The 144179-nt window shown below is 41.5% G+C and overlaps 1 protein-coding gene and 1 long non-coding RNA gene across 8 annotated transcripts; both read left to right on the top strand.

The window, feature by feature from the left end:
* Positions 1-28350: 28350 nt before the first annotated feature.
* Positions 28351-39844, top strand: LOC120095593 (uncharacterized). Of its 2 annotated transcripts, none has more exons than XR_010056007.1 (3): positions 28351-29077; positions 31827-31939; positions 38897-39844. It is a non-coding gene; the product is annotated as an uncharacterized LOC120095593 (long non-coding RNA). The 2 variants fall into 2 exon arrangements; XR_005491131.2 differs by lacking the exon at positions 28351-29077 and adding an exon at positions 31514-31707.
* A 20361-nt stretch (positions 39845-60205) lies between these two features.
* Nrip1 (nuclear receptor interacting protein 1) lies at positions 60206-143854 on the top strand. 6 transcript variants are annotated; one of them, XM_039088446.2, is made up of 6 exons: positions 60206-60454; positions 81128-81202; positions 101451-101569; positions 130899-131114; positions 131383-131492; positions 136316-143854. In XM_039088446.2, the coding sequence occupies exon 6, from the start codon at positions 136651-136653 to the stop codon at positions 140137-140139; it is 3489 nt and encodes a 1162-aa protein (XP_038944374.1). In that variant the 5' UTR covers positions 60206-60454; positions 81128-81202; positions 101451-101569; positions 130899-131114; positions 131383-131492; positions 136316-136650; the 3' UTR covers positions 140140-143854. The 6 variants fall into 6 exon arrangements, with proteins under 6 accessions (XP_038944374.1, XP_038944375.1, XP_038944376.1 ...); XM_039088447.2 differs by lacking the exon at positions 130899-131114; XM_039088448.2 differs by lacking the exons at positions 130899-131114; positions 131383-131492 and adding an exon at positions 84509-84621.
* Positions 143855-144179: the final 325 nt, after the last annotated feature.

The raw sequence follows: 144179 nt of genomic DNA, 5'->3' as shown, positions 1-144179 counted from the left end.
TTAATCTCCAGAAGCCAGTTGTAGGAGCAAACCAAGGTCACACAGGTCAGTTGTCTTCTGAGCTCTACAGGCTACGTAGGACAAATGTGTCCCTTAGGCTCACACTCACAACAAATAAAATATAATTTTTTTTAAAAAAGGTAGGATTTCCACAACAAGCTGTTTCTTATATTTATTTTCACATACTCTGTCATTCCTATCTGTTGTCTGTTTGATTTTTGAGACAGCTTCTCACCCTGCAGCTCAAGTTGGCTTTCCCTTAACTCCTCCGGCTTCTGCCTTCCAAATTCTGGGATTATCAGCATGTGCCCTGATGAGCTGTCGTATTTTTAGCTGAATGATAATGATTTGGTTTGGTTTGGTTTGGTTTTGTGTTTTTCTGATCAATAAGAAATTGAGGATGCTTAATTCTAGGAAATTTTAGCCGTTACTTAGGAAGCATTATAGAAGGTCTCGCTGGTTCCAAGAGAAGCTGTATCTTCCGTCATTTCATCCTTAAAATACCACTGAGCTAAGCACTTGTATTCTTTGCGTTTCTCAGGCGAGCAGGCTGCAGCTTAGAACTTAAGTCTTCTGACTTTGTCTCATAGGTTAAAAACAACAACAACAACAACAAAAAAAAAAAAAAAAAAAACAGAAAACGACCCAGCTATCATTAGAACCCAGGTCACAATGACTCTCTCGCCCGACTGCAACTTTAACCTGTTACATAACTGATTCTTAAGTTTCTAGTTCTGCGACCTCGACCTTCCCTGTGTCTAGCTAAGTCATCACAGACCACGAGCTGTTGCTCTCTGCTCCAACATCCTCAGCCAGTTTGGCATACATGTTTGATCAGGCTGGAAACGTCGGCATTTCTAGCCCTTACACGTCACCTCCCATGCTTTATTAAGCCCGGGAAAAGCCCCAATGCCTTGGTCAACTTTAACGGCTAAAATGCCCTCTCCCAGAGATGACCTTGCTGAGTGTCATTTCTTGGTAAGTAGATCTCTGCTGCCGATGACTTTTGATTCCTCGTCACGCTGCTATTTGGTGTCAGGGAGGAGTACCTTGGAAGAGGCAGCCCATCTTGAGCTCTTATAAAGGGAAACAGGTGGCTGGTCACGCTGGACACATTCCCTCTGGCAGCGGCGGTAAAGCTACAATGTGTATTTAGCATTTTAATTGAGGCTGGCATTTGCAGAACTACTTTTCTCTTTATAAGTCTTTTCAGATGAATGGAAACCAAAATAGAAAGTATTATGACTTCTTCCTGTGTGTCGTGAACATTTAGCTCCAGAAGACGAAACTTCCCCGTACTTTGCTCAGACGGTGGGATTTGCCTGCTCTGAGGCTAACAGTCAGTAGACAGAAAGAAAAGCGAGTACACACAGGTGTTCGGCGAACAGGGAGAGTAAATGTTTTTGTCAACATTTTCATCAACTTTCCCCACCATCTCCAAGACTCTCCAAATAGAATCTGCTGACTTGAGTGCAGGGTCAGTGACTCACAGCCAGGTAGCAGAAAGCAAACAAGCTCAACAAAAGGGACTTCATATGGAAATAGTAGTTCCTTATTGCTAATGAAAGCTAAGTTTTTCACAAAATAGTAGGAGGGGGCGGGGTGGGGCGCGCCGTCGGGGGTGTGGGTGGGGGTGGGGGGACCCGCTACTGTGGTTCCTGTTGAGATTCGCATAGCCCCAGCCTCAAGAAATACAAGCACCCTCTAACAACTGCTTCCCTCCCCTTCCTCTCCCAACTCCTAGAGTGCACCAGAGGCATTCAGTTCCTCCGTGAAAACGCTCCTGAACCCGATCCAGTGCTGCTCCTACCCACGCCACTTCCCAGAAGCTAGCTTTGCCAAGGTCTCCAGTAACACGCTCACTGCCAAAACCAAATGGCAAGCCTCCATCGTGATGCTCCTTGACCTACGTACAGAATTTGACACTGCTGATAACCAATTACACAACTCTCCCTTCTTGGCTTCTGAGCCGCTTTCCTCATTTAGCCGGCATCTCACTCCATCTGATTTAGACACCCCTCAGCCTGTATCACCCCCACCACCACACCACCACACCACCACCACTGCCGCCGCCACACCACCACCACCACCACCACACCACCACCACCACACCACCACCACCATCACCACCACCACCACACCACCACACCACCACCACTACCACCACCACCACACCACCACACCACCACCACTGCCGCCGCCACACCACCACCACCACCACACCACCACCACCACACCACCACCACCACCACCACACAACCACCACCACCACACCACCACCACCACCACACCACCACACCACCACACCACCACACCACCACCACCACCACCACACCACCACCACCACACCACCACACCACCACACCACCACACCACCACCACCACACCACCACCACCACCACCACCACCACCACCACCACACCACCACCACACCACCACCACACCACCACCACCACCACCACCACACCACCACCACCACCACCACCACACCACCACCACCACACCACCACACCACCACCACTACCACCACCACCACACCACCACACCACCACCACTGCCGCCGCCACACCACCACCACCACCACACCACCACCACCACACCACCACCACCACCACCACACAACCACCACCACCACACCACCACCACCACCACACCACCACACCACCACACCACCACACCACCACCACCACCACCACACCACCACCACCACACCACCACACCACCACACCACCACACCACCACCACCACACCACCACCACCACCACCACCACCACCACCACACCACCACCACACCACCACCACACCACCACCACCACCACCACCACACCACCACCACCACCACCACACCACCACCACCACCACCACCACCACCACCACCACCACCACCACCACCACCACCTCCCAAGGGCTTTCTCTTTGCTGTTTTGCTGTTCCTATGTTTCATCTCTGGCTGTCTCACAGTTAGCACTGGTCACTACCCGTTTATTATATTAGAATCCCAGTGCCTAGACAGTGATTGCAAAATAGGGAATGCTCAAAAGATGTCTTTGAATCCACCCAATTATTTAATAGATCAACTACTATATGTGCTTCAGTCTTGTATATTTACTTGACAGAAATACAAGACACAGGACCAACCCATCGTACTACTTCTTTTTTGTTTTGTTTTGTTTTCTTTTGCACAGCCTGGCTTAAAACTTACTATGTGTCAGAAGATGACATTGGACTTCTGATCCTTCTGATTTCTGGGATTTTATGCATGTACCACCAAGCCCAGTCTACTCAGCATTGAGGATTGATCTCATGACTTCATGCCTGATCAGCAAACACTCCAAAGACTATGCTATATTTCTCTCTCTCTCTCTCTCTCTCTCTCTCTCTCTCTCTCTCTCTCTCTCTCTCTCCACTTATACTAAACAATTTCATCTTCCTTTACTTTTCCCACACCCAGCATCCATGCATGAATAAATGAGACTGATAAATGACAACACTCCTGAATAAAACCCCTCACTTACTTGGTGGTTTTTCAATTTCTTTTTCCAGTTCCCAATTAATCTGCTTTCTCGGTCATGACATTTTCCGAATCGGATTTGTCTACGTTTTTAACACTTCCAGTAGATTTTTACGATATTTGTGCAGGATAAATTGTAAAAGGCACTCTGTGTTCAATTGGCATTTTGTATTGTAAGTACTTGCCCTGATACATTACGGCGCGGCCAATTAATGTGTGTTGAGCAATGGCTTTAGGAACAAATGGATTTTGTGTTTTGTTCCTCAATTTGATCGTTAAGGTCATCCTACAAGCGAATGAGCTATTCTATTATCTGATTACTTCTGTCATTTTAATTACCAAGTCATATAATCCCAAAGGTGATATAATCAAAGGCACGGCAATCTATTGTTTCAGTGAAAAAAAAATAGCAACTTAATTCAATACGCTTACCTCTGCCTAAAGGTTTATATGAAATCCCTCATCTCCTGGTTCCATTTGGATGTGAGTCTCCCTAGGATTTCAGGTCACAGTACTTCATCCCCATAATTATTCAGTTTGTTGATGATCCTCCCACCTCTGTGTAGGGCTATACATGCATGTGTGTCCACATGGTTAGGACCAGGTTTTCACCACGCAACCCATGCTGGCTCATCACCTCCTATCCACCTTCTGGAACCTCCACTGCCAGGGTTACAGTTGCTCCATCACACTGGCCCAAAGTTGTCTTCCCCACTTATTATTTACTGGATGCTACACTTTCTTGAGGTCAATTTTTTTTTATTTTTTTCTGAATAAATTATCTTAGATCCTCATTATTTTTAGATGCCTTACTGTGTTAGCTACTTTCTATTGCTGGGAAAAGACAGTATGAGGCAGGCAACTTATAAAAGAAAACATTTAATTAGTAGCAGATTACAGTTTCAGAAGGTTAGAAGAGTCTATGACCAACATGGTGGGAGCATGGTAGCAGGTAGGCGTGCTGCTGGAGCAATAGCTGAAGGCTTACATCTGATCCACATGTAAGGGGGGAGGGAGGGAGGGAGGGAGGGAAGGAGGGAGAGAAAGAGTGAGTGAGTGAGTGAGAGAGAGAGAGAGAGAGAGAGAGAGAGAGAGAGAGAGAGAGAACTGAGATGGTATGGGCTTTTGAAATCTCAAACTACCCTTAGTAAAACACCTCCTCCAACAAGGCCACACCTCTTAATCCTTTCTAAACATTCCCACCAAATTCAGAACAAGCATTCAAATGAGCCCACAGAGCCATTCTCATGCAAACCAGCACAGAAATGTCCTTCCTGTTTCTGTCCCTGTCTCTGAATGTATCACAGCCATGTGTCTGCTAATTCTCCAGCAATCTTTCCTCTTTACATCTCCCATTAAATAAATGGACAGACAGATAGGCAAATTAACTTCCAATATGGTTTATATTTAAATTGCTTAAAACATACTTCTAGGACTGAAGTCTTGCTTCAGAGAAATATTTTCATTTTATCCTTGCATAGTAAGCACCTCTCTCCCACATTCCAATGAACTGAATTTGCTTATACTCCAATGCCATTATATTTGTAGCCCTTTTATGTATTTCTGATTATAAATTCCTAAAAGCAAGAACTGTTATTTATTGCAATCAATCTAAAACCTTTTAACACTGTTCTGTGGGGATGGAGACAATTAAAACATTATTTAAAGTCAGCCAAAAATTATTAGATAAATATCTGAAACTACACTGATATCTGAAACCACAAAAATCAATTTATTCTTCTACTTCTGACCAGTATATTTATTGAACATTGCTAGAGGGTGTGTATAATCAAAAATGGACCCCTTCCATTCTTCAATGATTCTTGCTAGATCAATAGTATTTCCTGTTTAGTAAAATGTGATGTCTCATGACTTTTCATGGCAATCTGTGTAATTGGAACATTATACAGATTTGATTAGCATGAAGAGTGGTGAATCACAAGCAGCCTCACAATGAGCTAAAAGAGAAGCCTCTGTTGATATTTTTAATCCTAAAGAGAACACCTTTTCAACTTGTCCATGCTTTCACCCCTCCCAGTTGATGATTTTACTTAGGAAACACATTATTTTCCCAATTCCTATTTGTGCTAGCTATAGTTAGACTCCTGCACCCAACATTTTAGGTCTTTGATAAAATATAAATGAGCACCAGCTTCCTGCTAACCACAAATTCCCCTTCTGGGTTTGCTTTGTCTAAATGTTCCTCTTGAATGCCCAGAGGACTTTCTCTTCCTGCTTGGCAAAGTCCTAAATTCGTTTGAATGACATTATTCTTACATCCATTGCATGTACCTGTATTATGATTCCAAGGGTAATTTGTGTCCTTTAACCGTACTGTGCTTATCATCAATGCTTCAAGGAATTACAGTCTGGCCTTGATCTTGCTCAGATCTGTTTGGAGGGGGTGAGGTTGGCGATACTCGCTGGCACAGTATTGGTTTCATGCCTGTAAAACTCAGAACTCTATTTCCCAACCAAAGCAGTGATTTTCTAAGGGAATCAGACTTTGATTTTCTTTAACTACACTTGCAAGTTTCTGCTCACACGAAAAGTTGCAACCCTTTTTAACCCATTTAAATTCAAAACAACCCATTTATTCTGTCATATTTCTGTTCTAAATTTCATATTGTGAGAATCAGATAAAAATCTTATTTAACTGCTATACCTGCATGTTTTTTCTTTCTTACTTGTTTCAGGTGTGTTTTTGATTTTCATTAGAAGTGTAAAAAGCAGTACTGAAAACCCCATTAAAAACTGAATAAAATATGGGAGAATTGTAAGAATTGAGTTAGTTGAACTCTTTCCTTGAATAGATTGCACTAAACCGGGGTCAGTCATGCCAGAACACATGGGTTCTGAGACCTTTGCTTTTGAACAATCTGTTTCCTCTATGAGGTGTGGTACAGAAGCAGTTGACCAAGTCTTGAGTGTTGCTAAGTGTTTTTGTGACCATACAACTCTCCTTTAAGACAATGTGATCTAGAACTTTACTTTTAGAAATGGTTTCCCACCATTTTCTGTCTTTTCTTTGTGGGCATTAACTTGATTCTATCTTTTCAGCTCCAAGTTACTGTGGCCAAGACTGCCGTCTCGCCACGGCACACATGGAACCGTTCATTCTCCAGCCACCTCTGAAATTCACAGTGCGTAGCACTCTTCAACTATTAGTGACAATGAGAAAAAATTGTCATAGCCTTAATTTTGCACAATGTGTGGGAAAGTATTTCTTTAGGAATTTTTTAATATGCAGCATTTAACTATCAAGAACTCCTGGCACAAGGTTTCTACCCATCTTAGACCATTTATGTTCCTGAATGAATGACACACACAGCCTTATATTTTATTATACCTTAAGCAGCACAATAGCTGGGCAACTGCCTACTCTCCATGCTGTTAGAATCCACTTTCCCAAGTTATTACTTACTATGCTTCACTTGGGCTGCTCTTCGCTCCAACCAGGCAACCCTCAGGGCCATGTTCTCTTGGCCCTAAGGCCATGATGACTCTCCTATTCTAGCTTCTTTTTTTTTCTAGGCATACCCTACCACTATTCCTTTCTACTTTTTCTTTCTTTTAATTAATTGCATTTTTAATTTACATTTTAAATGTTAATCCATTTTCCAGTTTCCTCTCCAGAAACCAGCTATGCCCCACCACCACACCTCCACTTTCTATGAGGTGTTCCCTCACCTTCCCACCTCCCTGCCCTGACATTCCTCTGCACTGGGGCATTGAGCCTTGACAGGACCAAGGGCCTCTCCTACCATCGATGCCCAACAAGACCACATATGTGCATAGGTCTGTCCCTGTGCTCTCTTGGGATGGTGGATGTACAAGTTTTGGTCTGAATGCCAAACCTCTGATACAAGTTGTCCTCCAAAAATATATCAACAATCAAATTGTAAACACATACATGTTAGAAGTTAGGGACTTTACAAGATACCAATGATGGTTCCCACTACCTCATCTAAATATTTAGGCATCAAAAAACCTGGATCCAAAGTTGGACTTTGCCACTTTTGAACTGGAATGATAGCAGAAGACAAGGTAGATGCTTCTTGACTTCTCAGTTCCCATTCCGTCAACATGGCAGATTGGACCAAAACAGCCATGGTCCATCTTGAATACCTATATATGAAGTTCATTCAATGTCAAGCTTCAGATATATGACCAAACATCCAGACTGCATCATTCTTTATGCGCTATGGCAACCAGAGGGAATGTGTGGTAAAAGTGTGAGCCCTCAGGTATGCTACAGGAGATAGAGAAGTTGAACATCCCCAGAGAAGACTTCCAAAATATTAGATATCTGTAAGAGAAAATGGTATTTAAGGACAATAATCTGTTTGTTCCCTTTGATTCCATTTGATTACTAATGTATAAACATCATTCTCTACCTTTATTCTTGAATTTCCCATTCTCTTGGTATTTTAATACCAATTCTATTTGGTATTTTAATGTTTGTGAAACTCACCAGGAGGGCCGAGTTGCTCAAACATGGCACACATAAGGAACAAGGATTCCAGAGGCTGAAGCTGAAGGAAATAAAATTTGCAATCTATGGGCTTGTGTTAAATTCTTGGAGAGAGCTCTGGTCATTAGCAGGCCAGAGAAATGGGTGAGAAGAGGAATGTTTACCCATTTTAACCAAAAGTCAAGGATGTATATATAGGGGAAAATTCACCTAAGTACTGTTCATTCTAGGCCTCTTGTCAGCGACTGACATTCTAGAATTCACTTCTAAGACAGACAGCTTTAACAGTAACATGTTGGTTGAAGAAGTGGGATAGGGTATCATGAAGTGGTCCTGACAATCAGACGTAGGAAGTAGCATGTGAGGCAGAGGTGTTAGTAAATGTACCCACATATTTAGCTTGATAGATCTGAGAAATGGCACTTATGATAGTGACTATGCAGCAGAAAGAGGGTGGGGGGAGGCGATGGAAGAGGGTTGGACTATCTTTTAATTCAAAATGCTTGTGATCCCGCTAACAGGAAATGCCTACTAGGAGATTGTACACATGAATAAAGAGGGTTTCTTATTAGCATTATTTAATTTAGCAATATTAAAATATAGACATTGTGTCTATTCCTACTTTTAGAGTCATATAATTTTCTTGTCTCTATTCCTTTCTTCCTTCCTTCTTTCCTTCCCTCCCTCCCTCCTCTCTTCCTTTCTTTCCTCCCTCTCTCCTTCCTTTCTCCCTGCTTTCCCCCTCCCAACAAACTCATCTTTCAGAAACAATTATGGAGAAAACAAAAGTTGTCTATTATTGCCACATTTTCTTCGTTTTGTGTGTTGGATGTAGAACCTAGGTTCTTACACGTGTTAAATAAATGTTCTATGCCTTGGCTGAGGATGTAGCACAGCATTTTATCTAAACCGTTTTTACACTCACTTATTTGTGTGTGTGTGTGTGGGGAGCATCGCCTGTGGAAGTCAGAGGATAACATGGAGAGTTAGAGTTGGTTCTCTCCTTCCACCGTGTGGATCTGGGACTCCAACTCAGTTCATCATGATTTATCTGCTAAGCTACCTCAGCCTCATTGGCGCTATAACAATTGTTTTAAACACTATTTTTTGTATGTGGCTTTATGGAAACGTTTGCTCACATATGTACTCTAAGAGTTGATTGTCATGAGAGACCAAGTCTTTTGGGTTCAGACTCTATCTTAGAGAACCTGACCGAAGGTTGAACTCAGGTTAACTAACAGGCTGGTACCTAGCACCAGTTTTCAGGCTATCCCTACCAACAAGACCTACATCTAGCACCAATTTCCTGGTTATTCCCTAACAAATCTGCACCTCCAGGTTACAAGCCCGCCCCTCACACTTCACTTCCTAACAACCACCAATCAGGAGGAAAATAGAAGTATAATGTATGGTTTGGCTCCCAGCACCAACCAATTATGTTTCCAATCAGATGTATACCAGGCTAGATACCCCTTTATTGACTCTATAAATTCTTGCCTAAAACTAAGCTCAGGGCTCTACCTTCCTGCTGTGTCAGGGTTGGTGTGGAGCCCAAGCTTGAGGTTGAACAAAGAGACCCTGATCTGATTGCATCAGAATTGTCTCCTTGGTGGTCTTTTTGGGCTTCACGCACATTTCCTGGCACAACCCTCACAGTTTTCATATCTGTTGTCCTTACAATTATTGCATTTTTATATTTACTAATGAAAGAAAATTGCTCCTGTCCTAAGTATTTTCTAAACATCATATTTCTCATATGTCTTCTGTCCGAAGCAGGGGATTTTTTTCTCCTCTGCACTCTTCTGTCAATTATGTACTAACATTAACTTCTGTTCCCAGTCTGTTTGCTCATCCCTGTTGTTCCTGCGAGCTGCTCTTCTCAGATGAAGGAGGGTTTTTCCAGGCTCTTTCCTTGTAAGTAGCTGATTGAAGTATGTTACTGTGTATTTATGAAGTTTTCATTACTGTTTGGCTCGGCTGTAGTCATTTTAAAGTGACGTAAACATTCCATTAGGATCATTTAAAATTCAATTTATTAAGCCAGTCATTTTCCTCCAGTGAGAGGAAAACAGAAATGCACGTGAGGACCATTGTCAGAGGCTGAAGCATTCGATGGGATGGTTTGTTTCTTCTTTAGATTAGACAAGAATAAAGACTTTCATTAGCATACTTTAATTACAATTTTCATTGGAAACATTTGGACTTGTGAAAGCAATTAGAAATCATTTGAATTATTTTTATAAATGGGACCGTTTTAAAGATAGTTCTTTTCTTATTATACATGTTTGCTGGTAAGATAATAAAACTACAATAATCACTAACAACTAGTGCTTATGAAAACATTAATGTTTAATGAAAAGAGATGAAGCGAAGAGCTGGTGAGATGGCTCAGTGGGTAAAGGTGCCTCACGGAAGCCTAGCAACACACTGTGTGCTCGATCCTCATGGTGGAAGGAGGCAACAAACTCCTGAAAGTTGTTCTCTGACTTCCACAGGGACACCACTGTGGCATGTCCCCATGCCACCCTCACCCCCCATCATGATACACAGATAAATAAATAAAAAACAAATAGCTAAAATGCAGAAATTATAGATGGTCAATGAGGAGAAATATTTTATTAAATACTATTATTAATAACATGGATATTAATATTATCTTTACACAAAGTCTATTCTTAAATATCATGTTCCTTCTTTATCCCTAAGAATTCCATTGCCAGAGGCGTGTTCCAATTCCTTATAATATTGGCCTCTAATGTTGATTACTTTTTTAAAAAACTGGGAGGGTATAGTTGTAAAACTTTTAATTATTCCAAACCCTGATTTAGGTTTTAACTGTTTCATTGAACAAAAAAATAACAAGAAGGAATACTGAGATGATATTTCATCATGTACATTTTGAGTTCCATTTCTCGATTAGAAATTGTCTAGTCATAGCTTTAAAATACTAAAATTCAATATCACTTATTGGCATAACATTTTCTTAGGAATTTTATGCATGGTATAGTATAAGCCACTCTGGTTTATTGAGACAATAAAAACTCAAAGAATGCTCAAATAAAATAATGGAAGTGGATGTCCTTACAAAATACTCTCGAAGTCTCTCATGCTATAGAAAGGAAACTTTATAGCATCCAGGAGTGGTCCACTTCCAACACCACACAGTTTTAAGTGTCACAGTTTGTACATAATGATATCCAGAATTCTTCCTGTTTGGGGTGTATGTAGGGAGCTCTCAGCTTAGCTTAGTGGTGGATACACTTTTCAGAATGCAAGCCAAGGTCGACCACTCAAGTCTGTTCCAGTAACAGCCCACGAACACTCCACTGACACTGGAGCTAACTCAGCCTTGCTTCTCTCTTGTAAATTTATATGTGTCACTTAGAACCCTTCCTCTTGCTTGCAAAGCTATCAGGAACATTCATCTTAAGAGTCAGTTGCAGCTCTGTTTAATGAGCCAGTCAGCAGCATTCTAGACAAGCTTGAGTGGAAGCCTGTCTATGCTATTTTTTTCCCCCGGACTAAGAAAGCCATTACTTCAAAACCCAGCCTTTGGAAATGGGCTTGGATATGCTCCATAGACATACAGCCACGGAACTCACCTGAAAAGAGAGCCTGGACTCTGTACACTGACTTTCTGTTTTAACTGTTGAAGCTTCTCTGTGCTTATGTAGGTTCATCAACACAAGAGAAACGACTGAAAATGCTCACCTTTTGGGTTTGTTTTCCTTGGTTCAGGCAAAGGCTGCAGGCACTGGGATGTTTTGCTTAGCATTGCAAGTGAACAGCAACTTCTAACTTCTATTGGTGCACTCCACCCCCACCCCTGCCTCCCTCCCCCAGGGTATTATCATATTTGGCAAGATGGGGTTCAGTTCCACTTAAAATGATGGGATTAAACGGCCCATCTAATGTGTAGAGTCTGTGCACTCTTAGAAGCACAGTGCAATTTAATCAGATATTAGGCCATAAAATTAATCGCTCTACATTTGGAATTCAACAGATTTTTGAATTTCACTTTACATTTTAAGAGTGAGTTACCATAAATATATAGTAAAGCACTAGGCCCATTAAGCCAAAATATTTAGTGGTAATATTTCATATTTTATGGCCTTACAATGATGCAAATTGGTAGAATGTCTTTTAACTTTTGAATATTTGTATAGTCTGTGCAAAACAATAAAACACAGTAAAGAAAGCATTGGGAATGCATGAAGTAATTATGCCATCAATGAAATTTATTACTAATACACTTTAGAATTACATGCAGTGTGCAGTTGATAGTGTAGTGAATTTTTGGCAAGTCAATCATAACTAAAATTATAATGAGAAATTTTGGATTTTTCTCAGGGGTCTGTGTTGTGTATTAAATAGTCTAGAGCATTTTACATAGAGTCTAGTGTGTATTTTTCTGCATTATTTGAGGAAACATCTGGATCGGCTGATAGTACCTCATTTTACATAGAAGCATTTGTGACTATTAAAGCAACTTCGAGAGAATAGTGCAAAAGGCAGGTTATCGGTTTCAAAGGGATATACAACAGAACAGGATATGAAATAAACATCATAAAACAACAAAGTTTATTGTAAGCAGAAGTTGTTTGGGGTGATATGACTCAGATTTCTCATCTAATATTTAAAACTTAGGAACTCATACACATACGTTACCCTCAGAGGATGACCCCCTGTTTATTTTCAATTCACAGATGAAGAAACTGAGGCAAAGCTATGAAGACTTTTCAGGGTCACATGATCATGCTCATGAAAACCAAGAGCCACTACAACCATTAGTGCATTATTCCTGCCAAAGGCACAGAATAGTGTGGCTTTGTGTACAAGCAAGTAAAGACCCTTGATAGTCACCATACTTAATTCTAAATATTTGTCATTAGACACAGGCAAGTTTTGGATTCAGAAATCTCTAATCAACCACCAACATTCCCAGCCACAGTTTATTGTAAAAATGCTGACATCTGTATAAGATGTGGACAGAAAGAGACAGGCTTTGGTTTGAAGAGGACAGACATGATATGGGTCCTCACATTCCTATTATTTTACTATAATATTTTTCTATAGCACAAGAATTTTCTCATGTCATTAAAGAGCATACTTTTAGTATTTAAAGCCTGTAAAAACTATGACTGACTTATCAAAATTCTTTCTTGAAGGTATTTCTATACTTCCATTTTTCTATACATCAAATGATCCTGTGATGCATAACCTCATGCTACAGATGTCTATACACCTAACCATTTTTGAACAGGAGACCTACATTGATGATAAACAAGTGAGATCCTAAATTGATTGGAAAAACAAAAACAAAAACTAGTCCCAAGTCAAACACCTCTGAAAACTCATCTGCCCTGTTTTTCACCCAGCTCTCCAAACACTGAACTTGAGTGCCAACACACTGAAGGCTTTATGAGGGACTGTGTGTGCAATGGTATTATGTTTTTTCCACCATATTGCCTGCCTCGCCCTGTTTTCCAAATAGTAGATTTTGTTAGTTTCCTTTTATGTTGAAACTATCACATTTCATTTAGCATGTATAGTTAACATGCGAAACAAAGTTGTCCTCAATGAAGTTTTAGGCTGTGCAATCTTAGTCCTCTTACAGGACAGCAGGGAAGGAGGTAACAGGATGACAGCTCTCAGCTGAAAGGTTAATAAGACTCAAGCCAGATAGGGGATTTTCATAGATCATTTCATAGATCGTTAAAGTGTACACATATTTCTATGAGGTCCAGGTAAGAGTAGACATTCTAAGAGCATCCACATTGCTACGTTGGGTTAAAATGGATGAAGTGACTTGATTCTAAAATAATCTTAGTAGTTTTACCCTCTTCCTATGTTTGATGGTAGACTGTTGACCTGGTCACCGTTTTCCTAACCAATTAAGAGATTCCTGTTGTAGAAGTACACACCACACACACACACACACACACACACACACACACACACACACACACACATAAACACATGCACACTTTCTCAACTTGCTTTTCTGCCATCCTTCAACAGTTGGCAACGCTGTCCTTTGGTTTCAGTAGCTCAGCTGATAGCTTTCATTTTGATGATTTCCGAAAAATTCATATGCTAAATGTAAGTTTTTTCCAAAGTGAACAGAGGGAAGAAAAGTTTTTGTAAGCCTGTTTTTAGAATTGTTTTAATGAGCGATCTCAAGTAAAAAGTACCGCCAATCCATCTGTAAACTAGTATTCATATCTGACCATCACATTATGTGCAAACAGTGAGATTAAAAAATCGAAAATAAAAAAGTATCCATCTGGATTTTTGATTTAACGCCAAAAAGTCAGAGTCCTTAAAACACTCGGTGTTTACAGTCAATTTCCTCCCAGTTATTCTGTCTCTTTTGTACCTCTGTGTTCAACATCCAAAAAAGAATATGTAGGTTTGTATAATTAGGACTCCAAGAGGAATCATATTTCTGATCTAGAGTTGCCTTTTGTCCTTAAAATGAATTGAGTAGAGAAAGGACTGTCTATCTCAGCTTCATGTCTAACAGCTCTAAACAGAAACTGACTGGGATATTCCTCAGTAGATGAGTGAAACCTCTCTGTGTCTGCACGGTAAAACATGTTGAATAGAGATGATGTGTCTACAGGGTAGAATATTACTTGATAATAAAAAGGAATAAAGCATGGATAAGATATGGAATTTAGATGGATTTTAAGTGCCTTATGCTTTATAAAAACCTCTCAGGAGGTTTGCACACTATATGATTCCCCTGATATAATGTTGTAAATGCATTAGCGATTACCCGGGGATCAGGGTAGGAATGTTTGTTAGTGTGACTCTATAGTAATCATGAAGGAAATATTTTTGGATGTTGAGGTAGTTGCTGATTGCAGTGGTGGTCCCATGAGTATTTACATGAAGTTAAATAACATAGACTTGTCCAACACACACGTACGTACGCATGCACAAACACACTCATACCCCCATCACCACTATACCACATACAGATACACCACACACACACACACACACACACACACACACACACACACACACACACACACACACACACACTCACCCTGACTACATATAAAAAAGACAATGGAAGTAAAATAAAAACCCTAGTCCAATCACTGGTGTTGCAATGTCTGTTTCCTTGTTTTGACACTGCACTATAGACATATAGAATGCCATTGTTCAGGGAGATTGAGGAGCAGTTATATGTCATGGTCACTTTCCATGAGCCTATAGTTACCTCAGAATCAGAAGGATGAAAATCACATCAAGGTTTCCTTTCTACTGGGGCCATTAGTGCCTTGCTCTACCTTTGACCCTTTGCCTCAAGGTTATCTTCCAATCCCCAGACTTTGGGTCTCACTTTTTTTTGGGTCTCAAGTTTTTACAGCACTTCCAGCCCGTCTTTGAGCCTATCAGATTTGCTCATTGCCAGTTCCATTATCTCACCATAAAGTGTAGTGACTGTGGTCCTCATACCATATATTTTTAAAGGCCCCATTTTGAGATCAACCCTGCATTTTTAGCACTTGATTTATTTTCTAAAGCACCTAAAAGCCTAGATAATATTTGGTGAAGCAATGGCTGAAAAGGAACCGGTACTGTAGCTGGCAAATTTCAGTGAGAATAAGAAATTGAGTTCAGGAGGAACATGAGCCTGTAACTAATGAGTCCACCATAAGCTGACCTGTGTGAGGAGTGGCTAAAGGTGAATTATGAATTCCCACAGTGCACAAAAGTTCACTTACAACTAATCACATGTGTCTGTATGGTTATCTCCAACTTCTCAACACTTCAGTGATTGTCTCTAGCACTGGTAAAATGAGTTCTCTCGGCTGTCTATTCTCTGAGGTGTTTCCTCAACCCATCTTGTTAGAACAAATTCTGGTAATAAGAAGATTACATGGAAAAGTGCTAGCACGTTGGGTTTTTGGTGGCTTTTGTTGATTCTTATTGCCATTCAAGATGTGGCAAGAATATCAAAGAGTCAACTGATCATTCACATTCTTCACACCAAGTTTTGTTTTCAATTCTTGTCCTATCTCATGAAAGCTATGTTATCATTCCTCATGCTATTTCTTCCTCATACTGTAAACACCTCCACTGTGGTATAAGTGTGCACGCTCGCTGTCTCTGTCATTCTGTCTCTCTGTCTCTCTCTTTCTGTCTTTCTCTCTCTCTTTCCCTCCTTTCCTTTCCTCAGGTTCCACTGTTTCTGAGTTCAAAGAGAGCCTAAGGTGTACAGGTATACCCATAGGAAGGAAGTATCAGATTCACTGGTTAAAGTAACTCCCGACCCTGAGACCCCAAAGTAGAGCAGAGACGATATGTTTTGAACAGAGATGGTGGCTATCTAATCTAGATCAGCATCACACCCCTCCGCCACGTGCCAGAAAAGCAAAGATTGAGACGAGAGCCTGACAACTCGTTTCTGAAAACTTTCCAATCTTTAACGTGTAAGTCAGATGAAAAGCACAGGAGACATCTGGACTTGCAAAACTTTGCAATGCTAATGTGTGTGTTCTGGAAGCGACTATGCTAAGAGACAAGTATAAGATCCCAGCTTCTTTCACAAAATTAGTTCAGAGGAACATAGTGAGGATACAGCTAGTAGCAGAAAGCAGATGCCAAGAAGCTCTAGTCAGGGAAACTATAGAAAGCCAAGGGCAGCATTCAATATTTCTAAAGTGAGTTCTTATGTAAGAAAAGTTGATTTTGTTTTACTAGTGGTTCAGTCTCAAGACGATAAATTACAATGGACACCAACTTCTTGCCCAGCTGACATTAACATCAGAGAGTGATCATTTTGTAAAAGGTTAAGTTTGCATGTGGAAATCACACAATATTTTTATTTTCCATTCCTTTATCATCTTTCTAGACAGCAATAGATGTAGAGAAATGCTAACTTTGAAGAACACTGAAAATTAGTGAAGAAAGCAATTAAAATTTTTCTCATCACATTTTGCTACACCTCATTTTCCCCCTTCTGGAATAACAAATAACTTCTTGAATTTCACTTCTCACTTGACATGTTTTGTTTGAAAGACTCAATGGTTATGTTTTAATTGATTGTCATACACTAGCCCACGATACAGCAAGTTATATAGAAAAGAGTAGACCATGTTCTCCTTCATCCTCTACCTTAGATGATGTGCAAACATCCTCACTCCAGTTTGAAACAAATAGTTTATTGCATGGAGTAAATCAATTTATTTCAAGTATGAGCTTTCTATTTGTCCTTTAGGACGTATTGGAACTCATTGTTGAAAATGCAAACCTTAACTTTTACCTTTGTAATAACTGTCCGGAAACAGTGAGTGTAGGACACATAAAGAAAACAGAAACAGAAAGTTCCATCTCTCATCCACTGTACTCACGGTGCTGTTTATCAGAGGTAGGAAATTATCACAACACTAACAAGCATGCAGACTGCAAGAGGAAATAGGCCAGTCCAAATGGTATCTGCAAATAGGTTATTCGTAACTGTCGTGCTTAGATAAGACCTAATGTTCTACAGCACAGTTCAGACCTTCAGGTGACCGGTGAGTACACACTCAGTCCACTTAGCAGAGAATCATAGGAATCAGTTGACAGTGAAGCTTGCTTACATCCTCCTCTCTCGTCTGTATTTCTTGCTGACCTAGGCATCTTTCATTTTTAATGTTTAAGCAACTGTATCTCCATGCTTACCCATCACAGAAGTCAGAAGTCTACCTTGCTGTGTTCTCATGGACCCTCTGCTCTATGGTAAGAGGTTAGCCATCACTTACAGAAAGCCCCATTTCTTCAGATGATGTTTACTTACTATGATATCTTTTGCATCTAAAACCATCCTTGGCAGGCACTAAGTGAGCATGAATACTTGGTGAGTAGAAAGGTGAGCCCTAGTTGATACCAATTCCATGTGAAAGACAAATCCCGAGGTAGAGGAAACCTACATTTGCATTGGGTTATAGTCCATAGTGTTGCTAGGATTCCTTCAGGATCGACTTCATCCGCACTGCATTGTAGATAGCAAACCCAAACATCACTCCATTGCCCACATTTCAAGTGAGAAACTAGTGGATTCCTCAAACTACTTAAAATTACCCTAAACCCAACAGCAATGTGTGTGTGTGTGTGTGTGTGTGTGCGTGCGCGCGCGCATAAAAGTCTAAACTCCTTTGCCCTCTTTAGAGGAATTTGGCCACCCTTCTATTTATCATTAGTCATTCTTGATATAAAAGTTTCTTAATGGAAAGGGATCGCTTTTGTTCATGTAACCCTGTCAAGGATAGCCGTGGTATGACCATGGTACAATGAATATGAAGAAAGGAGGGTGGTGGTATACACAAAGGAGAACTGTTGGGCTTTCCAACGTTTTGTTTTTCACAACACTAGGCAAAATTAGCAATTCCTTGCCTTTACAATTAACAATCGACACAGGTACTTTCTTTCTAATTGTACTTTCATATTCCCCATTTCTTGTCATTAAAATAGGCAGCAACTAGGTGTTTTAGGGAAGTAGTTTGATCTTAGTAACATGAGTGGTGGAGGGAGAAGGATCAGGAGCTTGTGTCCATGTTTGGCTCTGTAATGATTTATCCAGCTTGGGATGCAGGAGATCCCGTGTGTCAAAAAGAAATGAACATGCAAAAAAACAACAGAAAATTAAAATAAACCAAAAGCAAAGGTGTGTCTGTATTCCAGCCAGAGTAGCCATGTTGCTGGATTCAAACTCCTTTACCCAAACATATATGTCAAATGGCCACATTTTCAGAAGAGGTCTCTGTTTGGTTTAAATATCTGGTCACTTACACTACACATATTTAAAAGAAGAAGAAAAAGATAATGGATTGCTTCTTGGAAACACAGCTTAGCTTCAAAATGAAATTTGTATTTGTTCTTGGTGATCCATTCTTTTAGTTATCAAATTTACCACATATTAATCTGAATCAGTAATTTTGATAGCATTTATTATTGCTTTATGGTCAGTAATCTCTCTATTCTGGATTTCCACATAATCTCTACTAAAGAAAATAGGTATCTTCTCAATCTCCCTTCTATTAAACATATGTTTCTTGTTGGGAAATACCCTTCTATGAATTTTGAAACATGGTATTCAGTAGTCAGCTTCAGTGCCTATCACTCCGTAACTTTCTAAGTTATCAGTCCCAGTTCAACTTTACATGTTTCCACCCGAGTTTGCTCGGTTTGCATACCAGTTTGCTGATTTTATTTCTATAATATACTTACATGTTATGTCATGAAAAAGACAAACATACATATTTTCCCAGAAACTCTGAAAGATGCGTGTAAGACACTGGACAATCTTGCAGAATGCAACAAGAACCCAAGTTCACGGAACTGAAGAAGTTGTGTGATAGCCACAATATCAATGGATTCAGAATCACAGGACTTCTGTTATTAGGTCTTAACTTATCAAGATTCTAGTAGTGCATTACAGTTGGCCTGCGTAATCACATTTCTCATTTGCCTCCTTGTGGTCTACCCGTCCAAACCAAACCAAAACTTACCACAAACCCCTCTGGCATATAAGCAAAGAAAAAGCAAAGCAAACAAAACAAAACAAAAAAAACAAAAAACAACAACCAAAAAAGCCCCTCCAAGCCAAGCTGAGGAAGATGACAATTCTGTCATGCTGTCTTCCCTTCCACTCTTAAAATCCCAGCTTAAAAAAAACACACATATTGTGTACCAAATACTCAGTACAGATAGTATACAGTGTATATTTTTTGTTTGATTGAGTCAGTTCTGGTGCCTGATCCAGTAGTTTTTTTGGATTTTCAGGATTTGTGTCTTCTACACATTAGCAAACTCCATTTTTAGTTAGTTTACAGGAAACCAATTGAGAAAATGAAACCTCTCATTCAAATGGAATGCTGAGAGAAGAAATTGTTCTACTTCATTTCCTCCTCTGAACCAAGGGTCTGAGACACTTTCCTTGGTGGCACTTGGCCAGAAGCATTTTTGCAGCAATCTTCTGAGAAACAATCTTCGTTGAATACCTACCACACCTCAAGAGCTTAATCTAACTATGGGCTATGGCTTGAAAATGTAGACCATTAGAACATAGGCTGGCCTGACCACCCAATTCTCCCAGAGTCTAGACCACCAACCAAGAAGTGTACCTGGAGGGATCCAGGGCTTCAGATACATATGTAGCAGGGGATGGGCTTGTCTGACACCAATGTGAGGGGAGGCCCTTGGTCCCGGGGAGGTTTGAGGCCCCAGGGTAGGGGGAATGCTGGCATGGTGGGGCAGGAGAGTTAGGTGGATGGGAGAGCACCTTCATACAGGCAAAGGGGAGTGGAGAAGGGGGATGTCGATAGGGGTTTGTGGAGGGGTAACTGGAAAGTGGGATATCATTTCTTATGTAAAATATGGAATGATGAATTTTAAAAAGAAAAAGACTCTTTTGCTAGTCAAGTATAAGACGCCAGTCCTTCTTAAGTAGAATTTTATGACCAATCAACTCTGTAATTTTAACCATGGGATGATATGTTGGATATCTTTAATTTGAGTGACTGTATATTAGCATTGTTTCGATGTTGGGTATGGTTCATATTTGATTGTCATATAGAGGGTGCATCTATGAAGGGGACTGTGGCATTTAAAAGAATCAATAAAGACTAATGAACTCCTTGCTTCTAAAGAGTAATTATAAAATAAATAGGCATTTAAAATCAAATTGGAAATGCTTGCGTCACTAAAAGGTTATTTTGGAAAGAGTTTTACCTCAAATAAAGATATCAGGCCTTTAAATAGGTGTAAGTACTAGATGTTATGACAAGGCACTGAGGTTTTATTGCTGCCCTGTGGATAGCACTACCAATCTGTTAGCCTGGACTTTGACCCGGGACCCTAGAGACTCATATTGTAAATGTCAGAGTCTTAGAGTGAAGTTGAGATTAGAAGCAAACACTGTACACGAAGTCACAAACTATGAGTGTTAAAGACAAGAGATGCCTTTTCCAAGGCAAGGACTTTTTAAAGTTGGCTTTTTCTCCTTGCTGTCTCATGCTCTAAAAGTGAGAACAAGGACTGTTTTTTCTCAAGACAATGAACAATTTAGCCTCTTGCTTTGAAAGTTCTGACACTAATATGCTGCATTAAAACAAATGTTCAGTGCTCAAATGGGCGCTAAGTGAAACATAAATGGTTTATAGGAATTCATAAATTCCACATTAAATGTTACAAATCAGCCAACTTTTGGATGGCGGCATTTATAATGGTTAACTGGTACACACAGTGAATTGTTATTCTTCTTTTAGGTTTTGGCTCTTAGACCTGGCCATAAAATGTAAACAGGCTAATTTAGAAATGACCAAAAGATGATTGTTCTGACTCTATCCCTGACATATCTGTGTTTCTATACTTAAAACATAAGATAGAAAAAATTAATGTGTAGCCCAATCAAAGATGTCCTACAGCCAAGTCCCTAAATTGGTAACTACTAGACTAATTAGCAACAGTCTATTTCTCAAATTTTTTGGTTGGAGTCTTAGACCAGTCCCCTCATTATTTGATCTAATGGAGGTGATTTGGAAGATATTTGTTCCTACAAAATCCAGCTATTTCAGTCCAAAGCAAAAGATCAAATCATGTATGAAAGTTTTGAAAATGAGTGTTGCTTGCAAGGTGGGGCTGGGAGAATGTTCAGAGCTCAAATGGGCCCCAGCCTCTGGCCGACAAGTTGGCCCATGCACGGGGCAGCCTGCCAAGGGTGTGAGACGCAGTGTAAAGATGGCCACATTCTGCTACTGAAGCTTCAAAAGGCAAGAAGGCTTCTTGCTAATTCATCCATTCAAAGCTCTGAGCACTCTTCCATTAGAGGCTCTGCTCCAAGGTCAAACAGGAGACCTTTAATAAGGCACACACACAAATAGCCTATAGACATTCGTGGCTCGGGTGGGGCACTAGAAGCATGGTTTAAAAATCTACCTCATGAACATGACAACAGCTGCTCCTTTGCATTTAAAATGGGGCAGGTTTCACTTATTCTTGAAAAATCACAGTATCTTTAAAACCTCCAGGAAACACAGAAAGCCTATTTTATTTGTCCATATGAAATATTACTAAAGCTAATGACATACAAAAGTTAAGGAATAAAAATTTTCTGTAGATTTGATTTTAGTTTAGTCTGAGATTGTGGAAGCTTACTTCCAATGGGCCAGGGGATTGATGAAAAACTAGGGAGGATTCAAGAATGAAGCTTGCCTCCTGACATCACTGCTTCCACCCATGTCACCTTTAACAGGAAGTTAATGGCTATAAACCTGCTTCCCTTTCCAAAAGTGACAATAGTACCCACCTCGAAGAGATTCTGCCAATGCTAAATAAATAATCCATATAAGACATGTAGCACAGCACCTGGAAGGCACTCACAGCCCTAAATAAATGTTGGCTAGTGGGAACCGAAGTAAGCAGGTGGTAGGCAGAATTTCTAAAATAATCCCCCACATTTCCAAAATAGTCTCCAAAGATGTTCTGCCTTTAGAAAATAACTATAGATTATTTTACTGATATTTACCTAAGATGAAATATCAACTAAAATCACTTGGAGTGTCCTGCCTTGATCTCTGAAAACTACTAGTTGATAAAACAGCTCTACCAAGACGATGCCACGGTCACATGGTAGAGCTGACCTTCGGCAGAGTAAGTTAATCTTGGTAATCCTCATACAATTATGGCAGCATTTTCTGCCAGTCCTGGCATAAAAGTGGGTCAGAGAGATCTGTAACATTGAAAGGGATTCATTGACCTATGGCTGGCTCTGTGATAGAGAGAACCACATATAATAAAAGAGTGTGGCACTGTCTCAGGACCCAGAGCTGCTCCTTGCTGAAGTCAGCAAGAAATGGAGACTCAGTCCTGTAACCACAAGGACTGAGTTTATCCAACTGTCTGCATGAGGTTGGCAGTGAATTCTTGCCCAGAAGCTCCACATGACAGACATGTCAACTGACACCTTGGTTTCTGCCTTAGAGATTCAGGTCAGAGAACTTCAACCCTAGTCTACCTGCTTGGTTGGTTGAGCTTCACAACCATGAGGCAAACATATGTTGTCTTAAATTCTTAAATGTGTGGTGATTTACTAGAAAGGGATAGACAACTCATACAATCTGAACGGTGACTTGAGATCCAAAATGGATACCTATTCCAATTGTTAGGGTAAATTCATTAAAAGAAAGTCAACATTTGCACAGAGATAAATCTCTTAGAAGAATACTAACCAATAACTGTGAATGTTGAAAGGTAATGTTCTCTTTGTTCTCTGTAACATAAAACATAAGTGGTGGCTGTCGGAATTAGTTGTCAACTCTTCTGAAAGAGTTGGCTATCCATGGCCAACAACAACAACAAAACCCAAATAACAGCTGGCCCTTGTGGTGGATTGAGTGAAACTGACCCTCAGGCACTGGTATGTTTCAATACTTGGTCCCCTGTTGGTAGAACTACTTGGGAAAGATTAGGCGGTGTGGCCTTGTAGGAGCAAGTGTGGGACTCTGGGTGAGCTTCGAGGTTTCCAAAAGCCCATGGCATCCCTAGGTAGCTTTTTCTTCCCCTGTTTGTGGATTAAGATGGACGCTTTCTTGTCCTGTTCAAGAACCATGCCTGCATGCCTATGCCAATCTCCTCAACATGACCGCCGTAGACTCTAACCCTCTGCAGTGTCAAATCAAATGCTATATCTTTTTAAATTATGTATCCTTATTTTTATGTACATGGGTGTTTTGGCTACATATTTCTCTATGAGGGTTTTAGATCACCTGGAACAGGAGTTACAAACAACTGTAAGCTGCCATATGTGTGCTGGGAATTGAACCTGGGTCCTCTGGAAGAGCAACCACTGCTCTTAACTACTGAGCCATCTTCCCAGCCCAAATACTGTATTTTATAAGTTGCCCTGGTCATGTTGTTTTGTCACAGCAGTAGAAAAGTAACTATGACACCCATGGAAATTATTTTCAAACAAGTATATGAAGCAAAATTTTTTAGGTTCTCATAGTGGGAGAAATCAATTCTTTTTATTTGTGTTACTTATATTACTCATGTTTAACAAGGTAGCTTAAAATTATTAGGTTAGTATCTAAAGCAACCTTGAAGCTTGCACAGAGCAACCCATATATTCTGTTTTCTTTGCACTGCTCTCTTTCAGTCATCTGTCTATCTTTCTGGTAGCTTAGTGGATTAGTTACTGTTTGATAAACCACAATAACCAGGAGCTGCATATGGAAGAAGAAGTTTATTTGGCTTATGATTATGGAGGGAGAATCCATAATAACAGGCATGACCTGAGCTGGAGCAGGAAGCTGAGACATGACATCTTCACATGCATGCAGAAAGTAGAGATAGTAAACTGAAAGTGGACCAGGCTCCTGGCTCTCAGGGCCCTCTTCCATAGCCATGCTTTCTCCGGTAAGGCTGTACATCTCAAAAGTCCTATAACCTCTCAAAACTGTGCCATAACTGGCAACCAGGTATTTAAAAACCTGTCTAGGAGGGACGCTCACTCAAGCCACCATATTAGTTAATATGGCTCTGCCTCTTCCTCCAAAGAGTTCAGTTCAAACTTGCTTTGTGCTAGCCCATCAAAGAACCACAGGTTCCTGTCTGTGGTGCTGCGTCTATGCCCAGTGATTAGTTTAGAGCTGTTTGCACCGTTAACCTCCCTGAGTTAGAGAAACACATAACCCAAGAGAGTGCTCTCGGTTCCTGTGAGTAAAGATCAATTGAGTATATCACCCACCAAGTTGTATTATGTATGTGTTTGTGTGTTTTTAATTTCTATAATCAGTATTATATTTCTTCCCTTGAGGTTGGAAGAAATGAAATCTCAAAGTGTTTCTTTTTGCACTGACATTTTAAAGATGGTGGTGCCCCATTGAGTGATAACTTGGAAATTATCTACGAATATCAAACACAAACATTATTCTAATTGTACTGCCAGCAAACTGGAAACACCGGGCTACCCTTTTCCTTGTTTACAGAAAAGCCCCTTCAGTGGACATATATCCCAAAAAGCAAACGCTTGGAGTTCTGTGTTTCTCTGTAGGGTGTGATTTGGTCACAAGTGAGGTGACGAGCTAATTTGGCGAATTGCTGTTTGAGCTTATTTTCAGTTGAACTTCTGCTGAGAGAAGAAAGAAGAAGCAGGCGAGCGGAGAGCACTCTCCATGCATCAAGGAAACTTATTGCTTATCTTTATTGCATTTGAGTAAATGCTCTCTTTCTGCTGTTGCCAAGTAAGTCATCATATTTTAGTTCTGCACTGAATCCCTCGGTAGGAGACGAGGTTTGAATAGATCCAAAGTGCAGGAAATAAAAAGAATGCCCACCATAGACTAAAATGCTATGAGACCCAGACTCTCTCCTCCCTCCTCCTCTGGAAATTTGTAGTCTGTGCTATTATGTACGAATTGTTTTCTAGAAAGAGCAACAGGCTTTTGTAATAAGGTTTTCAACTACTCGGACGCATCTTCTGTTGCTCTTCTGATAAAAATAATGCGTGTTCACTATGCAACAAATGTATGTAAAGGAAAGAAGACTATTTAGCTGAAGTCCCATCTCTCAGAAACCGACTAAAATTACAGTGGTCAACTTTCACATCTCTTTGCAGAAACCTATTGGAATATCACTACAGTAACATTATTTTCATTTGAGAAACTACTTTTTTTTTAAATATATTAACATCCCTTTCACCCTTTCTCTGACTTCATCCATTGACGTGTTCTCTTAATCAAGCACAGGCCTTACATATCCTCATTTAAATAGTTTGTCATCCAAATGGACTTATTTTTCTAATACTCTATGATGCTGTCTTCCCAATTTTAAAGTAATCCAAGGGACAAATTTAACTCATTGTTTTGGGTGATTAAATAACAGATCTGAATTTGACTATTAATAGTTATTTAATAATTCCTCGTGTTTACAATCAGATTGTTTCCAGTTTCCTAATCATCGCAAAACAATGAAGTAGACACTTGTGTGTTTTACTTTTAAATAAATAAGTCTATGGTGGTTTGAATGATAAACACCCTCCATTGGCTCAGATATTTGAATAATTAGCCCAGATAGAGGCTTACAAGGCATGGCTTTGCCGAAGGAAATGTCAGTCCGAGCTGGTTTCAGGAGTTCCTGGCTTCATCTTACTTCCAGTGTGCTCTCTATGGTTTACACTTGTGATAAAGGATGGGAATCTCTCAGCTTTCTGATCCTGCCTTCATGTCTAACACTTGAGTCATCCTCTCCACTAGACCTGATTCATCTCTTTGGATCTGTAAGTTTAAATAAATGCCTTATTCCATAAGTTTCTTCTGCTTTGGTTCATAGGGTTGTTTTGTTTTGTTTTGTTTTGTTTTGTTTTGTTTTTTTAACCACAGCAACTAAAAAGTAACTAAAACAAAGTGTCTCCAAGTAGTACCGTAGAGTCAGAAATGCAGGAGATGTGTGTGTGTGTGTGTGTGTGTGTGTGTGTGTGTGTGTGTGTGTGTGAATAGGACCGTTGAGTCAGAAGCATGTGTGTGTGTGTGTGTGTGTGTGTGTGTGTGAATACTCAAGGTAGCAGACATTGCTAAGTTTTTCGAAGCACAGCTTCAAGACCGCCATGTCTACAGCAATGTCTACAGGCATCCCTGTCCACAACCCAGACCAGCAAATCAAAACAAAATGCTTGCTTATAAAATTTGATAACTGGGGAAATTTTATCTTTATTGTGGCTTTCATTCTCTTTAGCCCTAATTCAGGTGTTACTGAGCATCCATGTGATGTGTAAATGGACCATTCCCTTCTCTTGCCTGCCTTTCTGTGGTGTGTGCTTATTTTATATTTCTACTAGAAAGCACTGTTGTAGATTATTTGGAGAGTCCATGTTTGTCTTTGTTGACAGTGCTTGGTGTGTTCCTCTCTCATTATGTGTGAAGTCACTGTACAGCTGCTGTCTCTTGTAGCCTGACTTCCAGTATTGGATGAGCACATTTAGTAAGTGTACAGTGGGTCAAAGTAAAAGAATAATTAACAAGAGTTAGATGGATAGCTAGACAGACTGACAGATAACAGAACATGATTGAACTGAGTACTCAAACATCAACTATGAAGCCCTCTTGGAGCAGTTGGCTAAGAGTCTCCAAGAGAGTTCTGGGTAGAACAAAGAATGTCCTCTCCAGTGAGGCTTCCAGTAAACAACAACAACACAACAACAGCACAACAATAACAACAACAACGACAACAACAACCACAAGCAGCCACACCATGTCCAGCAAAAACTGACTGGAGAAGTTGGGGCAGTACAGTGGGGATTCCAGCTGAGTTTTTTCTCGAAGAATGAGCATCCCATGGCTGAATTTCTGCCTTCTCCTTCCCACTACTGGCTGGTCCCATCGTGGGATGAACAGCAGTAATCTCTTTTGGAAATGGTTCATGATTTAGCTGCTCTCAAGGACACAGTGTTTTTCCCCCTTTGAACTGTTTTGTCATTCTCCTCCTTCCTTGTCACAGAGTCAGGCAAGGTAACCCATCCTCAGACAAGGCTGTGGAAGGACATTTGGCATACACAGGTCGGAGTCTGAAGTCAAGGGCCCAAGTTCACTTCCAGAACCAGCTTTGCAGTGAGTTCAAACAACCCATGGGCATGCCCAGGTAATGCCATTTTCAATGTGTTTATCATAGACGGCCCTCTCATTATTTGTATTGAAACAGCTTGTTTGGATGAAAACAGTTTATGTTCTCTATGACCTTGGCCAACACTGCTCTATGGCAATTATTCTGAATAAATTATAAGAGTTTGGGAAAAGAAAGAAACTATTTGATGTTTTTTAATATTTTATTACTTTCTTACTTGTATGTTGTGGTATAGAATTAAAAACAAAACAAAATAAAACAAAAAAAAGCCCCACAAAATTTTGTTCTTCCCCGAAAGTTCTAGACTTAGGTATGTATACCTGTTTCTATGGCTTGCTCCCAGCCTGAGGTGGTGATATTCAGAACTGTCACATGCAAGTCAGATGTGAAATATTCCCCAGCTCTCTTAGATTTCATTTATTCCAGGTCACAGCTAACCAGTCGCATCTGAGTTTGTATGTTTAGTTTTTATATGGACATAGGTCTGTCTCCTTGAGCAAAAGATAGCATTATATTTCTCAGCAGAGGAATTAAGATCCAAGGGCCTACGGGCGACAGAAATATGTGTATATTTAGTTCTGTTTGTTCTGGCAAACTTCTGAACACAGACCCAGAGCCCAGCAGTGTGTGTCTAGACTTGACCTATGCCTCTGATTAGAACTCGGTTTTTAGATGCCTGGATTTCAGCACGTTGGTTCAAGTGGAATCTTGTCTTGCCCTCTAGTTCCTGCCGGATGGGGCTCACAACATGGCTGATAAATCTTCAGTGTAAATGGCAGATTCCAAACAGTATAGCCAAAGCCAATACGTCAGAGAGAGAAACATAATCTGCCCTCCCGTTCTCAGAGCATGCCTGGAAATGGTGGTACGCACATCCACTGACCGACTGGCAGCTGGTGAAACTTGGAGTCAGGCACCAGAGAGAAGAGAAAGCTCTGGGTTTTCTCCAGGCTCTCAGGTATGTACCCCCAGCTCCAAGCAGCATGCAGCGCTAGGCTGGAGTTAGGAAAATCTTCTGATTTACTCCTGGGTCTTTTCTTTTGTTTCCTCTCTCGTTTTCTTTTCTTCTCTTGAAGCAGTTCTTTCCCTTGAAGGGGTCCTTTAATTACCACACTCTGGACTAACCATCCAAGCTGCAAAACCCTTAAAGCAGCTCAAAGTGTCCTGCTTCCACGACTGCCCTGCAGCCTCAGCAGGTTTCCCTGCCGATGGAAGCAATTTCTCTCGGGCAGCCACTTCCTGCAAAGCAAGAACTGAGTGTGGTGTGTTGTTTAAGGGGCCTCTTTATCATCTAGAGGAACAGAGAGCTTGGAAAAGGAACAGCAACAGAAGAAGCTCCAAAGCGACAAGACTCTGAAGTGACAGAAAAGAACAGAGACCCCCTTTGATATAACTAATACTCTCTCTCTCTCTCTCTCTCTCTCTCAGGGCTTGTCTTCCTTTTATGGTGTCGTGTGATACTGCATAGGAAAGAGGTAACAAGATTTGTTATGCAAAAGCTTTCCTGAATTTCTTCTGTAGCTCTCAGCTGTGTGTCCCTCCTCCATACAGGAGTCAGTCTTAAGTAGAGATGTAGTGAAGAAGTATGGTCTGTACTGCCTTTGATATCACACACTGTGCTAGTTAGCACCTAACTCTAGCCATCTGAACAACAATCATATTGCTACTGAAGAGCAATGACAAAAGGCACTGAAAGTGGACTGGGATCACGGCAGCAAACATTGTTAATACGAAACCATATTGGCTGTCAATGAGATACAGTCGCCTGGACCCAAAGCCTCACCTCCATTAATGGAGCTTTACCAGTCACTCGCAGGTCCATCTTGGTAAAAGGCCATGATTAGCACGCAGTAGGATGAGTCACCGTACCCAGCTTCGCAGTGAAACAGAGCTGGAAAAGTCCTGCACACAAGGTCCATCGCTCTCTGTGTCAGCATGTTAGATTGTAGGTTAATGAAGCCAACCAAGGTTTGTATTCATGAAACCCCGACAAGGGTTTCTTGTCTACGAGAAGAGGAAAGAGTGAGGAACATTCTAAGAACCATGGAGATCTGTACTGTAATATTAAAGTCTGCACTGTAACCTTCAGCATCAAATCCAGCTTAACTGGGTTTAAGCTAGAGTTTCTCAGAGAAATATGACCACAGAACCATTTTTGATTCGTGTGATATTCTGACAGCCAGTGGGGCCAGCTGTGCAGAAAGACACCAAGCTTTGTCGGTTCCATGACTTCAAGTCCTAGGTGATCTCCAAGGGAAAATTTAAACTGCCCTTCAGAGAGCTGTGTCATCTCTCCGAGTTGTTCTTTGTTTCAAGAGAAATCTTCCTTTTGGCAAACTAACTGGTTTACGTATTGAGAGAAAGGAGTCTCCTGGTGCCTGATGTTGAGTGGGGAGGGAAATGTTTGCTTGCTATTCAGCAACCTGTAATTTTTTCAGACAGTCAAGCTCTGGAGATGCCCTTTCTAGAAAATATCTCTCTCTCTCTCTCTCTCTCTCTCTCTCTCTCTCTCTCTCTCTCTCTCTCTCTCTCTCCTCTCTCTCCTCTCTCACCTCATGCCTCTTCCCTCTTTACTTTCCCTTGAGTTCTTCCCCACCTCTACTCCCACTCCCACTCCTACCCCACCCCACGCCACCCCTCCCTACCCTGACCCCATTCCCAACCCACTCCAGGATGACATAGCAACAAGATCGGGTCTTGCCCCCACCTACTTGCTTGCTTTTCTATCCCTTGAATTGTACGTAGGTAAGGAGGACTGAAAATCTTCCCTGGGCCTGTGGCTGCCTCACCTACGGGCACTATGTTGAGTGAGATCCAAGGGTAATGTAATGGTGACCTTACTTTGTGCTCAGGGTCAGTTTACACCCTTTGATAAGAATAAAATAAAGTAAGAAAAGGAAAGAAACAAACAGAACAATGTTTTTAAAAGTCCTAAGGTTACTTCTATCCTTGATTGCTCCGATCCATTCTGTTCCGTTCTGGAATTTGGAAACCGGAAGTGGGGAAGAAAAGAATTAATTGTCATTCTCATTCCCCAGCACCTATTATCCTTAGGAGACCACTTCATCAGTCGGAAATGATTATGAGGTCACCCTGCAGGCAATTTCTTCTCCAGCTCAAGTAATTCCAAGTTCTTTTCACTTTTGTTCCCCACAGGTCCACTTGCCAACACTAATTATTTTTGTTGCTCTTCCCTGGTTCACTTCCAACTTTCCAAATCACTTAAAAAAATATAGGACTTCAAATGGGACAAAGCCTTCCATGGAGTTGGCTTGACTTGAACTTCTAGACGGTGTGCTGGCCACTGCAGCATTTTCTGCTTAGTGGAGATGTGAGAGCAACCCCATGTTATATGAGTTTTCATAACCAGAAACTGACACTGGTGACCCCACTCCAAAGCCGGCTGTAATTTGCGCCTCTGCTCCTAGAAGATACTTAACTATCTCGAGGTCGTAATGGTGGAACCAGCTAAGCATTTCTCAGTAAGCGCTGGTTGACATTGCTCTATTTCTTTTCTAAGTATTTCACATCGTAACTTACTTTGCTGAAGTCCAGGGAGTTTCTCTTTCAATGTTTTAAGTTTTCCTTGTGGTTTAGGCAAGAAATTTTGTTCGTTCTAAAACCTCCAGTTTATTTAGACAAATGTTCAGATTTACGGTGAGATGGTTCTGAAAGTAAGAGTTCTTGCAGTGCAAACTTGACAACCTTACGTCATCCCTAGTGTCCACGTTCAGGTGAGAGGAAAAAGAATCTACTTATAAAATTGTCCTCAACTATCATATGGGTTTAGGGCATCCATCTGCACGTACCTATACACATGATACCTACACAATAACAATAATTTAATAATAATAATCATAATAATAATAATATAAATGATATGTAAGTTGTCCATTGATCTTTTATTCAATTCCTATGTAACATTGATTTGCTAACACAAGATAATGATAAGAGCTTTGCATATATGAAGAGTTCCTAGTTAATAGTGCTTTCCTTTCATGGTAGACTCCAGCTATCCACTGAACAATGTTCATTGACAGTGTTTCAGATCGTGTGCTGGACATTAATAGGATAAAGTAAAACAACCCATAGATGGCCTTGAGAGGTACACAAATCATGGGGGTGGGGTCGAGGGCGGGCGCGGGCACTGGAGCAAAAGGTTGCTTTACCATGTGTTAAGTGCTGTAAAATGGTGAGCAATGTTTTTTTTTTTTTTTTTACCAGAGTCAGGAGGAGGGTTTGCAGAAAGAGGAGCAGATGGATGGGATTCACACAAAAGACCCAGCTCAGTGGGTCGCCGTGCATGGAGTGGAAGCAGAAAATTCTTAAACCAAAAGGTGGGCAGACACAGAGTTTACAGACCATCACATGCTGAATATTAACCCAGTACACTCATTCGCCAGTTAGAGTGCTTGTCATCACACTCGTAGAAGGCAAATTTTGAATGGGAACAAACAAAAAGTCAAGTCTGAAGGAAGTCAGTTTCCAACCTTCACCTTCCTATGGAGTTCTCTGTCTACACCAAATGCCTGCTATAAAAGCGAATGGGCGCCTGTTCTCAATTTTAGCACCCAGTTTTTCCCTATATTTTATTTTTTATTATGGGAATTAAAACATGTTTATAGCAGGATATTTCCAAAATAGAACTGCGTGAAGAACAAATAAAATCAAAGGTAGTAACATTTAAAAAATATTTTCTCTGTCATTTGTATATATAAACTCACATGCATATTTCATAAATTCACAGTATTATGTTTCTATATAATATCCTGTTCTGTTCCTTGAACAAAATATATCGTGAATGTTTTCCTCATGCACACACATGTTTCAATAGCATAATGGTTAATGTCTGCAAAGTATTCTATTTTTAATGATTTTAGAATATTGCATCGTATGGATATAATGACAATAATTTGTCTACTTCACTATTGTAGAAATTTAATATCCTTCTAGTAAGTTCTTTGTATTACGGAGAACACTACTGTGTTTCAGTAGAGTTTTGGGGTCATGTTTCTTAGAAGTTACAGATTTAGGGATAGGTTTTGTAGGACCTCTTCAATCTCAGGAAAATCTCCCTTTCCTCTAGGGGAAATTTCCTATGGTCACTCAATGTGCTTCTCTATACCCTATCCCTAGCAACCAAGAAACCTCAGTTGCTCCACCTATAATCTAACCTATATGTGGGTTTATTCTACCTGACATTTGACAGGACGATTTATAAAAGAAGCCCATTTTAGATTTGTAAGGTGACTTTCACCATGTAGAACAACAGTGATCACCCTTGGTTGCTGGTAGACTATACGTGGCTGCGATCACTGTGCTTGGCGTACCCCTGTCGTTTGCTTTCAGCACTAAATGTGGTTTTTACGTCTGTCTGTACTGTCACGTGCCAATCTACTTCCTCTCACATGACTGTGTATGAAGCTCCGTAGTAGGAATCTTCTCAAAATCTGTTTCTTTTCTTATGCTGCACATTCATGTTTTCCAAATTCTCCTATTAAAAATCAATGCTGTGAGAAACATCATCGAAGGCAGGTTTTTTTTTTTTGTAAGAAACATACACTCTTAAATTGATAGACTTCATTCAATTAAACCCCAAAGCACAAATGTATGGCACCCCAATAATATCAGGAAAGTCCTTAACCGTTGATAGTATAGACTGATAGCCCATTCTACACCAAGGTCAGAAGACTTAGAAAAAAACTAATAAAATATTGTCAAAAGTATAAGAAAAAAATAATAAACTGCATATATAATATGATATATATGGATGTACATATGTATTGACATGCATACATAGTGATAAATAAGTTATGTAGACTGGAGCCATTTGTATGTATTTTGTGTGTATATATCTTATGTAAATGTTGAGATTAAAAATGAACTAAAATGTTAATAATTATTTGAACAACAGAGTTATAATTAAACTTTGTTTTCCCTTAATTCTACATTTTATGAGGTTGGATAGATTGCCTTAGCTTTAAGTGTGTGTGTGTGTGTGTGTGTGTGTGTGTGTAAAATAAATGAAGTCACAACTACATTGAATGTTGTAATTTGATTCAACTATAAAGACAATCTGACAGTCCTTTGGCAATTTGAAAAGAAACCATCTCACCAACCATAGTCATAAATGTCAGAAAATATTTGGTACATTTAAATGAGTGGCTGAAGAGTCAACCTTTGCCCTAAGTTGATAGGAGGAAGCTCCATGAATATGCAAAGTAGCTAATTTCAAAATTCCAGTGGTCTTTTCACTGAATCAAACGGAGTGTGTTCCCAGTGTGATTGACTGGAACCGGCTAAATGATTAAGATGGCAAGAATAGATTCTGTCAAAAGTCACTGATCCAGTGGCCATCTGTACACACACAGTCAATTTCAGGATGAAGATAATAAGAAAACAGAGATACATAGACACTAATAATACATTCAGAAATGCTTTTGACAAGTCCTGAGTTTTCAGCTTTGAAATTTCTCTAATTCTTTCCTGTTTATTTAGAAGGCTGCGGACAGATATCACATACTTAGAGTTCTCACTTGGAAAGACTTCATGGTTTGTGCTGCATTGCTTCAGTTCTGAGAAACTGTAGACTGCCTATCACCACTGAGTGTCTAGGGTCTCTCACTGTCAACCAGCAGGCTGAGTCAGGAACCCTCAGACCCTGAGAAAGTGCCCCGTAATTAGGGGAGAGTCCGTTGTTTTCCATTCTTATACTTTATTGCTGCCATAATAATTTGTTAACACATTTTTAGTTTGATGTGAAAGTGAATTAGCTACAGCTGAATGGAACATTATTTCTCAAATAAAATTCGGGCTCGAAAACATAGAAGTGATCTCCTGTCCAGTGGGAAGGAAAATTCCCTGCGAGATGATATGCAAACATGAGGTTATTGCTAGCATGGTCTCAGGCAGTGGAGTGCATTGATAAAATCATAGTGTCTTATGGGAAAGAAAGGGACTGCACATTGTGCAATTCCATCCCTCTTCCTGTAAATAAGGAAATGAAAGAGAAACAGTAGCCTGCTCACACTGTGACTGAAGAGCCCTAAATACCAATTACTTTTTCTTCCAACAAAAGATCAATCAATCAAATATACAAACAAAACAGAATTCTGTCAGGGAATTCTGTATGCTCATCCTGCCTTTCTCCTGACTTTGCATACTAAGTCCTGGGAATGCAATACCAAGCACATGTTGCAATATAGGAAGCCAACCTGGCCTAGGGGAGCAGATGCCTCTCTGAGAGCTTCCCTAACCTAAGGGCGGTCAAGCTATTCACTCAACACTACAACTGACCAAGACAATTTAATTTGGGCAGCAGGTGACCGTGATGATATATATATATATATATATATATATACATATATATATATATGTGTGTGTGTGTGTGTGTGTGTGTGTGTGTGTAAGAGGCCACTTACAATCCAATTCCTCTAGAAGGACTTTTTAATATTGGAGTCCACCATAAAATTGGTGATTATTGTATGTCATTATGGGAGGCCAAGTTTTATGTGAAGGATCTATTTTGTTGATTAAATGACATTTTTTTGCCATTGGGTCACACATAACATATGTCCAGTCAATTATTTTAGCAGTAGTTGAAGATTTCTTTTTTTCACAGTAATAGTTTTTTTGGCAATCAATAGCTTTGAAGTACCATTTTTCTTGATAACGACATGGATCTTTTCTATAGAAGTTCTTTCCCACACAGTGAATAAAGTTGGGTCATAGGGAAGGGTGATCCAAGCGTGCTTTATTGTACGTTTTCCAGAAAGATCAATGGCTTTGTGTTCTGAAATGATAGCAAAAAACAACAGATTTTAATAACTGGATGACTAAAAACAAATGGGGATTTGACTTGACATATGTCAAATTAAAAATATTGATAATAAAGAAATAGCCATCCTTTTCCAGGAAATTTCATCTCTTTTTATCTTAGGAGATCAATAAGATAAATTTAAGCTCTACCAGAGTCAATAATCTAGTCAGGTAAAAGATTCAGTATCAGGTATTTGAGGATTTAGCTTCAGGTCTAATTCTGATGCATGAACGTGTTTGCAGAATGATCTTTAACTTATCACGTCTCTATAAGTAAGGTAATTTTGTGCTTTCTGAAGAAAAATCACATGTTTACAAAAAGAAACACTTGTATTTATCAGTGTTTCTTTGCTTTTAGTTTGTGCCTAAATTAAAATAAATAATTCAAGAAGCCTGTTGACCTACCTAATCTTTAGTTCTTACACATGATTTACACAAATGGCCATGTTCCCATGAACTAATTTACCTAGCAGTGCCTGTTGACATAAACAATTCATACAATTTGGTTAAATACATCTGTCAATACTATTTGAGAGTCATTACCTATTATGCGTATGACCCAGTGAACTTTGGTGACCTGCCCTGACCTCTTTTTCCTATTGTCTTAGCAAAAAGTTTTAGCTTATCTTTGTGTCTTTTACCTTTGGGTTGTGGCACCAGAGGACACAATTTGAAAGTTGGTCACTGAAGTCCATGCCTAGAAGAGAATTGGTCAAACCAGGACACTCTGTCTACACATATGTAATCCAAGGGTTATCCAGCCTCAGAGAAAGGAAGAAGTCTGGCCCTGTTTAATGTTTCATCATGCAGAAAATACTCTGTACTGCGTAGAATTAAATGTAGAAGGAAGCCTCATCCAATTCTGAACCATAACAAATTGAGAATCATCAAAAGTTACTTTTGTTAAAGAGTGGTTTACTATAACAAGTGAGAAATCCCAACTTAATCCGTTATGAGGGTATCAGGCAATGATATAGGGTCTCTAGTTGGAAACTTGCCTAGTGATTCGCCTAGTGATTAAGCTGTGATTCGGGACCAGTGAGTAAAGGTGCATTTCCTACTGCACAAGTCTCTGCCTAGAAGGCACATGAACTATCCATGTATTCAAAGTCCCATAAAGGCAGGCATCTTTGAAAAATCATTAGGTCCCAAAGCATCCCTTTTGAAAAGTGCACAAATCTATTTCCCATGTTCCCCATGTCATGGATGAGATTCTGAATCAGGATCGTGTCTCAAGGATGGAAACCAGCTTCATGTGGTTTGGAGCCATTGCTCCATTGTAATCTTCAGTCTTTGGAAGTTGAACCTTGATCTGAGAAGACGCAAATGGATGGCTTTTTCCAACTTTATATGTGGGTGAATTACATTAACTGTCCAACAGCTGGTGCTAAGGTCTCTAGTCGAAACAGAAATATAAATGTGGATGTCTTCTTGATATATATAACTGAGCTCTTTCATAAGTTGTTTAGGACTGCTGTGAAGGTAATTTGCATACAGTGGGTCTGTTACCCAATAACACATATGAACAAGTTTGGAGGTAAAGTCCTAGAATGACACAATATTTGTAACCACACGGGGCTTGGGGTGGGTAATAGCTGAGAATGTTGTACAATTCAGTTGATTTTATAGAAAAAAAGAAGTCATGGTTTATGCCCCATTTTTACACTATGACCACACCAAATGGTTCTTAAGTCAGTAGTCCAGTCCATGGATGATCCATCAGTAATGTATTCTTCAAAAACTCTGACAGATATACTGACACCACCTAGCTCCTTACCAACATTGAAAATGGTTTTATAAGAGCATCACTGTAAAGAAATCAACACTGCTTATGGCACAGGAATTTCTGACCCTTGATGCCAATTTTCAGTCAAGTCTCCAGACAAGTGAAGACAAGACACCCAAACATTGTTGCTAAGGACAGATGGTGGAACCAGACCACTGTAGGTAGATGATACGATCTGTGTTCTCTTAACGGTGTCTACTCACCTAGGGCCTCATTCCTGCATAGTCATCACAAAGCAGACAACCAGTTCATAAGATCATATAATACCCACGTCTCAGGAAAACAGATATGTGTATTAGCACTCCTCAGACCTGGGAACCTTCTGGCACGGCAGACTACATTGCAGCTGTTGGAGGTAATTCATTTTGGACAGCGTATAAATGCCTGAATCAGTGCCTCCCCAAGCTACAGCCTGAGTCTTTGCCATCCTTTACAGGGTCCCTATTATCTTAGGAAAGTGGCAGAATATCCCAGCAGAACCGTGAACAATAGCTCCTTATTGTAGGCATGGCCTGGATTGCTGCCCAATCCCTGATCTATTACCCTGCTCTTTGTCTCTCTGGTTCCATTTTCTCGCTTTGGTATCTGTAACCCTTATCATTTGGCAGCTTTCCCTTTGACATTTCAAGCCTTAGGTTCATTCTCATTGTAGAAAAATGAGGGAAAGAAACCAAAAGCAAAAAACCCCACTTTTTCTCTAATAGATGGTCGCTGTAAGAATTTAAGTGACATATCCTTTTAGACTTACTCTAGGTTTATTGATACACATATTGCATATAACATACACACACACAAGCATATGGAAAGTTTGTTTCTCAGTGATTTATTGCAACACAAAAACTATTCTGAAAACATGAACTCTCATCATATATGCCTTGGTAGTTTTTACATCATCCAGCAGTGTACAGTAAATATGTTCGATACTGATAGACTTATTTGACATAATGTCTAGTACATAAATGGAATACATACTTGTTTTGTACATTCTTGTTAGATGCCAGTGTTTACACTATTTTGCTGCTACAAACATCACTACAATAAAATTATTTGAGTTGAATTTCTACATTCTGGGAATAGTTCCCAACCGTGAAATAATTGTTTCAAAGACTTTGCATAGTTAAGCCATAAGGTATAAAGTCATAAGATAACAGTGAGTTTATGTCCGTTTGCTTTTCATCCTGATATGTTCATCAGGAGCACATGCTGTGTCAACCTGTTTGTTTTTTGTTTGTTTGTTTTGTTTTTTTGTTAAATTTCAAACTGTCTTAAATGCTACAGGTCTTCTGAGAATCAAAAATATAAGATTCTTCCTTTCCACATATTGATTTACAATATGAGAAAATAGACATTAAATAAGTATCAGAATATTCAATGAAAAAGTTCAAAATGTACCATGATTATAAAAACGAGGTCCTATGCCAGCCTAGTCTAACCTATGGTCTTTAGAAACTGAGACAGGAAGATTGCCAGCTGATGGACTGCTTCAGTTCTCTGGAATAGTTCAGGGCCAGTCCTAACAACTTATCCAGAAATGTTTTTCAAATAAGACAGTTAAAAATGGGGATAGGGTGTGGGGTAGGAATGTAGTAGAAAAGTACTTTGAAGGGTATTAGTTATGTGTCAGTGTGTAAGAAATCACTATACTCATTGTGCCTTAAGACAATTATCATTCTATATTTTTCTGCATCAGAATCTGGGAGCAACTTGGCCCTGTCGTCTATTGCTATCTCTCAGACATGTTTGAAACCAGAACTTGTGCTTAGGCTTGCGGCCTCCACAATTGACTATGGACGTTAAAATTTCGTCTTCGACTGAACTGTTTTGGTTAATTGTTTACGGTTATTTTACATTATTTTAGGTATTTACATTATTGTAGGTGGACCTGATTTTCCTCATGTTCTAATTAGTATTTCTTTCCCTGTGTTTATTGGTTATGATGATGTTCTGTTTAAATGATTTCACGACTACTACCCTAACAATTTTAATACCATTTTTCTAAATTTCTAACAGTTGTTAGAAAGCTGAACCGAGATAATATCTTCTTACTACCTCAACCTCTAGAAATAGTTGGTATAGATTACTAATTAGACATAATGTATATACTGTTTTTAAACATATGTACAATCATCCATTTGTGTTTCTATATGCATATATAATTTACAATGCTTAAATTATGGTAGAAGACACTCTCAGGAAGAGATTTCCTGAAGAGAGCTGGGTAGTTGTGGGAGAGGGAGAAATTTATTTCCCTATGTACCTTGTCTAGAGGATGAGCATCATAAATTGTATTTTCCTTGTGAGTCCATATGTCTCATTTGCTTAAATGAATATATGGGTTGTGTGTACTCTAGTGACTTCCCTATCTGCTTCCCCTTATAGGGTACAGGTAAATAAACTGATTATTTATATTGATAATAAAAATAAGCAAAGAACCGATTTTAGAACCTATTCTGTTTCTTCAGTGGATTTTTTTTAATTGAGTGAACCAGATAGGTACATATAGATCTATCCAAAGGCTTCCAGACTAATCTTAGAACACGCCATCTCCAAAATGTGGGTTTTCTTATCCTTTTTTTTTTGGTTCTTTTTTTTTTCGGAGCTGGGGACCACACCCAGGGCCTTGCGCTTCCTAGGCAAGCGCTCTACCACTGAGCTAAATCCCCAACCCCGGATTTTCTTATCGTTAAGAAGTGAATATAGCAGTCATTGGTGGATGGTGGATGGGAATCTGAGACCACACGTAACAGTAGAACTCTGTTCTGTGTTTCCCTGCGCTCTGTGAACTGTATATGCCAACAGATCAATTATTCACCACCCACTACCAAGTGTGTGCATCATCTAGACTATTTGACTCATATCCTAACTCCCCTGCCATCTGCCTTCTAATCGTCTTCCTATTCCTGACCGGCTCCAATAGGCATGGAGTTGAGGCCACACCCAAATACATTTATTTACTTCCTTACATGTGTGAAAGGATTTTTCTTGAGAGAGGGCAGTGATTAAGATGAATTCTTTCAATAAGCTTACCATTTTATTTCCATTTGCATTTCTTTACATGAATGAATTTTAATTGCTGCCTGTTCCCATTTGTTACTCCCCAAATTGTTATCTGCATAAAGGGCTAATTGGACATTTACTAGCCACTCACTCAACTTTCTAACATGAATCTCCAAATTAAAAAAAAATGGAGAAACAATGCAGCGGCAAAAGACATTCATGATCCGGGATCCAGTGAAATAAAACATCAGAAATTAATAATGCTTAAGTGGCACAAAGTTAAAGGATACTAACAGGGCCAAAGAATGAATATTGGCATCCAGATAGAAGTATGGATGCTAAAATCAGCAGCACAGAAAAACGAGACCAATTGCTTCATGCACCTAATAAAAGAAATGTAAACAAACAGAGACCATGTCCGGAGAGCGAAGGAAGAGACCAGTCAACAGAGATGGTACATTACTGGACAGGTATTGTTTAGTAGGTGACTGAAATCTGTTTGTCCTATTTTGACTTCTGTTTTTAGCTTAAATACTTCAGGAATGCACTTGAACTCATTAGCACAAAAAATATTTTCCTGACAGCACACTGATAACATAGGCATTAAAGCCAACGGCTAATACATGGGATCTCACGAAGCTGAAAAGCTTCTCTACAGGAAAGGACACCACCAGTTAAGCAGACAGGCAGCCTACAGAGTGGGAAAAATTTTACCCATTTTACATCTGACAGAGAGTTAGTCGCTAGACTCTACAAAGAACAAGAAACAGAAAACAAACAAACAAAAAGACTGAACATTTAGAAAACAAATAACCCCAGTTTTAAAATGGGAAATAGAAATGAAAAAAAGAGAGAGAGATCTTAAGAGCTGAAGCTCAAATAGCCAGGAACACGAAAAAGGAAGCTAATGTTCAATACACTCAGCCATCAGAGAACTGCAAAGTAACACTGTTCTGAGATGTCATCTAACCCTAGCCAGAATGACCAAGATCAATAAAACAAATGACAGCAGATGCTGGGGAGGATGCATGACAAGGGTAACACTTATTGCAGGTGGGACTGCAAACTGGACTAGTTACCATGGAGATCAGTATGGAGGCTCCTCTAAAGGCTGCAAATTGATCTACCACAAATCCAACTATGTGACTCTTGGACATATACCCGAAGGACCCTATATTTTTCTACCAAGCTACTTGATCAATGATGTTCATTGCTGCTCTATGAACAATAGCCAAAAGTTGGAAATAGCCTTGATGCCCAACAATGGATGAGTGGGTGAGAAAAATGGGGCACAATTACACAATGGAATAATATTTATCTTCTAAGAAAAATAAAATTATCAAATTTGCAAGTGAATGGAGAGAGCTATAGTTATCGTAAAAGAGATGCAGACCACGCCCCCTAAAAAAACCAACAAAACAACAACCAAAGAGAAAAACAAAAAGCAAACAAACAAACAAACAAAAAGAAACAAGCACTACATGTTTTCTCTTATTAGCTTTTAAGCTTCAGATATGTGTGTTTCGTTCAGAATATGCCTAGAGGTTAGGAAGATAGTAAGAGATTAATGGGAAGGAAGGGATCTTCCAAAGAAGGAAAAATAGAATACAACATTATAAAGGGGTGTGTGGAAATTAGAACAGAAGGATGAAGTGGTGAGGATGCTGGAGGGGAGAGCAGGGGAGAGGATGGAAATTGGGGGAGATACACAGGACCTGTGGAAAAACCCGCATGGAAACTTAGTATCGTAAAAGCTTCTTAAAATATCTACAAACGTTAACAGAATTTAAATGGCGTTACTGTGCAGTGGTGTAGACGATGCCCTAACTACTTGTTCTGTCACCACATAAAATCTCCAGTACTAAGAATAGCTCACATCTTTCTGAGTCCTTAGCCAAAAGAGTCCTGTAGATCGCCTTCTGCACATTGCCGACTCTTACCAATTCTATTGGTTCCTCTTCATAACCTGATGGGAAAATCCTGCTGCTGAACCCCATAAATTAAGCTATTGAGCACAGAGAACTTCATCTGGTGCTTGCCTAGAAGCCTTCCCTCAACTGACAAGCATTTCTAGGGCTGGAAGGGACTATGCATGTTCCTGGAGGAGAAAAGTAATCAAGTCGTACCCAGCTAAGAACTTCATGAGCTTTATAACCTGCCTGCAAAATTTGCCCACCAGTGCAGTAACTGCACAAGTGCTGCAGGAGTAACCAACCACTTCCTTATTTCTCACTTCTTAAATTTACCTGTTTCTTTGCATATTTATTTATTTAATATAAAGCACGCTGAGTGACATGGAGCTGAGCCTGCAAATGAGGCTGAGAATACGATACAAGATAGGACATGGACTGAGGGGAAAAGCCTTCAATACTATTCTGCGAAATAAACTCAGGAGCAAAACCGCGAATGACACATTTCTCTTCACAGAGATCAGCGCTTACTCATTGTTCATCAGAGAAACGTCTTACAGAGTATAGTAAATGTGGAAAGCCGTGATAGCATTCGCCATTACAAGATGGCGCCGGCTTCCGCTGTGCCCCACGTGGAAAGCCGCGATAACATTCGCCATTACAAGATGGCGCTGGCTTCCGCTGCGCCAGCCTGACTTCCTTTCAGGAAACTAGCTGTGTGCGCATGTGGAAGAGTGTGTTCGCGCCAAGTCTTTGCCCACCCCGGGGCGTGCCAGTGAGATCATGGGTAAGCGACCAATCAGGTGTGGACGCGCCGTGCTAGGGGTTTATAAGCAGCGCCTTTCTGGGCCCCGGGTCTCTTCCTCTTTAAGATGCAATAAACGCTTCGCTGCAGAAGGATCCTGGTGTCTGCGCGTCGTTCTTGCTGGCGAGATGTTAGGCGCGCGACAAGTAAAGAGTGCAGTATAGAGTGTAGTATAGAGTGTAGTATAGAGTGTAGTGTAGAGTGTAGTGTAGAGTGTAGTATAGAGTGTAGTATAGAGTGCAGTATAGAGTGTAGTGTAGAGTGTAGTGTAGAGTGTAGTATAGAGTGTAGTACAGAGTGTAGTATAGAGTGTAGTATAGAGTGTAGTATAGAGTGTAGTGTAGAGTGTAGTATAGAGTGTAGTGTAGAGTGTAGTGTAGAGTGTAGTGTAGAGTGTAGTATAGAGTGTAGTACAGAGTGTAGTACAGAGTGTAGTATAGAGTGTAGTGTAGAGTGTAGTATAGAGTGTAGTATAGAGTGTAGTATAGAGTGTAGAGTAGAGTGTAGTAATGGGCATAGAGTTCCACAGCTGAACAATGACAAAGAAGAAAGGAATTTGGAGTATTCGGCCCTAAATAGGATGTGTGTTTATCATACCCCTTCCCTCACGGCCTAGGAATCCATGCAGAAGTTGAGGCAGAGAGATTATAAGAGCCAGAGGTAATGTACTTTTCAAACACAACAGGACCAATGCACACACGAATTCACAGACTGTGACAGCAAAACGCAAGCCCTGCACAAGTTCAAGCCAGGCAAAATCCTGGCATAGAGCAAGGTCTATATAGTAGGCACAAAGTCACATCTGTAGTAAAGAAGCTATTTGCAATTAACTGCTGCTGGGGAGAGCGAAATAAGGTTTATTCTGTAGAATGACACTCGGTAAATCAACAACATTCTAAGGTAGGCCCCTGCTCAGGTCTATCATCATAAAATGTACTCCGAGTTTTTGTTTTGTGTTTGTTGTTTGGTTTCCTGAGTTATTACCTAACCCAGCCTAACCTGAACCCATCCTACTGTACTCCTGCCATCTTTAGATACATAAGGGAATCAATGAAATCTTTTTCCTTTTTAAAGCCAATGTAAACTATGCTTCCACTGTATGAAGGAGAATCCTACTATCTATCTATCTATCTATCTATCTATCTATCTATCTATCTATCTATCTATCTATCATCTCTCTATCTATCTGTGTATGTACATATGTACACTATATACGATATATGTGTGTATCACACAGAAGCGACCACAAGAAATATAGTGTTTAGTAAAAGACATGGGCTATTATGATGTCTTACTCAAGTAACTTCGCACTACTTCCCTTGGAAGACTCAGCCTAGCTCCTCTAACTGAGGGCAATCCTCTTCTGCTAGGCAATGATTGCGGGTGGTTTTACTTAACTGCCTTTAAAGGTCGCAGACCTTTCCTTTACCTTTGACATCACCAGGAAAGTATATGAAATTGGCCTATTGAACACTGACCCATGGGAAAATCTTGACACGTGAAAGAACATAGAACAGAGACTGAAGACAAAGCAGGTGAATAAAGGGTGTTTGGAACAAAAAGAAGTGACAGTGACAGTGGATCTCGGAGCAGGTGTTTGGAAACAGTAACATATTTTCGACTCTAATATAATTGAAATCTCTTTGAACCCGGGAGTATAATGTCTGCCCGGAAAACATTGCAAAATGTTGCTGTGACTTTGCAACTGGCTGGACAGCAGCCCCCTATGCCCATCATACTTTGAAGTCACAATCCAAGATTTGAACTCCTGGGAGAAGTTGAACAAGACCAAAAGCTCTGAGTCACTAGTGTGATAACTCAATGCCAGGAAGCAAGGACCTTTCTGGACGATGTCTACAGTGACATCAGTTTGCAATGGGTCACTAAGGACTGTTCAGGGTGACAAGGTTTTGTACACCATCCTGTAAGAGGCTTCTTCCATGAAACATGAGACCTCTAATTCTAACAATATAAAAACAAACCTATGCAATTAAGGCTCAGTGCATGACTGGAAGCTGAGATAAGCTAATACAATTATGAAGCAACTAAACAGATCCTGAAGCCATATGATGACATCATGAAATTTTAGAAGCTACAGCTGGCTTCTAGTGATATTTTTGCAGTTGAAAATATGTAGCATCTGGTCTTTCACTTATCATTCTTTGCTGAAGTCGTCGTCATCTTAAATTTCTTTTTATCATGTAGATGTGGTACGTTTAAAAATAATGTTGGAAATTTTGATAGAGCATGCCATCCAAGTTCAAGGAAGAGACAAGCCAGAATTCTTTGCTATTTCAACAATACATTGGTTACAAAGATGGACAGTACCCAGAACGCCTGTAATTGGACCGACCAGCTTTGTTATTGAGTTATAGAAGTCTAATTTTTCTTTTCAAGTGTGCAATGTTCAGCTATTCATTCCTGTGTATTCTCCATGGTGGGACCTTGTATTTTTGCATAACACACAGTTAAGAAGTCTGTCTTTGGATATAGATCTCTCAAATCAAATTTGCCGCCTAGTATCCAGGTAGCATTAAATGAGTTATTTGAGTTGTTTAATCTCTTGAGTTCCAGATTACGTTTTCATAAAAGTGGAGTAATAGGCATTGCTATTAAATGACACAATATTTATAAAGTATTTTGAAGTGTGTCTGAAATCCATAAGCCCCAAGTCAATATTATTTACTGTTAGTTGATCACCTAGCAAATATTTATTGGTTAAGAAATATTTGTGTGTCTTGAGCACTGGGCTAATCCTTGGGAATACTTGGCCGCAGAAAGAAAAATGATCCATTAAACAATTAGCTTTGCATATTGGTATTCTCATATATATTTTTTCTCTGAGCTATATGTTTACATATACATATGTATACACACAGAGAACAAATATACATTATATTTGGTCTCTGATTCTCTACTCAGCAGATTTATTTTTTTTTAGAAATTAATTCTCTATCAAAGGATTCATCCAGAGAAATAATGTTGAGAATGGTAGATTTTATTAATATATCTATGAAAAAGTACCCTAACTGCCTATATAATCACATGCTATTCTAAAAAATTTTCATAGTGTAGGAGTGACTTGGGAGTATACACTATAATCTGAATCAGTTTCTACTGGGGAATGAAGCCAATCCTACTGGTTGCTTCTCCAGCTCCTCCTTTCCCTCAAGTCCACACCCTGCGCCACTGCCTTGCATTTCTCCTTGATCATCCCCACCCCACCCCTCAGCACTGTAGGGATGCCAACTAGGTTTTCTCTACAGAACCCTTAGCTCTGGCCTGTGCCATCTCATCTGCACTGTACCTCCTCAAATGATGTCTCCATTCTTTCGTCAGAGCAATCAAAAACCCTTCCTCGTAGCTGGAGCTTGCTCTAATATGACCAAGGTAAATAAATATTTGACTATAGTGTAGCCAAGATGAAGTAAACACTGATGTAAGAAACAAACACAGGAATAAAGATCTTATGTCGACAGGGTTGTCCAAATGGAGAGGACTGTTTAGAGACCAACAAAAAAAAGCAAGACCATCTCAGGCAACAGCAACACTTTCTAAAAAGATCGTCATTTCTACATGCATACATGTGCATGCTAAAACACACATTAAACAGTCATTTAGAGGTAGGGACAATTTCAAGTCTAAAAATCTAATATTTATAAAATAACAGTACATTAAGGGTCGAAAGGTGGCACAGTGGTTAGAGGACACAGGTTCAATTCCCAGCACCCACTTGACAGTCAGCTACTATCTGTGAGTCCAGCTACAAGGAATGTGCAGTTGTACTTTGGCCTCCAGGGGCATCTGCCATACCTGTCATGTAAAGATATACATGCATGCAAAATACACATAAAGACCTAAAATGATAAATAAATAAAAATTTAAAAAAGAAATTTAAACATAGTATATCGTGGTGGTATGAGTTCCTCCTACTTTCTGCTATTATTTATTTCGTTGTGCTTGTCATACATATGACATTTGCATACAAACTGCCGTAGACTAATTCAAAGAACATTAAAGCATTTGAAAATTAATGACTAACTTTTATGTGGAAGACTTGGTTAATATCACACACCCTTATTATTCACCTGGACCTTTATGGGCTTGGTGCCTTTGATCTAGGAGATATCTAGAAACATCTAGGACACGATGAAATGAGACTGTTCCGGCTCATGGTGTTTAGCTATGTCAATGGGAGACCTTTAATGCCATCACAATAGCACTTCTTATCTCCTGTCGCCAGAGCTGAACACGTAGAGCATGAGAAATGCATATGCCCAGGTCTCAACAAAGAGCTCATTACCATATTAGACCTAGCTGTGCTCAGTTAACTCCGGAGGCTCAAAACACTGGCGAACGAGCCTCGGACTACACTATATTGCCAAATGTTGTCCAAATTAAAGAGATGATTTCAGCAAATGTTTCAACAGTGTTTGACTTCACAGGCAAACGATCCTTTTTCCTGTGAGTATGTTTTCATCAAGACGAAGAAGGTGGCAGATGCTGTCTCATAATCTTCAAATGTGTACAAAAAACAATTTTCCCACCACCAACTACGTTTCATGTTCCTTTAAAGGTGATGTGGAGAATGCTTATGTCCAAATTACATAGCTCAGTTCACTTCAGAGCTTTCTTGCTATTCTATATCAATTCCCTTCCACATACACCATTCAGACAGGATTAAATTATGCATGCTTTGGGCTGGAGAGATGGCTCAGTGGTTAAGAGCACCTGACTGCTCTTCCAGAGGTCATGAGTTCAATTCCCAGCAACCACATGGTGGCTCACAACCATCTGTAAAGAGATCCGATTCCCTCTTCTGGTGTATCTGAAGATAGCTACAGTGTACTTATATATAATAAATGAATAAATCTTTAAAAAAATTATGCATGCTTTAAACAGAAGACATGTTGAAGTAATGAGAGCCCACCCGACTTCTTGGATGGATTAATTAGGCATACCAGCAATCTCTAGGATAGAGAGGACTATAAATTTGATTCTTTAATAAACTGGATATTCCCCTCCCCATCATAACAATTGTCCACGAAAAGTGTTGATTACAGGTAGGGCTACCCTAATCTTAAACTTTCTTATTCATTCTTATGTAATTGAAGAAAAACTTTAAAGTATAATTTGCAAAGGATAGGTCCTCCATTGTCTTTTGGTAAACATCAAACTCCCACTTTTAAAGACAGTCATTATCATTTTCTCAAGACTCTTAATAAGGAGACTACACTAACAATTTGTTAACTCATGAACAGAAGTTAGAAAATCTGCACCATGAGTAGGCTCCCTGAAGAATGAACCCAGTCAAGGTTTCTTATATTTGTTCAAGAAATGAAACCCCCTGTCGAACCCTTTCTCTGGTATCCTCTGAGAGCTCATTATACTAAACTAAGCACAACTCTATGCTGTCTGTAAATGTGATACCAGATAAAACAAGACTCTAGTTTCCCTACTGTTAGCACAAGCCAGGGAGAAAATATGAGAAAATGGTGACTTTGAAGACTGCCTGGGAGCTAACTTAGTCCACTATAATCTCATTTTTAAGAATGGAAAGTCATCAAACATACGTATTTTTATAGTATAACTTGTGAACTGTTGAATTAAAAACTGCAGTAAGAAAGAGGTTGAGAATGATAGCGTAGGCCTGTGAAGATTGAAGAAGTCTGATGAGCTGAATCATGAATCTCTGAGAGAGGCTTGAACTGTCTGTGAACTGTACCCATACTCCCAAGGAAACCATAGCTTTGGTTCCCTAATGTTGGCTTTGGGGCAGGGAATTTTATGTTGGGCCATCCAGCACTTCATCTGTCAAGGTCTACCTGACATACAACATGCTCAATGACACTTTGGAGAGTCTCAGATAATGTGACATCTCCACCTTTATTCTACCTCATAGAGCACCAACTTAGCAGTTTATGTTTTGAAGATAGCAACAGAGTATCCTTTAGAAGCGCTGCATCAACAACATGTCTTGATGGACAAATAATTCAATATTATCTTTTAGAAGAATAAACCTGTCTAAATCAAAAAGGAACTCTTAGGTTAATACTCAATGCAACAGTGTTATAAGAATATGTTTAAGAATGTATTTTACAAACATTACCTTGTATTTTTATGGAAGGTTGCTTTAAGATTATGTATATAGATTTGAATATAAATTTAAAAGATCTACTCCAGTAAGTATAAAAATTGCAACTCTATGCAGTAAAACATAGCATTATGGCATTGTTTAACTGATTATAGTCTTTCTTGGGAGTCCATGAAATATTTGAATGTGTGTGCGTGTTAAGGTGAAACAAAGACATATAGACTTACAGCATCATTTTGAAGTTACTGGGAAGCAAAGAGAATACTGTTCTAAACGTGAATTAGAAATAGTATAGGTTTTGGGGGAAAAAAGAGGCAAACTTAGAATGTTTTCCAGCTCTGTTTAAGGTCAGCCTTGAAAACGAGGAAGACACCAAGCTGACAGCAGCAATTTTTGCTGGTGAAGACACAAAGCTGGAATATGTGTGCAAGCCATGGAGATGTTAAAAAAAAGTTATTTTTTCCTTAGAAAAGGAAAACCCCAGAAATAGCATCAGAGAACTCTTGAGAAATGTTGTATCAACAACAGTGGTTTCCATGGTCTCAGGGATGAAACTCTTATGTTGTAGAACTAAATATTCATTCGAAATGTACATGTACATTCCATGTGAAGAACCTTCTCCCTGTACACTGATGCACAGGAGGGAGGGAAGGAAAGTTATTGACAACCCGCATAGCTTGATAGCAGAAGATATTTTAATGAATGTATAAAAGCTGATGGGTGCTAAGAGCAAAGTGGGTTAGAAAATTCATAATTCAAAACTTCATTCAAAAGCATGTGCTCAAAGGAAGAAAATATTGTTCAGATTTCCAAACTATAAACCATGGCTTCTTTTCCCATTCCCAGTAGCACCTAATTTAATGATATCTTTATTTTAAAAATGTATGGAGATAAATATTACATGTGTCTTTCTTGTGAGGACCGTAGAAGAAGTCACAGTTATTTGTCTATCGAGTATGGAAGAAACATGATACAGTGTACTCTGTTGACTTACTAGGCAATTAGTAAATAATTGGGAAAAAGAATGAATATATTTAGTTTGTTTTTACACAGAAAAAAATCACATTATTAGTTTGCAAGCAGAGAAAATTTTCAAATAAGATGAATGATGTGTGTAGTGTGCATGTGTGTGTGTAGTGTGTGTGTGTATGTGTGTGTATAGAGTGTGTGTGTGAGTCTGTGTGTGTAGTGTGCATGTGTGTGTGTGTAGTGTGTGTGTATGTATGTGTATGTGTGGTGTGTGTGTAGTGTGTGTGTATGTGTGTGTGTGTAGTGTGTGTGTATGTATGTGTATGTGTGGTGTGTATGTGTGTGTATGTCATGAGTTTACTTCAGTTTTATGCTATTAATTAAAAATTGTTAAAATTCAGAAATAAATCTTTGCCTACCATGGGAGCGACCGAAGAATGGTGAGATAAATAATAATTTTTCTAGTATACTTTCCAGTGCAGACTGGAAGCCTGCATATTACATTTAAATCTTGGACTCAGGCAAAACTGGGGTTTTTCATGGAGCCTGGTTTTTATCAGCAAACTGTGTTTCTGTGTCACAGGAAGATGGGTATACATTTTGAGAAGCCAAGTCCTAAGGAGCGCCAAGCGAAGTGTTTGCCTGCATATACTTGTAATGCAGGGACTAGTATATAACGGGATCTTGAATGTTCCTCAGAGGCTCTGTATTAAAGGTATAGAACACAGCTGGTGGGATTATTGGAGGATATCCCTGAAATTTTAGGAGCTGGATCTTATTTGAAGGAAGGGTATATGAGACTGTGCACTGGAAGGGTATACTGGGGTGCAGTTCCTTTCCCCACCTTTCTCCTTCCAGAAAACAAGCAACTTCACTTCAATCCATGCTTCTGCCATGAGGCTGTGCTCAGAACATTACCAAAGGAGCAAAATCAAGCAGTCATGGACCAAAGCTTCCAAAACCAGGAACCAAAATAAACCTTCAGTCCAAGGACTAGAAAGCTAGTTCTGAGTGACATATGGTTGTCACTTGGCAGGTCCTTTGTACAGCTATTCCTTCCCCCCATGTGCCACCAAGCCTGGATTGTCATACAGCAAATGTCCTCATACCTATGATATAACACACCGTTTCTGCATAGAGTAAAACATGCAAGTTTTATTCTTTGTGATCAAGGATCATGTCCATTATCTGGGTGTGGTGGCACATACCTTTAATCCAAGTAGATGCAACCAGATCTCTGGGAGTTATGAGGCCAGGCTGACCTACATGATATAATGGGTTCCAGGAGAGTTAGCTACATAGTTGAGAGTCTATGTCCATAAATAAATAAATAAATAAATAAATAAATAAATAAATAAATATCACAGTGTATTGAGTTTCTGCATGATAGCAGTACCAATTATTTAATGGACTCAGTCAGTGACATAAATCCACTTTTAATGTGGTAAAAACATTTGGTTAGGCTGCTATCTCCTCAGCTTGCAAAGCAGGCTCTTTACTAGCATACACTTTAACGTTAAGAGATTTGGCATAAAAATTCAAAATAGTGGTAGGAGGTAGTTTCTGCCAATAGCATGCCATTTCCTGCAGATTCACATAAGTTAGTTGAATGCTGACTAGGAGGAAGTATTCTGGAGCCAACAGTGGAAGAAAGCAAAAAATGGCTAGGAAAGGCACTCTCTCGCTGTGGGATAACTGCTCTGATGGAGAGCCCAATGACTTGGGCCTCACGGTGCTAAAAGTGAGACTGAAGAAGTTTTCCCCGAAGTGACCATGAAAGTACAGGCATAGCAGGAGGCAAGCCTTGTCATAAAGCACCAGTGATTTTGCTAGCAAGAGGTGATAAATTGAACTGCCTTCCCACCTAAGCCTATTATTTCAGATGATCTCAAGGTAGCCACCATTAATTTAAGGACCAGAAGGATGGGCAGAGTCCAGGGCCTACTAAATAAAAGCAGAGAGTCTACAGACAGGAAAGCCAGGCCGGACAAGGCTTTAGGCTGTGGTAGATTGTCCATGGAGTGGAAACAAATTAATCTGGCCAATATGGTTGAAATAACTGTCTTACCAGAGAAATCCCCAGCTTTGTCTGGTGCCCTCACTATTGTGAAAACCTAAATAAGCCTGTGTCATGTCATGATATTTTACAATTTGTGAGCTCTCAAAAAGCCTATTTCAGGTGTATGTGTTGAGGAAATTTGTAAAGTATGAATGTCCCAAAGAAAGATCCCGGGACAGCAGAGAGCAAGAGAAAAAGAACATCTGGGAGGAAGAAGTGTGGAGTGTGGAACTGGTCAAACAAGACTGGGCAGAGTCTTGGCTATTCCTGCCGGGTAGGTTCTACTAATTATTATGGAATGGTGATGCATTCTTCCCTGTCCAAACAGAGAGTTTTAATGTGAAGATTCTCTTCCTTTTCCACCTCAGAAAATTTAAATGTGCTGGTTGCTGAAAATATCTTCAGAGTTTTGAGTGTCAACCTACAAGGAACCCCAATCCAGACTCATTGCAGAAGACTGAATATCATCTTACAATATCAAAGATGTGGTGCTGTATCAGGAAGAGATTTAAGTCTTTCCTAAAGGTGACACTGAGTCTGCTCCAAGCATGTTTGTTTGGGAAACCAAAGGGACTGAGCAGAGTGCAAATGCCCAAACTCTAACTGTGGTGGTTTAAAAACATATCTACAAATTATTTAATACTCCTCCCTTCAAGATAACTTTCCCCTTGAGTATTGAATGAACTCAGTGACTCACTTCTAATTAAAATAAAATGGAAGTAATTGCGTGTGAATTCGACCAGGTCACGGAGGACAGTGTGACGTCATCAACGCTCTTTTTGGATAACCCTATTTAGCAGAAGTTAACTTCCACAAGGTGACGTTACTCAGGCAACCTGTGGAGACATCCTCACTGCCTTGACCTGAGGCCTCCTGCCAACAGTCAAGTGAGGGAGGCATCCATTGGGTATCCCAGACCCAAGTAAACCTTCAGATGCCTGCAGCCTCACCAGAATCGTCTTTGCAACCACAAGAGACAGAGTATAACAGGAGCAGGGAGTAAAGAAGTTCCTGCATTTGTTATCCCCAGAATCTTGAGACAACCATTGGTAGTCCCATCTCCCTCAATTTTTACTTTGTTTGTTTGTTTGTTTGTTTGTTTATTCACTTGACATCTTGATCTCAGACCCCATCAGCCCCTCCACCTTGTCCCCCTATTCCCTTCTCCTCTGAGAAAGGAAAAGTTCCCTGAGTATCATTTCACTCTGGCACATCAAGTCACTGTAACATTGGGCACATTCTCTCCCTCTGAGGCTAGACAACATAGCCAAATTCGAAGAACAAATTCCTCAGGCTGGCCCAAAGTGAGACCCATCCCAAGAAAAAGATTCAGTCCCTGACACTATTACTGATACTCTGTCATGCTTGCAGACAGGACTAGCATAACTGTCCTATGAGAGGCTCTAACAAGCAGAAAGAGATGCAATGAAAAGAGATCCAGAGAACTCTACAGCCAAACATTGGACAGAGTCTTATGGAAGGAAGAGTTGGAGGAAGAAATGAGGGACCCGAGGGGACAGGGACTCCACAGGAAGACCCAGAGAGTCAACTGACCTGGACCACTGGGGGCTCCCAGAGACTGAATCACCAACCAAGGAGCAAGGTTGCAAGGAGCGAGCATGGGTTGCACCTAGCCCTGCACATATGCAACAGATGTGCAGCTCGGTCTTCATTCAGTGACCCAAAACTGGAGCAGAGGCTGTCCTGGAATCTGTTGCCGAACTGTGCATCCCGTTCCACAGTTTATAGTTTACTGCCAGTATGTTTTGAGGCCACTTTTTATGCAGCAATAAGGAATAAAAAGTGAAGGTTCCAATTTGTCCCCGTGCCTTTGACAACCGTATCTTTCTCCATCATTATAGCTAGTCCTGCTGCCTGTGAAGTTCTCTCACATGGCTGATTTGATTTGTATTTTGCTAATAGTTAATTATATGGAGCGTGTTCCCATGTGTTTTGTGTATATCTTCTTCAGAGAAAAGCTCATCCAGAAACTTTGCGCATCAAAAAAAAAAATGAAATTTGGGTTTTTTTGTTTTTCTTTTTTTCAGTTTTGATTGGTAAGAGTTCTTTACATGCTTTAAAAACCCACAAACCCATATATATGTATATGTATATGTGTATATATATATACATATATATATATTACATATGCCTTATTGCTGCATAACAAACTCCCATATACATTTTAAGATATATATGCCATGTATATATCTTAAAATATTTTCTACTGTTCTGTGTTGTATTTTTTTTGTAACCAAATAGCTGATTCGTGTGTTATATTTTTATATGTTCTAAAACCACAAACTATTTAGTTGACTATCTAGGCCTAGTGCACTCATCACATTTTCTTTAGTCACTAGTGCTTTTTATGTGTGCCTCACAGGGGACTTAGGTCACCAGGATTTACTGAGCTGTATTTTCTCCAGGATTTCCTCACTTAGTTCTTCTGTTAGCTCTCTGATGCATTTCCCGTTCGTTTTGGATATGAGGTGAAGCAAAAATGGTTCCACCTTCGTCCTTTTCACGGACACATAGGCATATGTGTGTGTGAAACAGCCCGACATCCTTCGTTGAAAAGTTAGCTTTTTATTGAAATGTATAAAGGAAGAGATGCTTGCACAAGTGCCTGTTTTGCTTGTGCATCAAGAATGAAGACAATTTGGCTTGACTTTGTCAAAAGATAATCCATATCAGACACATTTTTAAGGACATAAATCTGTGTGCATACCTATTTATGTTCCTTATGGGACTCAACAATTTCACACACAATGAGCGTGTATTTTGTGGCTTCTTTACAGCTTTCGTCACTCTGAATAATTTGGAAGATAAGATGTTCACTTTATTTAGTTGAAAGCTACCTGTAGACATGTCCAAAAGTCAATAGGATTATGTTTTTATTGAACTGAGTCGTATTTCCCATTATGCTGTCATACATATTTGTGAGATCCTGAAAATGAACGTTTATGTAATATTTACTTGAATAGTTTATACTTAGTAAACTGATTTGCCATCAAAACTGGCAGATTTCCGTTGCTTCAGTGGGCATCGTATGGACTTCTTTGTTTGTGATAGAATGAAGCACGCCGTGAATGGTCCATAGAAGTGCCTGCCTTTTTCATGCACACTGTGGCTGCTTGTAGATAATCGTTTCCAGACTTGAATGTCTTTGAGATCAAGTTTTCAGGATCCATAGTAGTGCATAGACATGCCCTGATTTTGGCAGACCTTGGGACTCAAGGACCACTGAAAGCGAAAGGATTAGAGTCCCATTCGGGAAAACTTCACGGATACCTGCAGCCAGGGTGTCTAAATGTCTTCATCTTTGCTCCTTCAGATGTTTTTTTCCACCTCAGTCATCTGCCACACAGTCACTCAGGCAGCTTGGGATAGGTGCCTGCCTCCAACATGGTTGGAACGGTTGGGATGGATTCTGAAGTCCACAGGTAAATAGTGCTCGTACAGGAAATTCCCCAGCTTCTTCAGCTATGATGACTCTCAACTGGAACTAATCTAGAGGTAGCCTTGTGTTCTAGAGAAGCTGTTTTTTGTTTGTTTTGTTTTGTTTTATTTTGTTTTGTTGTTTTTGGTCGTTGTTTGTTTTCTCCTATTCAACTCAAAATGTATAGCATTTTATTTCTGCTGTAAACACAGTTTACATTTACAGTCTCCCACCAAAAGTTAACAGAAATAGGAACAGTTGTAACTGCAGTCTGGTTAATGAAGATACAGTACATAAAATGTCAACTCTGCTGGTTCTCTGATTGGTATTAAAGCCTCCACACCCCAAAGTGGGCTTTATAACGCAGTATAAACACCAGTAACTGACAAATAAACTCTTATGCTTAACAAGCAAGCTTTAGGCTTTCCCTCAACAGACTGTTTTGTTGATACCATTAACAGTTTCCTGCAGTCTTCCTTGTCTAGAACTGTAGGACTCAATATGGCAGTGGTTTAAACTGCCGGGTATTGTGAGATGAAAAGGGACTGGACTTTGGAAACCTAGTGTTCAGAAGAGTAAACAATCCGGGCACAGTGGCGCACATCTCTAACCTCAGCACTCACCATGAGTTTGAGGCCAGCCAGGGCTACAAAACAATACCGGGTTTTTGTTCTGTTTTTAAAGATGGTTGAAATGTTTTGTATACATTGAATTAATTGTAGAATATAATTCAAGCTAACAGCATTTCTTCGTACCTATGAGATGTAGCTACTGAAAGTCACATGTGAAAATCACCTTTGTGATTCATGCCATGTTTTTCAGGGCAAAGTTTACATGCTCAAGAGTCAAATGACTAAGTGATTCCACTTGTGTGTGATTAGTTACACATGTGCACATAGCACATGTGTGTTCAAGTTTTCACGATGTGCATTTCTACTTTCTCATAACTTTCTACTGGTAATACTCTATTTATACTCTATTTCCTTCCTGAGAACCCCTTTCTCATTCTGCTGACTTAGCAAATTCCAACCTTCCATCAGTGAGCTGAAGCACAATTTTTCTGATAAAATGTTTTCTGACCCCCCTTGGCCTAATATCTATAGCTCAGATAAAAATAAACTCTGTTCTCTAGGGCATGACAGTGACTTGGCCAACATCTACTGAATGCCTACAGTTTGCTGGTCACCAGGCTAAATGTTGGAGGTAGGTCAACGTGAGCAGGGGCGGGGCTTAGACCTTGTTGTTGCATACTTTCATCCTAGAAAGGAATGTTGACAGGCTGAACATTACAAAAACTGACTTGCAGGATGCTGGGCATGAGACATGTAGGGAACATATGAAAATCTGTCTAAAACTACTTGTGGATATGCATAGGGAGATAAGCTATAATATTGAATTCCAGTGGACTGATAAACTTTTTTAAAAACTTATTTATATTTTATTTGCATTGGTGTTTTGCCTGCGTGTATGTCTGTGTAAGGGTGTCAGATCCAGGAGTTACCGACAGTTGGAGCTGCCATGTGGGTACTGCAAATTGATCCTGAATCCTCTGACAGAGTAGTCAGTGTTCTTAACCACTGAGCTGTCTCTCTAGAGCCAACCGATAGAGTTTTTATAACACATATGTTTAGGTATATAAACTGAATAACATCTTTTCACATTACACACGCTTCTTATGAGAACTGACTTGCAAATACAAATTACTGCAGAGACATTTGTACATCCCGTATACCCCATTATCTAGATACTGACCCCCTTAGCCTGGATGTTTATAGTTTTTAAAATAAAATTATTACATAAACAGTAGGAGATGGAGCTCACTGGGAAAGACCAGCCAGCGTGTATGAGGCTTCGTTCCTGGGAGCAGAAAAGAAACTGTGTGTATGCGTGTGGATGTGTGTGCTCTGCACACGTGTAGAGTTCAGAGGACAACTTTATGGAGTGTGTTCCAACGGTGAGATTCAGGTACACAGGTTTGTGTGCTAAGTGCTTTAAGCCCTGAGCCATCTTACTGGCTCAGTACTGCTCTTCTATTTAATAGAAATAATAAATACAAAATGATCTTTGCACAATTAGCAATTCTACATGAGGTATGTTTAATTTAACACAAGCATATTATCAAGAAGAGTCCAGGATTTTACTTATTATGTTGGGTGGGGGAGGTCAGCTTTGGTACACCATTTAATGTATAGCTGTTGGAGTTTTAGCAATGATATTTGGCAAGCAGAACAAGATTTAGCTTACTGGGCGATCTTGGAGATCTAAAACTTCTTTTAAAAGTGAGAAAAATGTTTTACAAAGTAACGTTAGAGTAGGTTCAAATATTTGTCCCCAAGTCTGTTGCTGTGGTCCTCTGTGGGAGCTTCACTCTCCTACATGCAATTTATTACTTAGTTTAACTTTATATTAATTGCGACAGGCTATCTGAACCAGAGAAGAAACTGCCAATCAGAAGAGAAGAAAATGTTTGCCTATTGGTAAGTGAAGCTTGAAATGTCTTCAGTATATGTGCGTGCGTGCGTGCGTGTGTGTGTGTGCAGGGGCCTGAACCCATTGCCTTACACATACTAGCCAAGTATGCTTTATCTCTTTGCCTCATCCCTATCTTAGTTTTACAAAATTGGGTCTGGTTTTGGAACTTCATTGTCCTTGAACTTGCTAAAAAGTCCTAGATGACCTCCAACTTCCCACTTCCCGTCTCAGCCTCCCAGTTGATTACAGCCTTGTACCACTGTGGCTAACTGGACGCATTTGTTGAATCTGCTATAATCTACCACAAAGATGACTTTTAACAAAACTGACATTGGGTTTTCAAAACAAAACCAACAACAACCAGGCCCAATAAAATGAGATACATTTAGAATGTCTTTGTATAATATTAAAAAAAATTTGAAGAGCTAAGTTACAATCATTCTGGTCATTTAATTTGTAATCATTTGCTTTGTGTCAATCCGGGATATATGCTGTCCAAAAGATAATGGTGCCTGGGACAAGTGCTGCCTTTACTAGTTTGCTTTAAGCAGATTTTGAACAGTGGGAAATGCACGTGCTATGCTGTTACATGAGATTTACACATTAGATGAAAACAGATTGCAGAGGTGAATCTCTAGGAGAAGAGAGAGTATTTTAATATGTACTATCAGCATTAAGCAAAAATACTTCTAGCATGCGCTCAGGACTGAGCTAGGGTATAGCTTTATGAAGAATTAATTTGAAAAATTGCCTTTACTTTAAAGATTGGGAACATACTCCAGACCCTGCTCATTTGAAAAATCGGAAAAATAGCTATAGAGCTATTATATAACAGTAAAGAACACAGTGGGGTCCCTTGGATAATTTTTGGTTTCGGTGTACATCAATAACTGCTTCCGAAGGCTACCGAAATTCCTAAGAATATGAAAACGTGTGTATGAGAGTAGACAGCTTCATCCACAAAATTGTCTTAGTCAGTAAGTATTTTAACACAGGCATAGCACTTCAGAGTTTAGGGTGAACCAAAGATGTACTTTAGAGTGGTTTTTTTGTTTTTTTTGTTTTTGTTTTTGTTTTTTTTTATGTCAAGCGAAAACAACTTCTGCAAATGATTCTTTTCATGGCAAGATGCTAGAGTCAAAAACAAACGTGACATCTGGGGTAGGGGGAGCGTTAAAAGGAGGCTTCACAAGTAACATATGAAGGGAGTAGAGAGAATAGGATTTTAAAGCAGAAAACACAAGGAGAGGAAGAGATCACGGTTTCGTCTTTTTCTCTCCTCCCTCCACTTTCTAGCCTCACCAATCTGTTAGCCCCCCTCAAATTCAGAGGCGGGTTCAGCAAGACCAGGCTGCAGGAAACCCAGGTTTCGCTGCACTGCCACCCTGGCTCCGTGATGTAATTGTTATTTATTGAGACTCTGAACCCAGCAGAGCTGCTTAAAGAAGTGCCAGCCCATCTTCTAGTCCTGTTGGGTCAGATCCTTCCTGGGGGTGGTGCAGATTGGCGGGCAGACCCTACTGGAGACTTCGCAGTGACAAAGCAGCAGAAGATAAACCAGGTTCCTGGGTCCTGCGTCCGTCTAGGGAGCTGAGCTGTGCACTCCTCAGGTCTCCTTCCCAGTTTTCCGCTTGCAATCATGCCATATTTATTACTGGGTCCTACTAGGTGCTGAGGATGGGGTCAAAATGACCTAGAGTTATAGCGCCGTGGCTTCCGGAATTTAAGCGGGACACAGATTTCAAGGAGGTGGAAAATTGAGGGTGGGTAAAGGGCTCCAAGAGAACGCGTATTTGTGGGTTGAAACGGGAGAAAGGGAGACATTTAAGGTGCCAGCCCTTAGGTGGGGAACCTGGGGTAGGGTTAAGGCGCCCCGACTCCCCTTTGGTGCCCCCAGCGTTTGCCCCCGCAAGGGTGACATGGGCTATCGCCTGGCCCCTAGCGGGGAATCTGTCCAGGCGGCTGGCTGGACGCGGCTGGGAAGCCAGGGCGCCGGCTCGGGGAGCAAAGCACCCCCCTTCTCCGGTTCAACCGCGTCCTCCCTCTGCCTTCAAGGCCGCTCAGACCCGGACCCCCACCCGGAGCACCGGCGAGAAGGCCTGCAGACGCCGGGTGGGCTCCCGGGCTCCGGCAAGCCGCCGGGTGCGCGCTCCGCCCGGGTGACAATGGGAGGGAGGGGCAGAAAAGGGTTAAGAAACTTGGCTGAAGAGCTGAATGGCGTGGAGCAGCGAGGGGAGGGACCCGGCCGCCGCGAAGTCGGCGGCGGAGGGAGGAGCGCGGCTGCGGCGGGCGGGCGGCGAGCGAGGCGCTCAAAGTCAGCCTCGCAGACATTGCAGCAGAGCCCCGAACTCGGGAGGCGACGGCGACCGCGGCGCAGGCGGAGGACGAGCCGGCCCCAGCCCGCCGGTGCGCAGCGCCCGTGGCCTCGCGCGGCCGCAGGGCACGGCTAACCTGGGAAGGAGGGAGCGACGCGGATCGGCGGCCCGGAGCCGCGGCGGCCTCGGTGAGTGGCGATCGCGGCCCGGGCTCCGTGCGGAGCTCGCTGAGCGGACGCCGAGCCGCCCGGGCACGGCCTGGGTGCGCGGCCCGTGGAGGCGGCGGAGGCCGGGGGAGGCCCGCGGGGGGCTCCAGGGACACGGATCCCGGGGACAGCGCGCCGCCGCGCCCCTCTCCGGCTCTCCCCGGGAACTCGCGGGCCCGGCCGGCGCAGCCGCCAAGTTGTGGAGTTCCCAGCCGCGGGCTCGTCCGTGCCAGCCTTGGCGCGAGGGGCGCAGCCGCCCTGGGTGTAATGCGCCGGGACCCACGCGGGTGGCCGGATCGCGGGGCCCGGGTCGAGCTCGCCCGCCCGCCCGGCTGCCCCCGTTGGCCCCGAGCCCCGGGCGCTGGCTGCAGCCCCGCTCGGTCCTGCCGCCCAGCGGTGCTCGCGGTGGCGCCCGCGCAGCTCCCCGCCTATCGCCGGTTTCTCCCTTGCGCGGTGCTCGCCGATTCCCGGCCGGGAAAAGTGACTCGGAGAAGGGACAGCGCTGAGCCCCAGGCCCGGCCTGCTGGGCACGAGCTCCCCGCCTGCCGAGGAGGGCGAGGCCCCTTGCACCCGAGGCCTCAGCCCAGTTCCCCCAGCATCCGAGAGGGGTTCACTCGGGTGAGCCTGGTGAAGTCCTGAGAGACTGCTCTTCTCTCTGGTGCCACTGTCCTCCTTACTACTATTGTTGCTAGAAGAAACCCTCTTCCGCGGAAACATTCCCCTAGACCCTCCCATCCTTCCCAAAGTAGTTTCCAAATTTTAATCAGGAGTTGATATTCAGACGGAAGGAACAAAGGAATCCACTGTGTTTAAAAGGCGGACAGGCAGTGAGTCTGACACATGTTGATCTCTGAGGCATTCCACGAGTTTCTACCTTCCATCATGTCAGAAATTTAATTGGATTCTGGCGGTCGCAAACGAAGTATGAAACGTTAGGTAATTTTACGTTAAAATACTTTACTTTTTTAAATTAATGGATCATTTTAGTTAGAGGGAAGTCCGGACATTGTTAGGTGCAAGAACTTTTAACTCTTTTTTTTTTGATGGCACCAGGCTGGAGTTTGTCTGCTCTTGTAACTGATTGTGACACTGAGCGAAAACAGTGTTTTTAGAGAAAGAGAGACAGTCTAAAAGTAAAACAAGATTGGAGTGTCTGTGTGTCTGTCTGTCTGTGTGTATGCTTAAACGATGTGTAGTCTATCTCTTGGGTTTTGTAAAGCAGGGACTTCGGTAATTCATTCTTTAGAGTTATGAATTACATTGAACCCGCTTATTAGTGAATCATGGGTTTAGCAAGTGGGCGGCATCTTCCAGATGCAATTATCCAGTGTTTAATCATCAGGTTGCCACCTTTGTCTAAGAGACGGAGTCGACTTTTTAAGCAAACGGTGGGTGCTTCACATGCATGGCCCCTAAGAGTGGCTGCAGCCTGGGAAAATGTTGAAATCTTCCCCTTCCAAGTGAGTTGCCCTGGTTTGGCCCAGCAGTTTGTCCATAGGGTTTAATTGATCCAACAGGAACTTTCTGTGTAGGACTTAGTAGAGACAAAGGAGAGTCAGTCATGCCGCAGGCAATACCTGCAAACTGGAGCCTCACCCCAGCCTGTTCTATACTGTACTGGGAAGACTCCACACTTAAAGTACAAGGAGCGAGAAGAAAATATCCTTAAAAAGTATACTTCAAAACTCTAAGGAGGGCTTCGGTTGCTGCTTATATACAGGTAGTTGAAAACCAGCTTTCATGCCTACGAGAAGACTTAGAAATCTGAGTTTCCAAACTTTGCAGAACTTGGATTTTTGTAATTGAGATACCTGAAAATAATTGTGGGTTAGCAATGGAGAAATGTTTGTGGATGAGGCCAGGGCTCCTCTGACTCCTCCAGTTTTAAGAGCAAAACGTTGTGATTAAAAAAATAACCTATACCACCACCTAGAGTCTGTTTGTTAGTTTATTGCTCTTGGAGTTTGCTTACATTGACGTGTCCCTCGTGGTTACTGTATAGTCAAAACAAGATTAAGGAATTCAGGCTTTTCAGAGGCCATCCAGGAGAACACTTATTTAAGTAATGCATAGCAAGTGCCAATTTAAATTATCCACGACACTTTCAGAACCGAAAATTATGACATATCAACTCAAGTGGGCCAGTCTCCGAAAGATACTAATTCAAAAGAAAAAAAATTTAAAGACAGCTTCTTTTAGCTTGTGCTCCAAGGTGGCCCTGAGTGCAAAAAGATTTCCTGTGATACGAGAGATTCAAGAAATGTGACAAAATAAGTGTTCTCGGTGCCTTTTGAGGTTTTTTTTTGGGGGGGGGAGGGCGACAAAAGCGATGACAAAAGTATAGAGAGAGGGATGTTGCCATTACCAACATTTTAAACACTGAGAAGGTTAGAGAGACGGTAGACCGTCTTGGAAGCTGGGATAAGGTGTTTGGGAATACAGTCAGTGAAACAGTGATAACCTGTCCTACTGGAGGTTTGTGAGTGGCAAAGCAGTCTGTTAAACAGGAGGCCTGAGGGCGGCAGCCTCTACCCTTCTGCTTATCACATTGTCCGAGGAGGAAGTAACGCTCCTCCTCTAACCGTCTAGCCTGAAAGATGGCCTCCAAGATCTTTAATTAAATATCAGTCGAACAGAGAGAACTAGAGCACTGCCTTAATTCTGTCAGACATCACTATTTTAGAACATTGAGGACAACTAAAAATGAATTAACTCATATCTGAAAGCAGAGTTTTGAGGAAGGTGACAGATGAGGCAAAATATGTCAGTCAGTCTAATGGAACACATAGGGAGATCAGGATAGATATGCCCTCCTTGGCTCTCTAGACAGTTGAGAGAAAAGGAGATTATTATTAATCACATGCGTTTCATCGCAAAGCAGCAGCAGCAGATCATGACACGGAGATCTTTTTGAATCAGTGTGGCTTAGGACCTAGGAGGTTAAAGGTGTTAGATTTTTCTTTTTTTTTCTTTTTCTTTTGGTAAGTCTGAAGATGGCAAGCCACTCCCGTCTTTCTAGACCAGCAATAACACTTTGATGTATGAAGTTAAAAGATCACTCAGCTAAAAATACGTTTAAGGCATTTAAATTTTAATCAGGAAAAAAAAATTGCTCATTTTAAACTGCGACGAGTCGAGTCCCTTTTCTCTTTTATGTTGTAAAATGTAGGCTTCCTGACACGGGTTTTTAAAGTGTGGGCTGGTCACTTGGGTTCTCTTTCCACCCCCACTCCCTCTCCCTTTCCCTCCCTCTCACCTCCCCTCCCTAAAATAATCAAGTACCATATCCTTCACCATTTTCCCCCATCCCGTGAAGACTGCTTTAACTTGTTGACTTTGTGTGTGTGGGAGGGTGAAGTTTATCCTGTACTTTTCCACCTTTCATTTCAGATGACTGATACCCCTCATCTATGGGCTCCACATTTTCCAATGATGCCTCACTCACGCAGGGATGATGACTGAGGAAAAAAGCATTTGCTGTCCTTAGCAAAACCCTGGGCGCCCTAGTCATCCAACCGGAGACAACATTTTTATTTAAAATATCTTGACTTCCGTTGAAGAGTTAATGAATTATCTTTGGACAGAATGTGGCAGGGTCCTTCCTGGATCTGTGAATTAAACCATTTGGTTGTAGTTGTTCAAGAACCCAGGGAAGGGCATGCTCATTCAGTAGTAGTTAGAGAACAACAGTCGGAAACCTAACGCCAGAGCACACTGGGACCAGAGGAAGGTAAAAAGCCAGGCTCGTCAGGGGAGGAAGCAGCCAGTGGGATGGACAAGCGGTGAATGGAGAGAGACCCTGTTTCCCATTCCTGTTTGCATCTGATGCTGAAGCGAGGATGCGAATTGCTGATGGCAATGGATTCCCTTCTGTGAGGCCAGCAATATTACGTAAATCGTGATTGTTCGAGAGGATGAAATGAGAAGTTCTCCATTTGTGCAGATTCACATTTGGTTGTTGAGTGTTAAGTGTATCTCAAGTAGAAGGTCAGAATTGGGTACCAGAATAGAACCAACCAGGAGGTCCATCCTCGGGAGGAAAACGAACATTATCCCCCTTTCCTTCTGTCTGTCCTTCTGTAAGACCTGGAGTTTTATAAGTCTTGCTGTGGACATGGGAAACTGAATTTTGAGGCTTGGGGCTCATGGGGCTCTTAACAGGACCACACGATGGAGATGACTGGGCGTACCTGACTGCAGGGAGGACTTTAAGTATATTGTCCTGTTGTTCAAGGAGGGAATGGACAGCAGAGAGACCAGAAATCTCATCAGGGTTTCCTTACAAATATTGACATAGTTACCCATCACTTTCTCTCTTTCGTTTTTCTTTTTCCTTTTTTATTATTGGCATTTTAATGTTCAGTCTGTATGTATACTGAGTGTGTGGAAGATCTAAAAGTGGAGTCGCAGTTTATTTCAGACAAAACTTTTGTTTTGCTGTGGGGATGAAAGTTTAAGTTTTTCGTGATGAAAACTGTTATGTGGATTACCAGGAAGTTATGCGCCCCCCTTTTGTAGCTCTTACTATATATTCCATATCATGAGTCTTGAGCCTTGATAATGTAATGGAGCCCCACACTTTATTGCAGACATGTCAAATAAAACGTTATAAAACTTGTGGTGTTACTGATCATCAACATGCCTTAAACAAGACAATTTTCGTGAGGTTCGCACAGCGTAGAAAAGGTTTGGACTTTTTAAAACCGTGGTCCATTTGTCAGCTATATGGGGGTTTGGAATCATGCTAGGGGTACATATTTAGCCTAGGACTCCAGGAGTGCCATAGAGAAAAGCAAGCCTGAAGAAGTTAGAAGGTTGGCAACCCCAAATAACAGGAAAGAAGTCACTTGGGTTCTGAAGAAAAGTGTACTTATCTGTAGGCTATATATATATATATATATATATATATATATATATATATGTAATGTTATGCTAGTTTTTAAGAGAAATAATGTTTGAAAATAATCACATGGATAGTTAGGAGTTATGATTCATCCGTTTGTTTTGGCTGAAGTAATGCCAAGCAAGGCAGCAGCTTACACAAGGCGGAAAGATAGTTGTGACATCCTTGTATTGATCACCTCTCTCCCCTCCTTCAATCTTCCTTTTGTCTTTCAATTAACAGGACTGGGGCACACCTAGGATTTTGTGAAGACACTTGGCAGTAAAATTAGCATCTGATCGAGTGAATAGTTGTTGAAATCTCCACCTGTCACCCCCCCACCCCGCCCCCAGAGTTTTCACTTCTCACTAATGGGATTCCTATGACTAGGAATTAGAAGCTCCAGTTTAAAACCCACCTCCTGTTGTTCAAATACATTTAAGGGTGGAAGGAAACTCCCCGTTTGTTTGCCTCCGGTTTTGGTTGACCAGCCCAGACTTTCCACAAACATCGATTTTAAGTCCTCAGCCTCAGTTTCCCACCCACGCAGACAAGGAAGACTGGCAGCCTCGTGCTGCTGTTTACCGAGAGCTTAGGGCAAAGGACTCTCTCACCTTTAGTCTACTAATTAAGAAAGCCTGTTTAAGGGCAGGCAGGGCTACTCCGTTTGAAGCCTGCACTTTCGATCTGCTGAAAAGGATTGTGGGCAACTCTGGAGCCAAGGAGTAGGCAGCTTGCACTGCTAGTAGTTTGCTTTGAATATCTTTGCTCTGTGTTCTTTACCAGCTTCTCTAGGGTACGGCAGTGGCCATTAGCTTTGGAATAAAGTCGGGAGGAAGGCTGATAGGAATTATAATATACCTGCACATAGTGGTTAAGCTGACTGCTTGTGGTTATGACCTTTTGATTGTTGAATTTGCATAGACCTAACACGCAACCATGCTAAATATCACTTGACCGTGTTAAATATCACTTCATTAAAAATGTCAGATGCTAGTTTAGCATTATAGAGTGGGGTGGGGAATTGAGCTCTGACACAAGCTTAAAGAGAGAATAAGTACTATGATGGTTTTGGAGGGGGGCTAGAACCCCACACATACAGTCACAGTCAAGATTTGAGGTTTGGGAGTTCTGCGCAAAATGGGACTTCTTGAGGGATTTCTCTAGATACACACACACACACACACACACACACACACACACACACAGAGAGAGAGAGAGAGAGAGAGAGAGAGAGAGAGAGAGAGAGAGACAGAGAGAGAGAGAGAGAGAGCGCCTTTTTCATGGTAGGCATGGATGTGCCACTGAAGTACACCTGCAGCCCAGGGATGATGTGTTTAAGCAATGAATGATAACTACAGGGGAAAGCAAAGTTTTAAGTTGTCGATTTCTGAATTTTGAGTTTTTGGTAATCTAATCATTAGAGAGGTTTTATACACTGGAAAGGAAGCAGAGTAAGGATGAAAGGGTAGAAGAAAAAACATTGGGAAACATTGGAAAACTCCAAAGGAATTAATCACCTTTTTGATGTTTCTCCCAGAAGGATCGTTCACACAAGGGGTCGTACGGGACAGGGTAAGGTTTGATTTTTTTTCGGAAGGACATTAAAAATAGTACTTCCGCTTTTTCACTCTGCATTTCTTTCTCTTGTGTAGTCTTCTCCTAAATCAGTCTACGGTTCTGGTAAAAGGGAAGTCCTTTTGTCTCTCAGTAACAACGGTGGTAGCTTGAGAGGTCAGATGTGATTTTAAATTCTGAGGCTCCGCTGTGGTATGTCAGTACTGTGTTGTAGATCATGATTTCAAACCGGTGCTTTTAGAAGGAGTGGGGACGACGAGGGGAAAACCTGGCGTGTGCAGAAGGGGCACTGGTACCTGTGTGTCTTTTACTTTTCTCTAGCCCCTCTGCCCTCCCAGCAGGAGGAGGAGGAGCAGAAAAAGGAGATCTGAGGTGGCACCTGCTTGTGCCTGGCACTGTTTTGGCCAACTCACATGCATTTTTCACTTCATCCCTGCAACTCCCCCCAAGAGACGTATAGATATTATTTCCTTTAGTTTATACGTCTAGCCAATGAGTTGCCAGAGTCACTCGCCTGAGGTCACACAGCTAATTTCATTTTCCATGAGAATACGCCATCTTTGGAAAAGGAAAGTCGCTGCCAGCTGTCTTTGAGGAAGCCATAAGGAAGCCTCTCCTACCTGATAACCACAGAACCCAGGATGAAAGGACAAACCTCCCAGGCTGATGCTCACGCCCGGTTTCCCCGAGAAGACCTCTCTTCTGTGGTTCCCTCAGCTGCCTCCCCTTCACCAGAGGGAAATTTAGTTCCCAAGGGCCACTGGCTATTTACCCCCAAACCTGGTCCCCAAGGGCACTCTCCCACCAGCGCTCGCTCTTGCAAAGTGTACCACAGAATTACTGCAGTGTTTTCCAAGGCGATGAATGCCGCCGTGTTTCTTGATATAATTCATTAAAATAGCCTGTCATGGTCTTAATCTTGGTGTTCCCAAGGCTAACTGTGTTTGTCCACTTCAGAGAGCTACTGGAGCAAAAGTGTCATAGCCTTCGTGGTTGAAAAATCGTGACTCTTTACTACCCTTAATATGATTTTTTTTTTTTTTTGGTTTGTTGTTTTGCTACCTTTTCTTCATCCACAGTAGTTTTCTTAAAGACTTTGACACTTTACTAAAGTAGTCTCCGAGCTTCAAACAGGAAATGGCTAAGGCATTTGTGAGTTTATTGAAAGGAGAGAGATAAGGAAGAGTTGGCTTCATTTGGGCACTAGACCTTGGTGAGGAGGGAGCTTTTTGAATTAGGAGGCTCGTGGCACAGAGTGCATTTTTAAGTACACACCAGTCGTGAGCTTTTATTGTTGAGGCCGTGAGAAATGGAGTTATAAACTTCTCCACCCCCCTTTTTTTTACTCGACTCATTTAAAATTTATGGAATGTTGAACCCCAAACCACTCTTGAGTGGTTCCTCATACACTGAAAGGTACAGGTTGAAACTGTAGTGCAGACATAGAACGAGACAGAAAGCGGATATTCATAGTATTTTCTATGTGCTTGGGATGTCGAATTGCTCAGAAAATGTTGGGAAATAAAGGATTCCCATAAAAGCTACATGAGAATATTTTGGTTCTATCTTTTGTTAAGAGAATGGTTATTTTATTATAGCTACCGGAGGAAAGAGAGGAAGTTTCAAAGTCAGCAACCTGGGGACGAAAGTCTTCTGTTTCAGATTCTGTATTTAACCCTCTCATGCCTTTACTGAATTCTTTGAAGTAGACTGAATCGGAGTGATAGCAAACAGGGTTGGGCTGAGGGTTTTTATTTTGCCCTCTGGTACTTTCTCAGTCTCCACATACTTTGCATCACTGAGGCAAAACACTGAGGTCCCAAACTCCCCATTTGAACCAGTACTGAGTTTTGAAACTTCATCAATTGAAATAATGACACGGTGTATCTTCAGGTCAGAAAGAGCAGTGATAGAAAGCTGTTAAGAGGGACCACCTTGTGTGTTGTATGAATGCCTCACCAGTCAGTAATCTGATGGCCCATGGCTTAGGCAGGGAACAGAAGGTAGGAAGAGAAAGAATTCTCTGATAGAGCCAGGCGCAGGAGTTGGGGGGGGGGACCTCGGGGAAGAAGTGAGGAGAAGGGTACCTGAGCACAGGATAGCAGCCACTGTGGCAAAATGTAGGTTAAAATAATTAGCTTATTTTAGTTATGATCTAGTCAGAGTAGAGCCTAGTAAGATGGCCGAGGCATTTGTAAATATATCTTGAGTCTGAGTCTTATTTCTGAGAGCACAGGGCTGGGAGGAAAAACCAGGGACTCCCTTCAGCAAGCCGTCTATGAGGTGAAATTAAGCACACTACGTAGGTGGTCTGGTCCTGCTTCCCCCAAGTACAAGAATTCAAGTATGCTTGGTACTTAAGGACGATTCCTTTTTCCTCCATCCTATTCCTTTCTGTTCACATTGCCTGTCTTTACTTTTCAAATTCCTTCTCTACCCACACCAAGGGATCCAGGTGATACAATGGGGCGACCCATTACTGAATCTGTTAATGCCTTTTGTCATCGTTAACTTCAAAATTTCCAAAAGGAGGAACAGCCTGTATGGATTTAACTATAAAGATTACATAATTGGCAGTTGGATAGACCCAGGTTGAAAACTCACGTCTTGCTTTAAGTCTTACTGTTTGGGGCTTCTTGATGCGGTTCAGGTAGGACCGAGGATTGCGAGGACAGAGGGGAGAGATCTGTATCTCGTAGTACTCAGTGCTGGGTCCAGTGGGCAAGGGGTGGGCAACTACATCTCTGTGGCCTCGGGACTTCATGTTCCTGGGTCTGCAGAGTAGCCATGGGTTCTGACTTGAACATAATTGCAGGCCTCTGTGCAGTACACAGACGTGCGTGTTCGTTCTGTGTCTTCGTGCATTTTCGGTTCTGTTTACTTGGTGACGGGGTTGATACAGGGTTGATTGAGGTTTCCTGGGCTTTCTTCTTCCCTCCACATTAGCATGTCTATAGGTGTCTTCCTTTTCAAGTCTTTTTTTTTTTTTTTTTTTTTTTTTTTAGGAAGTCATCTTTGTAAGACTTCAGGGAGTGGCTCCTAGGCTTGTCTTGGAGATACCGTCTTATAGCAAACTCCTGTATCCTCTGGCTCTCTCACTCTTCAGAGAGAGAGAGAGAGAGAGAGAGAGAGAGAGAGATGTGTGGGTGCAGGACTCCGAATTTGGATCATCAGTTGTTGTTTTCTATGATACTATCAGTCTGCTGCAAAGAGAAGTTTTCTTGATGGGGGAGGCTATAATGTGGTTACAAGGACAAATATTGAGAATGCAGTTAGGGATTCTGCTGGTTTAGTGATGTGATGCTTCTGGGTTCTCCTAGACAAGGAACTACAGGCCACTAAGGCATGCTGAGAGTTGAAATGGAGTTCTCCAGGGAAGGGCATCCCCATTGGTTAACTAATACTACAGAGTCAACCCTTAAAGGGAACCTACAAACATGTAACATTTATAGACTGAGCAGGTTGAATTTATGTGTACACACACACACACACACACACACACACACACACACACCAATTAAGAAAAAAGAGGCTATGACATTTGAGTTGTAGTGAGAAAAGGAAAGAAAGAAATGATGTAATTATATTATAATCTAAAAAAATCTAATAGTTCTAAAAAGTAACCGGGGGTTGGGGATTTGGCTCAGTGGTAAAGCGCTTGCCTAGCAAGTGCAAGGCCCTGGGTTCGGTCCCCAGCTCCAGGAAAAAAAAAAGAATCCTTTAAAAAGTAACCGGAGATCTTCCTATTTGAAGACTTAGCAGAACCTGGCACCATTAGCTGATTGGCGTGACTACTCTCAACCAGCTTAGCTTGTCACTGATGACCGATGTTCTAAACTATCAAAGGGGTTTTTGCATGGGATCTTTTTAGTCCATTGAGCATAGAACGTGTGGTTTTCATGTGCTTCGAACCACACTCCTAGAAGAGAGGGAAACACCAAGCAAAACTGTGTGTAGCCTTTTACACAGGCCACAAGCTGACAGTGCCTCGCCCTGGAAGGCACCGTGGACGAGTCCTGCTTATAGTGACAGTGCACGAGAGAGTTCAGAAGCTTCCTGAAGCCCCTCAAGTGTGATCTCTCTCACACACTGTTATGTATTCACTGGTCCCATGAGCCCCATTGGTCTGGTGTCTCTTCTCAGTAGACAGTAAACTCCATGCATGCTCACTGATAGATTGTTAGTGCCTTAGGACCTGCTGTAGAGGGGTTTGTGTAGTCCAGGAATATTGGTGTCTAGAATTGGACTAATGTCAATCTTTGGTTCATAATATTTGGTTATGTAAAACTTACGAATCATACTTGTTCTGCATTTCTTTGGTCTGTTTAACTTAGCACTTCTAAAAGGAAGAATATTATATGCTTAAGATATATATATATATATATATTCTTTTCAGCCATATTAATTATGGGAGAGAAAAATGAACATAATTTGATGACATGGTAATTAACTGACAGTTGAAGTGAGAATGTGTTTTATAATAAATATTAAATGTCTTCAAATTATACAAATTATAAAATATGTTTAGCAAAATCCGTAGACAGCATTTAATTTCTTTCTTTTATATTTATTTTTAAGGAAGGGAAATAATATTTCTGAGCCTTTTTAAGAAGTTTCCTTAGTTCACTTCTAGTAGCCTGAAAGGCCTGACCAACAAGAGCATGTGTAATCCTGTGGATGTGACTGCTTCCGGAGATGGACACATCTGTAAAACACATTTTAAAATTTCATTTCTAGCCAGATGCAGTGATGCAAGGGGAAGGGAGCAGGTGGAGCTTCTGTGAGTTCTGGGCCAGCCTGGTCTACAGAGTAGGTTCAAGGAGAGAGAGCGAGGCAGGGAGAAGGGGGAGACCCTGTCTCAAGCAAAACCAACCAACCAAACACTTAACAAACTTAATGAATAGACTTAATCTTGAGGGTGGGAGTGTGGTCATCTGTCAGTGGGACAGTACTTGCTTTTTCTTTTTCTTTCTTCTTTGTGGTTTTGAGGCAGGGTTTCCTTATGTAACCCTGGCTGTTCTGGAACTGCCTGTGTATACCAGGCTGGCTTGGAACTCAGAAATATGACTGTCTCTGTCTCCTGAAAAAAAGAGATTAAAGGCATGGCCACCACACCTGGACAATTTTGTTTTTTAATAGTCTTAGAAAGTTAACACATCGGGGATGGTTGATGACCTAGAGAAAGCCTGGTATGTTATGTATCAGTAGAATATGAAGTCCTTTGTAGGGTTTAAAGACAGGTCTGTTCTTCTCTGGACATGAGTCCTGTTGTGTTATAGTGTCAGGTGTGTTGACTGATAATTAATAATTGCTTATGGGTGGCAGAAAATAAAATTATATGGAGATGAAGTTCAGAAATATCTAGTTGCTAAGAGATTTAGTTTTAAATGTTAAATAAAACAAATATTATCTAGGTTTGTACATTTTCTTACAATCTATATTGTTATTAGCTCTGATCTTTAACAAATGTTCTTAAAATGACTTTAACATGTTTTGTGAAGACAAGGTTTTTTTGGTTTTTTTTTTTAAACGTGTGTTTGGGTGCATTTTGTGTGTGTGTGTGTGTGTGTGTGTATGTGTGTGGTGTGTTATGTGTGTGTATATGATGTCTATGTGTGTCTGTATCATGTGTGTATATGTGATGTCTGTGTGTGTGTGTGTGTGTGTGTGTGTGCGTGTGTGTGGTGTGTTATGTGTGTATGTGTGTGTATGGATGGTGTGTGGCAGGCGCACCTACCCGCCTGCCAACGTGACAGGTAACTTGTGGCGCTTGGTTTCCTTCCACTCCTTGGGTTCCAGGGGTTGACCTTAGGTCACCTGGTTTGGCAGTACATGCTGTTACCTGCTGAGCCATCTCCCCAGCCCAAGACCAAGTTTTTAGTGGCTGTAACTTGTCCTGTACCCAGCAGTGAATGTCAGGTGTCTTCTTGAGTTCCACAGGTTATTCATTCCCTAGCTTCACGTTTTATTCCTTCTAGTATGTTCCTCCCAATAATGCCCTCAGATTCCTTTCTCTGAGGGCATTGTTCTAGTGACATGAATGTATTCCCTGATTTCATTTTTCCGTTTACAGCTCCCACCCTCCGCAGTGGAGTTATCAGTTGGCTTGCACACATCTAACTGGTACTTCTTTTACAGACATCCCTGTTCCATTTAATAGTAGGTTACCTTAGACCTGTGAGGTTGAGAACTAGAAGGAGTGAAGAATATTGCTTAATATAGAAATCAGTTTAAAAACAGGTCCTTTTGACAGCAAACAAAACGGCAAAATCTTGGTTTTTAATCCTTTTACCGGGTAAAGTTAAGTTGTATTTATTTATATTATTCATGGCTATGCGTGTGTCTGTGTGAGTTTACCGGCGCCGTGCACGAAGGTACCTGTGAGCCAGCAGGCATCGGATCCCCTGGAGCTGCAGTTACCCTTGGTTGTGAGCTGTCTGATGCAGTGCTGGAACCAGAACTTGGGTCCTCTTCACAAGCAGGTTTCATCACTCCAATCATCTCCCCAGCCCCACATAGCTAAACTTAACACACCCTTTATCCTAGTTGCTATAGACATTTTAAATTTTATGGTATTGATTGTGTTTTAGTTGTTAGTTACAGTGAAAGCAGTAAAGCTTTTTTTTTTTTTTTTAGTAGTAGTGTTAGGTATATGGAAGAAAATGAATAACAGATTACTATGTCATAAAGCAAGCGTGTGCCAGTTTGGACTGGGCTTGATTTGTCCTGCAGTGAACCATTTCTTGGTTCTGACTTTTGAGATTCTTGTAACCCTATTTACATGTGTAGACAAGGTCTATCAGAAATATATATGAGCGATATGTTTGTCTGGCTACCCTGCATTTGGTAGGTCAAGTTATTGGCTCAATGGAACTCGCCGTTGAAACATTAGAGAAACATTACCTTTGCACACACTGCCTGTGTGTGTGTGTGGGGGGGGGGCTCTAGTACTGGACAGTCCTCGGTGACCATGGAGGTATGATACCTAAAAGGCAAAACAAGTGAGCACAGAGGGAAAGGAAGTCTTGGAGGAGAAAGGAAGCATCACTTCTAAACTATACTGAAGTTGTGGTTTATTGTGTTTCAGGATTATCTATCCGTCCATCCATCCATCCATCCATCCATCTCCATCCATCCATCCATCCATCCATCCATCCATCTCCATCCTCCATTCATCCATCCATCCATCCATCCGTCCATCCATCTATCCTCTATCTATGACGTATCCTAAAGGATACTGAAAAGTAAAATTCTATCCCTAATGCTGTAATGCTGTCTATGGTAGTCTAGCTGTTAATCGCGTATGCCATGGTGTTTGATAGCTGTGACAAAACTATAAAATGGGTACATCATTTAAAGTTTTCTGAACCGCTCCCTTTATAAAATAAAGAAGTTGGTTGAGAATGGTGATGGGGTTCTTCTTAAGTCTGTAAAATTCAACATGGCTTCAGAAGGGAACTTTTTTTTTCTTTTTTCAATGCATTGAGTATCAAGGTGCCCAGAACCTAAAGTTAGGACGATGCCCCTTATGGGTTTTGGAGCTTGGCATTTAATATTTTACAGCAAAGTTTTTAGTGTAACATAATTGAACTTGTACTGGATAGGGTTAATAGGCTGGAACAAAAGGTCAGAGCATAAGGCATTACGCTTAATTAAGGGCTAGCAGGAGTGGCAGGGGTGTGTGACAGTTAAATGGGTTTCCCACAGACTAATGTCGGTTACTGTGCAACTGGGCCTCAGCTTAAGCAAAGGGCAGAAGTGATTAGCAGTTTGACATGGCAGACACTTCTGGCCAATCCCATTTGATTTAGAGGTTAAGAAAGCACACCTTTATGAGCTGATGGATTGATTTGTGTGCCCGTCTGGGAAAGATTAGGAGTCCAAGGCCGATGCTGTAAATGTCAGTTATGGAATATTGTGCTTTCTTGGTTGGCTCATTCCTTTAACCGTCAACTGTTTTATAATGGGGGATAACTGCTGTTTATGGAGCTGAATGCAAAATGGGTGGGTGAGCAGGTGAGGTAGGAAGGGAAATATTTCCTAGGTGAAATTACGATTTAACATAGTCTGGAGCAGGTGCGTCTAACTGTATGGAGTTCCCTTGACCTCTCTTTTGCAGTCGGCGTCACAGTTTTCTCTTGTGTTAACCCAAGCGACAACGTTGTCCATCTAGGATCTCCTTTTGCTTACAGAATTGATAGACGTCTTTATTTAGGTACCTCTTTAGCAAGCAGTTGGTTGGTTTATCTCCGTATCATTGTATGCGCTTTACAAGGTGGAGGGAGAAATAAAAGAAGTCTACACAGACCTGCACACACGCTGTTCTTTCTTAGGAGTGTATAGTCGGAGAAATGAGAGAGTGGCTAAGGAAAAGACGTTATTGTACTCCAAGCTTCTCAGAACATGTCAGGTCAGGCCATGGTGATGTGGGAAGGTACCAGTGTTGCCAAGAGACCCCAGGAGGAGCTAGGGAGGAGACTGGCGATTATTGGAGTTTCCGTGGGACAAGCAATGAATGGCTGGGCAGGGTTAGCAAGTTTTAAGAGTAGATAGTCTTAAAAGGCTGCATTTAAGACTAGATAGTACAATGCTTAGGTACTAATGATCTACATCTTAGATATGACAGCTGCTATTCCATAGTAGCTATGAATTAGCTATAGATATATAACCGATAGACAGGAATTATCTTAGTTTGCACCAATGGCGTGAAGCTAACAGAAAAACATTGCCTCCTAGATCGCGGGCCACATAGAGTGGGCGGGCTCTTGATTGACCACTGTGCCTAACAGAGAGGCATGGTGGCATTGTGTCCTTTGCTGCTTCCAAGGGGGCAGTCCTTCAGATAAAAAGATCATTAGAATGTTGAAACATCGAGATCTGCAGGAAAGTAAAAGGGGAGCGTGTGAGCTCTGTGCACGCATGCGCTGCTGTGGTGGGTTTGCTCCAGTCACGTGAGAAGGTGATGGAGGATCTGCTTGTGCACCTTGTCTCTGCAGGGGCGACCAGAACTTCAGTTTAACTGTGTTAGAAGCCCAGCCCCCTTCAACCGATGCTTCCCCACAAGGAACGCAGAGATGAATGCATGCTTAATATCACATTTCTGAATATGACCCAGTACCAGGAGATCACTTTTTCTCCTGTTCCTTTTCATCTTGTGTGATGTTTTTTCCCAGAAAGCCATACTGTACTGCTAATATTGTTGGTCTCCAGGTCGAGATTATACCAATATTTAACACGAGACAGTGGTTAAGTTGCAATTATGAAACTTGGCATCTACATCTTCTAGTGTCCGAGGGATGGAAGGATCCCAACATTTGGTGGATGTTTTAGAACATAGGATAATATCATAACTGATGTGCTGAGGAGCTAAAATCGCTGTCAGTGAGGTGGGCTGTGAAGAAGTGTGGCGAGAACCAGTATGGCCTTTTTTTCAGAAAACTGGTATGCCATCGGAGGTGTTAGTTCAAATAAAAAACGTGTAGCAAAGTCCATTGGAAGCAGTGCTGGGAGTTTGAATTCAGCTACTCCTTCTGATAAAAAAATATGCTCAGGAATTTCCTCTTATAAAGCTAAAAATTGACCTTGAATTGTATTTCAGAACTAAGCTCATCCAACGTGAATTAATTTATAGATACAAATAAAGCCTTTTAATTTATTACTTTAAAAGGACACAGTGGGGTTAGCGAGAAGGCTCTGTCAGTGAGGTGCTTGCTATGTAAACATGAGAACAAAAATTAGATCCTCAGAACCTGTCGTCTTCACACTTGGGCTGTGAGACAGGTCCCAGCTACACCTGCAGGATTGGTGAGCTCCCCAGTCAGGGAGAGTCTCTGTCTCAGAACATATGATGGACCTCCACACTCATGATCATGCAGAAAAAGGAAAGGTTAAATATGTGATCTCACGGTATTGGGGTGTAGTGAGACATGTCATGGTAAGTGTGCACTCACCCCACTTTCTTCACAGAGAAGCATAGGTTGAAGTGGGCGGGGCCTATGACATCATAGGAATTAGTTCAAATGAAAAACTGTAGGGAAGACCATTAGAAGCAGTGCTGGGAGTTTGAATTCGGCCTTATACTCCTGATAAAAACAAAATATGAGCGAGAATTCCCTCTTACAAAGCCAAACATTTTTGTGCTTCTCTACAGAGAAGGGGAAGAAGCATAGGTTTTGTAACGTCCTTTCTCGTCCCCTAAGTCATTTTTAAATTGCAAAATGTTGACTTAGGTGGTATAATATCAAAGTGTTTGGTTAGTAAATATAGGCGATTTCCCTAGTTTAACAGAGAGAAGCATTTTGGGACAATTTCCAGGGATAGTGCATTAAACCCCAAAGAAGCAAGCGTTTGATGCCTTTTGTTGGTGTTAGTATATCTAATGGATATATTAGCTATATAATATATATCTATAGATATAGATATAAAATAATCTAATATTTAATAATATATACATATATTAGTATTTCACAGTTCATCCTTGCGTGTCCTTTCTTTAGGTGAATTAAAGTGTTGTGATACCTAATACTTGCATTTATTTTGATAGAGGAACTGAGTTATAGGGTTGTTGTTTCAGTGTATTTTGATATGTTTTGCCTTTTGAAGAGTGCTCCTTGTGCCCTGTCATTTATGGTAGTGTGTTTCTTTCTACCTGTGGTATGTCCTTTGTCTTACTGAGATGGTATGACTGGGCCTGAGACATTGGGAGCACAGCTCAGCCAGTAGAGCGTAAGCTTGTCCAGTCCTTTGTCTTACTGAGATGGTATGACTGGACCTGAGACATTGGGAGCACAGCTCAGCCAGTAGAGCGTAAGCTTGTTCCAGCCCTTTGTCTTACTGAGATGGTATGACTGGGCCTGAGACATTGGGAGCACAGCTCAGCCAGTAGAGCGTAAGCTTGTTCCAGCCCTTTCTCTTACTGAGATGGTATGACTGGGCCTGAGACATTGGGAGCACAGCTCAGCCAGTAGAGCGTAAGCTTGTTCCAGCCCTTTCTCTTACTGAGATGGTATGACTGGGCCTGAGACATTGGGAGCACAGCTCAGCCAGTAGAGCGTAAGCTTGTTCCAGCCCTTTCTCTTACTGAGATGGTATGACTGGGCCTGAGACATTGGGAGCACAGCTCAGCCAGTAGAGCGTAAGCTTGTTCCAGCCCTTTCTCTTACTGAGATGGTATGACTGGGCCTGAGACATTGGGAGCACAGCTCAGCCAGTAGAGCGTAAGCTTGTTCCACTTATTAAAAATGAAACAGAAACTCTTGGCTTTTCCTTTTAAACCGGAGATGGAAAGATCTTGTGCACGTTATGTAAGCACCCCACCACCGAGCTACAGTTTTAGCCTCATAGATCTTTTTGCTTTTTTTAAGGAGGAAAGAAAATCTTAATTAAAATATAACTACATCCATTCCCCCTTCCTTTCTCAGCCCCTCCCATGGGACCCCCACTTGCCCCCACTCAAATTCATGGCCTGTTTTTCTCTAGAAGTTAACATTAAACAGGTCGGTAAATGCAAAAGGTTTATAAAAGCAACCTGTCGAGCCCCTTCTCTATTAAAACTATGTCTCCTGTTCTCTCATTCTTAGCTTCTCTGTCTGTCGTAGTTATCTGGATTCTGTGTCTGTGGGTTGGGCCCTGTAAGATCCCCTAGCCCGCCCCCCATGCTTGCATGTTTATAGGCGCTGTCATGGTCCAGATCTTGTTTATGCAGCCATATTGTTGAGGATTCGTGGGTGAAGCCTCCCAGTCACTTTTGCCAGATACAATCTCACAGAGGACTTTCCGTTCTCAGTCAGGCTCTTAGAGTCTTTGTGCTCCCTTCCTCCATGATGTTTCTTGACCCTTAGGTAAGGGAGTTGTGTTTTATATATGTCAATTAGGAAAACAATTATAAACAAAGGCTGTTATATACATTAAAGAGGTAGTATTTTAATATATATATGTATATAGATATATAACATCATACACATACACACACACACACACACACACACACACACACTTTTATAGATTATTTTTTTTAGTTTCCAGGAATCTTTGTGTGATGGTAGAAAGTACTAGCTGTATTATGTGTTTTGGTTTTTCTCAATGCTGCTAACATATATGGAATAATTCTTTGCCTCAATTTTAGGTAGAGTATGTGATGGATTTATTCAAACATATTCTTATGGTCTTGTATATGATTGTAAACTCAGTATATGCTTGCGTGCATGGATGTGTGCACCTGTTGAGTGCATTAAGCATTTGGTGTCTCCTCACTCAGGATGGAGGAGGTGCCTCCCCACGCTTCTCCGTGGATCATTTCTCCTAGGTGAATTGTGCACCTTCTACTTTTTGAGTTCTGTGACCTTGTAGTCATGACTTCAGCCCAGAGTAGTTTCAAAGTCATGTAAATGAATGCAATTAAAGTATTGCTTATCATGGTACGTAGTGCAGATGGAACCTTACTGGGTAGAGAGGTTTGTTTGCCTCATGAGGAAGGTCAGAATAAGGTTACATTTTATTACATTAAATGATACAGGGATGCTTTTATTAAGCTGATGAAAAAAATGTCGTAATGGAAAAATCATAATGTTTTTCCCCTCTAATTATCTGAATGTCTTGTTCATTTTTTCCTTTTTGTTAATTTAGTTTGCTTGATTATTTCTGTATAGTAAATAACACTTTGAAGGAGATGCCTTTTGTCTACATGTAAAACCTTGGGACATCACACTCAGTTGTAATTCTAGGTACAATGACAAACACACCTAAGCTAACACCTTGGATGCTGATGGGAGGTGGCTGTGAGTTTACTAGTGTGTGTCCTCGGAAGACTTGTGATGTGCCAATCACCAGGCAGATGATACAGGACTTTTCAACTGTTGGAAAGACAGCCCCACCACACGGGTAGGCCTTTTGGCTGCGGGATAGACAGAGCACTGAAGTAGGCACTGGAGGCTGTACAGAGAAAGAACTGAAAGTGTGACTGCGTGTGTATAAAGCAATTAAAAGAAAAATAAGTACCATTCTCTTTCCTTTCGTGATATTTCAGAGTAGGTGGTATTCATTGACTCGGGACATAAGGCTCATGTTTACTTAACAGCGATGTACTGAGAGTCAGCGAGATGCTTCTGCAACACATGGCAGATATTTGGGGAACATAAAAGAAAAATGAATGACTCGCAGTCACAATGAGAACAACAGTAAATAGACACAGAGAACATTACTCAGAGATGTAGTGTTACAAGCCTGTTTGGTTAGCAGGGGGGGAAGAAGCACACCAAGAAATCTGGTATCCGTACAAGGAGACTGAAAGATCCTAGGAAAGGTTAACTAGCTGCTTCGTTTTGTAGGTTTATATTCTGATTTATAGAAGTTTTTTTTCTTTTTTTCTTTCTTTCTTTTTTTGGTAATGTTGAGATCCTTGAAAACTTATCCTAAGTTATGGGCTAGACATTGAAGAGACCAACAGTGTAAACTCTAGGAGAGTCCAGTGGAACGATGCTGTAGTGAGATCAGGGTGTGTCTATCCTACCTTCCCTATCATTGGTTGACTGCACAGTTGGCCCATTGATCAGCATAACCATTAAAAACCCATGTCTGTACAGTGCAGGCCATGTCTCTGCTGGCCAAATGTATCCATCAGCCAAGCATATCTACGGTAGCCTTTGAGCTCCTGCGTCCCAAGATAGTTATATACTTATGGATAGAGCTACAAAATCCTAACTATTTGTAAGAGCAGGGGCATGGGGAGGCTCCGTTGTGTGGTTCTTGAGTTGAGAGAAGGGGACAGTGTTGAAGTTTGGACACACCTCCAAGCTTCTCCTTCTCTGTCACTCTGAGCTCAGGGTGGTTCTAATTCTGAGTTTAACTTTCTTTTCTTACTGAGAGAGAAGCAGCTAGGTGTTTCAAACTCTTTGATGAATGTCAGATACTCCTGATGTGTTTTTTCCCCAGAAATTCATCTCTTTTCCTAGCTAGGGATAGTCTACTGTTATCGTGAAGATGGCGTCTAAATAATTCTATAGCCTAAGTGGTTTCATCAGATTCGGTCAGCAGCCACAGTCAAGCAAAACATATCTACATGAGAATCTCTCAAAATACATTCACCTGTCGCTTCTTTGAGATAGCTTGTTTTAGTCCACAGTTAATGCTCCAGTTTCAGACACATTATTGGAATTATTTCATGCACTCAAAGTCACACATGCCACTCTCTCTTTCAGGTGTGGAGTGTGAGCGGTGGCAGAGCTGTTCTCAGGACCCATTATTTTAACGTTTGGGAGAAGCACATCCTAAAGGTATGGATTGTCCTTTGTCACATGGCTCCATTTCTAAAATAAATTACTGGTCGTCAACGCTTCTGGTGATAGGGACATGAGACTATTATGCTTTCTTCTGTTATTGTCCTTAACTTTCATCTGTTGATAAACATGCTTGACATTTGTCCCAGTCTGTCCTATCCAGACTGTCCAAGCCAGTCCTACTCACTTGACTTGTTGTGAGTCGTGGTGTGGTATGTTATGGAGGTCAGGGGTGTGATGGCAAAACCTCTGACATCTTTATGAACAGGGTGCAAGCTGGGGGAGGAGGTGGATTTGGGGGAATGGGAACAGGAATAAGATAACACCCTTGGAAGCCTTAGGGGGTAGCACCCTACTTCTTCTAACTAGGCCCAACCTCCAGTTACCCATTCAGTTGTGTATTCATCAGAGGTTTATTGCATGGATGTACCTAATGCCCTCCTGACCCAGCTCCTTCTCAGTAAGCCCAAGAGCTGCCCCAAGCCTTTAGTAAATGAGCCTTCTTGGGGACCACTTCATTGCTAAACCCCACTGAAAAGGTTTCCTTCTTAATGTCCTGTTTCCTACGTCTTCTGCCTTTTATGCGTCTCCTTTAAAGAACACGTCTAGTTCTCTTGCCTGGAGTAGATAGAGATGACGGGTGAATACACAAATGTAGTTAACAATCTAGTGTGTGTCTGCGAAGCTTACAGTGACTAACTAGTGAGTTTACTAGGCGAAGATCCATTGTTCACGTCCATGGGACGCAGCAAGTACTAGTCCTCTCGGATACCTCAATGAGTTCTCAAACAGTAGGAGTACAGTGGGGCGAATATTCTTCTGTTTCCCAGAATATTAGAAAGCTTCATTCTGAAAGGTTTTGCTCTGAAAAAAATTTTTAGAATTTTTACTGTATTTTCGAAAAAAAAATAAGATCAGGATTTTAAGGAATTTGGAATCACTTTTATTAACTGAAGATAATAATTAGCTATTATAATTACACATTTAAAACTAGAAGCATTCTTCTGTAGTAGTAAAGAGAATTGTTCACTTTTCAAGGCCGGCATGAATTTCCATTTATGAAAAATGTATCGTTATCTCAGAAGAGGAGGGTTTGATGAGCTTTGAACTGCATGACACTGTTGAAGAGAAATTCAACCTTGAAGTGAAGTATAAAGTGGACAGCCCCTCTTATAAAATCAGAATAGGAATTGTTTTCAAGTAGTGTCTTTGAAGATACAATATTCAAGGCTCCTTTAATCACTGCTTGGTTATAGACATTCGTTCATCGGAGTATAACGTCCTCCTGTAAAGGAGACATCCTCTTGCGAGCCCTGAGTAAGTGCGTGCCTCAGTTGCCAGGCTCTACGGGAGTGCCCAGGTTTCTCTGTGCAGGCAAAGCAGCCTTCTGGCACTTGTTGAAAGTTACATATGACTGAAATGCCATCTGGTGTGCACGTCCCTTCCTTACCCCTTTAGCCATTCGTCCACAGTCTCCCTTCATCTTTCTTACTTTGATGTCAAGTGGGGATCTCATGCTAACTTAACTTTTGTACCAGAATCGTCTAGAACAAATTTGGTTCCCCCTTTCTGTAGTGGATTTGTTCCAAGCCCCAGTGGATCACTGACAACTGGTTTTGATTTCTGTGTTCTGGCTTCCCCCTGTACAGTCACTGTTCCAGTGCCCTTTCTCTCTTACTTAAGCACCCTTGCTTCTAAGTATGACTTTTGTAGTATGAGGTGTTGCAACCCTACCACCATTGCAGCAACCTCAACGTGGGTCTTTCTTATGAAGTAGAGAACCTTTTTGTTTTTTCACTAAGTGCTTTATGTTTATTTGACACTCAGAGGACCATTATTAAGTAAATAATGTGATGTATGACAATGACCCTGATAAAAGCGGGATCCTGAGTAGTGGGCAGGTAACATATACAAAGTGGACATGCTGGACAAAGGCACCCTTCAGCTTGTGAAGCTGAACTGAGAGTTCACCATCTTCTTTACAGCCGTGTGTCCTTATGCCTACCTAGACTTTTCCAGCTACTGTTTTTAGACCATAGTTGATCTATGAATCCACAGGAAGCGAACACTGAATTGTTCTAGGACACAGATTCACATTTCTTATGAAGTGTTCTAGCATCTACACAGAACCCACTTCATTCTGACTATATCTTAAATCAACTCTAGAATATACCCAGATACAAGACAAATCTTATGTAAATATATATGGTAAAGTTTGGAGTATAATATCGTATTATTATTATTGTTATTATATCATCAATATTTATATAATAATATAATGTCATTACTCTCTAAACTATATTGGGCTTAGGACAATCTGTATATTCTCAGGAAATAGACTCCCCCATTAAGTATTTTCCATCCGATTTGTCTAAACCTTTATACATGAGTGGATGCACATCAACAGTATTTTCCTTTACCTATGTAGATGTTCATCACTTGTGTAGACACGTGGGTTCACCACCTGTGTAGACACATGGGGTCACCACCTGTGTAGACACATGGGGTCACCACCTGTGTAGACACATGGGGTCACCACCTGTGTAGACACATGGGGTCACCACCTGTGTAGACACATGGGGTCACCACCTGTGTAGACACATGGGGTCACCACCTGTGTAGACACATGGGGTCACCACCTGTGTAGACACATGGGGTCACCACCTGTGTAGACACATGGGGTCACCACCTGTGTAGACACATGGGGTCACCACCTGTGTAGACACTTGGGGTCACCACCTGTGTAGACATTTGGGGTCACCACCTGTGTAGACATGTGGAGTAACCAACCGTGTGGGGTCAGAACATCACAGCAACATTTAATTTTGTTGCATGTCAAATGCAACCCTAAAGGTCCTAAGAATTGCATTTAGGCCCAAAGTGCTCCGTGAATACTCTTCATTAGCCCCTTCTGTAGTTTCCCGATTACAACCTGAGGCTACAGTATACATCACTAGAATATTGAGGGAAATGAATAAGGAGATAGTGTGTGGCCCTCAGTGTCCTGTTAGAGAGAAAGTTCAGCAGACCGCATTTGGGTATTTGACATTGTGCATGATCGTGGTGACTCAGTTGGGTGTCCTAAATCAGGACCTGTCTTTCCACCAATCACCAGGTTTTCTTTCTCTTCTTGGACGTTTAAGAGTTGTTCCAACTCCATGGGCTCTGTGCTTGTTAGTTCTACTTAAATTTGAATGTGTAAGGGTCTGGCAGCTGCTGACAGTTCCTGATTCCTCTGCTGTCCTCGTGCCTCTTGCCTTTGTGTGTGCAGTGTGTAAACCAGTCCCCATTTCATTCTTGCAGATGTCCAGGTGCCACAGGGCTGGGAATGACCATTTCGTGACTTTCGGCTGTAACACATAGCAGTGTATTGGAAACAATGATTTTCATTTTTCCTCCCAGGAAGTACTTTTTAGGTAAATAATTAGTAAAATCTCACCTGGCTTTGTTTTTCCTCATGGCGGGCTGTGGGTTTTCAAAGTGATTCCTTTTGACATATCCAGGTTAATAGAAGTCTTTCCCTCCTGTAAAAGGAGAGTTTGGAAGTTGGCTCACCACACATGGAGCTGTTTCCAAACACATATCCTTAACTACTGTCTGTGTTCTTATGTTTGTAATTTTCACTCACGCCAACAACACGAAAGGCCCTGCCGGTCTTACTGGGTCATGATTTATTTTAAAATATCAACATGGGTTTTTATTTTTGGATGTTCTTGCCTTCCTTCCTTCCTTCCTTTCTTCCTCTCTTTCTTTCTTTCTTTCTTTCTTTCTTTCTTTCTTTCTTTCTTTCTTTCTTTCTTTCTTTCTTTCTTCCTTCCTTCCTTCCTTCCTTCCTTCCTTCCTTCCTTCCTTCCTTTCTTCCTTTCTTCCTTTTATACTTAAAAAAAGTTTTGGAGCTTTGCCTGCAAAATGTTTTAACCAGTTTTCTTCCAGTGAGGAAAATCCAGGGTTATAACAGAGGCAATGCATTTGTTAAGTTTGCAGCTGAGATTTGTCAGAGGCCAAAATACCTAGCAATGTTTTCTTATTCATGGTGTCCGTCTGGGTGGTAAAGGACTGGGATATATGTCTGCTTGTGTCTGTGGCACAGTTGAAGGCACCCAATGCATGTTTTTTCAATAGGTTATCCGTCTGAATGAATGAATGGGAACTGGCTGACCCAGGCAGTTTTGGTGAGATAATATGGAGTCTGTGGTGTCTGTGACTCGCATTACAAAACCAAACTGGTTCACATGCAAACCCCAGCTCCACCTCTTACCTACAAGTTACCCAACTTTACCGAGCCTTGTCCTTACCCTTGGTTACTATCCATTTACAGTTAAATGAGTCTGTGTTTGACTTAGCACGACTGGCAATAATTGTGGCTGTTCCTGTCATGGCTAGGATTAGTATTGCTTTGATGAAACACAATGACCTAAACAACTTGGAGAGGAAAGGGATGATTTGGCTTAAGTTTCCACATCATCAAGACAGGAACTCAAAACAGGGCAGTAACCTAGGGCCAGGAGCTGACACAGGTCACGGAGGCTCTTTACTGGCTGGCTACCCCTGGCTTCCTCAGCCTGCTTTTTAAAAACAGATTCAGTGGTTGTGTTTAAGCTGCAGTAGAGAATTATCTCTGACCATTTGTCTGCTTCCAGAGACTCTGATGAGAAAATATTGCTGGAAACATCTCCGTTAAGTATTGGCCTTATATATTTTTCTCTGCGCCATCGTTAGCCAAATATATTTTTCAATGCTAGTCAAGGGCCAGCAAGATGACTCAGCAGGTAAATGCAATTGCCACCAAGTCTAATGACCCGAGTTCCATCTCTAGATCCACATGATGAACGGAGAGAACAAACTCATCTAACCTCCCTTTATGTGCCCTCCTGAACATATACACACAAAAATGCACAAAATCATCAATTAGTTATAAGGCGTAATCAATTATCTTCTAAAAATTAGACCTAATATGATAAGCAGTCATGGTCTAAATTATAGATACCATTAATGTAGAGTTAAATTGAGCCTATAGCAAAACTTTGTAACGTTGCCTATTTTGATCCAGTTATGCCAGGAGTAGGTTCTTTTGCTGTTATAAGAATTATACAATTTGTAATTTTTTGTTTGTTTTTTACATTGTAGTGTTATGGTTCTGAGATCTTAAGTTCTTAGTTTAAACAAATAGTTTGGGCTTTGTGAAGGTTTGCTTTTAAATTAACAGTCAAAGGGCTTTTTGACTCCAACTGACATTCACTCTCCCTCCCTGCATGCGTACCCCCCACCCCCCACTACATCTCCAGTCTAGGATTTCCTTGGGATGAAGGGTGGCATGAGTAGCAATTGGCAGTGCCTGCATTCTAAAGAGTGTGCACACTCATGAAGAACATAGTTACCTCTTCTCGTTTTCCTTAATTCATTATCACCTTAGTGTGTTTGGCCTTGAAACCTTTCCTCCTATGTTCTTACACAGCTCTCCCTGCCCCCTCTCTACTTTGGATAAGCATTTACTGTTGTGAAGAGTGTTATAAGCATGTGGGGATTAGAGCATGATCTTACAATCGAAGTAGTTAAATAGTACATTTGGGCGGCCTCTGCTCTGGTCATATGTTTTCTGTTCTTGTTTGTTGGCATTTTATTTTTTGGTGCATGCTCTCACTATATATCCTTGTCCAGCCAGACACTTGCTGGCATGACTCACAGACATCTACCTGCCTCTGCCTCCTGAGTGCTGGGATGAAAAAAAAGCATGTGTCACTATGGTTGGCCCCATTTTCTAATTTATCATGGGGACATTTAAAACATTGCCAGGAGAAAATGGATTCATGTTAAAATGTCTTGTTTTCTTTCTTCGTGGGTCATGTTCTATAAGCACACATCCTAACAAAAGCTAATTAAGAAAAGCTCACCCCATACATGCATGGAGAGTTTGAACAGTGGGCACTTGGTTCCAGGGATAGATCCCGGCGCTTTCCCTCTTGCTGTCCTGCCATGTTGATGTTGCAGCACTGTAACTCATCCGGGTTGCAACATGGCCGTTTGCCTGTGCTGTTTGCTTGTTATTCGAGAGAGAAAACAATTCCCAGTAAACTCAAGGGGCAAAGTCTCATTAACCTCTCCTGCTGTGACCCTTACGATCAGAGAAAATGTTATTTGTCAATCATTGATAGCTTGATGTAGCTGAACTTAATTGAAGAGAGAATTTGCCTGATTTTGGCCATCTAGTCAGGGAGGGATACCACCGGTGTTCCCATTTGTGGAGACAGCAGTTTCGTGGATTCCTGGTATCTGTCTTGTGTGATCACAAAATGCCATCGTGTTTAGGCAGCGACACTCTTTTCTAGTTGTTCCTTTGTGCCTTGTGGGTAGAGAACTGAAAAGCAGAAGGCTTTGCTGTGGTCCCAGAGCGTGCCTGTTGGTGAGACAGGCAGAGCTGTTGAACGTCGTGGTGCCTTCTTCAGTGCTAGATAGAAATGGGAACCGAGAATGCGGCAGGGAAGACCTGGAGGAATACAAGGGCACGTTTAGGCTGTGCTCCCGAAGGCCTCAGCTGTCAGAGGCTGAGAGCTGGAAGATGGAGATAGTGCGTCTTGGGGTGGGAGTACTGCCGCCAGGAGACTATGACTGCTCTGGGGGAGTGAGGGGGAGTCACTCGGCATACGGGTGGAAGGGAAAGGACGCTCTTAGTCACACTGCAACAGCACAGTGACCTGATACTTACCGATCATTTTCACAGCATTGTAAACCATAGATAAATCTACGGTACACATTTACAAAATAATCCAACATAATAATCCAAAATAAAAGGGAGCGATGTTCTGTGTTAAACAAATGGAAACTTGGGAGTAACTTTAGAGTGAAGGATTCGGATGCTGAATGTAGATTTAAGGGCCTTTTTTTTCTGTTTTTAAAATTTACATATTAAATGTATTTATTTAAATCAGTGCTTCAAGGTTTGAAGGCATAAACTTTGTAATAGCTGTAGTGGTTTTTAATAAGCAGTACGTCTCAGGACAAATAGAATGGTTTTGTTTTTAGTTGTTTTCTTTTGTTTTTAAACATCCTTTTTCTCAGTAATGTGAGGCACTCGGCCTTCCAAACTGTATGAAGGTAATCTTTCCCAACTTTCCATTTTACAGGGAAGGTTCTTAGGCAGGTAAACAACTCAAATAGCTTCAGGAAGTCTCTAAAACTGACCAGATTCATTGGGCCTCTCCCTGCCCTGGTAAGCAATAAAAGCTGAGGGTCCCTCAGACAAGCTGAAGCTCTGAGACTTGGAACTTAGAAACACCCCCCCACCCACACACACACACACACTCCTCACCCCTCTACACACACTCAGGGTTAATAACTAAATAATTGTTTTTATAGTAGGATACTTTCCTACCAGGCTCATGCTCCAAAAAGTATAAAGGCCTTCTCCTGCATTCCCATCTCTCCTCCCCCTCAGAGGCAGCCACCATTCTGTTCTTCTCTCTGATAATTCTTCTTGTGTGAGGTTAGTTTTGTGGTGTGACTTTGTGGTATTCTTTGGCTTTTGACTGTCAAGACGCCCTTGCACGGGAAAAGCCCTTACACTGAGGCACCTGGAAAGGGTGGAACCCTGTTTGGCTGCCCGCAGTCTGCAGTGTGCTCCACAGCGTTTGTGAGCTGTCGTCCATCCTGGGTTGGCTCAAAGTCAGAAAGCAACTGGTTTTGAGTCGTTTCTTTTTCTTTAGGGAACCCCTCACCCTTACTCCTGGAGCTCCAATAGGAGTGATTGTTCACCAGGTCGAGCCATGGCGGTATTCGATCTGGGATGAGTTGACTGCGTGTCACTAGTTTTGTTACATAATTGATTCCAGAACGGGGACATGGCAGGTCCACAGATACGTTGGGAAGGAGTGGATCCTGGCTACTGGGGTAGCAAGGCATGCAGCCAAGGAAAGCAAGTCCAAGCAGCCTGGGGCAAGAGCATCCACGGAGGAAATTCCAACACAGTTCTTTTACCTAGTGGTGTGTGTTAATGTGCCATTATACTATCTACGACAGGGGTTGCATGTTTCTGAGCCATCACGATTAGGAGTGTCTTTGGGAGGAATCCCAGGGCATCAGTCTTTATCTATGTGGCATGGCATAGCGTGCCTACTAGATGAGTGGGGTCCACCATATGAATATGGAGGTACCCTGGGAACAGTTAAGGGTTTGGAGGACATTTTGATGTCTTTAAGCATAACCCACAAAGGTGGGGGCTGTCAACACACAGCGGCAGAGGTGGCCTGGCCACTGTTGTGTGCAGCTGAAGTTCATCAGTAGACAGGACGGTGACCATGCTGGAACTTGATTGTGTAAAGGAGCAGTTGCAATGAGTAAGGGAGATTCTTTGTGTTGGCCTCTGGTTTAGCAAGTACCTTAGACAAGCAAGAGGATGAGAGGTGGTCACAGCAGTAGACGATACCCCTCAAGTCTATCCTTAAGTAGAAAAAGATGGGAAATCTGCGGTGCAGTGTACAGAAACTGGCCTTTACAGTGGCCCCATACAAGAAACTGGGGTGATTAGGAAATATTCAACACTTGAACTGCTGGAATTGGAAAAGACTTAAGCAATAAAAGCCTGTCACAGCCTGACTTGTGAGTCTGTGGGATGCGGGAGCAGATGAGATCACTCTGTGGATGCAGAAAAACTGGGTGATGTATACCAGACATCCTTTCTTAAGACGAAGACTCGTAACCTGAGATAACATGAGTGAAATCCGTTCCTGATGGTCTGCCGTATTAAATGCATTAGGGACAGTTGCTTATTTCCCCCTGAGGTCTCCACAAATGGCAGCGGCTGGGGATCTATAGTGGGGGATGCTAAAGGGAACCAGGAATAAGAGAAGCTGTGTTTGAACCCTGGTCCATTGGGCCAGATAGTACTGCGGTCACAGAGAAGTTAAAGAAAAGGTGGATCCTGCACGGACCAGCATGCAAAGAGAGTTGGGAAGGGGAGAGTCGTGCGGTCTTAGAAGAGATAAGCAAAAGGTAAAACAGAGAAAGGCATCTGTTTGGGTTACTGGAAGACAGGTGTGACAAGATTTTTCGAAGAGCTGGACTTCCTAAGGAAACAATTGATAGAAAGCGAAATTGTGCTCTTAAGAGCTGCTGGAAGACTTGAAAGCCTAACGAACAGTTCGGAGAACAATATGGGTGAAAGTGATTAAGCCTGTCCCAGGAGTAGGTACATATCACCTCCCACCCCCAGAGTTACGGGGCTACATTTCCCTCCACCAAGAGGCTGTGCCAGAGTGGAGATAGTTTGCCCAGCCAGAAGATCCCTCACCAGCCAGGGTTGTTGAATGGAAAGTAATAGCATCAGCTACACCCAATGTGCCAGCCCAGGGCCACTGGGACCCAGGGAGCCAGCAGGTGCGGCAGGGGAGAGCCGAGCATGTTCCCCCTTGGCCATGAGTAGGTCTAAGCAAATTAAAGTCAGACTCTTGAGGCTCATGGTGCATGTATAAATGTAGGGGTGGTGCTCCATGGATGAGCTGTGGGATATGGAAACATAATGGCTCAGAGAGAATGGCAGAGAGTTAGAGGGAGCGAAGAAAACACCTCCTACATGCTTTGTACACACTTTGATCTGTGGAGGAAGCAACCAATACAGATGGATGGGACCTTTCTGTGCTACCTGTGTCTTTGCTACATTCCACTTTAGGATCAGCTTAGTTGTGAGTCTCTGGGGTCACCCGGCCCTGCTCAGAACAGATGACAGCAGACTGGAGAGCTTCACTGTGTTTTTCTTGTAATCCCTTATTTGTTACGGGATGGCGGTTCAGTCTGTTGCCTTGTCTGGACCATTGTCTAGAAATGGGTCTTCTATAGATGACGTAAAGTGAAACTGAGTGTTTTGCAGACAGGGAAAGCCACTGGAGAGACAGCTATGTGAGATGGTGTGTCCACCTTCCTTCCCGTCCTACGGGGGCTGGGCTAATTGAAAGATAAAATTCAAGAGATGCTTTGACATGGATGGAAAAGGACACTCCCAGAAGACATATGGTTACTGAATGAAAACCTCTGGCCATGTGCGATGCCTCCTGACAGTTGGAGAGGGAAGCCCCTGACTCCCCACCCCCACCCCTAACTGGAAAGGATATTGTTACTGCTGTTGGTTATATGCCAAAACTAGACTGTGAGCCCTATAACTAAAGACTCTACACGCGCATGCTCTGACTCCAGGACACAAAGAAATGAAACTGGGACTGAACCAGAAACTCCCACCTTGGTAGCTGGCTTTTATAGTGCTAGAAGCAGCCATGCCGTCTGCTAGTAGAACACTGTCACCAACATTCCTGCTTGGCTTATGGATGCTGCGTGCTAAGATACTACATGCCAGGCAGGAAGTGCCTGCTTGTGCAATAATGACCTAGCTCTCATTGGGAAGATAATAGCCTTCTCATGGAATCTTCAAGAAGGAGGTCAGCATGCCTACAATGGAAAGCCAGGATAAAACCCTGCTCCTGGGGAGATTATAGAACCCAGCAGAAAAGAACTTCTAGATGATAAAGCTGCGTTCCCACCCAGAGATCACTGCTGTTACCAACCTCAGCTCAGAGCCATTGTGAAGCTCCCAAGAACAAGTGACTATTGCTAGGTCATGATATCTTATTTCTTAGCCATAGGTGGACGTCTGTAGTCACCCCCTCCCAGGGTCACTAAAAGCTAAGAGTCTCTTTCACAGAAACAACCTATAGAGAAGGCTCAGTCTCTGGGAGAAGAGGACACAGCAGCCAAGCTGCCTGGAGGAGGTTTAGATCACCTGAGGTGTGCATAGTGTGATCCCAGGAAAAGTTTTTCCACACAACACTAATGCAGTTCTTGGTCAACTTATAGTTAAATTCACACGAAAGCTATCAGAATGAATCAGTGCCCTGTGGTCATGTGACGGAGTGAGTTGCTTTGCTTCCCTTTCTTCTGAAGAGGAGTTAGTTCAGTAAGTCAGAGCACTGTACTCATCTGAACTCTACAAGAACAGTCGTGAAGAACTTAAGTGTGTGCGGCCCAATACCTCAGAGCATTTCAAAGTGCCTTTCCCATGGTAGATACTGTGAAAATATTCAAATAGAAAACGTGATCTAGAACATTATGGCGGTTCATTATTTAAATTTTTAAAGAATACTAGGGTTCCATACAGCAGTTTTCTTAAGCAATGTGCCCTACCTCTGAAGCTTCATCACTGGACAATTTTAATCGCTTTTGAGCTAAAAGCAGTATATAACAAATATAAGGAAGTCTATGTTGGGCAAATATTTCGCTTTGAAGGGTGAGTTAGGCTTTTCTCCTGACTCTTTTGCTAATCATGACAGATCAATGACTATTGGCTTTTACCCTCAACTGGGGAGAGAAGCCTGTGAAGACGCTGAAGCTCTGAGCGTCTGAAGCTCTGGAGCACTGGGTGACTCCCACCACCATCTCCTGAGAGCCACAAGCAGGCAGGTCTTTGGATGGTTTTTTTTGAGACCCTAGGCAAGCTGTAATCCTTTACCTGCAAGTCTGCTTTCCCATTCTTGTGAATGTGTGCATCTTTAATATACTCCTTCAGTTTTATTTATTTGTTGTTAATTAAGGTGGTGGGGAATCTACTTCCTGGAGACTGTCATGCATATGTGAGCATTTTTTTTGAGAAGTGTGCCCAGACTGCTTCTCATCACAGCAGAGTTCCATTGGCCACAGCACACAGCTCATTTGTTTTCGTTATGTCTCACGTACTGTAAACGGGGCTGCACTTGAGTGCCCCCTGTCCGAGGTGCTTCATACTTCAGAGTTCCTGCTGTTATTTTTGAATATTTGCTTGAAATTTACAGGGCTTGTAGCCCAACTCCCTGAAAGGTTCTAAAACCTGAAGCTTTCTGATATCATGGCAGAGACTTTAGAAGTTGTAGGATGTGAGCTTTGCATTTCAGATCTTCAAGTGAAGGCTGCTCCCCTTTGGGTTACATTGTGAGACCCAATACTGAAATGATATCTCAAGAATTGCCCCCCTGCAGAGAGAGCATCACTAATGTGATCCTTCTATCAACCAGCGCCCATCCTTACTCACACAGCTTGATTCTCACCATTTGCAACCCTGGACCCACTTCCAAATTTTATGTTCGTCACTTGTGTTGTTCTTAATAGTGCTGCTCTTCCCACCTGGATACTTACATTCTATGTTAGTTAATTTTATGTTTTTGTTACATCTCGTGAAATCATAGTATTTTGAACGTAGTCTCCCAAGACTTGTTCTTTTGAATTCATTGTAGGTTTTTGGAAATCATTTATACTGCTGTATTTATGTTCCATTTATTTTCCCTGCTGGGTAATAGTATGTTGTGTGAATTTATTCATTTCTTTGTTGGTTGATATGTGGGTGTTTTTGTTTGCCTGTTTCATTTTGGTTTGGTGTACGTTCCTTTCCTGTTGCTGTGATAGAAGACCAAGACCATGATCAGCATGATCTCAGAAAGAGTTTATTTTGGCTTTCGGTGGTTTCCAAGGTCAGAGTCCATTGTGGCAAGGGAAGACATAGCAGCCGGTGGCAGGAGCAGGAAGCTGGCAGATCTTTAGTCTATACACAGGAAACAGGAGAGAGAGTGCACACAGGGAGCAAGGCTGCACCACCTAAAGGTTCCACAGCTTCCTTAAACAGTGCCACCAACTGGGAACCAAGTGTAGTTATGTGAGTCTTTGTAAGACATCACTTACCAAGACAGCTGGATCTGTGCTGACATATTCAGACACCATGAGATACCACAGCTGTTATAGAGCATTGATGGAGTCAACGTTGGTTTTATGGGTTTTCACCAGGTAAGACTCTAGAATACATACCCAAGAGAGAAGTGTAGACAGTATCAGAAGCTGTTATATAGCAACTGTTGTGCTATATAACCGTTGGCACCATCAAGGGCCTCGGGGAGTCGGGGGCTGGGAGGGGATACATCCTGAGGGCTGAGAGTGATACACAGAGAGACAGTGTGTGTTCTAGGAGGTAGCATCTTTTTTTGGTATTAGTTTGCTTTTCCGTGCTTTCTAATGAGATGTCCAACATTGTTTTACACCATGATTCACTATTGTATTCTTCCATGATGTGTTTATATATGGGCGGGGCCTACAGCTCAGTTGTTCTGTTTGCAGCCTGGACAGGGTCCTGAGTTCCAGCCTCAGAACTACAAATAACAGTAATATGTTAGGCAGCCTTGTCTGCATCTTAAACTTTTTAAAAATAAAATTTACTTTCTAGTGGATGGAAGGTTTTAATGATAATGAAATTGACTTTATTATGCTTTTCTAGTTAGCTCTTTGTGTGTCTCATGAAGCCTCCCTTGTCTTTTTGTATTTTCTTTCTATTTCATTCTCTTTCTCCCTGGGAGGAGCCCAAGTTAGCCTTGAACCTGCCACGTAGCTGAGGATGACTTTAATTCCCCATCTTCTTGCCTCAGCCTGTACCACTGCCCAGCTTGGAGTTCATTATCTCTTCTGTATCATTTGTAAAATATTAGACCCTTGCCTTCATATGTGAAACTTTAAGTCCTTGTTTTCGTTTATAGATAACTAATTGTTTCAGGACACTGAATGGCGCTGGAACCCACAGAGCAGCATGTGTCACCTATGATGGCTCCTACCCAGATGTCAGTTGTCTGTTTTTTCCAGAGCACGATAAGTTAACTTCTAGAGCTTTATACTGAGGGAGACCTGGTTTTGGGCAGAACATGGCCTCTCTTGGAGTCTTTGTGAACAGATGGAGTAATGAGATTGGCTGTTTCGGATCTGTTTAGTCAGTTCATAAAGCCTTTTGGAATTAGATTGACATCGTATGAATGTGCTGATTTGATTTGAGACAAATTGTTTTCTTCCTGCACATGGCAAGTTAGGTTCTTTAGTTTCCCCTGATAATGTCTCCAATGCCCAGTGTTCTTGCCCCAGACAAGAGCGGATGGTGTTTATAGCTTTCTTGTGTTCTTTAAGTATATTTTGTTGTTGAGTATTTTCAGATCGGTTTCTGTTTGGGTCCCCCGACCCCCATACACATGCGCTTTTTGTTGATTGGCTCTTTTCAGTAAGTGTAATAAAATGAAATGTTTGTAGAATGCAGCCCTACTTTATTCTTTTTTATGGCTGAATAATATTTCACTGGTCCAATTTAACACGTTATTTACTATTTGGATGATGGACCATGATAAAATCATGGGAATTCTTGTGTAGACAAAGTTATCTTGTCCTGTCTCGATATACCTAGGAGTAGAATCTTTGGATAGTATAGCAGCTGTTAATTTTTAAAGAACTCTTTAATTCTTTCCATGCGTCGTCTATGCAGTAGATTACGTGCCCTCTGCGGCATGTGAAGGAGATGACACTTCAGGCTATTTCTGAATTCTCCAAGGAGTAATTGTAATACATCATTTTATCTTAGATTGCAATTTTTATTTAAATAATGAAATGAATAAAGTGAGACTTCTTTTTATATGAGATCCTTTTAAGACAGTTTGATTTTCTAAATGTTGTGCTGTGTGTTCTCTTAAGTCTTTGCACCAGCTAGACCTGTCATTGAAATACCACATAGTTGACACACTGGCGATATTGAGTTTGATGGTTTCATATAAATTTTCCAGACATCAGTCATTGCAGCTGTCTTTTTTAGAAGATGGTGGTCTCACCAGTGTCCCCTGCTCATTTCACAGTGCTGTTCCTTCTCTGGCCAGGAGTTATCTGCTTTCCCGCCTCAGTCGAGCTCTTCTGGCTGCCCCCTCCACATGGAATCCGGCTGTACTACATGGAGCTTCCTTCGTCACTGCTCCTTAAACTCTGAGCCTTGGTCCGCAGTCACAGTGGCTTCCCTTTGTTTGTGTTTGGTTTCTTGTTACTACCTCACCCTTATCAGTCCATCACTGCGATTGTTTGCTTTGCTCACCGTCTTGGCTACAAGGATTGATACCAATCTCATTTGCATGCAAGTTTTGGACGTGTTTTGGTTTCTCTTCCTTAAAAAACCATGTGTGAAACTGTTGGGGCATTGCGAATGTATACATGTATGTAACTGTATGAAACTTTCCAGCTCTTTCCCAAAGTGGCCAGGCCCCTTATGTTCTCATCTGGTGTAGAGGAGTCTGATGGTCACTTTTTTTTTTTTTTTTTTTTTTTTTTTGTTAACTTGACCCTAGCTATGTCAAAGCTTCTGGGAAGAGGGAAATTCAGTTGAAAAATGTCTCTACCAGTTAGGCCTATAGGCAAGCTGGGGTGTGGGGTGGGTGGGGGAGGAAGTAAGGGAATGGGAGGAGTGAGGAGGTTGGTTTTCTTCTTTAATGATTGGTATGGGAGGGCCTAGCCCACTGTGGGTGGTGCCACTTCTGAGTAGGTGGCCCCAGGTTGGAAAGCAATCTGAGAAGGTCAGGAAGAGCAAGCCAGTAAGCAGCACTCCTCCATTGCTTCTGTTTTTCAGTTGCTGCTTGAGTTGCTGGCCTAACTTCTCATTTATGGACTCTTAAGTGGTAAAATGAAGTAAAGCTCTTCCTCCCCAATGTGATCTTTTGTTGGTGTTTAATCACAGCAATGGAAAGTCAATTAGTCCAACCAGGTTCACCCACCATCATTTCTAACTTACGATGTTTTTCAAATGAAAAATGATAGGTACTGTAGCATTGGTAGCATGGTCTCTGTCACTTCATCAACAGTTATGATGAAATTATAATGGTCACCATATTGTGTGCTGACTGACCCTTCTTCTTTGAAGTACTTTTTAATCTTCATCCTTCTTGAGTCCTAAGGAATTTAATATGTGCTGGATGAAATTCTTTTATCACTTATGAGTCACAGACATTTTTTCCCACTCTGGTGTTGGCTTTTTAGATAACTGACATCTCTTGGAGACTTTAATGAAGGTCAATTGTTCAATTTTTGTGGATTGTGCCTCTACTGATTTACGCAGGGACTTCCTCTAACTTACAATCTCCTGTTTCTTCTACAAGTGTTGTTCTTTTTGTTGCTTCCAGCAGTGGCCCAGGTAATTAGTTTAACAGGCAGTAAACTAAAGGATGATACTTATTCACTCACACATTCTTCGAATTTTATGACCATTTATCAACAAGATTGTCTATTCTATGGCATCTTTGTTTAAAATAAACTGACACTGGGTCTGAAAGTTCCTTCTGGTGTCCCCTTTCCCCTTCTGTGGTGTAGATCTTGCTTTACAGAGCACTACACATGGCATTTGTTTTGGTTACTATCTCCTTCTTATCCCATCATCGCTGGATGTTTGCTTTGGTTTCAATCTTGCCTAAGAGGATTGATACAAATCCCATTTGCATACAATCTTTTGACTCGCTTTGGTTTCTCCTCTTTAAACAGCCTCCTGTGAAACTGTCGCGATGTTGTGAATGTATGCATCCATGTAACTGTCTGAGACGGGCCAGCTCCTTCCCAGAGTGGCCAGGCCTCATATGTTCTTATCAGGAACATAGGAATGCATGGGCTCTCATGATAGCTTTAGAGAAGGTTTGGGCAGTAGGTGGTTTTAAGTCTTTTAAACTTAACCATTTTAAAAATGATTTCTTTAATGTGTACTTGTGCATGCTTGGGTGGGTATGTGCACAGGGGCCTGCAGAAAGCAGAAAAGGGTGTTGGATCCCCTAGAGCCATGATTCTCAACCTTCCTCATGCTGAGACCCTTTAATACAGTTCTTCATGTTGTGCTGACCCACAACCAGAAGATTATTTTCGTTGCTACTTCATGACTGTAATTTCATTAATGTTATGAATCATGATGTAAATATCTGTGGTTTCCAGTGGCCTTTGGTGACCCCTGTGAAAGGTCTTGTCATCTATCATAAACTTTTGTAAGCTTTTTTATTAATCTTAAAGAGATATGTGGAAGATGTCATTCAAGATTACACTGCCTGTGGACAAAGAGGCACTAATTTCTCCACTAATTTATATATTTTTGCTCACTTAGGATATTGTTTTAAAAATATTCCTATGTATGGGTGTATGCCAGCATGTAGGCACCTCATGTAAGTGAGTTGACTGCCCGTGGAAAGTTGAGCATCTGATATGAGGTTGGAGATGATTGTAAGCCAAAGAATGGGTACTGGGAATCGAACCAAGATCTTTTGGAAGAGGAGGTGCTCTTGTCCTCTGAGTCGCCTCTTTAGTGTCCCAGTAGAGTTGACTGTAAATTGCTCCAAGTTATGTGTTTCCATATTTATCGCTCGAGTTTCTCATTGAGTGGATGGTATTTCAGCATTGTAGTCAGCAAAGTCTACAATCTTTAACCATCAGTGTGATGCTAACTGTTTGCACCAGCAAGGTGAGACAAACTGCAATGCACGTTAGTAATGGGATGGAGGGCAAACTGGTATGATGTAAGGAGCTGTAACAAGAGCAGTTGACGATGTCCAGCACAGTGGCAAAGCCAGGGAAGAAGCTCAAAGCCGAGCGCGGACAGGCAGGCACACGCCTGCTAATGAATGAAGGGTTTCCTCAGAAGTCTGTGTCCTTTTGTCCTCCTTCAAAACATATCTGACACACTGAGTCCTTGACTTGTCCATGAGACTAACTTAAACGCTTCCTTACATAAGAACTTTGTAAATGTTCATGTGTGAAAGCTGTTACTCTCTCTATGCTAACCTTTGTTGTTAAGTTTAAATATCTATATTTTCCCTTGTGTTCATACATAGTTCAAAAGATGGATAATAACACTGGTGGAGAGTAGCCATCAAATCATCAGTTCTAGAATGTAGTAAGTGTCCACATAGACGCAGGCTTGATTTTACCTCCCCCTCTATAAAATAGACTTCATCTGCTTCAATGTTTGTTTTGTTTTCCAATATGTATATGATTTGAGAAGCCTGCAAATGAATATTACTATGGAAGGGTGACTATTAATATTTCAGATAATTTCCAATGCTTGGATTTTTTTTTCAACTTAAATGTTACCAGAATTTGGTTTCTTCTTTTTTCTTTCTGTGGTCTCCCCCCCGCCCCTCCCCCCCCCCCCAGTCAGGTCTCACTACACAGACCTGGCTGGCCTTGACCTTACAGAGATCTGCCTGACCCCACCTGATCCCACAGAGTGATTTCTTCTTTAGCTTCCTTTGACTTTGTGACTTGAGGTAGCTTAAATCAGTTTTTTCATCCAGCAAGTGGAAGTGATAACGCTTGGCTCACAGGGTTCTTTTGAGTTGCACGCAGAAGGTGTCGTGTTGTGCCAGACTCCGATAACTGTCCTTGGGAGTGTGAGCAAGAGCTTTGTTGTGAAGACTCCTGTACTTTATCACCGTCAGCAATGTGGACCAACCATTTAATATGCTATTCTACAGACCCTCCCTTTTCTCTAGACAGGGGCAGGTAGCATTCTTCATAGAGCATCGCTATTGGAGGCTATACTAAGGAAGATAGAGCATGAACCCTAAAATTCCATCGGTGCTGTGTTCTCAAACAGTCAGATCGTGCTCGTCTTCCATATTTAAAGACCAAGTAATGGTATTTCTCAAGAAGAGAAGAAATGTAATAACACCGAATAATTAGTAGGATGTCAGTGATTTGATATTTCTCAACCAAGTCAAGATTGATTTATTGGGAATAGTTTCCAAGGCTAGGAATTAGAATGTAGAGAATCCCTCAAGGTCTCTGTTGTAGTCTAAGACATAATCGCAAATGTGGTTGTTTTAAAGATCACATGTGAATAACTTCCTTCTATATATAGTCAGGAAATGTAATTAACCCTCCCTCCACCCCACCCCTTACTTTACTGAGAATTCCTGTCAGATTTTATTGGCAAGATCTGATTTGACTCCAAAATCTAGAGCTTGGGACTCTCCTCCGAGTCCGCTGTACCCCTGTAGCCTCGCTGTAAAGGGTAAATATGCTTAACCTAGTAAAGTGCTCTGCAACTGGGAAAGCATGCAGCTTAACGATGACTCCCGTTTTCTCTGGTTTACCCAGCCCTCCCTACTTAGCAGGTCAGTGGTGGAGCAGGGTGGCCACAGAACCACCTCTGACTTGGGATACCTCTTAGATGCCTCTCTTGTACCAAGCAGGCCCACTTTTTCCTGGTTGTCATTTTCAGCTTTCATTTGTTAGACATAGACGTTTGTTGAAGAAAATTGCAAAATATTTATCAGCAGAAAGAAAAAAAATAATTATGTCTGAATGCAGAAAGGATGCTGTAATTTTGTATTGTTTTAACACAAAAATATTTGCGCTAAACATAGTGTTGTTTCTATAATTCTTAATATATATCACTCAGTAGAACTCAATTTCCTTCTATAAGACTTCGTATATGATACTGTATCGTATATACTATCTCATGGTGTAATAAGTTATTGTTTAACTACTTTTAGGCCTTTTTATTTCAATCTATATTCTAGAAATAATACACATTACACATTTTTATCTACAATGCTAATTTTTTTATATCCTTCCATGTTCCTTGTTTTCTTCAAAAGTAAGTCTTAGGATTGGAATTGCGACATTAAGGGTCATAAACCATGAGTTACAGTTACTGTAGCACCTCTCTTATGTCCCACCTTATGTCCTCATTCTCCCAGGAAACCCCACTGATCTATGGTTTCCCATAGTACATCAGTTTGCATTCCTGTTAATTGTATCAATAATACACTGGTGCTGGACTCCACTGTACCTAGACAGTAAGACTGTAAGTGTGTGGACTTGCCCATAGTTTATTTACCTCAGCTGGTCCACGTGGTTTGTTTTTTTGTTTTTTTGTTTTTTTCTTCAGTTTGAGGGCTGTTACCTTCAAAACTGATTCTAGCTTTTCTCTGCTGTCCTTGTATGAATGTAAGATGTCTGATGCTTACTGTGTTGGGAAGGTTAAATTGTTGCTATTCTGAAACTGAAGAAATTTAATGTGAGAGAAACTATAGTTGTTTTTCTTTTGTTTGTCTATATCATTAGAGGTACATAGAATTTTGGGGTGACTCATAATGGATGAATTTGACAGAACACTAGGAAATTTGCAGTTCATGTAGGCTAACAGGTACTTTGTAGCAACAACACATCCTTGTCATGGTTTATTTTGGCATAGCATCTTCTCATAATTAAGCAAATGTATTATTTCCATAGCAAGGACCTTTTGCATTCCTTTAATAAACTAATAATCATAAACAGTTTATATTTACCTGTCAAATGATTCCTTCTGTATTGAATTTGAACAAGGAACGATTCTGAGATAAATGAATTGACTGTCACAAAATAATGTTCCTAAATCTGGTCTGAAATAGTTGCCAAAGTGTCCCTTTCCTGCTCTAAGGTGCGCAGTAGACTGAGGTGGACGGGAGAATCTGAAGACTCCGGTGACATCAGAGCCACTTTTCAACGACCTTCTCAACTTCCTTTCCCACATAGCAGAGGCTCAGGGCGAGACAGACGGTGAGAATCCTTTCCCTCCTTTCTCTGGCTTCATCCTCGTGGCTTTAATCTGTTTTAGATGGTTCTTTCTTGGTTGTAAATTACCAGATATCTATTTTGCGCTTTATCTATCGGAATTATCCCCTTAGGCAGGGTGGTTAAGACAACACGTAAGGTCCCATCTAAAGACTTTACAGTAAAGAATCAAATCAATGTAAGCAAACGGTGAAAGAGAGTAAATGCCAGAAGAAAAGCCAAAAATCAAGATTTTCCTAAATACAAAGGATTGGGAGGATTCCTTCCATAGAGGGGCTGGGAAGTGGAAGCTGTGTGAGTGTGGATAATATCTATTTTTACCCAAACTCATAGAGGTTGCAAAGCTGATATCTGCAGTAGAAATCCTAATCGTGTTCAAAGTTAGTTACTTTTTGGAGGGGAAAGGAGAAACGTTTAGGTATTGTGGGTAGGGCATCATGTTTTGGAGTTGTATAAAATGGTTACCTCCTACAAGGCATTTTTGAGAAATGATTACATATTTGGTTTGAGTTTAAAAAAAAATCAGAAGAGATGGGTGAATAGTAAGTCCTGGTTGAGTTGACCCGACCGTTTCTAGTATAACTGCAGCCTCAGACCTTACGATTTATTCCTGGGCTGTGGCAGGCTGTCCCAGCAGGGAAAAGCCGAATGCTCCCGTGTTATGCTTCCTCGGATGAGTTTGCTTCCAGCCAGGGATCCGGAAACTCTGGTCAGAAAAAGCAGCGTCCTTAATGTTTATATTTTCTTCTCATCTCACCAAGAAAACCCTCAAAGCGTTGTTTTCCAAAGTGCCTAAGAGCAGCAGTAGATGGTCACTGGCCACTTCTCCTGTTTGTCTCCATCCTCTTCCTGTAAATTAAAACTCACCTCAGCTCTGCTTCCACCGGCTCCCAAGTTCTTTAACCCACATGTGTCCGCATGTTCCCACAGTGAAATCTGTTTACATGTTGAAACCTAGGACTCAACTTTTGAGTTTGTTAACGTGAGGACAGAAGGTGTCATGGGTTTGTTGACTGCCAACACCCTTGTTTTACTGAGTCACAAGAAGTTGCAGTCGCTTCAGGGTTGAGCAGGTGATGCCGATGGTGAGGAGATGAAAGCACAGCCCAGGCGAAGTTCTTAGAAAAGCAGCACATTTAGCTGCTGTGGTGGCTGCAATTCCCTCACCAGAGGCTAAGTCAGGACAGCGCTGGGTTCCAGCAGGCTGGGCCACCTGGTACAGACAGCCTCACTCAAGAAAAGAAGTGGGGGACGGGGACTATCAGTGTAGATTTCCCTTCTAAGGAAACTAAGAATAGTTAGAACAGTGGATGGCTTTGGAAATGCGGAAATTAATCATTGAGGATAATTTATATATTTATTTTAGACCTTTTACATACACTTCACATGATTCGAGATTTTTAAGGTGAATTTACCTGCCTGTTATTTTGTAAAATGTATTTGTCATCATGGGAGCTGTAGCTTCAACCCTAACACTGTATAACACTGTGTTATGCCTGTGTGCACAGGCGTGTGACAGCCGCACACAGGAGGTGGGGGCAGAAGAGTGAGTACAAAATCACCCTTGCTTGCATAGGAAGTTCCAAGGCAGCCTGAAATACCTGACACCTGGTGTATGTATGTATATGTGTATGTGTAATGTGTGTGTATGCATATGTGTAATGTATGAGTATATGCAAGTGTAATATATGTGTCTGTGTATGTGGGATGTATGTGTATGTGTAATGTATATATGTGTGTATGTATAATGTACGTATATGTGTATGTGCAATGTGTGTATGTGTGTATATTCACTCTCGAACACTCGTTCATCAGAGCCATGGTCAAGAAAGCTTGGGTATGGCAGGGTCATGATTTGTAATGTCTGTAGCAGGCTTCCCATCAGTCAGTGAACAGTATTTTGTCCTCATCAAGATGTGCTAGACAGTGTTTGACAAGTTATTTTTAATAATGTTTTCTTTATCATAGTTTGTCACACAACCACACTAAAGAAACCATCCTTAAACTTAAAGAATGGTAATATACTTTTTGAATGAAGAAGAGGATTGAAGAAACAAATAGATTATTGACTATTGAAAGCCATATAAAACATGGAACACATATGAAACATTTAATGTCTTATACCAGTTTTTCCATGTGTTCAGTTTTCTTCAAGAAAAGGAATAATTCTATATACTAACAAAAGAGATTTACCCTTAAGGTGAATTGTACAGGACCCCAGCCCTGCTCACTTTCTCTGTGCAATATTCATTAGTTTATTTTTATGAAAAATTATTAAATAAAATTAATGATTGACTTTGAGTCATTCTAGGTTAAATATGTGACCATAATAATTTTTCCACAGAAGGAAATGCTTTCTGTGATATGCCTTTTCACTAGGAAAGAGTGCATATTAATGCATATTTTCGAGTCTGATTGAACTGTGGAAACTTTCAGCAGGTGCTGCATATTCACCTTTTATGTCAGAAAAAGAGATTTCTGTAAAAACATGAAAACGGTCAGAGATTTAGCTGGTTCTGAGAGATTGGATGGATATCAGGTTGGTAAGGGCAGTGGACAAAAAATACATGGAATTGTTTTCCTAAAATGTTCTAGTTTAGAAATGGGCACCTCTGGGATGGGTGGTTCCTCAGCGCATGAGGAGGTGGTCTTCCATTTCTCAGTTCAAGCTCCAGACTCACACGTGTGCATTTGTGTTCTCTAACGCACACAAACTGTGGCATGTGTGTGCTCACAAATACATTAAATAAATATCAAGATTTAAAAAAAAAAGCCTACTGAAAGAATAGTACTCTTCAGATCCAGAGGCCCCAGTGCGTGCCGATATCATCATGTATAATACAGAATTTCCTAGGTACAGCACACCATATTTTATGTACATGCCTGTGACGAAGGTTAATCTAAAGTTAGCTGTAATAGAAGGTTAGCAGTAATAACTAATGATGAGACACTATAGAAATAAGGTATAATAAACTATTGGTGGCGTTGTCTTTATATTGATGCACTGTGTTAACTGTTCTGGGCCAAGATGACTTCAACCAGAAAGCAAAGCCCTGGCCACGTAGTGCTGGTGCATGCCTTCTGCTTAGTATATAACAGTTTGTGCAAGCATTTAAACTTCCACACAGTGGGCGTTTTGTGCAAGCATTTAAACTTCCACACAGTGGGCGTTTTGTGCAAGCATTTAAACTTCCACACAGTGGACCTAGGAATGTGCTGCGGGCAAAACCCAGATCGGTCCATTTAATTGGAATTAATTGCCATAAGTCATGTTGGCTGCCACCAACCAGTTTGGCTGCCCCCTTGGAGCTTCTCTGGCTATGGATAACCCTGGTAAGGAGATCTAGATCCTTGGCTCAGATGAAGTGTTGTTAATTTCCAACATCGCTTCCATCTACTTATAATTCCCTTCCTCGCAGCCAGCCATCTTATTTCGGAGGCTAAGCCTGCAGCCCTTACAGAGGTCCCTGTCCCAATGTCTTGGCCACCACGTTTCCCCAAAACTCCAATTTACTTGTGTTGTTTTTCTTGTCATTTTATGCTTGGGTGATTCTCACAGCTTAACAATCATAGGAAAATAACAAGCCTTTCTTAATTAATCCTGAGTTATCATTGCAGAGGGAAAAGCATAATTAACATTTCTTCTAAATTTGATATCTGTAAAGAATGGCCTTCCCTTGGCTCTTCTGAAGAATTAATATGACTCACGTCATTTGGGAGGGAAATCCCTACTGTACTAAACTTCCGGATGTGCTTGGAATTTTTTGCTGTTCTGTTCAAATGACGTAAGTAAGACAATGAAAAACTCTGCTGAACCAGTGCATTCTTGATCAGATCGTGGTTCTTTTCTTTTGGGTGGCCAACTTGATCTTGATTATCTGCACTTTTGGCTACCCTAACTCGGAGTGTTTCTAACAGTAGAGCCTTTTATTTTGGTGGCAAAACTCCCCTGTCTGGAATCAGACATCAGTCTCATTTTCTAATCCCGTTGGTCCCTTTGTAATTTCACACAGAAAGCTGGCTCATGGGGTGGCCTGAGTAATGCGGTGAGGAGTCTCATTTCGTGTCTTGCCATTGACCCTACCCCTCCTTGCTATCCCTAGATGCTTCCCAAGCTGGTGTTTTCAGTGTGTGCATGGTGACGGGTCTGCTTTCTCCTCTGTTTGCAGTCCAATTAGCGCTGTTAGCATCCGCCCACTGTGACTCTTCAAAGGCTTCTGTCATGTCAGGATGGAATTAAGCCAAAGGCATATGGATCCTATGGACCAATCTTTCATGGGACTCAAGGATACCTTATGAGTGCCACACCCTGAGAAAGTTCCTAATTCCTGGCAAATCCCATGTTTTGACGAGGTAACTGTTTCTAGAAGGTGTTGTGTTATATGCATGCTTCTCTTCCTTGTTCTCATGGTCCTTCCTCGCCCTAAAGTATCCCAGTTGGCAAGGTACTTGATTGCCCCTTAAGCCAGTTCACAGGCTGCGTCTGTAGCCAGGTTGCTTTTGGTTCCCCACTCTTTCTTGTCAGTGCTTTCTTATTTTCTTCATGGCTTTGTTTAACTATGATCTCAGTGTGTTGTTGATCGAAAAGCTTGTAAAGCTGTTTTAGGTGGGTTTGTCATTGACCATCCTTGTAGCCTCAGTTCTCACCAGACAGCAGCTCCTTTATCAGCATCTGTGGACGTTACTAATGGTGTGGTAAGTTTGAAAAGATGCTGACTGCAGAGATGGGAAGTGTTTTAAGTCCTCCTTCGCCTTCGACTCCTCTACAATTAACACCCTTTCGTTTCTTCAACTGGATCTGGGGGAAATTTTGACACAGGGGATATCTTTCTCCCCCTTTCTTCTTTTCTTACTTTGTTTTATCTTCCATGGTTTGAGAGATTGAACCTATCTAAGGATTTGTGCTCTGGAGGCAAGCACTCTTCCACTGAGCCACACCCCTACTTAAGAGCGTTCTTTATCTGCATAGACAGCCTGGAGACTACAAAACTTGGCCTTTGTTTGATGAGAGTCAAGATGTTTCTTCTCGGCTTTTGCCCTAGTATGCTGTCCTTGGTTCCCAAGCTTCTCAGGACCACTTCATATCCCTAATCTGTTGAGGATCCAGCTGAGTTTTCATCTAGGTCAGTCATAACACCTGTTATTTGCCATATGAGAAATTCGAACTGAGAACATTTTGAAATGAAAATGAAAAAACATTCAAAGATCCATTTCAAAAGCCATTAAAACAATAGCATGTAGCTTCCGAATGGCACCATGTAGACATGTTAGGAAGATACCCCAAAGCACATATATTTTGTATCATGAATGTAGTCCTGATCTCTTGTGCATCCTGAATAAAAACCCTTGAGCATCACTGACTCATATTCTGAGACTCATTCTCAGAATGAGAATTCTCATTGCCAGCAGAATGTTCCATACATTCCTCCTAATGTAACCCAACTTGTGTTTGTACATTTGTACGTTTTCGTCTTAACTTCTACAGAGTTCATCATGTTACCCACTCTTCTATTAATGTCTAGACATAGAATGTACTGGAACCTATTACCAGTGTCAGCTTGGCAGTCATAAGACAGAGAGATGCTTACTCAAGAAGTCATTTTATTTGTGGATACTCATAAGGTCATTCCTAGTCAGGCACTGTCAGTAACCCTGGCTTTCAAGAGCTGTCCCTTTTTATGACTTGTGACGCCCTTCTCCTGTGGAAATCTCACTGTTGGGGTTGTGGAAGCTTGCTCATTAATGGAGTCTTAAGATGAAGTCCATAGTTTTCTTTGGGGACAATGGTAAGCTCCCCTTCAAGTGTTTCATTCTCTTCTCCTCTGTGTGCCCTTCCCTTCCTCTTGCCTCAGCCTGACCCCTGATGCTGGCTTTCCTTTTGTGCTCTGGCAGATACTTCTTTGGCCCTAGTGACTCTTGCTCCCTGCACCCCCCTGCTCTACCTTGGCTGACACTCTGTTAAATTCCTTCTGAGGTCTTAGCAGGACAGTCAGTCTCTGGAGTATTTAACGACTCTTCAATTCCCTGAGTACTGGGTCTTCCTGAGAGTTCTGAGAATGCAGCGTGTACCTTGTGGCTAGATGGTAATCCCAAAATGGCTACTTACCAGGCTCTTGATTTATTAACAGCTCATAGTCCCTTATTGTATGGTGATGTCATGAAATGAGCTGGAATTTGGGACTTCATGTGATTACCAGTGATAATCTAGAAGCATAGCAAGAAACCCACAGAACACTAGGAGTCCTTTAATCTTTTAATTATTTTTTTGTTGTTGTTCTAAGCATAGTAGGCCCTCAGTTAGTGTTTGTCAAGTATTTTTCCCCTTTATTACTGTTTTAACTCCAGCAACCATATAATAATTTAGGCCAGACCACTACTTCAGTTTCTGGCTCCTAGCCAAAAGCCTTTGAGGTTGATGCAGTGACCCAATCCTGTAATCCTGATACTTCAGACAGAGGCTAAGGTGGTAGAATTGTGAGTTCAAGGCCAGCTGAGACCATGTAGGATGCAAGACCCCTTCTCAGATAAACAAAACAAAAGAGAAAAACAGAAATATGGCTTCACATTGTTTAAAACTGCTACACACTGCTTTCATAATATCAAAGCATTTGCCTCGGATCAGAATATATTTGAGTTACGTACAGTTCAGATTTTAAATTCTGATGTCTACTGGTATTTTTGTTTTCCTTGAAATTTCATACAGATCACATCAACACAGTATTTTATACATCTATGCTAGAAATCTGGTAATTCTATTCTTTTCATCTTTTGCTGTTAATTAACATCTATTTTGTAGCACTCTTTATATTACACAAATCACTTCCTAAAGTTTCAGTCCTGATTGTAGTCTTTCTCCGAGCTGTGTGGAACTTGGCTGCCCACGCTTTCATTTTACTCTTGACTTCTTCTTTGCACCAACTGGTCTACCACATCTTTTCTCTAAGCCATCAACAACCCCACAGTTTCTTTTGTTTGTTTTGTTTTTTAAAACATTCCTTTAATCATATCATTTCCTATAAGCCATCCATTCCCAACAGATAAAGGCCTAAGCTCCTTGGCATGGCCTTGACTCAAAAGTCCTTGGACCTACGAGCATTGTTAGCTTAATCTCTAGTCACAATAAATAATTACCCCTTCCTGTGTCACACCAGTTCTGCTGTGTCTTCACATCCATTGCCATGACCTAGAATGTTGCCATTCTCTTGTGGTGGGCTCTGCCCCATCCTTAGCCACCATTTCCCACCATCTGTACACTCAGAGAACCAGAACCTAGGTTATGCCTACTCCATGTATTCAGGGTTTGCAGCATAGCCCTTAACAGCATATACTTCCTGCCTCTCTGCACAGAGACAAGAGAAAAGATGTGCCGTGCACAGTGATGTTATAAACTTGTTAGGCAGTTTTGTTTTTTGTTTTTTTCTAGAGTGGGTTTCTCCTGGAATTAGCTCTGTAGACCAGGCTGCCTTGACCTCACAGAGATCCCCCTGCCTCTGCCTCCTAAATTCTGGAATCAGAGGAGTGCACTATTATGCCCAGATCTTTTTTTTTTTTCCTTTTAGAATAATGATTTTAAAACTTGCTTACTATAGCTCCTACATTAAACTCCAAAGGCCTTGCGCTGGGAAAGACCAAACATTCACCTCTCTTTAGTCTATTTTCTGTTGCTCTAACAATGTACCCCAGGTTAAGTATTGGAAGGGGAATGAGTGAGTTTCTTGGGGTTCCAGGTACTGAACAGCTGGAGAGCCCTGTACTGACATTTGCTTGGTGTCTGGTGAAGGCTTCTTGGTACATCCTAAGAATGATTGGGTAGCAGGGGGCATCACGTGGTGTGAGCACTCAGAGCTCGGCCATTCTAAGTGCTAATTTCTTCCTTTATGGGGACCACACCTTTATGATGTCATTTCTTCCTATTAGTACCATTAGTGGATGAAATTGAGGATGCAGTTCCAACACATAAAGCTGGAGGTGTCACACTCAAGCAAGCCTTAGCTGCCACACTCTTCCCCTTTTGTCCGTGCATGGAGATGCTGAGAACAGTGGAGAAGGGCAAGTTTGCCTCCCAACACACAGCACGAAGCTAACTTTATGATTCCTCTCAGGCCCCCTTTCTCTAGGCTGAAGGTCCTTCCCAGTGCAACTTTCTCTAGTCACACCGTACCATTTGGTAGGCATTTTAGCAAGGCATATGCAGTTGCACGAAGTCTGCAATTTAACCAGCCCAAAGCTTATTTTTCAAACACTGAAACTCCTAGATTCGTGTCGATGGGGTGATTTTCACAGTCTTCCCCTGTCACTGCTGCAAATCTAAAAAAGGTAGTTGTAATTTTCAGGTTTATCTCCATGACTCTAAAGTAGAGTGAAGGAAAGAAATACCCAGCTCAAATCCGTTGTAAAGAAAATGTAGGAGTGTTGTTTGCTTTTGAGGACTAATGGTGTCTCCCCCACCCCATCTTTTTGTGATTTCTGGCTTACATAATTTGTTATGAAAGAGTGCTACTAGGTAAGCCATCTCTCCAGAATGCCTGTAATGTGTTCTGTTCTGCTCTGGAAGGGTTAAGAGGAGACAGCATCCTGTCAAAGACCTTGTTTTTAATTTTGCTTCTCATACTGGCGCTGATCCTGCTAAGAGCAGCCCAGATTAGTTCGGGAAACCTTTGAAGAGATTTAAGATGTCCTTCAGCCAGTTTGAAGGTTTTTGTCTTGCAAATCCAGTACAAGGGCGCCTGCAGGCATCTCGACCCTTGCTGAGCCGCTGATGCAGCTCAAGGTCACACTAACCCGCCCTGTGACATTCAACAACAACAGAAAAAAATTATGCGGTGGAACTGCTTCAGCTTTCAGCCAACCAACAAACAACTTCCTCAGTGAGGGAACTAGGGAAGAAGTCTCTCTCTCTCTCTCTCTCTCTCTCTCTCTCTCTCTCTCTCTCTCTCTCTCCCCCCCCTGCCCCCCACTCTTTCTTTTTTGGGGAGGCTTTGTGAATTTTTTGCTGAAGGAAATAATCCCGGATTTCTGGTGTGCGTGATGACAAGGTCATTTCTTAATTAGAACACATGTAAAGAACAAAGCAAAATGGCTTCAAAACAGCTTTGTAGTTGATGGAGAGGATTTAAATTATTTAAAGAGATAGTCACCCATGTATGATGGAAACTGAATTCTAAAGGCGTTAACTCCTTCCTCCCCGTCTACTTGCTGTTTCTTTTTCATTCTTCCTGTCTGACATTACGGGGTTGCATTCTAAAATAAAGAAAATTTGTATGAATGTCTAGTTTGTTTCTTGAGACAAAACATAATTTAAAAAATGTAATCTTGAGATAAACTTTTAATGGAGTTTTCTCTCTATGACATGGGTCCTGGACATTTTATCAAATGGCTTGAAGAACTAGGGATGACCCTCTTGTAGCCGTGGTTTATTTACACTCTACAGGAGGGAGACGAGTGAAGGCCTGATCATCTTTCTCTCCGACACACACCCATGTCTGATGGAGATGCCTCACTGAACATGTTAGCCTCTGTTTCTTTAAAATCACCAGCTGATACCATTCAGGTTTTTCAAGTTGCCAAGAGTTACTTTGGATTTAAAATGGACTATAAGGAAACTTGCTTCTCAGGGAAGTTGACGTGTTAAAGCTAATGACACCATGCCCATGAATACTTGGAAGCCATGTTGGACTCGCTTTCCACTGAGCGTTGGTGCTAAGTAGCCAGTACCTCAGCGGGGTAGACTTCAGGATCAGTGTCTTCTTCTTGGACTTCATGCATGTCACTGGTGTAGTATTGGGGCCCAATAATGGATGAGAATAATTTTATGGTTGTTATCTTTATAGGTGTTAGATATAAAACCATTAAAATGGTTATTTCTTTATGGGAAAGAATATCACATTTGGGCAGAGAAATTTGATTTCACTTTTATGATATTGAGAAGAATTTCCTCAGAATCCAGACCCTATTGCTTTTCTGCAAATTGGAGCGAGTGGGAATGTGGCCAACTAGCTTGTAAGATGTATAGTACTTTCAGTGTGAGTATTTTCACAGATAGTTTGGACTCTGTGGGCTACACTGGACTTTTTTTTAAAGTTTGAGTGGATAATGTGGTAGATTGTATAAGAACAATCTAGAGTTTGCTAGGCCTGTTATCGTGAGGGATTTTCTTCCTGTTGAGAAACATTTGTTTGAATCCAGGAAAAGAAAAGGATCCTCGCATCGAGACACACATTTTTTAGGTGTAGATATCTAAAAGGATTGCCGGTTTGCCAAAAGACTATTAAGGGAATCTATATGCAAGGGCATGGTGCGAGGCAGTGAGCTTTGCCCTTGCCTGGAGTCTGGTATGCCCTAAATGTCATGTGTGACCTACGCTCACCTGCTACTCGTTCTAATTCACTGTCCTAATTCATCGATTTGTTATCGCTAATTGTTCTTCATTTGCTTGTGTGTAGTTTCCAGTACCTAAAGGGTTGAAAGGTTGCTGTAATTGGCACCCGGCAGCTGCTCTTTCTTTTGACAGGGGATAATTTTGCAGCCTATGCTTTGTGTGACAGCTGCCTAATTGGGCATTCTCCCCTTGTAGCAAGCCTGCCTCCTCCAGCCTCCCTGCTGACAAATGGTGGTGGATTATAGATGAGGACAAGCTGACCCATTCGACCTTGCTGAGACAGCGGGGAGGGGCCTCCTGCTACTCCAGGGAAGCTTTAGGTCATTTAGAGGACAAGGTCATGAGCCAGGTGGAGAAATGACATGATATCACATGACAGTAGCCTGATGACATGGTCAGCATGTCAAGGACAAAGGTATCAGTATTGATTAAGAATTCCTGTAATACTTCAGTGCATTCCCTATTTCTTAATTATTGCTACTGAGCTTTTTTTTTTTTGGAAAAGGGAAGAGTTCGGGGTGCAAAGGAAGGGCGCAGAATGAGATAAGCAGTGTTTTAACTGCTCCGGAGCGTTTGTTTACATGAAAACAGACATGGCTGAGGAAGCTTTCTAATGAAGTTTGTTCAGTTAGATGGAGAGTCCTATTCTGTTCTTAATTATAGTTTAGGTTGCAGCCCTTTGACTAGCAGGACTTCTCCAGGTATTCAAACATTAAGGCAGGCAAATTAAAATGAGGTAATGTGTGTTGTTATAAAAGTGTTTCCCTTTTGTCTCCACGATCCCCGAAGACTGGCATGGCTTTTGTGTGTTGAAGAAAAAAAACGCAAGGCAACTGTAAATGGCTAATTAAAGAGAACCTGGAAACTCTAGATTTAAGAGATCAAACACGGGACTGCGCCTCCAGACTCTAAAGTGTTACAGATACTCTTTAAACCACTTCTGAGACCTGAACATAGTTTTAAATGGCACGGAATTATACTTAGTGTAATAGCTTCAAGATAAATGGAAATTTTTTCATTGTTATTAGTAAGGCACGTGCTCTTTTTGATAGTAGGTTTGAGCTATTCCATTTTAAGTGTAAAATCAGAAGAATCCACGCTGAATGCGTTATCCCTATCATAACACGCGAAAGTTCTATCCGAGAGTCATATACTGGATAGCACGATTTGTAGGAATGTCTCCTTTTTGAAAACAGTGGGCATTTTTAGCACAGAACAGATCATGATTCTCAGTAGTGGAAAAAACAATAGTTGTGTGTGCTGTTAGGGAGAAGCCCTCAGTAGAACAGTGGGAGATTTTCTCCCCCTGAGATTAAAAATTGAAGAAGAATAAAATGTGTGGCTCTGTGTGTGTGTGTGTGTGTGTGTGTGTGTGTGTGTGTGTGTGTGTGTGTGTATGTGAGATGATGGTCTGCCTACACTGGGCATGTGTTGAGCTGTTCTCAAGCCCTGACTCAGGCTTGGTGGAGGTTTAATCCTGTGCCCTTGTGCATGTACATTTGATTAGTAGTGGTGGTTATCTCAGCAGAAGACATACCGCCCTCCTCCTTGTATTGGTCGGGACCCAGGCACCGGGGAGTCAAGTCAAAGGAGAAAGAAAAGAGGTTTTGCATTAGTATGCTATGAAAGCCTTGCTGTCTGCAGAACAAATTGATTGCTCCGGTGTACCTGTGCTTGGCACCACTGCTGTGAAAGAAAGGTAGGGCTGTGATCTGTTTGATTGTATGACATATCGTGACACTCCAGGAATATTTAACATGCGCTCTTTCTGTGGCACGTGCTGTATGTCTATGGGAAGAAAAAAAACAGAAATGAATGAAGGTGTATAGGAGGAGTAGGTACAGCTTGGTTCACTTCAGCCATGAGTTCATTCGAGTAAGATAATTTTGCTAAAAGCAGCCACTGGGAACATAACCTGATTGATATTGAGACCCTGGAAAATCTTGAGGCACTAATGTGTTTCCTTGCTCGAAATGTGTCAGGCAAAGATGAGATTCATGCTAACTCCGGGAGATTTTAACTATGGAGTGGGAGGGGCTGTGGGAACTGTTACGCACATAATTAGTTTAGGAAATTATTTTTAATACATCCTATTCTTAAAGGCCCAGTGGAGCACAGAGGATAAGTAAGAGATTCCTTTTCAGGTTAGAAAGTAGTGAAGCAGCCACTATGTTGTCTTAAACTATCTCAAGAAATGTGTTATTTAGTTTGTTCTTTTCATGGTTCTTCTGCAAACATACACTTAGGGTTCTGTGCTAGGAAAAGACATTACATGATTTTTTTTCTCATATCTTTTTGAAAAAATCAATCTATGCCTTATTTTCTGATAAGGACTCATAGTGGGCTGTTCAGGCTGAACTGAATGAACATTGTATAATTTTTTTAAATATGAGTCATGTAACTGAACTGCAGTCAGTGTTGGACCTCTCATCCATCTGAGGCACTCCTGAACATGGTCACTGCATGTTTGGCTGTGTGTACGTCTGTCCTGTGAGGGGAGAGCCATAGTCCCTCTTGTCTTAGCCTCTTACCTCATGTGAACTCCTGGTGCTCCTTGCCTCCTGTGACCACGTCTCAGTCTACTGAACACAGTCTGAGTCTAGATCCGCGACTGTTAATGTGTGATGAATTAAAGACTGTTCATTGTTTACTTTTGTGTTGTTGGAATGAATGCATAGCTTTGCTGTAGGCTCCGTGCTAATTTTTCATGAATGAACGCAGGATTGTTCTGTGTAAGCAGTGATCTAGGTTTGCCCCTGTGTTGTTTAGAGGAAAATGGGTGACTGGGGAGCATTCCGCACACTGGCAAACTCAACGCAAAGACACAAACTCTGACGTGAAATAGTAACGGGAGTCGGCCACTTCACGTCATAATGCCTGGCGAGGATATAATTTAGCATTAACCTTTGTATTAGGTGGTGAAATTAGCATCACTAGGTATATTTTAAATAGGATATGGCCATCAAGGTCTCAGTGCTGTGCTTTAGTGCAACTAGTGTGTGGGCTACATACTGTCAGAGAAGACAAAGGAAAAATAAGCACAGAAGAACCAGAATATTTTATTTTCCAGGATAAAAAAAGTTGTTCAAGTCTTTGCTGTTGTTAGTTTTACATTTTCTCATTATTTTAAAATTTTGATAAAGTGCTGGAATGTTTTCCCGTGTTTTTTTTTAAGATTTATTTATTTATTTTGTATATGAGTACACTGTAGCTGTCTTCTGACACACCAGAAGAGGGCATTGGATTCCATTTCAGATGGTTGTGAGCCACCATGTGGTTGCTGGGATTTGAACTCAGGACCTCTGGAAGAGCAGTCGGTGCTCTTAACCACTGAGCCATCTCTCCAGCCCCCTTAAAAGTTGGCATTCTTTTTTTTTCTTTCCTTTTTTCCTTTTTTCTTTTTTTCGGAGCTGGGGACCGAACCCAGGGCCTTGCGCTCGCTAGGCAAGCACTCTACCGCTGAACTAAATCCCCAACCCCTTCCCGTGGTTTTTTTAAACCTGTATTTGTGTACTAGGTTTGTTCTTGGACAGTCTCATACAAGTGTGCAATGCATTCTTGTTCCTCTGCCCCCACCCTCACCCCCACCCAATCCACCCTCTCCCATCTCCGTTCGACTCTTGTCCACATTGCCCTTCTGTTTCTATTTGCAACTCGGTTTTATACTTTTGTTTTGTTTTGTTTTGTTTTGTTTTGTTTTGTTTTGTTTTGTTTTGTTTTGTAAAGAGTGGCCGTGTGACAATGGATTTGCATCTGTTCTTGGGAGCATGATGGGCTCACCTTGGGGACATGACTGGCAAAGACTGCCCAAGGATAAAGACTGGGGAGCAGGGAGGAGGGTTATCCCAGACAAAGGTTGAATGAGAAATCCTCATGGAAGGCTGCTATATTGTAATCCAGTGACAAAAGTTATAGGGTGGCATCATACATACCTGAAGAAGGCTGGGTCTAAAAGCCAAGGGTTTCTTAAACACAATTCTCAAGAGTGTTGGTCTTTCCCACTTCAGAGCAAATACTAGGCGCATGCATATATATATATATATATACATATACATACATATACACACATACAGTAAATATACATGAATAACCATGCATATATGTACATATATACCATAATAATTAGCCAAGGAAAATAAGGACAACCAAAGAAAAGTTTGATTTTTGTATTTCCTTGTTTCTTATCAAGGAGACAAGGCCATGTTTTGTTTTCCGGAATATCCCAATGCTTACATGTGGTGAGGTTACATAATACCTGCTCAATAAATCAGTTTTGAACAACAGAAGCTAGACTCGCTATGAAACCCCTCCCCACACACATTTCCTCTCTGTTGTCTGCCTCTGTCTTCAGTTAGCACTGTGCCAATGGACGTGAACTTTTTTTTTTAGGATCTATTGGCTTCTAGAAGTAGCTATTAAAGAAACAGGAGTTCAGTTACTTAGAACCAACTACGACACCATTTCTTTGGCGTCTCTGTCTTAGTTGTTCAGATGTCTGACTGAGCCTCACATAGGTCCCCTTCAGTCGTACACTTAGGAGCCTTTCCACAGCAGCGGCTGCTTTCCCCACTCATCAGCTGAGCTGTTGTGATATTGAGTATTTTTTAAAGCTGTTTTTATTTATAGCTATAAAAATTTGTAACAACTTCATTTGTGAGCGTGCCTGTATGTTAAGTAATATCAACTAGCTTAAAAGTTCAGGAAAAGTGTATGCCAACTTTAGTCAGAGAGCCCTGGGTAATTAGGAAGAAAGTAAACATTTAGTTTTGACGATTAATTGAAGCTATAAAGTTAAAATTCTTCATGAGAACAGCATTATGTGCATGACACCTTTCTAAACCCACCTAAGTCAACTTTTTCTCCTCTTAGGCATTTAACATTATGTGGGCATGAACCAGTGTGCCCTAAGCCCCCTGAGCCAAGGACGTTAACACAGGAAAATAAAGGCAGGAAAATACAATGCTAGAGAGAAGTTTGAGCTTTATAAATTTTTTTGTTTCTTATCATTAGGAACAAGAAACATGGGAACTGGTGTCAGAGGTCATGGAATCACTGGGAAAGTCAGGCTCCATATATGCCATTTCACATAGGCAGCTTAGCACTTAGGGTGGGCCGGACACATATGTCACCTACCTTCTTGAAACTGTCTTTCTGTCATACAGCATCAACTGTGTTGAATTAATTTTACTAAAATATTAACACTATTCAAGTTTTACACTCATAGCCACAGTTAACGTAGTTTATGACCTAACAGACTATAAATAGAAGTAAAATGACACTGTGCACACACACATGTATATGCACATCGTGTGTGAATATGTGCATATGTATGTACCATCTACTATTATGGGTTGCCTCCTAAAGATATAAAACCAGAATTATATTGAGGTCAAGGATGAGAGACAAAATACTATGTATCACCAAGAAAAGTGAACGTTTTAAAGATGATTTTATAGAGACGTGTAATAAATTTCTGGATAGTATATTCATAAACACACGGCAGTCTCTTGGTAATTAATTTTAGGACACTGTTCTTCAGTGGCGTAGTCATCTCTGAACTGAGAGGAAGCACTTGCTAGACACTGGAGTCTTCTAAGGCCATTACATAGTGAGCTGTCAGATCCAAGAAACGTGCTTACGCTGCTCGTATGGAGAGGTTAGGCTTCAGGCGTGGACTGCAGGTCTGCAGAACTCGTCCTAGCAGACAAGAGTGTCCGCAGACGAGGTCGTCTTGTAAGCAGTTGATTAATGTGATTTAGCTATGGGTTAGTTCATTCATCTGGATTGATATCAGTGACTTAAGTTTTAGTTACAGGGGAGAAATGGGCAAGGAATCAGGGATTCTTTTAGAGAGCTAAGTCAATGGAGGCATTGAGAAACCCGTGGGCAATGGGCATGTGGGTAGGGACTTGGCCTGTCTGCTAACACAGATAAGGTAGCTTACAAGTCGTAGGGTTGGCAGTTTGTTTCTAACCCTTTCCACCCCACTCCATTATGGAGAAGAAATCTCCAGGCCTGGGTCCTTTAGGTCAACAACTGGGCAAAAGTTTACAGTCAAATTATCCCCCAGTGCAGTGTCCCACACTGAGGAGACATGAGATTGTCATGGAGCATCATATATGAGATGGTGGCTTTGCAGGGTCCCATTTCCCATGTGCGATGGACGTGCCTCCACGGATGTTTCCTTATTCCACTTTTCCTGTGACTGACAGAGGATGGCCAGGTCACATCGTGTGATGTGTCTGATAGCTGCTCTGGAACTTCAAAGGTGCTGATGCGATTTCCCCTTTTACTTCTGGTGTTTGTACTGCTTTTGCCTCTTAACTTTCGCTCAGACTTAACCTAAAATAAGGTCTGTGGCTCAGTAATAATATGGATCTCCCAGTGTGCACGTTTTACCTCTATCTGTTACGTGATTTTTATTTATATTGCTTTTATTAAGATATCAAATCTGTACATAATTTTCAGTGAGCACGTGCTTATATGTCAGTGAACCATGATGTTTTGGAAAAAGGAGTGGCCAGACTTCTTCTCACATTGCAGCAGTGGCTTCCTTCCTTCAGGTTACTGTTCAGCTTCCAAGTTGTGGCAACCGCAGCAGCAACTGCTGCTGCTCCTCCTCCTCCTCCTCCTCTCCCTCCTCCTCCTTTCTCTCCTCCTCCTCCTCTTCCCTCCTCCTCTCCCTCCTCCTCCTCTCCCTCCTCCTCCTCTCCCTCCTCCTCCTTTCTCTCCTCCTCCTTTTTCTCCTCCTCCTTTTCCTCCTCCTCTCCTTCTTCCTCCTCCTCCTTTTCCTCCTCCTCCTCCTCCTTTTTCTCCTCCTCCTCCTTCTTTTTCTCCTCCTCCTTTTCTTCCTCCTCCTTTTCCTCCTTTTCCTCCTCCTCCTCCTTTTCCTCCTCCTCCTCGTCATCCTCCTTCTCCTCCTTTATTTCTTCCTCCTCTTCCTCTTCTTTTTCCTCCTCCTTCTCTTCCTCCCCCGCCTCTTCCTCTGTTTCTCCCTCCTCCTCCCTTTCCTCCTCCTTTTCTTCCTCCCTCCTCTTCCTCCTCTTTTCCCTCCTCCTCCTCGTCCTCCTCCTCTTCCTTTTAGCTGTAGAGATTTTTGAGCATTTATAGAACTTGGTTAGTTTCTTTTTATTGATAAAGAAAATAGGCGTGCTATGACTGAACGAGAACAAATGCCCAGTGGAATAGCAGTTGGGTGGGTTCCTCTGACAGGCAAGAGACTGGGAATGCTAGACACAGTGTGAGTTTAAATAATATTTCTCTTTCTCTTTCAGTATTCAGGTTGTAAAAGAAATAAGTATTAATTCCTGTGGGACATACAAGTATGGTACTTAAAGAAAATAATAATTTCACTTATAAAATGTCTTCATTTGTTTTACCTGACAATCTGAATCCTTGCAAGTCAGCTGTACCCACTGTTTCCTGGGATTTGTGTGTGTGTGTGTGTGTGTGTGTGTGTGTGTGTGTGTGTGCATGTAAGGACTAGATATGCATTTGCTCAGCAAATTGTGCCTCACATATCCTATTGAGAACAGTAAACACAGCGTTTCCCTTAACCCACTGCTGTCTAGTGGTGGTAGGACACGGTGATGAGTGGTGTTGAAGAGAGCAAAGAGAGCAGAAGCTACCATGAGGAAGGACCAACACCACGGGGTCTTCTGGGTCCTTGCTCAGGGAATGTATGCAAAGTGTTTAGTCAGGTCACTGAGAAGGGCTTATCTTAGGAAGTGACATTTAAGCTGAATAGAGTGAGGAATTGCTGGAGAGCAGGCCTGGGGTAGGAAAACACTAACCTTGGTAAGGATGCAAGGGATTCTGTGTGTGGAGCTGCTGGCCCTGCAGGGCAGAAAAAAGCCACAGGTGGCTCCTCCCCCTGCCCCACCTCCCCCTCCATCCCACCCCTCTGCCCCAACAAAGAGCACAGTGAGGATAATGGACACAGCACACAGCTAAAAGAATCTAGTAAAACTTAAGAATTTTTATTGGTTTTTATGCGACAAATTATTATTTTGGATTAAATAGAACATCCTGTAATTTTACCTTTAACATTTAAAAGAGTTTTCATATAGGGAAATTAAAATAGTATTTGTGGCCTCCTTTACAATTTTGCTGAGTACTGATGGAAAAGACGGACTGAATGGCCTGGGATAACTCTTTAGATTCAGGTATTTCCTTGGTGTCTCAGTAGTGGGTTAGGAAGGAATTTCGGCTTGAGGCCAAGTGAAATCAGAAGGGTGACATGCACCATGATGAGTGGGTTTCCGGGGCTCTGACTGTACGTTGTGGGGCATTCGAGGATCCACTTAGAAACTTTACTTTACTGGTGGTTGCTGAAGGTCTCACTTGTGACTTAGGCTGGAGCTCATTCTGTGGCCAAAGCTGCCCTAGAGCTCATGGCAATCCTCCTGCCTCCACCTTTCAGCAGTTAATACTACATGAACCTCTTTGCCTGACTTAAACTGAGACTTTCGAAGATGTTAAACCCTTGATTTCTTTTTCTTCTTGATAATAGCACTGCTAGATTTCTGTTCGGACCATCTGTCAGGTTACCTTTTCAATTATATCATCTAAAGGAGATAAGGAGGTAAATTCTTGCCAATATATAGATGTTCACCTATCTATCTTACCATCCATGAAATTACTAATGTCATAAATTTCTGTGTTTTAATCTCACAATTTGTCTTCCTCTCTGGTAGGTATGCAGAAGTCAATGTGACCCTTTTACTTTCAACATAAACCCCACGGACTTCTTTGTAAAATCTATGCTAACCAATAGTAAAACTAGAAGAGAGTACCAAGTTTAGGGATAGTGTTAGTGTGCTATGGGTTTGGGCTTTAATCACTGGGAAGTGTTTTGGTTTTTTCCTCCTTTCCCTCTGCTTTGTGTTGGGCTCTCTGCTGTATGGACACTTTTCCCCCCTTTTTTTTGGAGGGTCACTTTCCTTCAGAAATGGGTTTTCCTATTTCATCACAAAAAACATTTGCAGCTTGACATATTGAGGCAGTAGCAAGGGTCTGGTTTGTTGTTGTGAAAGTTCTTACCTATAAACAGAATGTAGAAACTTAACCTCTTTCATCATTATATTATGAACTGTTCTCAAGCAATTTATAGATTACTCAAATGATACCTTTGTATCTTGTTTATCTTAAAGAGTTTCATTAGGTTTTTCAAGATAATCAGATTGAGAATTCTGAGTAAATTGCTCGGAGTAGGGAGAAAAAGAAAAAAAGGCAGGTTTTTTTTTTTTTTTTAAAACCTTGCATGAGGTCACTTACTGTCTTAAATGTAAATGGACAATATTTCCACTTGCAGTTTCACACTTAGTCTTTCCTAAATAAGAACAGATACCACAGCCAAGCAACTCTTATAAGGACAACATTTAGTTGGGGCTGGCTTACAGGTTCAGCGGTTCAGTCTATTATCAAGGCAGGAGCATGGCAGCCTCTTGGCAGACATGGTGCAGAAAGAGCTGAGAGTTCTACATCTTGTTCTGAAAGGAACCAGAAGAACTTCTAAGAAGCTAGGAGGATCTCAAAGCCCACCTCCACAGTGACACTTCCTCTTATAAGGCCACACTTACTTTAGGGCCATACCTTTTAATAGGGTTATTTTCCATGGGCCAAGCATATTCAAACCACCACCATCCACTTCTTGGTTCCTGTAGGCTTGTTCAAACAAGTGAGTCACTCTGGGCCATACCCAGCCATAGCATAATGCAAAATACATTTAGTCCAACTTCAAAAGTCTAATCATCTGAACAGTCTCAACAATGTTAAAAGTCCAAAGTTCAAAGTCTCTTCTTAGAGTCATCTGATCACTTAACAGTTATCTACAAATTAAAATCAAAAGTCAGATTGCATACTTCCAGCGTCACAGGATATACGATCAAAACGTCATAGTGTGGAAATACTGGACCAAAACAAGACCAAAAGCCAAACGTTGGGCAAACTTCAAACCCTGCATCTGATATGAAAGCATTCTTCATCTCTCCAACTTCTTCATCTTTCCTGAATGAAACAAAGTTCTTTCTCTTGGGCTGGCTCCACTCCTCTTAGCAGCTTTCCTTAGCAGGTATTCCGTGGCTCTGGCTTTAATAGTGTGCTTTTTAAGTCTTTGTCCTCTACACACAGCCTCTAAAAATGTTGTAGGAAAATTGAGTGGAAGCATAATGTGTTTCCCTTTCCATAAAAGAATATATTAATTCCTTGAAAAAACTATTGTATTACTTTCAATCCCTCATATGTGTGTGCATCTGAGTATAGGTATGTGCACATGAGTACCAGTGTTGCAGAAGCTAGAAGGATGCAGTCTCCTCTAAGCTAGGATCCCCTGTACTTATGGACAGTTGTGAGCTGTACACCACGAATGCTAGCAATCAAATTCAGGTCTTCTGCAAGAACAGTACATGCTCTTGACCACTGAGCCATCTCTCCATAACCCTGTATTAGTTCCTTTATTAGAAGAAAATGTGGAAACGTGGAGTCATATATACTTTCCTTTTAGTACCAATTATAATTATCATTAAAACTTTACTACAAAAAATCCTGTTATCCAGAAGTCATCGTCGTCGTCGTCATCCTCCTCCTCCTCACCCTCCTTTTTTAAGATAAGAAGGTACATCAAATAGATCTTATATTCCATCTGGAGTAGGCTGCACATGTTTATGCCTGGAAGGAACGTCTGTGCTAAAGAGCACAGCAGAGCAACCAAAGGCAGGGGGATCGGATTTAGCTGTGCCAGCCCTTTGTAATACGGAGGTGAACCATCCAGAGCCGAGAAACATGCGGTGGGAACTTGGAGAGGCTCTTGTGGAGCCTTCTGCTCTTACATGAGCAAAGCAAAGGGCACAGGGGAGATGCTGTGTTTTGTTTTTCTTCAGTATCTCTTGTAGCACTAGAGTTCAGAAATTGGCCCAGGTGGTCCACTCTATGCGTCGTCTCCCCTCCCAGCCTGGACCTCTTAGCAAAAGGCAAGGTCAACACAGAAAGTAACACAGTGTGATGCACCCAGAGACCTGCAGTAGTAAACCGTCTATGTCAGCCTGCCCAAGTTCTACTGTGGAGTAATTAATGAACCTAACTCTGCAGCTTTGCCACTGTCTAAACATCCAGGCTTGTAATATAAAACCAGGAACTACCAAAGGTTAAGAAGAGTTGGAGACATGTAAAGGCCCACTAGTAGTTTATGGGAGCAAAAGAAATGAGGAGTTCTGGAGTGCGCAGATACAACCAGCCTTAGTTATCCCAGAGTAACCCTTCTTCTTTTCCACATCATCAGTGAATTGTGATGGAGAGTGAAGCCTGACTACTGTTACATGCAATGGATATTTTCTATGCAACATGGGACCATATTTGCCTAATGCTATTACAAGTTGGCTAAATCATGATGTATCTCACCATGTTAGGAAGAAGCATTTGGTCTTTGTGGGCCAATGTCCAACTTAACGACCATCTTTTCTAAGTTCTGCTTGGAATTTTCCCTATCCGCCTAACTCACCCAGTTCGAATCCTATTGTCTCCTTTAATGCCTTATCACCTCCACTCTGATTTACCTTTGCTTCCTGGCCTGGACTCCTAACATATTTTACATGCAACACCAAGATTGCATGCTGGGTACAGGTGTTCCCTCTGTGCTTGCTTTTCTCTCATTGTTCAAGGCTCGCCTAGCTCAAGGCTCATTATCGAAGGCTTGGGAAATCCTACTCTCTCCCACAGCTAAGGATGAAGACCTACATTGCTTAAGAGTGACCCAGGGTCTGGAGAGATGGCTCGGCCATTAAAGACCAGGCTCACGACCAAATGTGTCAGTATAGCATTTCCTGCTGTTATCTGTTTGTTTAAAGAAATTTGTATTTAAACTGACTGTTTTGTCAAGGAAAGGAGGTTGGAGGTGCTCACACTGTAATTCACTTCATGTTAGAAGCCTTTCTAGTTGTGAATGCAAGGAGTTTAAGCCCTGAGAATTAATCAAGTGGAAAAAAAACGTACAAACCCTGTCAGACTGCAAGTTGGGAGCAGGAATATGGGGGAAGAGGAACACACGCTTGCCTGATGCTGAGTGGCACTAGCTAGTGGCACTGAAAGTCCCCACTGAGTCCCGCTTGATGGTTGTCTGTCTGGTCATGGGTTTTGGGCAGCTCTCTTGAACATGTGACTTACAGTGTGAGAGAAGAGAAATGAACAAAGCAGGAGGATGCGTGTGCTCAGCCACAGTGCCTTTTTCATGGGCTGATGGGAGGACTCGTGTGTTTAGTGTTCGTGTGAAAAGAATTGTCCATGTCTGAGTATTTACTTGCTAATAGTCCTAATTGTCTTCTTCGTGACTATGAGGCTTTTATATAAAAAGTTTCTAGCTCCAGCTCCCACGTCACCACTCCTGTTCACATACGTGTCAAACACGTGATACACACACATGCATGTTCACATACATGTCAAACACATGACACACACGCGTGCATGCTCCCACACATATGGTGCTTTTGTTCATGTGTAGGCAGTAACTTCCGAGACACGAAAACTGCATGGCTCATATGAAAATAAAAATGTATCTACTTTCAAATTTCACAGGGTAAGAATGTAGGTACCTATGAGTTATAAGAGAACATAAAGATAGATGTTTTCTAGTCTGACGCTGTCATGCATTTGCGTGGTTGTCTTTGGTGATGGATAAGTGCATAAAAACATACTCGATATTGGAAGTGTGAAACCCACACTGTAGCTGCGTAGTTTCAGAATGCCTGTCCTAAGGATACAAGTTCAGTGAGATGTGTATACTGTGGGTCTGGTCAGTTTCAATGTGATGTTTTGTTTTTGTTTTTGTTTTTTTAATTTCCAAGGATTTTTTTTTGGTTTGTTTGTTTTTCTGTTTTTTTTTTAACAATAAAGTTAATTTTAGAGTTTTTAAATACATTTAATGGGATAGAAGGGAAATAGTAAAACCGTTTCAAGTAAAAAGTTCTTCACCATCACAGAGTTTCACACAGCTGCAGGGAGAACATGAGGAAAGGACGTGTGCAGCCAGATGGCCCATGCTGGCCTCCTTCCCATTCCTGCAAAAGATATGTTATTCCCTCCCAGGGTAGCTCAGGCAAAGAGCTGATTATGGAATTAAAACAACCAATGTCCAATTAACCCCTGTTTTGGTCAGTGTTTTCTACACAGTTTGAGTAATTGGCTTCGTTTCATTCCATCAGGGGAAGCAGCTGGGTTCTTGGGTAGTGCAGACCCCCGGGAGTAAGATGTCTGAAAGCCTGTTATCATCAACTGGGCCCCTCCAAACTTAAGTGTGACCTTGGACATCCTCATTTTCTTCTTTGTGTCATTAACTTTCCTTTCTTGAAAATGGGAGGTGGGTATTGCTCTTTAACTGTTGCTGAGGGAAAGTCACTAAAGAAAAGTGAGAAAAATAGCACTTCTGTTGGCAGACTTCTTTAGCGTCTTAGGTTAAAGATGTAGTTTGCCTTCTACATTGTGACTATCGTATGTCAGCAAAGGTGTGATGACACGGGGCAGACACTCCCTGGACCAAGCTCAAGTGCATGGGGGTTATAACAGACATGCGCCAGATCTTCAGGGAACATGACAGCTTTCTGCAGCTCCCACGACAGGAAGGCCTGGCTCCAGTTCCAGGCTGATTCTCTAACTTACACTTCTCCCAGTGTGACTACGCCACTCTCCTCTCTGCACGCTCACTTGTGAAGTGTGTCCTCTTCAAGGCCACAAGCCATGACATTTTCTTGTCCTGCATCCTAGGAGCGGAAGGCATGTCTATTTGGGTTAGGTTCACAAGTGCTTTAAGAAGACTGGTCTAACGGAAGAAAGTTTACTAGCTGTCTTCCACACATGCCATTTCTCCTTGCTTTAAACCTGTGTCAGGAGATGCTAAGATTACAGACTTTCCTAGGTTAAAGTCTGCCATGAGTCCAAGTGCTCCCACCCCCCACATGCACTGAGAGATTCAACAGATAATGTCAGGATCTGTGAAATATGGGAGCACAAAGGCACATGCAGTCAACCCATTGTCTAGGAACCTTACAGGGGGTGACAAGCAAGTCAAAAACGCCAGGTATGGTACTTACTGCCTGTAATCTCACCAGTCGGAAGGCAAGGGCAGGATTTGAGTTAGCCTGTGCTCCGTATTAAGACTGCCTCAGAAACAACAACTTATGAGGAAGTCCCCTGGCTTGGCTCTGTGTCATCCATCTGTGAGTGACAGAATCATTAACACGAGTCTAGAAAATGGTAGGTAACTGTAGTAAATATTTATAGTAAGTATATGAATATATATATACATATATATATATATATGTATATATATATTATTCTCCTCTCACAGTTTAAAGAAACCAACGCCCAAACTCAAAAAATAAGTTCATCAGAGTTCCTCACCTGCTGAGTTGCAGTCAGGAATCAGATTGCCTGAGTGCCTTCCTCATCAATGTACTTTGTAGTCTTTCTAAAATAATTTAAGTGAGAACAACAAGCAAAAACAAAACAAAAAAACCCCAAGATATTAGAATAGGAGAGATAGATTTTAGAATGGGAAAATTAACCTTACATTTTCCAAGTGCTACCCAAGTATTTGGCCAGATATTTTCAAGCACCTTTTTATCCTTGTCTGTAGAGATCTGATGTAGCAAGAAGGGCTGGAATTCCAAGGACCTTCATTTGGTTTCCAGCCAGCCACCAGCTGAAGCCATCAACCAGTGTCTCTTAAGTCCTTGCAAACACTAGTACCCTTGCCTGGTAAAATCCGAATGAAGGTAAATACTCCATCAGCCACCTCCCGAGGGAAATCAAGGAAAATATATCCTGCTCTTTCTTTGGAACAGGGGATATGGCTGAAGCGCAGCCTTGGGAAAGCAGAACTTTGAAAGGCATAGTCAGCCTAGTAGGAGTCAACAGTTGGTGACACTGTTCCCATAAGTCGTTAACCAGTCAAGCATTTGTAAAAAATGGTGACGTGACAGAACCCACAGTTTGTTCTCTTTCTGTGCCCTTTGGTAGATTCCTATCGACAGATGTTTCTATCTGACCCAGGCCTTCAGGTTGAGAGAGCTCATCAGTTGCTTGACACTGATGTTTGCAAAGGTTAACCTTCTTTCCTTGTCTGCCAGAGTACTGGTGATCAGACCAGAGCAGGGGCTGGGGAGGTGGCTCGGTCAGTAAAGGGAGTGCTGCATTGACCTTGGGGACTTGAGTTGGATCCCCACACCCAGATGCAGAGGTGCACAGTTGTTGTTGTTGTTGTTGTTGTTGTTGTTGTTGTTGTTGTTGTTGTTTGTGTTAAGATTTCCAATGTTTCCCCCTTTCCCAGTTCCCTCTCCCATCTCCCCTCCCCCTACTTCTATAAGGATGCTCCCTCTCTCCCCCCACTCACTCCCACCTCAACACCCTGGCACTCCCCTACACTGGGGAAATGAGCCTTCACAGGACCAAGGGCTTCTCCTCCTATTGATGCCAGACAAGGCCATCCTCTGCTACATATGTGGCTGGAGCCATGGGTCCCTCCATGTGTGCTCTTTGGTTGGTAGTTTTGCCCCTGGCAGCTCTGGGGGTTCTGGTTGGTTGATATTGTTGTTCTTCCTATGGGGTTACAAACCCCTTCAGCTCCTTCAGTCCTTTCTCTAACTCCTCCATTGGATCCTCATGCTCAGTCTGATGGTTAGCTACAAATATTTTAATCTGTATCAGTAGGGCTCTGGCAGAGCCTCTCCAAAGATATCTATTTCAGGCTCCTGTCAGTAAGCACTTCTTGCCATCAGCAATAGTGACTGGTTTTGGTGGCTACATACTAGGTTTGGTGGATCCCCAGGTGTGGAACCGTCTCTGGATGAACTTTCCTTTGGTCTCTACTCCACTCTTTGTCCCTGTATTTCCTCCCATGAGTATTTTGTTCCTCATTCTAAGAAGTGCTGATGCATCCACATTTTGGTCTTCCTTCTTCTTGGGCTTCATATGGTCTGGGTATCCTGAGTAATCTGAGCTTATGAGCTAATATCCATTTATCAGTGAGTGCATACCATGTGTGTTTGTTTGTGATACCTCACTCAAGATGATATAGTCTCGTTCCATCCATTTGCCTAAGAATATCATAAACTCGTTGTTTTTGATAGCTGAGTAATATTCCATTGTGTAAATGATACAACATTTCTGTATCCATTCCTCTGTTGAAGGGCATCTGGGTTCTTCTCAGCTTCTGGCTATTATAAATAAGGCTGCTATAAACATAGTGGAGCATGTGTCCTTGTTATATGTTGGAGCATCTTTTGGGTATATGCCCAAGAGAGGTATAGCTGGATCCTCAGGTACTACTATGTCCAGTTTTCTGAGGAACCTCCAGACTGATTTCCAGAATGGTTGTATCAGTCTGCAATCCCACCAACAATGGAGGAGTGTTCCTCTTTCTCCACATCCTCGCCAGCATCTGTTGTCACCTAAGTTTTTGATCTTAGCCATTCTGATTGGTATGAGGTGTAATCTCAGGGTTGTTTTGATTTGTATTTCCCTGATGACTAAGGATGTTGAACATTTCTTTAGGTGCTTCACAGCCATTAGATATTCCTCAGCTGAAAATTCTTTTTTAGTTCTGTACGCCATTTTTAATAGGACTAGTGGTGCACATTTTTAATCCTACTACTGAGGAAGAAGGAATAGGATGCTCTCGGGGACTCACTGGCCAACCAGCCTATCCTAACTGTGATCTCAAGATCCCGTATAAAAGAGCCTGTCTCAGAAAAGGAAAATGTCGATGTCTCCTGAGGAAAAGATACCCAAGGCTGACCTCTGGCCTTGTGGACACCCGTGAATGTTCTCACACATGGAAACATACAAAAATAAATTAATGGATGAAATGAGAGGCAGATTAGAGTCACCAGCACGAGGGAAAGTTTCATAGTTTGATTTGTACCAATATATAAGAAATTCTCGGAACAAGTGTGTTCCTTCTGAGTACATTTATTCCTCAATATGGTTGTATGAGATGGGTACTAGTTTTGCGCATTTATAAATAATCACACTTTAAAGAATGGCTAGATTGCCCAAGGTTAAACAGTTGATAAATCAAAGGCCCAGAAAGTGAACTGGACCCTTTCTGCCTTGAGCCTGTGGTTTAAGTCAAGTTTAGCATCACTGCCACTAATAAATAGTTCGTACTTCCTCATGAAATCATTCTTTTCCTGGAGTCTTAAAAATCATCGTTAATTTTATTAAATAATATTGCTGAGTCTGCCAAGGAGTGAGCTTGAACCTTTACTTTTTATTTATTTATTTTTTTCTTTTTCTTTTTTTCGGAGCTGGGGACTGAACCCAGGGCCTTGTGCTTGCTAGGGAAGCGCTCTACCACTGAGCTAAATCCCCAACCCCGAACCTTCACTTTTTAATACGGGTCCCAGAAATGCTTGCCCTGGTCTTTCTAATGATGGCCATAGGCCAGTGTTTTACAGACACAGTAAACTGTATGCTCTTCATCTGTGTTAATGTTCAGGAAAGTCCAGTTTGGTGGGGAAGGGAAGCTTATCTGTGTGGTTCTGGCTCAGCAGGTCAATGAAGGTGGGAGGAGAGGAGGCAGGGGAATGGCAGTCACCCTGGGATAGCAGGTTGCTCGGGGTCCAGAAGTACAGCTTGGCAACGTCTGGTTTTGATGAGTTGGTTTTCAGTTTCTCTCAATTGGATCTTAAAGCGTGACTTGTTATCTGTATGTATTCATGGGTGCTTTATGTGTTTATGTGGTGTGTGTGTGTGTGTGTGTGTGTGTGTGTGTGTGTGTGTGTGTGTGTGTGTGGTGTGTGCTTGTGCATGTGTACAGAGTGTGGGTACATGTGTGCCCGTCTTCTGGTTATGAATGCTGGCATGTATGTGGAGGGAAAAGTCTCAGTGTCTAGCCACTTGCGTGGTCTGAATTGAGACAGCGTCTCTGTTGCTATCAGACTGGCCGCCTCACAAACTTCCAGAGAGTTGCATATCTACCCTCCATCTCTCCTGTAGGAGCGGTAGGATTACAGATAGTTCTGTGATGTGTTAGCATTTAGGTGAGATTTGAACTCAGATCATCACACTTGCACAGCAAGCACTCTTAGCCACAAGCCACCTTCCTAGCAGCACTTGTACATATTCAAATGGAATCACTTTACTATTTTATTTAGTCAAGCTAAATGAAAGTTTCTATTCGATGTTCTCCAACTATATGGATATAAGTAGAATCTTTGTTCTTTAACTAATATTACTTCAGTGATCAATATTTAGAATGCACATTAGGATACGTTCTTAGTTATATTTGGTACAGTAAAATCAAAAACTTTAAAACGTTTCTTTGTTTTGCCTCATAATTATTTTCATAATATATGTGATTCCTTTGGTTTTAGAGAACAACTCTTTCAGCATGATACTTCATTTCTTAATATGTCTTCATCTAGAGAAATTTACAAGTAACATTTTAATTGCAAATGAGTGTTACTCATCTTTCTTTCTATATGGGCAACAATTGGAAAGGGGGCGGTGCACCAGTATTCCAAAACATGCACTTACTTTTGACATGATCTTTGTATTCTGACTTGTACAACAGCAAAAATAAAAAAAAAATGTTTGTTCAAAAGACGCATATATCTTCTGATTTTCTGCCAGAATAGCAGTCCCTCGTGGAAGATTAAAACAAACACCTTTATTTTTACTTCTGGGGATTTTTGTTGTTTTTCTGTGTTACTAGGGACTAAACCTTACATGTGCTAAGTAGGCATTCAACCACTGAGCTAAATTCTTAACCCCACCCTTTTTACTTTTTAATTTTGTACTTTTGTCAGTTTATATTCAGAAGAAACAAGTCTTGAATTTTGAAGCCAGATGTTAGAAACAGCACCGAGGCTGCTCACAGTTGAGATAGCCTGCTCCACGTTTAGTAGGACTGAGACCCACATGGTTGACTTCTTTGCGCATTCTTAGGTTACTTTTTATGCCCAGTTCTGTGAACATCAGGATGAGACGATCTGCTTCTTGCCTATAAGGAATTTACTCTGTACTGTGGAGGAAGGCGTACACAAACAAACAAAAGGAGACGCGATTTTGCAGGTGGGATGCATGATGGAAAGTTCCTCTGACTGCTGTGGAGCCTCAGGCTGCCCCTGGTCTGTACTTTAGCGAGACCGCTGCCTGCTTGAGGTATTTGTTCGTAACTGTGCCTTGTTGCATGGAATGAGGGTGAGACAGTGGGGATTAGAAGGACATGTGGCAAGAAAATTACCGAGCACACAGTCCCTCTCCCATACCCCATACCACAGGGCTTCTCCCATACACACTTATGTCCTTAGGGGTACTGATAAGACTTTAGACATAAAACAAATTATCTGTGCCTATGAATGCTCTAATGGAAGGCCCAGTGAAACAAAACCTCGAAGCAAAATGTAAACACTAAGAACTGTTGCCGCAGGGATTTAAGTGACTTCAGCGTTGGACAAACCAGGCAGAGAAGGAACCACCAGAGTCACTGGACTGCTGTGTACTCGCTGCCCTGCGGTGAGCCAACATAGCAGACTAGGGGTGAGTTCCATATGGCTAAGGTACTTGGTTCCTTAGCAGCCGACACTTAATTTTCTTCAATGATCCTCTGTCTCTTTTTTTATTATTGTCTTCATCGCTGTTAAGTGAAAAGTCATTTTGGCATATTCTCAGCCCAGTGTGTGAAGTCACAAAAGCCAGACATGTCACTTACACCACTCTCTTCCTATTTTTTCTGGCAGCTCACCAGGGTGCTCTGCTAAATCCCCCCTCCTTTCCCGACCCTGTCTAAATCTACTTCCTGGTGGCAGGTGCCATGGTGAGGGCTATCTGCAAGCCACCCCTAAGGCAGAGACTTCCTTTTGAATAGCGCTAAAGCTGTCTCAGATTAGCAGTTCCTGACCGCAACTAGAGAACACTTCAAACACTGGGTCACGCACACAGATGGGCCAGAAAGAGGTCAAGGGAAGTATGCCTGGCAATCTCTTAATAAAATAAGAGACCACTTAAAGCAGCCCAGTAATGGTATGACAGTGTCTTCCACTTACCAGCCGAAGTACAAGGGCACACGCTAATAAAGTAAAGACTCAGAACTTTCCCAAGATCCCTATGCATATTGTATCCTTGTGCTGTGGTTAACATCTGAAGTCAGGTTTATTAAATTCTCCTAGTTACAGATGTTGTCGCTATGCATGTCCGTCTGTTCACTGATTATGTCTGTAGTGGTATCTGTCTTACCTATCCTAGAGAAACATTCAATCTAAACATACTTGTGTTCTGGGCCAGCACCGAGAGAGCAATGGTATGTTATATTTACCATTTCCGGAAAATTATGGTCTGTTCACAGCAACTCAGTACTTTTGCCTAGGCAATATGTTAAAAAGGACCAATACATCGTTAACTGATAGTGATCTCACTAAGACAACTTGAAGGATATATTTTACCAGGAATTTTATTTGTTTTCTATAAGAACTCATCAGTGCAACTTCCATTTCTTGGCAGAAATAGATTGCGATTTTTAAAAGTAATTAATGGATAATAATTTTGATATTGAGTGTGCTGCTCCCCCCAACCCCCTGAGTTTCTTGAGACAGTCTTTATTTTGTAGTTTTGGCTGTCCTAGAACTTGCTTTACAGAACAGGCTGGCCTTGAACTCATGGAGAAATCAGCTGCACCACTTCCTCCAGAGAGCTAGGATTACAAGCATATGTCATCGTGTCCAGCCACATTAAACTTGCATCAAGAGCTGATATGATGATTTGAAATTAATTTACAGATCTATAAGTATATCCTTCTCCTTGCATGTTTGTTATTTTGTTAGATCATTGCACCTTTGATAATAATCTCATTAGAAGGCACTTTGGTAGCAATTGGGATAGAAATATTACAGAACATTCCTATAGAACCACTACTCAGCAGTCAAATCTAGGCGTGGTCTGAGATACTGTGAAGCAGTACTGACTTCAATCACATTTGGATTGGATTTGTAAGGAAGTAAGGTATGTTTGGGGATATGCAAATTAAGTTTACTTTCAAAATTATCGTGAAGATGAAGAATTACAGCAAACAGAAACACAAGCGTGTGTATGTGTGTGCCTCTGCACAGGTGAAAATTCAGAAGTCGGAGATGAAAAGAGTTGTCCTTGAGCCGAGGTAGAATCATGGTTTTTAATGAAAACAGTATAAGAAGATCTTGCCTTCAAGATGAAAGGAATATTTTTAAACCAGAGTGTATCCTGTGAGTAAAGGCAAAATGTCTGTGGAGTGTGCTAGGAACCCTGGGAGCTTTGATCAAATGCCAGCTGTTACATCAGTTCTCTTGGTAATCTTTCTTGCTGATCCGTGACCTTGACCTTGGGCTTCTGTCTGTATGTCAAATCTATTTTAAGCATGGAGAAACTGTAGTTGAGTTCAGTAGAAATTATGCCCCATTCTCAAAAGATGCCCCTCTGCACACATGTTACAGATAGACAGCTCCATGAGAAAAGGCTTTGTTTAGCCTGGTACTCACCATCCTGACAGAGATTGGGAAATAGACTTTGAAAGCTAAAAGAATGGTCTCGAGTCACTCTGAAGAAATGCGAAAGAAAACCTAAACGCTATATCCCCTATGTTATTTATGGATTTAGACTTAAAAAAAAAAGAAATGTTCTACCAGAGTAACTTTGTTAGTGATTGTTTTCTGAATTTTCAGTCTTCTGAAGATAGTTCAGACATTGATAGGTGTTTCACTAAAGCATTCGATGTCGAAATATCTATCTTAACTATAGGATCAAGATTCCATAAATGTTTTCATATTTTACATTTTATAATTCTCCCAGAGATACTGTTTTTTCTACTGCATACTTAAGAACCCATAAAATTTCTTTCATAAGAAAGATCTAAAAGATATTTTTATGCTTATAAGTAATTTTAAGTCAATAAACGGGAGGTTTGCTTTACAAGTTTAATGTTGTTGAATAACAGATATTGTATTAAATTAATAGAATTACATTAAATTTCTGTGACTTGACTTAGTCCCTGGAGCACAATCATGGTTCTTTAGACCCTGTTTTGGTCTTGACTTATTAAAAGAATACTTAGTAATTGATAATAAGGATTGCTTTGCATAGAAGTCAGTTTTAAAGTTACGGTGATCTACCTGTTTGTGTGTACGTGGTACTGAAGAACAAACCCAGGGTCTAGGGCCTGTGCATCCTACATCGGAAGCAAGCATTTGACACTGAACTGTATGTCATCCAGAATGTGTTTCTAGAGTATAGTTATATATATATATATATATATATATATATATATATATATGTTATATATAATTTATCATATATTTATTCAGTATGTATATAGTATATTCTATGCTGTTTTTATTACGTGTTCTTTTAAGCATTTTTCCCTTTTGTTGTTGGAGGAGTAGTGTTGGAGTTTTGATGATATGTTGAAATGCTAGAACCAAGCAACTTAAGAACAGACAACTCTAGGCTTATATGCTCAATATTGTTCATTGGGTGGAGAGCCGCTCACATCCTGGTGGGGGCGAGGCCAAGCCTGCTGTGCCTTCCCGCTTCTCCACTCTCCTCCTGTGGGCTCCTAGACCTTGGGATGATGCTCTCTGCATCCAGGGTGGGTCTCAGTTAATCCAGGTTCTCCCAGGGATGGGCTTTACTGAGCTAGGTGCTTCTGAAGCTCAGCAGGATGATAAGATTAAGGATCTTCTCAAGTCACTGCGCTTAAGACAAAAGGAAAGTAATGGAGTTTCTAACAAGATGAGGTAGTCAGGAAGTGTCTTCAATCCTCGAAGCCATCTGCAGACCAGTTGTGTAACCCATAATGCTGCGTCATCTCTCAGGACATTAAAAAAACAAAAAAAACCAAAAACCGGAAGATCCTACTTGTAGAGTCATACTTAAAAGTTTTTACTAAGCATGATGAATTCAACATATTTTCTTTTATTTTCCATCCAGAATGTGTTACTCTGAAAACTTTCAACAGCTAATTATGCCGAATAGAGGGCAGGGACCTTCCTTGTCTTAGTAATTGGTAAATATTTTTCATTCTTAGATTAACTGCAACTGTGGTGACCAGTTGAATAAATGGCCTCATTTTCACATCATGTCTCTCCTTCTGACTTCTTCTGTCATGAGCCAGCCTTCAGCGTTTTCCCACTTAATGAAGAGTCTCTCGTTGAACTTTGGCTGTTCAGAGACTTGGTGGACAGAAAGGGTTCTGGTTTCCCGACAGTAAAAGCTCAGAATGATGAAGTCCTTTCAGTTCAGTGACTGATGGATGAAAACACTGACTTTCTTGTTATCTTCAGCGAGTCCTTGTTCACTCATTTTATTCTTGAATTTGAGAAAATCCACCTGGATATTAAGCTTTCTGCACATGCTCATCTAGTGTGGCTTACAAGTCAGTGGCATCACCTTCCCAGTCAAATTCTGATTCCTCCAAGAGGACTCTTTATCAACTTTCTTTATATTTTAGACAGAAAATGAAAAATATTAAAATTTCTCTTTTATTAAGTTTTCGCTTAAAATTTTAAAGCAGTCTTATGGCCATTTCCTAATCATATTTACTTTTTGACGGTGTCCGTGTTCAGTGCCCAGTGCTCACAGTCCCTGCCATAGCGCCCCCTCTTCATGCCATTCCACAAATCCTGAAACAGATCTCCATGTAGATCTGAGAGCTGTATGTATGACCTGTGAATGAGGAGAAGTTCATACTCGGGATTTCCTGCCATCCATCTCTGTGAGACGCCGATGAGGTTCCGGTGTACAATTTCCAAGTTATGATTTCAGTCTTGTAGGTTCATGTTTATCAAACTTCCGAGGGCAGAGGCATAGCTGTGCACATGCGGGCATGTTTTAATAACTATTTTCCTTTGCAGAATCAATACACAAAGTCTCATATCTAGTGTGCCGAGTGTACTAATTATAGGCCCCGTACGGTGCACCGTGAAGGAGCTTCTGTGTATAATTTTTGTTCCTGACATTAAGCTATACATCCGGTGTGATTTCTGATTTAGGAAATGGTGATGATTAGCCTGCCGCCTAGCTTTTCAGGGAAGGTAGGAAATAAAGAGTGGGGCACGTAAGTGTATGTTAGGGTATAGCATGGGAGCCCCTTCATAGACCGTACTGTCTTCACAAGGCCTCAGCTCATCCTTCTGTTGCAACAAAGTCTTTTTAAGGATACTCACCTACAAATCACATCCCAAATGGATGTGGCTGTCATGTATAGGTGTACATTGTTTAATATATTTATATATTATCTTATATGAAACCCATAATGCTGTATTCCATTCCTTATAGATAATGAGCATGATTCCAATTCTGTTCCTCCTTACCTATTTTTATTTTTGTATTTTTAGATACTGTTCTGTGCGTTTGGCGAAGAGCAGAAGATGAAGAAAGAAAAGGAGTGTGTTCCCTAAGACCTGGGTGCCATGCCAGCGCTGCGCTAAGGAAGTTGCGAGACTGGTCCTTGCGTAGCCGGTAATCAGGGCTGTAGTCTGCATTGGAGTTTGCCTGCCTCTTAGACGTCACTGCCAGAAGATACCCTGGTCAGGATGTAACAGTGCTTGTCTGCCTGACTGCCATGGGAGGTGATTGACTGACGCTCGCTTCCTGAAGGCGGATCTTACCGACAAGAAAAGCATCTTTAAAGTGAACAGAAGCCGAGCCCCTGTAAGCACTTGTATTGAACATGACTCATGGAGAAGAGCTTGGCTCTGATGTGCATCCGGATTCTATTGTTTTAACTTACCTAGAAGGATTACTAATGCATCAGGCAGCAGGGGGATCAGGTACTGCCGTCGACAAAAAGTCTGCTGGCCACAGCGAAGAAGACCAGAACTTTAACCTCTCTGGCAGTGCCTTTCCCACCTGTCAAAGCAATGGTCCCACTCTCAGTACACAGACATACCAGGGATCTGGCATGCTGCACCTCAAAAAAGCCAGACTGCTGCAGTCTTCTGAGGACTGGAACGCGGCTCAGCGGAAGAGGCTGTCCGATTCCATCGTGAATTTAAACGTAAAGAAGGAGGCTTTGCTGGTTGGCATGGTTGACAGTGTGCCTAAAGGCAAACAGGATAGCACAGTACTGGCCTCTTTGCTCCAGTCATTCAGCTCCAGGCTGCAGACTGTTGCTCTGTCACAGCAGATTAGACAGAGCCTCAAGGAGCAAGGATATGCCCTCAGCCACGAGTCGTTGAAAGTGGAGAAGGATTTAAGGTGCTACGGCGTGGCCTCAAGTCACTTAAAAACTCTGCTGAAGAAAAGTAAAACTAAGGATCAGAAGTCAGGTACCACCCTCCCTGATGTGACTCCGAACCTTATCAGAGATAGCTTTGTTGAGTCATCACCTCATCATGTCGGACAAAGTGGAACAAAGGTCATGAGTGAGCCCTTGTCATGTGCTGCAAGATTACAGGCTGTTGCCAGCATGGTGGAGAAAAGGGCTAGTCCCGCCGCCTCCCCCAAGCCCAGTGTTGCCTGCAGCCAGCTAGCGCTGCTCCTTTCCAGTGAGGCCCACCTGCAGCAGTACTCTCGGGAACACGCTCTCAAAACACAGAGTGCACATCAGGCAGCAAGTGAAAGGCTCGCCGCCATGGCCAGATTGCAGGAGAACGGTCAGAAGGACATGAGCAGTTTCCAGCTCTCTAAGGGGGTGTCTGGCCATCTCGACGGGCAGGCCAGAACACTGCCACAGTCAAGCAAACTGGCGGCTAGCAAGAATAACGCAGCAGTCTTTCAGAATCCAATGTGCGGTGTTCCTTCCTCTCCCAAAAACACAAGCTATAAGAACTCTCTGGAAAGAAACAACATAAAGCAAGCCGCTAATAACAGTTTGCTTTTACATCTTCTCAAAAGCCAGACCATCCCCACGCCGATGAACGGGCACAGCCAGCACGAGAGAGGAAGTAGTTTTGAGAGTAGCACACCCACCACGATCGATGAGTACTCTGATAACAATCCTAGCTTCACAGATGACAGCAGTGGGGATGAAAGCTCATACTCCAATTGCGTTCCCATAGACCTGTCCTGCAAACACCGGACCGAGAAACCGGAAACCGAGCGTCCCGTTTCTCTTGAGAACCTAACCCAGTCCTTGTTAAACACGTGGGATCCCAAAGTGCCCGGTGTTGACATCAAAGAAGATCAAGATACCTCAACAAATTCCAAGCTGAATTCACACCAGAAAGTCACTCTTCTTCAATTGCTGCTTGGCCATAAAACTGAGGAAAGTGTTGAAAGGAATGCCAGCCCTCAGGAAGTCCACAGCGATGTGACTAAGTTCAGTCCTCAGAATTACACAAGGACTTCAGTCATTGAGAGCCCCAGCACCAACAGGACTACCCCAGTGAGCACTCCACCGCTGCACACGTCCAGTCAAGGAGAATCTCCCATCAATCTTTCTCAACACTCTCTGGTCATCAAGTGGAATTCCCCGCCATATGCCTGCAGTACTCCCGCTTCAAAACTAACAAATACCGTGACTGGCCACCTGATGGACCTCACAAAAGGCAAAGAATCACAAGCAGAGAAACCAGCCCCGAGTGAAGGTGCACAAAATTCGGCGACGTTCAGCGCCAGCAAACTGTTACAGAATTTGGCTCAGTGCGGAATGCAGTCTTCCGTGCCAGGGGAAGAGCAGAGACCCAGCAAACAGCTGTTAAGTGGACACACAGACAAACCTCTCGGTCTGATCGATAGGTTAAATAGCCCTCTGCTCTCAAATAAAGCAAATGCAGCTGAAGAAAACAAAGCCTTCAGCAGTCAGCCTGCAGGGCCTGAACCAGGACTTCCTGGTTGTGAGATAGAAAACCTACTGGAAAGACGCACTGTCCTTCAGTTGCTCCTGGGAAATTCCAACAAAGGGAAGAGTGAGAAGAAAGAGAGAGCTCCCGCACTGGACGAGGCTCGTCAGGAGCATTCGGAGAGACCCGGAAATGAACAGATACTGATGGTGAAAATTAAATCTGAGCCCTGTGATGACTTCCAGACCCACAACACAAACGTGCATTTAAACCACGATGCCAAGAGCACCCCGTTCTTAGGCGGGACTCCCACCATCCAGAGGAGCTCGGCGGCCTTACCAGTGTCAGAGGACTTGAAATCAGAGCCTGCTTCACCTCAGGATTTTTCTTTCTCAAAGAACGGTCTGTTAAGTCGACTGCTGAGACAGAATCAAGAGAGTTACCCAGCAGATGATCAGGACAAGAGTCACAGAAACAGTGAGCTGACACCCCTGGAATCCAAGAACTTTTGCATGGTCCCTAAAAAAAGGAAGCTTTATACGGAACCACTAGAAAACCCATTTAAAAAGATGAAAAATAGTGCCGTAGATAATGCCAATAATCATGGTGGCCCCGAAGTACTCTATGGGTCGCTGCTTAATCAGGAGGAGCTGAAATTTAGCAGAAATGATCTCGACTATAAATACTCTGCTGGTCACAGTTCAGCCAGCGATGGTGAACATAGGAGTTGGGCCAGAGAGAGCAAAAGCTTCAACGTTCTTAAGCAGCTGCTTCTCTCAGAGAACTGTGTGCGAGATTTGTCCCCACACAGGAGTAACTCTGTCACCGACAATAAAAAGAAAGGACACAAAAACAACGTGCCCAATAGCAAACCTGAATTCAGCATTTCTTCTTTAAATGGACTGATGTATGGTTCCCCTCAGCCTGGCAGTTGTGTGGATCATAGGACATTTTCATACCCAGGAATGGTAAAAACCCCTCTGAGCTCTCCTTTCCCAGAGCACTTGGGCTGTGTAGGGTCCAGGCCAGAACCTGGGCTTTTGAATGGCTGTTCTGTGCCCGTGCCCGGTGAGAAGGGACCCATTAAGTGGGTCATCACAGATGTGGAGAAGAATGAGTATGAAAAAGACTCTCCGAGACTGACCAAAACCAACCCAATCCTCTATTACATGCTCCAGAAAGGAGGCAACTCTGTTACCACACAAGAAACACAGGACAAAGACATCTGGGGGGAGCCTTCATCTGCCGAGAGTCTCTCACAGGTTACAGTCAAGGAAGAGATGCTTCCTGCCGCAGAAACTAAAGCTGCTTTCTTCAATCTCAGAAGCCCTTACAACAGCCATATGGGAAATAATGCTTCCCGCCCGCACAGTACAAACGGAGAAGCGTATGGACCCCTGGGAAACGTGCTCACCATAAAAAAAGAGTGCGAGTGAAGGTGTACCTGCCATGTCATTTGGGATCTTTTTAGAACTGATCGGTGTGAACTTGAGACCCGTATAGATAAGAGCATGATTTGAGAAAAGCATGCTGTAATCGAAACTCCTTCCTTTTGAAAGTATCGGTCACTGGTGATGTTTAAATATGCACACTCATTTCCGCTTAACATTAGATGTCATGGGGAAGCTAGAGGTTTGGTTGTTTAGTATTTCTGTATGCATCAGATGACAACTGTGACTAGCCTACGAATGAACCTGTTTTATAACTGTAAACATTAAAATGCACAACTTCACCAGTAGTGGATTGATGCAACTTGCTGTCTTTATTGGGGTCTCTCATTTCCTATCTCAGAAGCCAGTCTACACAACATGTTTGTAACATGCACATTGTTAGCTATTTGGAAGACAACCAAATTAGGAAAAACCCAGAAGCCTCGTGCTGATTCACACCTCATCCGTCTAAAAGTAAGAAAAGGCAATGCTTACATTTTTCACTTTTGCTAGACAAAATTCTTTTTAACTCTTGGAAGGGTTTTTGCGCTTCCCAATGTGTCTGCCCCGCCCCAGACCTTTTCAATATCGATTTCTTTAAACCTTGTACTATTTAGTAACAATTGATTACAATAGAGGGGAGTTTACTAGATCCTTAAAAATAAAAGGCGATTTCCATTTTTTAAATATTTTGACTACTTTACTAAATTAATACTCCTCCTTTTTCAAAATTCGAGAAGGTAATGCTCACCTTCGGGCAGTTTCCTGAATAATTGACTACTTAGAAATCATTTTTAACAAAAGCAGAAATGGGTTTTCTCGGGATGGTTTTCACCATCTCTTTTGAAAGTTAATCCTCACCACTCCTGTGGGACCTGTAACCCTTACAACCAGGGTTTCTTCATTCTGGACACAGAACCTGCATTCGTACCATCTGACTATTTGGAGAAGTTGTTTAACATGCAGATTCATAGGCAGCCTCTCAGGTCTACAGAACAGGGTCTCTGAGTGGACCCAGGAGTCTTCCTTCTGCCTGAATCCTGACGTGTTCTGTATGTGTTTCTTCTGCACACTGATGTTTGAAAACTGTGGCTTAATGACTTTTCCAGAACATGGAACTTTAAAGAAACTATTTGATGCCTATATTTTCCCCCAATACAGTCACATATCCACTCAAAATTTGCAATATCGTAGTTCCTATATTGCTGTTATATCTTTGGAAATCGGGTTCAGAATACTTTTTATGACAAAAAAAAATTGGGTAGAGGGGACAACTTTCCTATCTGGGTCAACATCTCAGGAAAATCTGTGATTATTTATTTGCTCTAATTAGTAAGATTAACTTAATTAGCCTTAGGGGTGGAATAACAGGGCCACTTAGCAAACTCAGGTGATCCCAGGATGGTTGGGAAACCTCTCTTGAATACACCCTTACCTTCTATTCAAGCTGTCCTCTGCACTGCAGTGCTTATGGAGCTAAGAGATTCAACCCAAGAAAGACATCAAACTCTGATTCCCTGAAACCAAATCAAAGGGCACTTACCTATCCATGACAGGACCTTCACAGTCCCTTCACGGATCGGTTCATTTTAAGCAGGTATCACAACTAAACACTGATACTGTCTTGAAAGAACTTAATAGAGAGTTGAGCCACGTGGAATTTCAGTCTCGAAACAAGTTAGATTTTAAGTTCCATTTTTATAGTCCACAGTTCATCCACCAGACAATATTTTGTTTTTCAATTTTGAGCCAGGTTAACAATTAATTGACTTGTGGAAAAATTATTGGGTCCTCAGCCGTTACGTAGGAAGAAGCTTATTTGAAGTTGTCGTACGTACTTGAAGTTGTTTCTAAGATTTTTTTTTATATTACAAATGGACATTGTTTCTTAATTATCTAAAATTCTAAATGGTTATTTTTTTCTCAAGATGATTTGTAAATAGCTAATGGATCTGTTGTATGGTAATCAGAGTGTATATTATGCTACGTCAGAGAAAGGAGAAGGCGTATGCTTCTTCTGCTATGAAAAATTCCACTGGCCAGTGAAGATTCTTTACTCCATGTTTATACTGTGACAATCTCATTGTCTACACTATATAAATAAGCTTTACACTAAGTCATTTTTTCTTGGTCATGGTGAAAGGGCTGGAGCCTTAGAAATCTATCGTGGGATGCTGGTGTCCTCAGTTGGAGGCAGTCGTCTTACAATGCAACAGCACTTAGGTCAGGGAAAATGTCCAGGGCCAGCATCGCTATGCTTTGTTTTGTTTCATTTCTGTTGGAATGAGAATATGTAATGCAAAAATAAACAGGACTATAAAGAATGTTGTTCTGACTTACTAGAGAATATCCCTCATGTTTTGTTTAGAGAAATCTTAAAGAAGAGAAAGGGCATACATCCACAAATTCACTGTGTGTGCATATGTAGGTTCACATATGCACAGACACAGTTTCAAGGACTGTTTTCGATATGTGGGCAGTTTCTTCCTAATAAAGTCATCTGTGAATGGGTACCACAGCTCTCATTGACATCAGTAAGGTAGCATTACCTGTTTATTCTCTGCCACATCTTACAGAAGAATAAACTGGTGAGAGTATATATTTTATATATATATATAAATGTGTATATATATATATATTGACTTGTTACATGAAGATGTTAAAATTGGTTTTTAAAGGTGATGTAAATAATGATTTCCTTAATGAAAAAAATACATATTTTGTATTGTTCTAATGCAACAGAAAAACCTTTTAATTTCTTTGGTTCCTGTATATTCCATGTATTAAGTGTAAATATAATCAGACAGGTTTAAAAACATGTGCATGTATGTATACAGTTGCAAGTCTGGACAAATGTATAAAATAAACCTTTTATTTAAGTTTGATTACCTGCTGCATGACAAGTGCATGGGAAACCCTGTGCATCCGTGCATTTGACAGAAAATGTCTTAAGTCAGATCAGATGGTCGTCCACAAACGACAGTATTCCATTTCTGGACATGACCTCTGCGGCTTATGATTTGTGAGAAAATGTGCTTTGAATCCAAGGGTCTTGTTTTTTTCTTTTTAATCAACCACTTTCAACATAAAGAACTCACATAGCGACTTCACAAATCGTAAAATCCCACTGAAAACATAACCAGGAACAGTTCATTGTTCCTAAATGCTGGAGTACAGGCACATTACCATTCATGGTAAGAGTCTTGGGGTTTACAGCCAGTTTTGATGCAATCTGCTTAGTGATATAATTTGCCATTTTTATTATTAAAATTTGATTTCTTTATGTGATGTCATGAATTGTACATACTACAGTGTGAATTTTTTTTTGTTTTTTTTTTTAAATCCTTTAGTGTTTACTTCCTGCAGTGAATTGAATAAATGAGAAAAAATGCATTGTCTCTAACTTTGAAACGACTTATTTTTGTGGGCTTTCTCTGGTTTTTAGGTTTTTCCATTAATGTTAAAGTTCAAGGTCATAAAGAGAAAAGGGAAAAGCAATAGATCATGTATTTTGTCTGTTTCAGAAAAATGAAAGGGGGAGAAAGAAGCAACTGACCAGCAAGTTAGTATATTTAGAAACGTGTAATTAAAGCATAGCTCAACATGACAGCTGGCCTGTGGTCTGTCTTCCATTTCTCAGTATGTAACTGAATGACCACTACATGTTTTTTTTAAACTGGAGTTTGTACAGTGTTCCAAAATAAAGTTAATTAGATATATATACTTTGTCTAAGATTTCTATCAGAAGCTTTTCTTTCATTTTTAATGGCGTTGTTTGTTTTAAATCCAAGGTAAAAAAAAAAATCTTCCCCTTTCCAAATAAGGCTGCATGGGCGCAGGGGGGAGAGCTGGACACGGTGACCTACATACGTGCGTGATCAGTGATGGAGACCATGTTACTTTTTGTATTGGTAGTAGCGAGGCCTCCATCTGCGCAAGAGTTCTACCACTGAGCTGTATTCATGACTCTGTTTTCCCTTTATGTTTGGAGATAAGGTCTTTCCAAGTTGCCTAGGGTATCCTTGAGCTCACTCTGTTGTCCACAC

This window comes from Rattus norvegicus, chromosome 11 (genome assembly GCF_036323735.1).
Source record: "Rattus norvegicus strain BN/NHsdMcwi chromosome 11, GRCr8, whole genome shotgun sequence".
Lineage (NCBI taxonomy): Eukaryota > Metazoa > Chordata > Mammalia > Rodentia > Muridae > Rattus > Rattus norvegicus.
The sequence above is the reverse complement of the archived record's forward strand: the minus strand, read 5'-3'. Positions and strand labels throughout refer to the sequence as shown.

Bases quoted from the DNA above. Each gene is read 5' to 3' on its own strand.
- Nrip1 (XM_039088449.2), top strand. From the start codon at position 136,651: ATGACTCATGGAGAAGAGCTTGGCTCTGATGTGCATCCGGATTCTATT.